Source organism: Lontra canadensis, unplaced genomic scaffold (genome assembly GCF_010015895.1).
Source record: "Lontra canadensis isolate GAN:19392208 unplaced genomic scaffold, GSC_riverotter_1.0 scaffold75, whole genome shotgun sequence".
NCBI lineage: Eukaryota > Metazoa > Chordata > Mammalia > Carnivora > Mustelidae > Lontra > Lontra canadensis.
Window position 1 is genome coordinate 9,124,252 of NW_022631069.1, and position 140,691 is coordinate 9,264,942.

Consider the following 140,691-nt stretch of genomic DNA (forward strand, 5'->3'; position numbering starts at 1 on the left):
CATTTAATGAAATTTTGTGGGATAAGTACGGTTAGTAAGTTTAAGCATCAATGAAATAATTAAGGAAGTTTATATTCATTGTCTGGATGCTTAATTTTTAAATATCTTACTAATTGGGAAGCTTTCTGTTATCAATAGCTAATATCTGAAGGCAAAAACTCTTAGGGCAATAGGTTTCATTAAAAGTAGAGAATGTCAACCATATTTTAGGGAATTATCTTGAAAATGTTGGCTTTTTTGGTCGACTTCTTTTTAGGTCCAATGAGGCTGTCACTGCTTTTGCTGGCTAATAAGGAGCTTATTCAGGAGGAGAAAGGTCACTCCAGGTATTTTTATGGTTTCTGATGTTTGCATTATCAATATTATCTCTAATCCAGGTTTCTTTGCAAGAATCTTTTAAAGCCATTTGCTCGTTTTGTGAAGCTTACATAAATACATGGTAAGCACTCAAAGTGATTTTGGTTGAATTGAGGAAAATCTGACAGATGATTCAGTCATCATTTCCTCCCATGAAGCCTTAAGATCTTATGGATCTCAAAGGATTGAGATCCACGATCTATGGGACCATCAGTGGTGGGAGCAGTCCTGTGGCCTCAATAGTTTGAAATATGAAGAGAGAAGATTCTGTTCCCCAGTTTGGGAGGATCAAATTTTTAATTCTCAGGGACTTCTCAGCCAAGAAGCATTTTCCTGGATACCATGTTATCTCTCGGAGGGAGTGAAAGCAGTCCCTGGGACTTAATTTCTTCACTTTCCCCCAGAGTGATATAGAAAGATGAACAGTCAAGATGCAAGCCCAGGCCTGCTGGAAATTCTGCTGGGAGAATCCCGCCAGTTTCTTTCCCTGATACATAGGTGGGGGTCTGTTCCAAGCTGGCCCGGGTTGGAAATGAAGTGAGCACAGAAACTGCATATGGGTTGGCAAATCTGCGATCACACAAAAAGGCATAGCCCTTTGGCAATCTTTGGGCATCGGTAGGATTGCATTAATGCAGTCTTCTTTTCTGGGGCCTTTGCCTTTTATTAAGGGATGGACAGGCTCTCCAAAGATGTTTCCCTCTACTTTATGGTGCAGCCCTCTGGGCATCTGCCAGTGAGTTGAGAAGCTGGATACAGCAACTGAGCCCATTAGTGCTCCCAAATAAAACTGTTGGTAAAGATGAGCGGGAGAATGGATTCTGAATACACAGGAGTGTCTGGGCTCTGTCATGAGTGTACCACCCAATTTCATACTGAATAGACTGACGCCTGCTTTTTCACTGTCTCCTTCTCAAAAAACTTGCATCATGCCCTGGGCAGTGTACTCCTTAGAACTATCATCAAGAACCCCCACACTGAAAGCAAGTCTTGCAGTGGGATCCCTGGGTGCCTCACCATGCCCCCAGCCTGCGAGCCACACTTGAAGTCTTTGCATGGGGCTGGTAGGAGTTGGGATGCCTGGACCCAGCCTTTCATTTACTATGGGTCTCCTCCCTGTCCTTGACCTACCTTGCGGGGACTTGAGGAGAACAGCTCCAATTCATAAATAACCGGAGCCATCTGTGAGCGGCAGAGCCAAGGCCGAGGCTTCCTGGCGAACCCACAGCGCCCACCCCTGCTGCTCAGCATGACTCGGGTGGGCATGCCGCCCAGCAGCCCAGAGGCCCTGGAGGGCGTTGGATTTCAGCATCCCAGAGACTGTGTGTGGGAGGCGCTCCCAGACAAGATGAGCTGGGGGCTGGTGGGCGGGGGAGGCTCAGGACTGGTGAGCAGGCTTTGCATGAAGCCAAGATTTCCTATAGCTCCTCGGTGAATTTGCCACTTCTTCTCCAAGCCTCTACCCCGGGTGATATCCACAAAGTCTGTAGATTTTGTTCCAACTGACCTGCATTGATATTACGATGGTTTAAACTCTGCTTTAAGAAATGTCGTGCTGTTCTCATGAAAGTAGCATAATGTAGGTGCTTCTGGGCAGGTCCAGTCATCCCTTGTGTGGATGAAATAGGAGGTCTGAGGGGTAGAATTCGCAGTTTTTCCCCTCATTTTCAAATAAACTTATACTCACTGCAGAAAATTTAGAAGTATCATTCTCCCACTCTTCATTCCCACCATAACCCCAATTTTGATTCGGGCAGCCATGTGCCCCGGTAAAAGACGACATTTCTCAACCTTTCGGGCCATGAGCAGGTACAAAGGGGCTGCGAGCGGAACTTAGATGGGTTTTCCAGAAGATTCGCAAAGGAGGCAGGGGGGCAGGCAGGGCAGGCCCACAGGCCCTTCTGTTCTGTTCCTCCTTTTCGAGCCTGGAACGTAGATGTGATGCTAGAACTCCAGCAGCCATCTTGGGTGTTTAGAATCAACCCTCTGTATTGAAGGTGGTGACACAGAAAACCAGAAGGAAACTGCACCCTGATGACTTTGTCCAAGTGTCAAACAGCCCTGTCATCCCTGCCCCTGCACATCTTTTATGAGAAAATAAACTCCTCATTTGCTTAAGTCACTGTGGTCAGGTCTCTGTTAACAACAACTGAAAGTAATTAATAGCTGAACCGGTACCTGACTCACAGCGGGTGTCCAGTAAAAGTTTGGGGCAGTACATTTCTCTGAAAAGAGCTCTGGGTGGTGAGAAGAGTGGGCCAAAGAATCCTGGGCTTGTTTTTTCACCAACTCCCTGAGTGACCAAGTTTGTGCTCTCTCTGGGCCTCAGTTTCTTTTCTGTGAAGTGTGAGGGTCAGACTAAATGCTCTTCAAGAACGTCTTTAGGCTCTTATTCCTCTGAATCTATGAACTGGACAGACCCGGGTGCTCTTTTGGGTTTACATCTTGCTAATTTTGTAGCAGTAGGTGGGGAATTTAGCCTGTTGGAGTCCCGGATTTTTTTCATCTCAGCTGCCTAGCTTATCAGGCACACAGGCAATGTTTAGCGAATGAATGAGGGAGGTAGGAACCATGCCCCCTGCCTGGGCTGCCTCCCCAGATGAAAGCAAGGATAAAACGAGATAACCCTGCCCAACACCATCCCAAAAGTAACTCAAATGCTTCCAGGACCGAAATGACCTGCTCTCCCCCTGTCCTTCACAAGACTTGGATTCTAGGTATCTGCCAGGACTGATCTCTACTCAGAATGGCCCTGCCACCTTCCTCCCCAAGCAGCTTCCGGACTGCTTCTTAGGTGGCCCAAGTCCCTGGGCAAAGGAACAGAGAGAGAACCAAACCAGCCCTATGCCACCTGTGAGGAAGAAATAGAATCAGTCCCTCCCTGAATTGAGTTCCAGAAAGAGCATCTTCCGTCTCCCGGCTGACCCCCTCCTGATGATGCCAAGGACTCCTGCCATCATTTGCCCTCAGAAGCGGAAATTGTGGCCATCCAAGAATCTCCTTGGTTCCCATTGGCCTGGAGCTCTACCTGTGCCGCTGTTTCCTAACAGGAAGTTCAGTTGCCCTGGCACTCCATCTCCATAGCAACCCTTGCTTTTGAGACACTGATGGAAATTGCTGGTGTGGGGAGGCCAGTCACAGAATACTGATTTGCGCGGTGTCTGTAACCACGACTGCATCTCAGTACCTTTCCAGATACCCAAGGAGCTAAAAATACATCTGGTTCTGTCTAGGGCTCTCCAACCAGGCTAAGCATCTTCAAGTGCATCTGAGCTGTGTCTGACCTGCTAATATTGGTTATCTTAAGCAACTGGGGCTCAGGGGGCCAGGGAACGGGGCACTGAATGCAAAATTACAGAGCGCAGGTCTGGCGGGGTCTGCTGGAGAGAAGGTAGAGAAGTAAAGGGGATCTCCTGGGAGGAAACCGAGGGGTTTTAGGACACAGCCAGCAAAGAGCCCTGATTCCCTGTGGAGCTCCAGTGAACTTGGTGGTCCAACTCATGATCTGAGCATTTGTCGATTTATTTGCTCGTTCAACACACATGTATTAAGCCTCTACTCTGTTCCAGACTCTGTGCCTAGCACTGGGATTATAGGTGTGAATAAGAGAGGGCACACGTTCCCCGCCCTCACCAGAGTTTACGGGATGTTTGAAACTGGGCTCGTCCCTGAAAGGGCAAACAAAACTACGTGTATTTCTGGATATCTTCTCCACTGTGCAGTGAGCTTGCCAGCTCGAAGATTGTTTACTCATAACCTTGACAGTGTTTGCAGCACAAAATAAGTGATAGGATGGACTGAGCGGCATTGTTGCTGCAGCCTCCCTCATTGCGGGCCCCCGGGGGCTCTGGCCAGCCCTGCAAAGTGCGTGCTCAGGCCGTGAGGTGCTGTATGCGGGATAGATAAAGTGACCTCTCCACCGACACCTGTTAAAGCAGTTCTGCATCAAGTGACAGGTTGAATTACTTCCTAGTCTCCTTGGCAGGATTGGCAGCCAGCCCTCCCCCTACCCCACCTCCTTCTTCCCGGAATCGCTACATGTCATTCAATTAATCCTGCATTTCCCAGAGCAGGAAGCCATGCAGAGTTTAGAGCGAGATCTACGTGCCAGGGCTGTCCTCAAAAAGCGGTACCACACTGTCCCGGTCCCAGCTCCTGCCCTGGCCTCCTCCCCGAGGCAAATGGGCCACAAGACAGACGGGAGATGCTTCAGGGGCTTTGCAGGTCCATGAAGATCCCATGAGGGATGCCTCGAGTCAGAAGAGGCCACCACTATGACCCTGACTGCCTTCCCGGGCTTCAGGGGCTCAGATCCTGTGGCTGGCTGGTTGCCTTGGAGCAGGGAAAAGGGGCTGGGCTCCTGGAAGCACCCCACCGCCTTCGGGCCATCTGGCTGAGTGAGAAAGAGGATAGCTCCACGCAACCCGATTCTCCTTTTTGGCAAAGCAGCTCCGGATCAGCCTGATGGGGGCATCCACTGTCTGAGGGAGGCTTCTCTGCGGCTGGTTCCCTCCTGGAAGTCTGCGGGCACAACAGAACCTTGACTCCCTCTGCTCGGATTATTTCTTCCTTTGCCTGAGGCCCTCAATGCTCTCTGATTGCTTTTCTTTCCCTTCATCCTGGAGAAAGGATCCTGTGGTTACCAGTCACATAGTCACGTAGTGGACCACCTGTCCCTGCTGGCAGCTCATGCAGGGCCTTAGAGCCAAACAGGCACTCCACGGACCCAAGACCCTGCTCAAACCCTTTGGGGGGGCGCAGGGACATCTTCTCTTGGACTGGAACGTCCCTGCCGAGTGCTAATCGGCAGGGCTTCCCCTGAGATGTTTCTAACCACCCCTACTGTCTGCGTCGAGCTGCCCTCAGAGCCCCTCTGAAGACAGCTTCAACACACAGGGCCCCAGCAGGGCCCTTTTCCGCCCTGCTCTGTGGAGGAAGAAACAGCGGAGAAAATCAGCACCTCAGGGACACCATTCCATGAAACAGCCGAGCCTATATTCTTAGCAAGCAGCTGGTCACCTGGGCTGGGACCAGCCCCTCTGCACCTGTACAACCACCTCACAAGGTCTTCAGGAAGATTCAGCCCAACCATGGACACACTAATGCTTTGAACAATAACATACAGATGTGTGATTTATTCAACACCTACTAGCAGGCTACACTGGCCCCGGTGACTCAGAACTGCCCCATCCCTTCCTATATAGTGCTCCCTAGGTGCTCCTTCCTGTGGCCAGTCCTTAGATCACTGCCTGGACAGACAGACAGCTCACCATCATGGGCTTGGTCTCTAGGACCCCCTAATGTGGGACCCCCCCCCATCCTCACCTTGGATCTATGCAGTTAGGAGAGGCAGCCTGGAGTGAGCAAGAACCCTGAACTGGGGATAGAAAAACTAGCATTAAATCTCTTCGTTTCCTTTGCATGCACAACAGGATAGTGTCCTGCCAACTCATCTCCCAGGTTTGATGTGAGAACCATTTGAGTTAATGTCATCCTCACACTTTACAAATAATCATGAATGACCAAGTTGTTAAAATACTTCCTCTCTCTTGGGCAAATAATCCCAAACCCTTATCTTTCAGTGGAATTCAAATCCTGTCCCTCTTTCTGCTACACGTTTTCACGTTCATGGCCTGTGGTGCTTAAAGCCCTCTAAAGCAGCTCTCTAAGCCAAGCTGGTCCCTTGTGCAGCACAGGATACAGAGGTCCTGCAAGGACTCTGGCCAATGAGCTCCCCTACCTCGCTGGTGCTCCCCACTACCCTCTGGGTATTAGCAGCTGTCACCCTGGATACCTGGCTATTCTCCATCACCTGTTACTGCCCCTCCCACCCCCTGGCTGGCTCAGAGCAAGTATGGGTCTGATCATTGGGCTGGTGGGGCAAATGAAGGAGGGAGGGAAGGAATACTTGTGTTAAAGGTGTCACAAACAATTCCTCCCCTGGGGATGTGGTTTTCCTCAGGATATGAAATCTCTACCAACATTGAAAACTCCTCCTCCCCTTCCTTGGGCCAGCCACGCGGGCATATTTCTCTGAGAGGATAATTCCATCTCTTTCCCTGGGAGTTTCCAACCCCAAAATGGCTCAGACTTGCGCAGTGGTGCCAAATACGGCACACAAATTATTCTGAGCAACTCCCAGCCTGGTCTTACACGAATAGTGAAGTAGAAGAGGATAATTCTGGTTTTCTCTCCTTCGTGCCTGTCTTCCCTACTGTCATTGATTGAGTGAGTCACTCATTGATTCATTGATTCAAACTGTTCCCCGAGTGTCGGGCACTGGGAGGTTCAGGTGACGTGAAGGGACAGTTTGAACTGTGCCCCGGAGAGCATGTGGCCGGGAGGGGGGTTCATACATAAACGGGAAACACAGAGGGCAGGGAGCCTAGTCGACAGAAGGGAGTCCAGGGAAGCTAGTGGGAGGGACCCATTCTGGGGTTGTAGCTGGGAAGATTTCTGGTGGACATAAGGCTGAGCTGGGGCGTGTGGGCTTTAGCCAGTAAATAAGGGAGGCCTGGGGATATGGGAGGAGGAGGGGTAGGAGGCCAGGGAAGAGAGGAGCTTTGTCTGAGAACCGTCTGGAAGACAGTGTTTCGTTTGACCTGGGGAAAGGGGAAGTGATGACCCATTCTTCTGTGATTCCTGCTAGCATGTTAACTGGTTTTTTAAAAGAGTTTATTTATTTATTTGAGAGACAGTGGGAGAGGGAGAGCACAAGCAGGGGTAGGGGAAGAGGGAGAAGCAGACTCTCCACCGAGCAGGGAACCCCAGGGAGAACTGAGGATCCCAGGACTCTGGGATCGTGACCTGAGCCGAAGGCAGACACTTAACCACCCAGGCGCCCCTAAGATGTTAATTGTTAATTAAAGAAAGCTTTAGCGGCCAAAAGCTTTAAACTGTGGCCCCTCCTCTTGAAGACCATATTTGTTTTCATTGCCTGCTGCCTGGGAAGAGCATGACCTTGGAATCAAGCCAACCTGGGTTCAAAACTTGACTCACAGTCACTATCTGTCACCTTGAACGAGTCATTTAGTTTCTGGAATCTTCACTTTTTATAAACTGGGGACAATAATCTTCATCCCACAGGGTTGTGATGTGGATTAAACGAGAAGTCATGTGGAAAGGGCCTAGCTCGGAGCTGGTACCACACAGGTGCTCAGAAATGTTGCTTTTACCTCAGCAAATTAAACAAGTACTGTCCTACGATCCAGCAATTCCACTTCTAGGTATATACCCAGAAGAACTGAAAGTAGATCTCAAGGAAATATCTGTAGACCCATTATTCACAACAGGCAAAACATGGAAACAACCCAAATATTGATTAACGCATGACTGGATAAAAAAACACGTGACACGCACACCAGACATGATGCTAAGCCAATTACCAAAGGACAAATACTGCATGATTCCACTTCTGTGAGGTCCGCACAGTAGTCAAGTTCATAGAGACAGACAGCAGAACGGTGGTTGTCAGGGGCTGGGAGGAGAAGGGAAAGGAGGGCGTTGTTGTTTAATGGGCACAGGGATGATGGGAAAGTTCTGGAGATGGACGGTGGTGACGGATGGTACAACAATGTGAATGTACTTAATGCCCTCAAATGATACACTTAAATATAGTAAATTTTGTTATGTAATAAACAATAAAAAATTTTTCACAATAAAAAAAAATGTTCCTAGGGCGCCTGGGTGGCTCAGTGGGTTAAAGCCTCTGCCTTGGGCTCAGGTCATGATCCCAGAGTCCTGGGATTGAGCCCCCTCGTTGGAGTCTCTGCTCGGCGGGGAGCCTGCTTCCTCATCTCTCTCTGCCTGCCTCTCTGCCTACTTGTGATCTCTGTCTGTCAAATAAATAAATAAAATCTTTTTAAAAATAAATAAGTAAATAAATAAATCCCTACCAGACAAAAATCTACAAGTTAAGGGGTGCCTGTGTGGCTCAGTCAGTTAAGCGTCTGCCTTTGGCTCAGGTCATGAACCCAGGATTCTGGGATTGAGTCCTGCATCAGGCTCCCCACTCAGCGGGGAGCCTGGTTCTCCATCTCCCTCTTCTGCAACCTCTGCTTGTCAGATAAAATAATAAAATCTTTTTAAAAATCTACAAGTTAACATGCAACTTGACAGTCTGAGTTCTTTATTAGTAAAGGGAAATGACAAAGTCAAGCAATGAAACGGTCTTCTTCAACAGCACTGTCCCCTAGATCTATAACACAAGCCATGTGTGTGATTTAAATTTTTCCAGTAGCCACATTAAGAAGTAAAACTGAACTGGAGAAATTCATGTTAATAATACATTTTGTTTGACCCAACGTGTCCTAAATATTTTCATTTGAACCTGTGGCATTCACACTTAAATATCAAGTGTTCAAAAGTCCTATGCTGATAGCAACAGTTCTAGAAAATTTAAAAAAGTCCTTATGTAGGTCTATTAAACAAAACTTCACTATGACATTGCAGGTATATACAGTCATCCTTCTGGCCTTATCTAAATTTTGGATAATTTTCCCTAATATATTTACTATCCTAGTATCTACACAGGTCCCTTGGCCGAGTTAGTGGAAGTACAGAAAAGGTGAGTCCGAGCTATGACTCTTTAAAAGGTGGCCAGGTAAATACCTAGTGTGAAGAAATGCTCTCATAAAGGTGTCTCAGGGTCTGTGAGGGCCCAGAGTTCTGCTGGTGGGCTGCGCGGATCAGGAAAGACTTCACCAAAGATGAGTAGTTTTCACAAGGTGGAGCGAGTGGGGGTCACTGTAAGGAAAGGGAAGAGTGTGACCAAAAGTAGGACAGGGTACAAGTTGGAAGAACACTGCTACTTGGGTATGTGGGGAGGGAGGGTCAGGGACTGAGGCCTGAGGGGCCAGATGGTCTCGGGCACCTCACTTTTATCTGACAGGGAACCATAGCAGGGTTTTCAGAAACGGAGGGACGTGGCCAGACTTGTCTTTCAGGAAGACCCTTCAGGAAGGTGTTGGAATCTTCCAATTCTTTCCCCTCTCATTACCCCTGTGGTGAACAGGGATGACGTCTGCATCAAGGTTGGTAGCTAAAAATATTTCCTAGGCATCAAATTACAGATGTGATGCCCAGATTCAGAGCGAAGAAAGCACTGACAAAAAGGCCAAGGTGGCTTCCGAGGTCAGGACAGAGTTGAGATTCCTTCTGGGATCTAAGGAAGGGTGTAGATGGCTTTTATGGATTAATGGCTTAGTAGCTGATACCCTGGCAGCCTTTGGGGCCAGGTGAGTACAAAGTAAGAAGAATCTCAGCTTGGCATTAACACAGCACTGGCCAAGTGAGACAAGCAAAGGCACAGCCTTGGGTTATGTTTTGCATTTTTTTTTAAAGAATTATTTATTTATTTTAGAGAGAGGGAGTAGGAGGAGGGGCAGAAGGAAAGAATCTCAAGCAGACTTTCTGCTGAGCACAGAGCCCAACACATGAGTCAATCTCAAGACCCTGAGATCACGACCCGAGTGGAAATCAAAAGTCAGGCACTCAGCTACCGAGCCACCCAGTGCCCCGATCGCTACCGTCTGGATGGAGATAGGAGGCGGCTTTGATTTCTCTTGCCCTTTGCAACTGAAAAGCTCAGAGTACTTGATGGGCATTCTCGGAGATGCTGGTCTCTTGTCTCGGCGAGAGAAGGCTCACACAAGGGCAAGGAAAGCTGGAAGAGTCACAAATGGTACAAGGAACCAAGAGGAACTCCTGAATTTTCTGAAACACCCTCTTTGGTCCCCCAGCACATCAGTGTCAGAGAAGAGGAAGCTAACTTGTTTTACTTCTAGTTCTACATGAAGTGCATAGAAAGAGCCGCCTTTACTCCAAGATCCTGCAGCCCAGAGGAAGAGGAGAGGCAGTGGAGGGAAGGGGAGAGTTCAGGATGGTTCCACATTCAATGTCTCTCTTGGTGGTGTATGCAGTGGGGGTGGGGGGGTCAAAGAGTCTTAAATCAGCTTCCTTATGGCTGATGTGTTTCTACGCATCCAGTTTGGGAAGGCAATGGACACTGGGGGCCCATTTCCACTTGGGGTTTTATATATAATCACCATGTCCAGAACTAACCCCCCAGTTGAAACAAGAAAATTCTTAGAGATAAGACTCCCTCCTTGCTTGTTGCCATGAATTGATCTCCAACAGGGGCTTCGTGGGAATGCCTTCTGATGAAAACTGGAGCCCAGAGCAGCAGAGGAAACAGAGTCAGAAGTTGAGGAATGGACCCACACCTGCCAGCTCCCAGGCTCCTAAGCAAGCGTTCCTCTCTTCATCCTCCCCCAGGGCTAACCACCCCCCCCCGCCCCGGTCCCAGCGCCTCCTGGAGAGGCTGTGGGATGGCCTGTGTTCTTTCTCTCCAGTTTAGGTCTCCCCGAAATATCCTCTAGTGGAGTCTACCTGCTCAGTTTTGAAAGGTTCCTCAGTGTTCATCCAGGAAGGAAGAGAGAGAGGAAGGAAGCAAGTTAAGCTTTATGAAATATGTCAGGTACCGGGCTAAGCAGCCAGACCATGGGATCTTATTCGAGCCTTGGGAGAACCTGCTAAGGTGGGCAGTATCATCCCCAATTTGACAAAGGCAGCTGCTCAGCAAGCAAGTGGCCAAAGATAGCATAGCCAGTGGTAATGCAAAACTAGAACTCTGGCTCCCCGGTTCCTGTCCACGTTCGTCCCAAGGAGAGCTGAGCTGAACTCCAGAGAAATCCATGATGGAGCAAAAGCCCCAGTGTGAAGAGGACTCCTCGGGCAGGCTAAAAGGAGTCTCCAGTGGTCACCTGGCTCCAGCTATTTTCATAGTCTGCGCTGGCCCAACCTCTAACTTCCAGACTACTCTTCAGGGCATCTGAGGACAGCTCAGAATCTCTCCTGTGGGACGTAACATTCAAACAGCTTTGGCAGCAACTTCAGGGGGCTCAAGGGTCCTGAGAGTCAGCAAATGGCCTTTGAGACCCAAGAGTCTCCCTAGGAGCCTAGGTGGGAAGGATTGCCAGGGTCTGGAAGGGTGGAGGGAGATGGAACAGCACTATGGGGGTGGGGTGGAGCGGGGGTGGGGAGCAGAGATTAGGGTGCCACTGACAGCCAGGGCAAGAGTCCCGTGGCAGAGCCCCAGGTGGGCAATGCCCCTCCTGGGGTGAAGTGTGCTGGTATCAGGTGAGGCCACCAAAAGGCATTATGGAGCCCTGGGGTGCTAAGAGAGACAGGGTCCCCCAGGCCAGTCCTGGCCCATCCCAGAAGTGGGTTTTGTTCTAACAAGGGAAAGTGGTATCCCATGACACAGCTCAGAGTCCTAAGCCTCCATTAGGAGAGCGAGAGCAGATTAAGATTTCTTCCCCTGAAGCCAGACGTGTCCACGGTTACAATAAAAATCCGGGAGCGGTCTTGGTCTCCGAGTAACTGAAGCCTCCCACTTGCCAAGGATGGGGTGGCGTCAGGCTAACCCATCCGGCAAGGCAGCCTGTTAAAAATAATGCTTACGTAAAGAAAACACCCTCAGAAAAAGAAGCCTGAGTAATCTGGGCGGGCTGGAATAAAGGCCTCCTGTTCTGACCTACCTCTGAGATGAAATGATCTATTTCTTCCTTGAATTGCTCCCCCAGTTCTGTTCATTCACGTGCTTGCTCAGCAGACACCCAAACAGTGTTTTGGGCTTGCCCAGCTGTTCTATTTCCAGCCTGTTGAGTTCATTTTAGGTCCCACAGTCGGGGATTGGTCCCTCCTGTTTCTCCCTCCTCCCCTCCTCCCCTCCTGGCATTTTCTCACTCCTCCCGCCATGCTTACCCTCCTACTCCTCCATCTTCCACCCTTCCTCTCTGCCCCCACTCCTTTTCCTCCCCCTCCCTCTCGCCCCACCCCCTTCTCCAGGATCCCTGCTCTCTGCCTCTCCTCTAGCGCTCTCTCCTGCCTACTCGCTCTTTGGCTCCCATTCCCCATAGCTTGCAGGTGTGTGTGGACGAGACTTGGGGGACAGGGGAGAAGACAGACAGCTTGGCGGGCTTCTCTCTGCCATCTCACTGCCTTGGGAAGGAGGTACACGGGAGCTCCTGGGTCACCAAGAGGGAAATGGCCACCCCAGCTGGTCATCTCATGAGCATTTCCGACCCAGGGCCCCGCATCATGCTGGATGGTCTTCATCCTGTCACCCCACAGTGAATGGCCCTAGCAAGGATTTCTGGAAGAGGGTTTCTAGTCGGGCCTGCCAAGCCCTACTCCCCCGATTGTCTCTCTAAGTATAAATGGGGGACTTGCCCAGAGCACCATCCGCTTGGCTGAGTCTGGCTGGCTGTTTCGTGCCTTCCACCTCTGTGTATCCTCCCAGGGCAATCTCCAGGAGATGCCTCATTTCGCAGTCAGGGGGACAGTGCCCAGGGAGGTTAAGTCATTTACCCAGTGTCACACAGGTCACAAGCAGCAAAGCCGTGGGGGGAGGGCAAAATTCTGGGTGTGGGAAGTTAATCGGCGACAGCGGTGGCTCCAGAGCCAAGCGGGCCAGCTTCAACCCGTGGCTGCGTGTGGCCACAGAGCCAGTGGCCAGGGGTGTGGGGGCCAGAGCCAGGCAGAATGGGTTTGGGTCAAAATTGGCATGGACAATCTGCCTGTGAGATCTCTGTCAGACTAACCTCTGTGCCTTGGTTCCTTATCTGTAAAACGGAAGTGATTAAAAGAGCCCTCACCTCCTGGGTCTCCTCTGAGGATTCATCCACACAGAAGGCTCAGAATAACACATGGCCGCTTACCCACTCAGTGTGAGCTCTTACTATTTCCAGAGGCATCTGCTCTCCTCTTCTGGAGGAACACCCCAACCCCTGAGAGAAGGTCAGATGAATGATAACCTTTCACCTCAGGTAGTACTCTCGGGGTTCCAGAAGACTCTTCTACCCACTTCCTCATTTAACCTTCATGCCTCCCTTGGATGAAGGTGGGGATGGTTGAATTCCCATTTCACAGATGTGGAAACTGAAGCCAAGCAATGACCTGGGACTGACCCCGGCTCCTGTGGGAACAATCATCACCAGTCTCTCTCTCTCTATGGCCCATGCCTGCAGCAGGGATTTTGCCCAAATTGGCACTCAGAGAGTTGGAGAGAGCCGGAAGCTCCTAAAAGAACACTCTCGTGAAGACTGAGCAGTTGGAAGATGGAGAAGGGAAGAACCCGGGACATAAGCCCTTAGCCATCCTAGGTAGACTCCAGTGACAGCCAGTCTGAAGCCATTAGCTCCAGTAGAGAAAGGCCCAGGTGGTCAGAGCCTGGGAAGCGGAGGGGAGTCAGGGCTGTGGTTGGGGGCTCTGATGGCAGGAATGGAGACTTGGTTGGCACACAGGGGTGGGGTGGAAAAGGGAGAGGTCCAGCATCCCAGGGAATTGTTCTGGACAAATTCTGAGACCAGGCATGGGCTAGAATGACAGGTGCGCATGAGGAAAGTCAGCAGTGGGGAGCTAATTCATTCCCTGTCTGCTCATGCATTCATCATGGAGCTCCCAGCACTGAGCAGGGGCTGGAGATAAGAGAGTTAATAAATGAAACACCCATAAATGAGCAAACAGGCGATAAGCTATCCTGGTGCTAAGTACTACACTGGCGGGGGGAGGGTGTACAAGGTACTGTGAGAGTATAAAGGAAGAGTCCAGGAACGGCTCTCCGAAAAGGTGACAGTTGAGTGGGTCTTGAGGGATGAATAAGTGTTTGCTAGGCAGAGGACTCAACACTGGAATATGGAAGGGGGACAAAAATGAGAGAGAAGATCTTCTAGACAGAGGCAGCTTCTACTGCATATCACTTCTAATTCCAATTTTGCGCTCCATTTTCTCTTTTATTAGTCAAAGCGAAGCCAGAGCTCCTTGTAGAACCTTGGCCTCTAATTTGATTCACATAAGGAGCTCCTGCTTTCTTCTCTGATCAAAACAAACAACAAACAAAAAAACTAAAAAACTATCCTGCTTGGAACTCTCCAGACTTCCATATAATCGAGAAGGGGGCTCTTGCTCCATAAGTTGAGAGGAAGTTTAGTAATCCTGCATCCTGGGAAATAAAATATGTGTGAGCCCTAATTTATACTAGAGTGTGGATGACTGGCACAAGATACTTTTTGATCCATAGATGAGACCATGAAGAGAGGGCAAAGAGAACAGAAGGCCCCTGGAAATGTGTGTGCTTGAGATATAGATAAAGGGGTGGCATTTAGTGAGGGTACAGAAAAACCCAGGAAGAGAGATGGAGGATTCTAAAAACCAATTTTCCAGTTCTATCCAGAGAAATTAGCTAGTCACAGTCCAGCACACTGAGGCCCAGAGGGAAAGTGGTACCACTGGGGCCTTCTTACATACCCCCTACCCTCATTATCCTATCCCTAGGCTCCCCAGGAGCTGGTTGCCACCTCTAGGGGTGTCCTAAGAGAAATGAGGTCCCTAATCTATCTGCCAGGAGTACAAACAGTGTTGTCCCTCAGGGGAGGAGACGTTCCTGAGGCATGAGGTCGGACGCAGCTGGGATATTGGGAAGGCAGCTAGTTCTGACTCCTGTTTTTTGGTGCTGTGGGCTTCTCTAGTCCACGGGCCCCCAGGCTGGCCATCTAGTGGCCTAGGAAGGGTGAGGATCCTGTGGCAGCTTCTCTGCACTGAGAGTGGTGGCAGCGACGACTACGAAGCTCTCTCTCCATAGCAACCTGGCAGCCGCCCCCCCAAGGGAGGGCCACCATGGCAACAGCTAGTCCAGGAACAGCTCCTCTGGGCCTCCTGGGCCTCCTGGGCTCACCCTTGGTCTTCCCAACAGGCAGCTGGCCGGGCCTGGGCCAGGTGGGACACCTTCTCTCTGAGCTCCTCTTGGGTGAGGTCTGAGGGCATGGAGAAAAGCCTGTTTTTGTGTGTTTCTCTTGGTTATATGATTTGAACATTTGATCACTGATCATTGAATTTGAAGCAACTGTCCTTGGACCTGGGGCCTACAGGTGAGAAACTGGAGGGGTGGAGGAGGTGGTGAGGGGGTCTCTAGGGATATTCGGAATGGAGTTGCCCCCGGGTTAAGGAATCCCAGGCTCCGGTCCCTACAGAGGTCCCCTCAGGGGTAGTCATACCCCAGTGGGCCGAAGCTCTTGAGCTGAAGGCTCAGGATGTCCCTGGAGGAACACTGCCGTCCCACCCAGACACCTGAGCTGGACCAGGAGCTTCAGAGTTCCAGAAAGAGCGCATGCCAGGGGGCAGACTGGCCCACGCAGTTCGTGTTCGTTCCCTCTTCCACACACCCAGCCTCTGTCCCCTCCAGCCTCGTCTTTCCCCTCTTCATCAAGCCTTCATCCCTCCTGCCTCCCTCACTTCCTTCCTTCACTCCCCCGTGCCAGGGGGAGCACTTACCACGCAAGCTGTGCCCCCCTCCCCAGGGGAGCCAAGGTGAATGCGCTCCCTCTGGTAGCTCACTGGTGGGGGAGGGGGTTTGCACAAATTCCCCAAACTGCAGGTGGAAGCCAAGTTCCAGAAGGGAGAGCAGGAAGAGCTCTGAGAGCTCTCCTCTCAGCCTCCCTCTCTCTCAGCCCTCCTCATTATTCTGACAGTTTCTCAGGCAGGAAATGCATAATGTAAAGAGAAGAGCTTTCACGTTCCTCCCCAAGGACTCCCAGGAATGCCCTAGAAGGGAGGTGCAGAAGCCAGCTGGAAACAGCTTGGAGGAAAAGGAGAGGGTGTAGTTCGGCGGCTGCTCATGGCCCGGTCAGGTCTGCCCGTTCATTCATTCATATAATATTTATGGAGCCCCTAGCACTGTGCCGGGCCCCAGGTACTTACAGGGAGGCAGGCAACAGACAAATAGGTCGTTCCAAAGTGTGCTAAGCCCCTGGGAGGAAAGGAGCCTGCTACAGTGGTAGGAGACAGCACAGGGCACTGGAGGGGGCCACTAAGAAGTGACATTTAAGGCCAGAGCAGAGGGATAAGAACTCAGCCTGGCAAAAGGAGTCTGAGAAGGTGGGCACAGTATTCCACTAAACCTGGAAGAGATGGTGCGTGTAAGAAAGGCTCAGCGGCTAAAAGGGGAGAGGCCTGGGTGACAGGGCAGAGGCTGGGAGGGGCCTGAAGAGCCACAGGCCCTTGAGGTCCCTCCCCACCTTACCTTGACAGAGTTCAGAATTTATTCAGATGCCACGGGATCATGAAAGCCACAGAGGGTTTAAGCCTCGGGGACGGGATCCTCCTGTCCAATTTAAGAAGCCCTATCTGGCTGCTGGGAAGAGACGGGCTTACAGAAAAGGCAGCTGGGAGCCAGTGAGGAAGAGTGAGAGATGGAGGGCTTGTGAGGTGTATTTCAGAGGGAGGAACGATGGGACCATAAGGGGTTGGCATGAGGGTGGGAGAGATCTTTACTGGTCTTTCGTGACACTGGAACATGAGCCCCCTGAGGGCAGGGGTCCTGCTGGCCTGGCTCCCTGCCGGTGCCCCAGGATGTGGTATAGGCCTTTGGTAAATAAAGATTTAATGTGTGGTGAGTGAGTGAGTGAATTCAGGTTCGAGAGGGAGGGTTAGCAACGACACCCCAGTTTCTGGCTCAGACTGGGAAGGTGGGGAGCTTATGGTAGCACACGGAGGGGAGAGCCGTGAACTCAGAGCCCAGTGTTGGGTGGGCGAGAGGGGGCCTGAGCGGGCAGGGTGAGTGTGTGGAGAGTAGGAAGGGGAGGGCTGCTGATGTGCACCCAACATGGGCCAGGAATAGAGAAAAAGCTCACTGTGTGTCTGTCCAGTGGACAAATAGAGTTGAGAGTTCTGGGCCCGACCTACCAACGTGGCCGTTGCCAGGTCCTAGAAGGTGTTTCAGACTGTAGGTGTGGACGAGATAGATCACCTAGGGGAGAGTGAGTAGAGAGAGAAAGGAAGGGACCTCCTCTGACCACCCCCTCTCCCCACACCAGGAATTGCTGAGGTAGGGAAGCAGGGACCCTAACTCAGAAAAAGCAGAGCCCTGCAGTTTGGGGAGCCTCTTAGGGAATAGCCCTGAAGGTAAATATGGTGCCTGGGGGTGAGGGTAGGGGTAGGGTGACAGGCTGGTCCCTCAGCCCCATGAGGAAAGGAGAAGCTTCCAGCACCGATAGCCGAAGGCCTCTGACCCTCTGATCTGGAGACCCAACATCTCTCCTCCTGTCTCCCTCTCCTCAGCCCATGATGCTATGGTCAGGCCCAGCTGAGGTCCCAGCGTCCCTGGCAGCACTTGTAGCCTTTAGAGAAACGCTGTCCGGGGCTCAGGTGTGATGACCACAGCCCCAAGTGACTGGGCCATTTCATGGGCCACCTGTCATGTCGATCCCACAAAGGCCCAGAGCCTGGCAAGGAAGGCAGGTGCTCATGGTGATGAGGCTGTCAGAGCCCCAGGAGGCTGTAGGGGTGGGGACTGGCTACACATCGTCAACCCGAGCCGAGGGTGTCAACCAAGTCATCGGCTCAGATGCCCCACAAATGCCAGTCTCTGCCCTGGCAGGCAGCCATGACTGGCTGGAAAGAGGCAAACAGAGAGTCTACCAGGGAGTTACCCACCAGAGTAAAGGGCTGGGAGGAAATTCATGCTGGGAGAGGAGTTCATCCGGGTCCTGTTAGGAAGACCTGGGCTCCGGACCTGCCTGCCCCACTATGGAGCTGCAGGGTGCCACCCCCAAGCCCCCAGGCAGAACGTGTGAGAACCGGAAGAGGTCTTCTAATTCAACCTCCCACGCCCAGCAGATATTCTTCCCACCAACCGTGGCACGTGACCACCCAGGATCTCTTCAAACACTTCCAGAGACGGGGACCTCATATCCACAGGGCAGGCCATTCCTGTTCGGCAGTTGTTAGAAAGCTTCCCTTTTTCTCAAGGTCTGGAAGGACCCAATTGCCAGTGTCACCAATTAACAGAGTCACCTCCAAGGAGGAGCGTAGGACTATGGGAACGGGACGGGGCCTTCCTTCCCTGTTGATTTGGTACGGGGTGCTTTTAATACAGTGCGTGAAATTTGTTAATAGCAAGGAAAACAAAAAGTCAGGTTCTTCTTTATTTGACCCCAATCTGTCCTAACATTTCCACCTTTGGTCCTAGGTCTGCTCTCTGGGATCAGAAAATAAGCTAAACCCGCTTTCCCTTGGATAGGAATCCCATTTCTTCTCCAGGCGGAGCCACTCCTGCTGTAACTTGGTCTCCAGATCGGACCTCATCCCAGTCAGCCCCTTCTGAGCCTCAGACAATAAAACTCAGTGGATTGCAGAGGAAGGAACCAATTCCGAGTTGGGAGTCATGCTAATTAATTAATGACATCCCTTTTTATGTGTGTGTGTGTTGGGGGAGAGGGGGAGTACCACCAGATCCCTCACTTCCTCAGTCCTAGGTTATCTTTAAAAGGGGAAAACAATACCTTTGCTAGCACAATCAGTTGAGATGAAAGAAATGAAAAACATTAAAAGCGCAAATCCCTACCTACCCTTGGGGTTCTGACTTAGAAGCCCCATTCCTTTTAAAAAGCAGCAGAGCCTTGGACTCATGGAGACAGACGGCTTAGGTTCAAATCCCATCTCTGCCACTTCTCAGCTGTGTGACCTTGGAGAAATGAACCCACGTACTGTGCCGCAGTTTTCTCCATGAAACAAGAATGGGGATGCCAATCTCGGAATGCCTATTTAAGGGCATTGGATATATCAGCCAACATTCCGTAAGTGTTAGCTGTCTGGTGTTACGACCCCTACTCTGCCTTCTCCACGCAGAGAGAAGGGCTTTACCGAAATGAGGTTAATCTGTAGCACTTAGCTGGAAGGAGAGGCTGTAAACCAAACTGGGGAGGGCTACTAGGGTAAGTTGTTCCACAACACTCTCCTTGCCCCCAGTATCTGTGGGCAACGGTTCTGTGCTGGGCACTGCACCCACGGCCTTAGAGGCGAGTTCCCTGAGTGCTGCCAACAGCTCGGTGAGGTGGGCGCTCTCCTTACTCCCATTCCATGGATGAGGAAACAAAGGTTCACAGGGGTTAAGTGACTTGCCTCAGGTCACACAGCTAGGAAGTCACAAAGCCAGGACTCCTGAGTCTGGATTAAAGTCCTGGAGCCAGGGGCACCTGGGTGGCTCAGTGGGTTAAAGCCTCTGCCTTCAGTGCAGGTCATGATCCCAGGGTCCTGGGATCGAGCCCCGAATCCAGCTCTCTGCCGGGCGGGTAGCCTGCTTCCTCCTTTCTCTGCCTGTCTTTCTGCCTACTTGTGATCTCTGTCAAATTAAAAAAAAAAAAAAAATCTTTAAAAACAATAAAATAAAGTCTTGGAGCTAGGACTCCTGAGTCCAAACAGCTGAGTCTGTCTGACTCCCCATGTCAGTCTTGGACACCCGTGTCCTGTTCTCTTGACCAGCTCAGTAATTTGGGATCAGGCACTGCTTTTTGAGGAAGGCACTGCCTTTCCACCCTGACCGCACTGCCCGCTGTTTCTGTAAGGTGAGGCAGGGGGCTGGTCTGTTCTCTCCCTGAACTCTCCGCCCCTGTATGCCACCCCTCTCCCCTCCAGAAGTCTGTCATCAGACGGTCACCAGGGACTCCAGCTGCATCTCCTGGGGTCCCCTCAGGGCCACCCTGGCAGTTGGTACCCTTGGGCTGTTTGCTGGCCCTTGGCCCCTGACCATAAAATGGTTCCACTCATCCTCAAAAAAACACAACAAGAAAACAACCATTTTGGACGTGGGCCCTGATGCGTAATATCATTACAGAGCCAGCAGTGCATCCCCGCCCATTATCGCCCGGCCAGGCTTCTCTGAGGCGAGCCTGGCTGCAAATGGCTTTCTCCGGTCTGGGGGGGGCCCTGCAGCCCCCACTCACCCTCCATGGCCGGAGGAGATCTTATCTTTAATTGACAACTGGCTGCCTGCCATCGTTTTGCCTCAGCTGGCTCCGGCTCCAAGCCCGATTTCCTCTCCCACTTCAGGAGCAGGCTTCCCCTCACTTCTTCTATCCCCTCGGCTCTGCCTCCCTCGCCCCTGCCCCCTGTGACCGGACATGGAGGAGAACTCAGAAGTCTGTGCAAAGGCCTGAGAGCTACAGCAAAGTGTGAGGAGGGGACTAACAACTTGCCGGGCACCCATCGTGTGTCATGTGCACACTGAGGGCTCCAGGCCAGGTCTGGACACTCATGGTGTCTGAAATGGGGGCTGTTGTGATTCCCGTTCTCTCCAGTCCGGGAAACAGAGGCTCAGTGAGCCGCCCCAAGTTACCCAGCTAGCACATGGCGAGCTTTGAATCCAGACATTGAACTGAGGCCCTGGGCCTCTCGCTTCTGCCTAGAATAAGAGAGGGTGAGGTGGACGGACACACGTCCCCAGATGTGGCTGCGTGGCTTCCAGAGTCCAGTGCCAAATGAACACGCAGGGCCCCCTCTGCTGTGATTTCAAGACGGTGACAGCTGAGCGTGAAGCTGCACGCCTGGGAGTCAGCCCCGCAGGTGCCCCGACGTGAGTGATCGGGGAAAACCTCGGGAGGGGCCGTGTGTCACCACTACATACCATGACCCCCATCCTCTCTGGGCCCAGGATTTGATCATTCCCCACCCCTCAGTAGTCCCAGATGTGCTGTCACTCCCCTGCTGGCCTCAGTTCAACAGCCACCCAGTCGTCACCGTGCCTTGGGCATCCCCAGGGCCTTAGCCCACATAGAATTAGCACAATTGCTGGGAGGAGCCCCTCCCCCACAGAAACAAGCAGGAATACAGGGGCACTCCTTCCAAACCCCTCCGTCCTTCCAGGCTATGGTGGGGCTCAGGGGGCACCAGCGGAGACCAGAATGCTGGGGGTGGGGGAGCTGGGTCTTCCTTTCCCAACCCCAGGCAATCCTTTTTCCTCTCTGAGCACTCACGTCTAGCTCTGAGTGCAGGGGTGGTGAGGTAGCGATGATTCCTGGTGGGGGCGGGGGCTGCCAATGATAGGAGTGTGCTGCATTTCTCGTGTTGGGATAGAAGCCCAGGATGTCCCCGCAGACACAGAGCCAGAAAGGAGAGGCAGAGGCAGTCACTCACGGGAGCAGCAGGATGCTCCAGAAGTTTTTATTGGGGCTCAAGCACGGCATGACAGTGGGGGACATCCAGACAGGGCGGCAGGGCCCAGCCTTGGCATGCCTCAGACACACACATGACGGGACAGCTCTAGAAAAGGACTGACCAACACTAGGAAGGGACAGGGCGGGAGGTGGGGGGCGTGGAGTGGGGAGGGAGGGCTGCAGAAGGGGCAGAGGCCAAGGTCGAAGGGGTCACCCGGCCTCTGCTATTGCACGGTCCTCTGGCCACCGGCCAGGAAGTACAGTATTGCAACTGGTCTCCACTCGCCCGAGGCATCCCCTTCTCAGACCCCTGAGCCGGATGGGCAGACAGACCCCTTCCCTGCCCGTCTGCCCAGCAGCATCTTTGAAAACAAACGGACGAAGGGGACAGAACAAAAACTCCCAAATAAAAAAAAAAGACAAAACGCCCCTCTCAGTCCAGGACAGAGGTAAGGGGGAGGAAGGAGTGGAAGGAGTAGCCAAGGAGCCCCTGGAAGTCCCCCCCAAATTGAGGTGAGGGTGGGAGGTAGAACCCCAATCTGGGGTGGGATGGGGCTAGTGGGGAAGTGGCCCTGGGGGGAAAGCAGGCCTTCCACAGACCACAAGCCACAGGAGAAACCACCCCAAGAGGGCAAGTCTAGCCTGGGATCCCTCCCAGTGGGACTGGCTGTTCCCAGACGCTCTTTTCCTGGGACATTCCACATACGTGTTCAGCAGAAATAAGGAGTCAGTGAAGGGGAAGGGGATGAGGGTGGGGGAGCCTGGGGGTGGGGCCTGGGCTGGGGGAGACACAGCCTGACAAAGAAGACAGACCACCAAAAGCACGTGCACTACACACGAGAGTATAGTATGTATGAATATAGACGCTATATGTGCATATATATCTCTTCAATGTACAACAGACAGAACATCGGGCCCAGATGGCTCTGGGCCCAGAGGGTCACATGGGAGGTTTTCCATCAGTCCTGGGCAAACAAGGATCTCTGAGTCTTTCTCAGCAAAAGATTCTTGCCAGGGTTCCAGAGTTTCCCTAAGCCTTGGCTTTCTGTCTGTCTGCCTGCCTCTCTCACGTTGGTGCCGCTTAAGAGAGGGTGAGGACTTCAGCCTGGGCATAGCTGGGCGAGAGGGCGTCTCGGCAGGTCTCTGTGTTTAAAGAGCACAGGTGTGAGACACTGGGACGCACGCTTTCAGCTCAACATTGCCTTCTGGGGGGGCAAGGAGTTCAGCAAAAGAAAGGGAGAAACAAAGAATGAGATGTTAGAAGGAAGCCAGCTGCTGACCCACAGCCTGTGGGCTAAGGACTAGGCCAGGAGCAGAGCTGGAAGGCAAGGGGACCCAGGGCGAAGAGGCGGGAAGCACAGGGATGGGTCAGGGAATGGGGTGAGCCCCTCCTCCCGCCCATAGCTGCCTACCCAGAACTAGGCCAAGTGACTCCTAGGTCATGTTACAGCTTATCTCCATATGTACTCAGGTAATGAGCTCCAGGAATCCCCAGCCTTCAGGTTGTCACAACTTCAGTGCAGTGGGCAGGAGGACCACAGCCCTGCAGCCTGGCATGGAGGCACTGGGGGAGGTTCCTGGCATGACCTGTGGTCCAACCTGGGCTCCCACACAGCTCCTGAACCCCCACAGAGCTCCACCCGCCATCACCAGCTGGGGTCATTCCACTGTCCCGGGGGCTAGTGAAGAAGGTCCCTAAGTGTGCTGCCTTGTGGTGCCTAGCCCCTCTTCCTCAATCTGGCAGAAACAGAGTTGGAGCAGCTGGAGGGTAGATACCAAAGGGGAAGGTCAGGGAGGACCCATGTGTCCATCTCAGGAGACAAAGCCAGAAAAAAGCATCTTATTGAGAAACCCAAAGCTCAGTGAGCCCTTCTCGCCATCCCATCCTCAGCCTGGAATGTCAGTGGCGTGGGCCTTCCCTTCTCCTACTTTCCCAGCACTGACACAGGAAGGGCAGGCAAGGAGGCTGCCATGGGGGCAGGGATTTCAGGGTTATACTCTGGCCAGGGCAGAGGAGGCCCCCCTCCCAGGGGACTCTGGGAAAGGGCAGCCCAGGGGCCAACAGGTGACTCCTGGAGTCCCAGCCCTCAGGCTGGTATTCTGTCTCCCCTCTGACTCCTGCTCCTATGCTGAATGGACTCCCCCCGCCGCCAACAACCCTGGTTTCAGCTCACAGCCCAGGGGAGGAGCTCCTCCTCAACGCCCAGGGTTGAGAAATGCCTCTAAGGTTGTCAGTAAGGTTAACAGCTCCTATCTGGGCTGCTTCCCTGCTCTGCCAGGACAGCGTGGGCCCCAGCTGTGGGGGAAAGGCTTCTCAGAGACAAAGTAATGGGTACAGGTCCAAGTCCACATGCAACACAAAGCAAACTGTGCTCTCAGATTATAGGCAGAGGAGAGAGTCTTTCCCTGAGGAGGGAGGCCCCAGGTCTGGATAAGTTGAGGCCTGGGCAGGCAGCCACCTCCCTAGGCAGGGCCCGGTATACAGTGGGTCTCTATAAATCGAGGACTCACTTTGCCCCTTCCCAGGGCCCAGAGGTCCTGAGAGGTTGCTGTGGTGGATGGCCTACTTTGCCGTCATTAGCTAGGTCCTGTGTTTCGCCAACAGAAGCCAGAGAACCAGTGCGGGGACAGGCAGGAGCCCATCTCCCAAAGGCACAAGGGGCTCCAGCCCAGCACTCCCATATCATGTTGCCCAAGGACAGCTGTACCCACCAGAGGGGTGCCATGAGCATGCCCGTCCCTGTGGGAGGGAAGAGAGGGAAAGAGGAGGTGGGTGCCGTGGAAACTTGGACTCCTGACAACTTGAGGGCCGTTTCAGAAATAGCCGCTTCAGCTCCCTGAGCCAGGAAAGCAGGCCCAACCACAGAAGCGCTGTGGGGCTCGCACAGAGCCAGACACCAGGTCCCCGCTGGGGCCAGGACCCCAGGGCCAGGGACCCCTGCTGGGACAGGACTGAATCTGTCCTCACCTAGAAGCAGCTGGACTCTAAGCCCCAGCTTTGACAGGGCTCCTAGAGTCTCCATCCTGCTCCACACGGCTTCCCTGTCCCTGTCACTTGAAGGGGCCTGTCCCCTCTTGAAGGGTGGTCACATGGATGCCCCCATATTTTCTCACCTCTTGGGGGTTCATCTCATTCTGAGAGCAAGCCAGAGACAGGCCTCATGGACCACAGCAGGGTTGGGGTATCCCAGGACCCGCTGCAGACTTTTCTGGAAGGCACATTCCTGTGTCTGCCCCAGGCTGAAGACAGAGGGCACTGAAAGGGGGGTGGTCCTGGCAGAGGCTTTTCACAACACCCAACTCTCATGAAATGATCTGGACTTTCTGCCCAGTTCACCTTTCGGGGGCACCTCCAGACTCCCCGGCCCCCTGCTGAGTCCCTGAAGGCTGTCTTGCCATTCTTACCTTTGCCCACCCTGGAAGGAGCAGATATGGACCTTAGTCATTCCCTCTCCAAAGTTGTGTAATCTGACTCTAAAAATTGCCAGGCTCCACTGTCAGGTCTAATTCCCATCAGGTGAAACAGGAATGTCTTGGCTGAGGCCTTCTGGGGTCCTGGGACAGAGGGGGCCTGGAGAGCCTCCCCTGGTTCACTGCTAGAGAGGGGCCCCCTGCAGCCCAGCCCCGCCCTGCCTGGAAGTGACAGGGTGCTTATGCAGGAGCGGGAGGAGGTGGGATTGCTTCTGTCCCCACACTTCCCCTCAGCTGCCCCTGCCCAGGGTGCACCCCTGCTCCCTCAATGACTCACACACCTGTTGTGCTCCCGGGCTCATTAGGTAAATGAATACACTTAATTATAGAAATTAGATGAGTCTCCGGCTCTGGCAGCCATCCAGAGCGCAGAGGCTGGGTGGGAGCGGCAGGTGACTCAGGCAGGGCTGGGAGTCTGAGGCAGCAGGAGGAGGAGGGAAGAAAAACTCGTGGAAGCAGAGAGAGCAGCGCGGGAGAGATACGGCTGCTGGGGTGCAGATGGGATGCCAGGTTCTGCCGCCACAGGGTGTCACTTCCGGGAGGAGGGCATTCCCATGCCCCGGCAGCCAGCCAATCTTGGGACCCTAGGGACCCCACCTGCATGCCAGGCCAGAGCTGGAGAGCATCAGGCCTCCTCTCCCAGGGGCGCACCGCTCCTCTGACCAGCCAGCTCCCTATGCACCAGCAGAGATGGGGCGCCTGCGGGACAGCCTTATTCTTTGCTGGTCTAGGAGTAGGATGGACAGACAGACAGACAGAGATAGTCAGTCGCAGGCTGGTTACCGACTGAAGGCCACGAGGAGTGGAAATGCATTCCCCAGGATGAAGGTGGGACTCTGAGGGGAGGCAAGGCTCAGAGGCACAAGTCCCGGAGGGCAGTGGTGGGTAATGCCAGCAGCTCGGGCTCAGGCCAGACACCAGTGCAGGAGGAGCCCTGGGAGTAATCTCCCCCTTGCTCTCAGGCTCCAGAGCCGAATGTTCTGGGGAGTTGGGTGCTGTGGGGGAGAGGCTTGGGGGCCCGGGTTCTCCTGCCTCCTGCCGGGCTCCCTTGGGCCTACGGAGGAATGAGGGCTGGAGGGCATGTGAGCGTGGCGTGCGCCCAGATGTGGGGAGAGCCAGGGGCACGGCTAAGGGCCAGGGTGTCCGGGTGGAGGGCTGGTGAGAGGGTGGAAGGGGTGGGAGAACAGGAGCTTTCTCGGAGGATAAGGTGAGCTGTATCTCGATGCCAGTGGAGACAGCCCCAGACTGGTTCCAGCTGCTCCTGCTATGCTGTTTAGACTCCGGGATTTTGCACAGCCTTGGTGAAGAAAAGGCACATGGGTCAGAGAGGCATGGCCCCTCATCTGAGCAGCTCCGTGGGATCCATGCTCCAGGAGGGCCCTGTGGTGCACGCAGCCCCACACTGGTTGAGGGATCTGGCCTGCCTGGGGAAGGCTCCCTGACTTTCCCTGAGTTCCAGGTCATCTGGGCTCCAGAGGACAGACCTCAGGGCCCCCACAGCTGAGCTCTGCCCTGTCACTGTCCCCAGGTAAGCTCCCCTCCAGTGACTCAAAGACCCCATAGCCTCCAGTAGCCCTCTTCTCCATCCTAAGCAACCCCAATCAGCACCAGTCCCCTTCCCCCCAGGAAGTTCACACTCTGATCCTCAGGCAGCCGGAGTCTAACCATGGGGTCTGTGCCCATGGCTGAAGGAGACCCGGGCTCCCCACTCCAGCTCCTACACGGAGCCTGAATGCAGAGAAGGGAGGCACGGTCTGGCAGGGGGAAAGTTGCCGAGTGCTTCCTGGGAGTTTGGCGATGCTAACTGCCACGCTTGCTTAGCAGGGCCTGTTTCCCAGCAACCCACCTGTTCCTTCTCGAAGGTCACTCTAATTGGCTGAGCTACATGCTTGTTGCCAAGAAGCAGTGTGGAGGCATCTTGAAAATAAAACAGCCGGGACACACAGGCACCCAGAGGGATCTGGCGCTGTGTGCGATCCAGACTTTCCCGCCCATGCACACACACGTGCGACCCCGGCCCTGGGTGTGACCCACTGCAGCTTCTTCCACGCTGCCACTGAGCCCCTCACGATACCAGCAGGAAAACTGCGGTGCTCAGCACTCGGCTCAAGTCCTACATGGGAGGTGGGGATCCCTCCTGCCCCACAGGAGTACCTAGGGCCTCTGGGCCGTCTCCTTCCAGCTGCCAGATGGCTTCTCCTGCTGCTGCCACCCAATAGGACATATGTCCAGCAGAACAGGACACATACCCCTCAGGGCCTGGTTAGGGTCACAGTGCCCTGGAGATCCCATGGGGACAGGGGCCAGGAAGGTGCCTTGCAGGCTGAAATGGGCAGGCCAGGGGACATCCTTGGAAGGACATAGGCATCCTGGGCTAATCCCGTAGCAGCCCCTGCCCCACTTCATTCAACCCAGATTTGGTCTGGAGCTTGGGGCTAGTGAGAAGTTTGGCAGGGGTGGAGGGAGCAAATTTGGCTAAAAGAGGGCAGATTAAGAAGTGGCCTCAAAACCCAGGGACAAGCTTTTTTTGGGGGGGCGTGGGGGACTCAAGGTTTATCCCAGAACTAAGTTTTTAGGCAGGTTATGTCACAGGAACAGAGCAAAAGAAAAAAAAAAAAGACAAAAAAAGGATCAGGAACGGGGCAGGAGCACCTGCTCTTGACACTCCTATTCTCAGCCACTACTGGCCCTCAACCATCCTCGGTCATTTCTGACCCCCTTTTGGCAGGAAGGAATCCCCAGATCCACCGCCCGGCTTCTGCCCTGTTTCTGCTGCAGCCTGGGGCCTGCTGGTAGAATTTCAACCTTCCCTTATGGAGAGATCACGCTACTTCCCAGAACCCCGGAGGGGTTCCTTCAGAACACACTTCAGAGGGATACACATTCCCTACCTACTCCTACCCCAATCCTCATGTCCTGGTCACCTTCTGGCTCTGCCTTAAGAGGCCTGTAGAGCTGGGGGGGGACCCTCCTGGGCTCTTGCGCCCCACACCCCCACCCCATGAGGGATGGCAGAGATAGGGCCTATGCTAGGCTCTCCGAAGACAGCATACCAACAGCTCATTCTTACCCTGACTCCTGAATGTTGTTGCCATCTCTCGGGACTACTTACTTAGGAAATCCTAGCTGTGTTTCAGGGAGGTCTAGGGAAAGGGTGGCTGTGACCCTGGGGAGCCAGACCTCAAGGTCGCAGCAGGCACCAGAGGGAGAGGTGGTGATAAAATGGAGGGCAAAGGCAGGGACCCCTGATTTGGTATCCCCTTACCCTCTAGCACTTGTTTTTCCCGTGGGCAACTGGGGTGGGTTGTGCTGGGCTCTGTGTACCTCCAGGGGATGGCCTGAGGCCTTTCTAATCCAGGGACTGGGAGATCAGAGTACCCATCTTAAAAGCGGGGGCACGTCCAAGGCCGAGGAGATGGTGGCCAAGGCCTCAGGGGAGGAGGGGACCTCAAGTTTTGCAGGGGACACTGGGGAGACTCAGCTCCCCGGGGGCTCCCCACCTGCCCGGCCTGGGGAGCCATACCTTTCCGGACACTACCATCGGCACAGGCATAGTCCCCGGCGCTGAGCAGGAAGCAGGCGGCTGCCTTCTTGTTTTTGTCTCGGGGGCCAGAGCGTCGCAGGGCCCGGCGCTCCTCAGGGGTGGGGACAGAGGCCAGGGGCTGGGTGAGGCCAGCTCCCTCCTCATCTGACAGCACCGCATTGGCATCACCGTTCTGCTTGGAGTCTAAAGGGGGGCAGACAGAAAGGAGGCTGAGTGAGGGGCTGCCCAGGCCTTCCCCAAGGGCTTGCCTGGGGTATCAGATCCCGGACCGAGAGTGTCACTTCCCCGACCTGGGGGGCCTGGCATCTGCCTGGGAGGGCCAGGGGCAGGGGGCAGGGGGCAGGGGCCCTGCCTCCTTCTCAGCCTTGGCCTAGCATCTTTCCCAGGACACGGAGTTACAGATACCCGAAGCAGGGGTTCCTAAAATCTGTCTGCTGAGGGCTGCTCCAAGGGATTAGCCTGAGGCAGGTGGCAGACTGCTTCCTCCTTGGGTCTGGCTCAGGCTGACACTTGGATGAGTTTGCATTCCGTCAGAGAACGCCTGGCTTGCTGGGATGAGGGCTGGCATTGTCAGGGTTAAACCGAGAAAGTGGCTTCCTCGGCCATCTCCCTGGGCCCCCTGAAGGCAGTTACTCTTGTTCACTGGGCATCTAAGGCAGAGTCGAGTACCTGAAGGATTCAGAGCCCTCTTCTTGGGGCTCCCCTGCCTTGGGAAGACCCTGAACTGGAGATGCTCCAGTGCAGCTCCCACTGCTGTGGGCTTCTAGCCCCAAACCCCCGGCCTCTGTCAGGCAGCAGAATGGGGGTGCCCTCAGCTCTGGAGAGGGGCCTGCTCGGTCTAAAGGCAGTGGCCTCAGCATCGGCCACAAATGCCCTGACCATGGCCAAACGGTTAGGGTCAGGCTGAGGCATAGCTGATGGGGCCGTGGTAAGTGTGCATTGAGGAGCTGGTGATGGGCCTTAGCCATTCTGACACTAGGTTTCCCTCTGAGCTCTGAATGGGCCTCGGGGTACAGCTGAAATCCCCTGGGGCACTGGCTGGGAGATTTACATTCAGGGATCAGGGAAGGGGGTACCACTTTGGTGGGGGAGAAGGGGGGAGGCTGAGGGGTCCTGTTCCATCAAGGTCTCTGGAAGACCCAGGCCCCCAAATGACCCCATGGAGTGAGTAGCCCCAGCATGTACGCCATGTTGGTCCCAGCCAACAGGCCAAGTGAGAGTCTCGAGTCAGGCATCCCCCCCCACCGCAGAGGATGAGTCCCACTTTGCCCCCAGAGTTTGGCTGTAGAAGCTGCTATCTTTGTCTCCTGGCCCACCCCCAGCTCCCCGGGAGGGCTTGGCATCCAAGGCCTCCCTAGACCAGGAATCCCAGACCTCCCTCAGGAGCCCACCGCATATTTAACCCTCAGGTTCCCGCTGTCTATCCTAACTCGAAGTTGCTTCGGGTTGAGCCAATTTCCTTTCCGGTCTCTTGACTCAGGTGGAAGCCATCTTCCCAAGGGCGGCCTTTCCCATCCTTGAAGAACAGGTTCCAGGCCCTCAGACCCTCCCCTTCCAGGATGCAGATGCCACTTCTTCCACCCTTCCTTTTCCCCTGCCTGACTCTGTCTGGCTGTTCCCTCTTGGTTCCCTCCCATCCCATGTGAAACCCTGAGCCCAGGACTCAATCTAGTTTGTGCTGAACAGAAGGCAGCCTCCCACTGCTGTTACGTTATCACATTTATTAGGCCAAGAGACATCAGACTCCAGTGTTTGGAAAGAAATGATTCATGCGTTGATGCACCTTGGAAGAACAGCTGTCCCTGCTGTCTAGCTAATAACGACAAGGCCTGGTGCTTGTAAAGTGGCTTTTCCTTCTCAAAGCCCTCTCACATCTGTCATTTGTTTGGGTCTCATCAACGTCTTGGGAGTAGGAGATCATTCCCATTTACCAGGTGAAGATCAGAGAGGGTAAGTGACTGGCCTCAGGTCACACAGCACAGCAGCCAAAGTGGTACTGGAATTTACAACCACATGCACTGCCCATCACAGCCTAAATTGAGTGGGACATTCACTTCCCAAACCCTGACGTTCAGAAAGCTACTGGAACACCAGAAGATAGAGATGGGCCTCAATACTTTGCACTCTTAAAGGCACATCTTATCCTCAGGGAAGCCCGGAGTAGTAAAGCACAACCCCAAATTCCAAGGGCCTTAGATCATCTGGGGACTCCCTGGGCCACAGGGGGAGAGGTGGCTTTCCTTCCCAACCCCCAATCTCACCTGCCCGTTTCCTCTCAACCATACCCTCTTCTGGGGCAGGGGGACTGATGTCACTGTAGGTGCTGTCCCGGGGCGAAGTCTCCTCAGACTTGCAGTAGATGGGTGACTCAAGATGGGGCGGCCGGGGCACATGCTTCTTTCTTTTCTTAGGCAGCTTCTGCTTGGCCATGGCCAGGGAGTAGTACATGCCAAAGTTGTTGACAATGACCGGCACAGGCATGGCGATGGTGAGCACGCCAGCCAGTGCACACAGCGCCCCCACCAGCATGCCTGACCAGGTCTTGGGGTACATGTCCCCATAGCCCAGCGTCGTCATGGTAACCACCGCCCACCAGAAGCCGATGGGGATGTTCTTGAAGTCGGTGTGGTCATTGCCCCGCGGGTCGGAGGGCCTAGCGCCAATGCGCTCGGCATAGTAGATCATGGTGGCGAAGATGAGCACCCCCAGGGCCAGGAAGATGATGAGCAGCAGGAACTCGTTGGTGCTGGCGCGCAGGGTGTGGCCCAGCACGCGCAGGCCCACGAAGTGGCGCGTGAGCTTGAAGATGCGCAAGATACGCACAAAGCGCACGACGCGCAGGAAGCCCAGAACGTCTCGGGCTGCCTTGGAAGACAGGCCACTCAGCCCCACCTCCAGGTAGAAGGGCAGGATGGCCACGAAGTCGATGATGTTGAGCAGGTTCTTGACGAAGTCCAGCGTGTCCGGGCAGCACACGATGCGCACCAGGAACTCCAGCGTGAACCACAGCACGCACACCCCCTCGATGTACGTCAGGATGGGCTCTGTCTCCACCTCCCGCCGAAAGTGCACGCTGGTGGTGTTCCCTACCCGGTGGATCTCGGTCACGTTGCGGTCGATGTTAAAGGCCTCGTGGGTCTCCAGGCAGAAGGTGGTGATGGAGACCAAGATGAAGAAGAGAGAGGCGAAGGCCACCACCTGCGAGGCAAGGAGGAGAGCGGGGTGGCTGTCAGGGCAGGGGGAAGGGGATGGGGGGGTTCTCTTGTGCACGGGGGTGGGAGGGGTGGGGCAGGGATGACCAAGCAGTTGTTATGTGGTGAGAGGCAGGATTAAGGTACACAGTAGGGGCTAAAACCCCCTCCGTAGACGGTCTCTATCCATCTGCTTGGGTGTTTTAAGGTAGTACTTCCCAATCTTTCTCCTGGTGCACACAAGATCACAAGATAGTCAAGTGGACGGGGAACAGTAGCCGCCTGGCCCCGCCTCCTAAGCGGCCCCACCCCCTCCCCAGCTCTGTGCTCCTGCAGTCCCGTGGTGCCTCAAAGCTTCCCAAACTGTAACCGGTATATAAACCATCTGGGAATCTTGTCAACATGTGATTCTGATTCAGGAGGTCAAGGGCAGGGCCTGTGATTCTGCTTTTCTAAGAAACTCTGGCGTGAAGCTGCTGGTCCACAGACTACACTTGGAGGAACCAGACTTTAAGACAGTGGTCCTCAAAGTGAGGCCCAGGACCAGCAGCAGCATGGCCTGGGAACTAGCTAGAAATGCAAATTCTCCAGCCCTGCGTAAACTTACTGAATGAGACATACTGTGGGCAGGGCCCCCATAATCTGTTTTAACAAACCTTCCAGGTAATTCTGATGCACACTAAGCTCTGAGGTCTGCTGCATTCAGGGATATGCCCAGAGACAGGGGGCTGGTGGGAATGACCGTGTCCTCTCTCTGCCAGCTGAGTCTTTAAGCTCCAGCCATGACCCACCCCCACCTCCTTAGGCCCCAGGTACTAGCCCCCCTCCCCTGCCTCTCAGTTTAGAATGTCCCAGACAGTGAGAAGCATCTGAAGGAAGACAGCATGCTCCATGGCAGGAGACAGGGGGAGTGTGCTCAGAATAAACTGAGCTCCAACAAAAAATAAACTGCACCCATTGGGATTGGAGTGTGGCAGCGGCTGGTCCGGACAGCTGCTGGGATCTCAGCTAGAACGATGACAGCAGCGCTTGGCAGAGGTCTAAGTGTCCAATCATTATGAATGGAGAGGAAATGCATGTGTAATAACACCAATTAGGGAGCCTTCATCTGTTATTCACCACTGTCAGGGTACCTGTTGCCAAGGTCTACGCCCCCTGCTGCTGCCCGCCCTCCCCGAACAGAGGGCTCTACTTCAAACAGGTGCATGAGGAAGGACTGTGGCCCCTCCACCACTTGGCAACCCCCACGCCTTCCCCGCCCTGATTTCCACCTGACTATGGCGTTGCCTCCTGTCTAATGGTGCCTCTCGGAGATGCTTTGCTCCCTGAGAGTCTGCGCTGGAAGGGAGAGAAGGCATGCCTTGCTCTTACTTCTGCTGAACACCAATGGGAGCTCCTACAAGGGGAGCTGGGAAATAGAAGCAGCAGCATCTCCGGGGCTTCTGAAGCAGGAGCGAGTCTGAGGAGAGAACTTGGGAATGAACATTCATTAGCTGTCTATTCCGTCCTGGCACGGCTGGGTACGGGTACATGTTACCGCCTTCAGTCCCCCCCGTGACCCTATGACGACGTAAGCCTCATCATCTCACTTCACGGATGGGGAACTGAGCATCAGAGAGGTTCTGTGCTTGCCTGAGGTAACACAGCCTGGAAGGGGTGGAAACCACACTTGAACTCACCACGGTTTAACTTCAGAGGCTGTACCTTCTCTTTACAACACACTGTCTTCACCACCTCCCGGGCAGGATCGATCAGTTCACAGACCCAGGAAAGTCTTCTCTGAACTGTCAGCACTGCCCCCAGCCAACTCCCTGATGAGTGCTACTTCAACCTTAGGAATGTGTACCTTTGGATTAAGACAGACACCCATCACACACTAAGATCTCTTGTGTGTTACCCTTGAACAGGGACAAGTTGATGAGATCAGCGAGGAAGGAGAAGGGAGGTGGCAGGCCACAGATAACACTTCCCCTCCTTGAATAACTTTGCCTGGAGCTTCTCCTGTCTCCTGCTTTCCTGTAAAGGTAAATTTCAACTTCCTTTTCTGACCTCATTTTACTTCCCTGAGCAATGGGCTGGCCAGGCAATACAGGTGATGTGGGCCTTAGGAAATGGCTCCAGCTGCGGGCTCTCCCTGGCCATCCAGAGACGAATTGGTGGAGGGACCTGTCTGGTGGCAGTGGGGATGCTGGGAACCCAGAGTCCCGGCACTGCCCACTCCCCCATCCCCAGAAGCAGAGGAGGTTGGGGTAAGGGGCAGGGCCAGCATATCCAGGCTCTGCCAGGGAGTATGGGAAGCGGGAGCTTGCTCTCTCCGCTCGCTCTCTCTGAGGGAAAGTTAGCCAGGAGAGTTGGCCCACCTGGGAGCTGAGCGAGAAGTTAATTAGTGATTTGGAAAAACAAGTTCAGGAAGAGCTGCCAAGGGGCTGAGCAGAGGGCACAGAGAGGGGGAAAGGGAGGGAGGCCCATGTGCCCGGCTCCTTTCAAGTTCCTTCCTCCTCCCATGTTAGGGAACAACTCCCTGAATTCCCGCAGTATTCACTCACTTTCGCTGTGTTTTTAAAACACAGAACTCTTTATCTATTTACTCCTACCACTCACCTCCACCCTCCCTAAAGATGGGGCAGGCAAAGGGTAGCCACCCACATGTGCCCATTTCTCAGGGCGGCAGACACATGGGAGAGGGCAAATGACTGGCTCAGAATGGAACTGAGGTCACGTCTCCGGCCTCTCAGCTTAGAGTTCTTTCCACTTGGCCCTCTAACCAAACAAGTAGGGACGGTCCACTCCTCCTTGGTGACCCCTTCATGTGACCGCTCCGGGGCTGGCAGGCGGCGCCGGGCAGGCCCCAGAAAGCCGTCCCTCCCCGAGGAGACAGACAGACCTGAGGCTGAGCCATGACAAATGGAGGCATCTGGGCTCTGGCCACATTGCCCCAGGTGAGTCCCAAGGTTATGGGTCCCCCTTCTGGACCCCAGTTATTCTTTTCTCCCCTAAGCTATCCCCAAACTGAACTATTTCCTAAGTGGTGGTCCTAAGCAAACTCAATCAGGCCCTTCACCAGGTCTTCCCCTCTGGCAGTAGGGACACTGCTTTTTTTTTTTTCCTCCCACTCTCTTGATTGAGGGTTTTGGGGGACAAAAAAGGGCCAAGGAAGGCGATAGTGGCTGCAAAAGTCACCCCATTTAGGCATCAAGGCCTGGAGCTGGAGCCCTCTGAGCAGCCCTTACAAGGCCATCCTGGACCGAGAGCCATGAGCACTGGCACCTCCTCCTGATCGGCCCCTGCTGACCAGAGCGAGCGCAAGGAGCTAAGTTGCCCTGGGGTCAGACAGCCTAGGTCTCTCCCCTGGAATGGTGTGCTTTGTACCTGTCTCTTCCTACAAAATGGGGACACACTAGAGCCCACCTCGTGGTGTTACTGAGGGACTAAAGGAGCTTCTAATGGCAAGTGTCTAGCACACAGTATGTGCTCAGTAAGACAATGACAGAGCCGAGGTGTGGGGGCCTCCACAGACCCCTGCCTGCAGCTTCTGACAGCAGAGCTGGATCTGGAGTGAGAAAAATCACAAAATCCCTGCTTTCTAAAAGCAAAGGGTCCTGGAAGCTCCTCCCTTTCTGCTTTTTTTACAACCAAAGAAACTGAGGCCAGGGGAGGAGTGACTCGCCTTGGTTGCCATGGAGGAAGCGGTCAGTTCTTTCTAAGACCTGAGGACACGGGGCGTAGATTCTGCTGGAAGACAAAACTGCCCAAGCGGAAAACCACTTGTGTGAACTGATCTGGCCAGCAGCTACTCTGTCCCTGCTGGAAGGCTACAGGGTGCTCTCACCATCCTGGACAGGAAGTTCCTAGCAGGAAACCTAGAGGGAACTAGAGGTTCCTGTGCAGGAAAGCGCTGCTCCTTCCAGCTTCCTGCTCCCCCGGGACCCCACATGGCTGGTGCTATATCCTCTTAGGGACCCGCTGGTCTGGAGACCCCAGGTGCTTGAGCTGGTGGATCAGCTCTCTTATCAGCCTCCTTCACCGAACTCATCCTGAGATAGTTGGTGGTGGAAATCTAAAGTCCCACACTTCTGGGTCCAAGTTGGGCTCTGCTGCCGACTGCCTGAGGGACCTTAGGCAAAGTTCTTAACCTCTCTGAGCCTTCATATTTTTGCTCATAGAATGGAAACTGAGTGCCTACTATGTGCCAGACAATGTTCTGGGTGCTGGAGAACAGCAGGAAACAAAATAAACACCCCTGTCCCTTAGGCCTTACATTCTAGTAGAAGGAAACTGTCAACAAATTAGTAAACTATATCGTATGCCAGCTGCTCTAAGTGTTAGGAAGAAAAACAAGAGTCAAGGGGGTAAGGAATATGAGGGTGAGGGAAGCATTTCAAATCGGGTGATAAGTCAAGGCCTCAGCCAAGGTGACATCTAAGCAGAGGTCTGAAGGAGTGAGGGAGGGGGTTATGTGAAGGTCCAGGAGAGCTCAAGACACAGAGAGAGCAGGCAGTGCAAAGGCCCTGAGGCTACAGTGTGCTTGATGTGTTGAGGTGATGAGACCAGTGCTCACCTGATGAGCTGTTTTAAGGATTAAAAGAAACGATATTTGTAAAACTCAGCACAGAGCCTGGAGTGTTTCAGGAATCTGGCACAGGCTGGGTCGGGGTGGGGGGGCCTAGGGGGGAGGTGACAGACACCAGTCATTGGGAACTGAATACAATCAGCGGGGGCAGGGGAGGGGAGCCCAAGGAGAAAGGGCCAAGGAGACAGATGGACAGATAAACATAAGAAGACTCATGCCCAAAACCTATATTAAGGATGGAGTGTAGGAGAAGAGAAATTTGAGAACACAGCCAAAGATGCTTGCAGACGAATATCTGTGGGGATGGAATGAGGAGTTGAAGCTTCCGGGGAAGTGAGATCCTAGTGCCCAAGCAGAGCTGCAAAGGGAGCAGGCAGCCCCTGGGGGCTCAGAGGCAGGCAAGGAGAGAGAGTCTGCCAGGCAAGGCATCTCTCTGCTGTACCTGGGCTCCTGAATGAGGGCCTGCCCTGTGAGGTCCAGGCCCAGCCTACATACCCCTGCTCCTCTCCCTTCACGGGCTCCCCTAAAAGCAGACCCTGGCCCCGGGACCTCCCATTCTGCTCCAGGGGGCCAGAGCCAGGCTTTACCCATGCCCACCTCCTGCCAAGCCAGCACACGGGGCTTCTCAGAGCCTCTGGGGTGCTGAGAGCTGAGGAGTCCGGCCCCAGAAGGAATTCAGTCCAGCCCGGCTCACCGGCCAAGAACTTACCCAACCAAATGCAATTCCTGGCTATAGCCTATCCATGTTCTGTGCTGTCCCATCTCTGCCCAGGCTGGTCCCCTGGCCAGGAAATTCCCCCCTTCCCTAACTCTGCATGGTTAAGCGCTACCCACATTGAAAAACTTATTTATTTATATATTTATTTATAGCCTGCCTCCTTCTAAAAATTATTTAAGGGAGCTAAGTCATTATCCTGCAGGGCCTATCCAGCTTATCTTCTGTTTCCTCAGGGAAGCTTCCCTGCCTGCCAACGCTCTCCCCCGCCTCGCCTCACCTCACATAGGACCGGGATTTATCACTTTCTCCTCGCACCTCTTGGACTTCATTTTTTAAGACTCCTGTGGCACCTCTCATGATCTTTCTTGCATTATTATTACTATTCCTCATCACCTAATTTTCCTCAGCTGCCATCTACTCCCCCTGACCTAGCTCTCTTCAGGAACAGGGACCACATCTGACTCATCTTTATATTTATAGGGCCCAGCCTGGTGTCTGGCATGTAGTAAGTACTCAATAAATGTTTCCTGAATGCCTGGAGCCAAGGTGACTGCCTGCTTCCTCTCCTGGAGCCTGTCATGAGGAGACATGGTCAGCCCCACTAACTGGGGCTAGAGGTGACAGGTATGCCCAGCACTACCTTTAAGCACGTGGGATCTCAGACTCTGTGGCTTTCCAGGGTCGGCCAAGACCACTGCCTGATGGAGCCCTGTGCCAGGGGCTGGGTCACTATCACCCAGCCTGAGAAAAAAAAAAAAAAAAAGCAACCTAGCGGGGAGCTGGGCCAAAGGTTGTGGTGGGCTGGCTGGTGCCCAGCATGTCAAGACAGCACTGTCCACGGGTGGACCCCAGGGGCCTGGGGACTCCCCATTCCCCAGCCCCAACTGCCTGGCTCTGTTCCTGCCTGTTCTTCCCCCATTGCCCCAAAATAGCCCAAGTTTATTTTAGCCCCTCCCCCACTTAACACCCCACCCCAAATGGTGACAAAGAGAAACACCTCATTATCCGAAGACAAGATGTTCAGAGGCAAATGTTGGTCTGTTGAGAACAGAAAAGAAAAACACAAAACAAACCCAGGAGGAGACTGGGAGGCTGCCTCAGGGCAGGGCAGCTACAGGCCTGCAGACTTGGCCTGACACCCCTCCTGCTCCCCAGAAGGCACATGCTGGCACTCCCTTCCTAGAGGGCTGGGGAAGACAGGGCAGCCAGCCTCCCAGGCTTGGCTTCCTGGCTCTCCCGAGCCCAGCGGGCTTGGAACCAGAGGGTCCTGCCCACTGACCGGCTAGTCCCAGGCAATGTCCGGGCCAGAGAGGCAGGGGGTCTTCTGAAGGGAAGAGCAGGAACAGAGCTCTGCATTTTTTTCCAAGAAGCCCTGTTTCATTCCCCTGCCTGGGCCAGGGGAAACCTAGTCTCTCAGAACTAAGTCCCCTTTCTTTTTATTGAAGTCCCACATTGAGAAAAAAATAGAGAGCAAGATCAGAGGCAAGCAATTCTAAGGAGTGAGGGGATGGGAGCTTTAGTCTGGAGGGAGAAGTGAGGGGACAGGTGAGAGGAGAGAAGGCCCCCTCTGGGGCCCGCAGAAGTCAGAGGCCTTCTGCAGATGTGGTACAAACACAGACATGGGTTCACCAGATCTGGGTTTGGAGCCTAGTTCTATGGCCAGCTGTGTGCCCTTGGACAAGTCCCTGTGGGCCTCAGTTTCCTTCACTGTAGACTAAGGTGAATGATCCTGCCTCACATGGGACAGATGAGATTTGAAAGCAGGGCTGACAGCCCCTGACATGCGTCGGGGCTGAATCCAGGTGAAAACCCAGCTTCAGCTGCCTCTCTGGGGCAACAGGGACCCTTGGGTCACATCCTTTACTCAGAAGGGAAATGTTATGGGAAAACTAACCCAGGTATGTATTTAGCCACAGGAGATCGACTATCCTTCTCAACAGAGCTGATAACTGAGGCAAAGCCAGTCTCACTCCCGGGTCATCAAGAGGTTGGGGGTGAGAGACAGGAGTATCCCGGGGTCCCATTCCTCAGGCCTCCTGTCTGCCCTCAGGAAAAAAGCAAGGCCTATTTTAGCACTCTCAATACTGCCCAAACCCCCACCGGTCCCCCTGAGTCTGGGAAGCCACCAGGCTGCAGCAGAGCCTGGGACAACGGGTCCTGGGCAGGTGGGGACTGGGGACTGGATCAGCCAGTCCATCGTGCCGGCTGCCAGGCCACGGAAACGGAAGCTCTGCAGCGGCTGTCATGGGCCCAGCCCCAGTGAGGGGAAGCAGGGCTGAGCACCCTGGCCTGCCTGGAGCCTGCCTGATGGGGAATGGCTCTGCAGGCCAGGCCAGGAGCGAGGCAACAGGCTCCACTCAGTCCACTTTCCATTTGTATCTGTTTTGCTCCTGTCATGGCGTACTCCTCAGATGACCAGCTGCCGAGTGCAGAGAGACGCCTGGGGCAGAGCGCTGCTCCACTGCCCTCCCACCTCCAGTAAACGCCCCGGGCCCTGAGGAGGGGAGATACGCCCACAGACCCAGGGGCCGCTGCTGGAGCGGCCATGGTACCGGCCTGGGGGTAACAGAGTTAAGCAGGGAGGGCACAGGCCCAGAACCTCAGAATAAGGAACAAGAATTAGGCCAGAATAAGGAACAAGCCAGCTCTCCATCTATAGAACAGCACGTATGAAGGAAAGCACATGTGGCAGTCTGAGGAGCGGGGGCCTGGACTCCCAGCGGGCCACTATCTGGCTGTGTCATCTCAGGCAAGCTCTTTAACCTCCTGAGGCCCCAATCCACTACCCGGGGAGGACACCTCCCCCCTCAGTTTCCTGGGAGCACTAGAGCTTAATGCAAAGTACAGTGAAGAGCAGTTACGAATTTTTTGAGATGATGTATTCCCACGTGTCTGTCCCAGGAACGGCTGAACCGGAAGGTTTGCCTCCCTCTTGTGCTCCTTAGCAGGAGACAATTCCTCTTTTGGGATAAGTGCCATTAAGCTCCATACAGCTGTTCACATCAGTATTCACAACCAGAAAGCTGGAACCTAGGGAAGGTGTCCTGTTTGTGGTTACTTGTATTTGACAACATCTAACGCCTCCAAATCCTGGTATCTTCATCACTTCAGTGGGGAGAATTAACCTTGCCTGGTCCCGGACGCCTGACCTCAATGGGAAGGTGCTGGCTGATGGGATTCCGTATCAAGAGGACAAGTATCTTGGGCTCCTGGATGAACTGAAAGGGCCAGCTAGGCTGAGTTTGCTCAGAGAGCCCCTTGGCTGGCCTGCCCTGGGGTTTGTCGGGCAGAACATAAGCTCACTGATGGAATAGTCCCTTGGAATCCAAAAGAGGAGAACCAGAGAACGTGAAATGTCCCCCAGAGACCCCAGAATGCCCAGAAATAGGACCTAACTCTCCTAACCACCTCACAGCATTCCTGCCTCCCTGGCTTATCCCCTTCCCCCATGTCTATGAAGACTCCTCCCCTAACCCCCAATTTGGAAAGAACCTGAATTCCACACTTGTCACTCTCCCCTAGCACACATAGCCTCGAGCTGACAAGAGCAGGGTCAGTGAGGTGCAGGAGAAGTCCCCAGAACTCACAGCAGACCCTGGCCAGGCCATGCCCCGGGCCCTCACCTTCTGAGCTGATCTCAGGACTGTAACTCAGGACTGCAGGAGAAGAAACAAAGGCAGTTCCCCAACCACCCCCCAACCCCCAGCCAGCTTCACTCTCAGTCCTGAGAAAGTTCTCTGCCCTCCAGGGGCCTCCCCGGGGGATGCCTGCAGCCCCAGCCTTATAGGCCTCTACCATGGGGACCTCTGTTCCTCCCAGGCAGGAGCTGCTTCTGCTGGTCTGGCACTGACGCCAACCTGGCCCACCCTGCAGTCTCATTTCGGTCTCCCATCCTACCCTGGGTGGGGAAGTGGAACTTTTCCTTCCATGACTAGGCTGAGGCCCAGCCCAGGAGGTGCTGGGGAGGGTGACAAGGCTCTGAGACTCATTAACAGGACAACTGGGGATGCCAGAAGTGAGGACCAGCTTCCACAGCAAGACCCGAACCCTACACCCAAAACGTTGTTCTTTCCTGTCTCCCAGACAGACCCCAGCCAGGCTTCAGGCTGCCAACCATGAAGCCAGACAACAGCCCCCAGGGTTCTCTTTTTTTAAAGAATCTTAAAGCCATCCTTCAGGAATTTATTTTTTTAAAGCTCTCCAAGCAGATCTCCGCCCCTCCACCCCCCTTTCACCTAAGGGGGTTGGGAGAAACTGGACTAACTTGGGGAGGGGGTGGTGCAAAGGGACTAGACCTTGCCTAGATCAACCTTTGTCATCCCCCTTGTCCCCGCATATACCCATTTCAAGCAGTAACCTGAACCAGGGTTTTCTGGGAAGCCAATCGGTGCTGCAGCAGGAAGAAAAGAAGTGGCAGCACATCTGGGATCATCGCAGGCAGCCTGTGGCTTGCCACTGATCACAGGAGCCTGCAGCGCCCGGAACATTAGGCCCTCACTGTCCAACTGAAGCCAGGCCATCCCAGGTGACCCGGAAGCCTTAGGGGCATGGCATGGGGCAGACATCTTGACTTATCTCCCTGAAAAAAAGGGTTCTCCAGAAACCTTGATGAGAGGCCTGGGTTCTGGTCCCAGCTCCGTCTGTCACGGGCCGAAGCTGGCATCCCCTTTGCAAAACTCATACTTCACAGCATTCGGAGGTACCACGAGCATTTAAAGGAGGTGGCCTGCCACAGAGTAGGCCCTTAACACAACCCACGAGCATTTAAAGGAGGTGGCCTGCCACAGAGTAGGCCCTTAACACAACCCGTTTTCTTCCCCTCAAAACCTGCCTGCCTCAGGCAAGAGGCCTCATTCCAGCTCTCCAGGACGATGGCCCTGTGGAGGAGCTGGAGGGGTCAATGAAGACAGGCAGCCTGCACACAAAGAAGGGGGTGGAAGAGCTCAGCTAAGGGTACCCCACTCCCTCTGAGGGGATGCGGCAAAGCAGGCAGCTGGGACGAGGTCCAAGTGGTAAGTCAAGTGTGTGCAATCTCCTGGTGAGGCGTGCAGGAGAGAGGCTGTGTGGGGGGAGTGGGGGGCGGGTTGTGAGTCCCCTGGGGGCCCAGGGAAGCCGGAGGGAATTGGGAAGGAGGGAGAGGCCAGGTAAATCAGTCTCTGCCGGCCCCTCCCGGCCCCTATCCCCACCGCCACGGGCCCCCTTGCACCCCTGAGAGGAGACCCAGGCTCCTAGTGGGAAGGAGGGAGAGGCCAGGTAAATCAGTCTCTGCCGGCCCCTCCCGGCCCCTATCCCCACCGCCACGGGCCCCCTTGCACCCCTGAGAGGAGACCCAGGCTCCTGCCACTTACCCTGGCCGCCCGGGAGGAGTAGGGATCCTCGAAGAGCGCCCACATGCGGGGCTGCCAGCCACGGCAGCCCCCGGACCCGGCGCCGGGGCCCGCACCTCCCTCGTGGGGCCCCAGGCGCTGCAGGGCCAGCTCGCGCTCCTCGTCGCCGGCCTCGTCGCCCGTCCCCGTGCCACCGCCGCCTCCGTCCGGGCTCTCGAAGATATCGAGCGCCTCCTCGGCGTCGCGGTGCTGGCGGTAGGTCATCCAGCAGCAGGGCTCCACATCGGTCTCGTCGATGCCCCAGAAGGTGAGCTCCTCCTCGAAGAGCGGCCCGCACACGTCGGCGGGGCAGTGCAGCTTGCCGGTGCGGTAGTAGTTGAGCACGTAAGCAAAGACGCCCGGGTGCCGGTCGAAGAAGAACTCGCAGCTCCCGCCGCCGCTGCTGCCGCTGCTGCCTGCACCGCCGCCATCAGACTCGGGCCGGCCCCCGCCGTCGGGATCGGCCAGCCAGGCGAGGCGGGTGCCCGGTAGGGTGCGCAGGGTGCTGCGGTAGGTCTCATGTCGCGTGCCGCCCACGTTGATGATGATCTTCTCCGACGCCTCGCCCTTGGCCATCTCCTCCTTCAGACATGTTTTGGACGGAGGCTTGTTCCCCGACTTGCGCCCACGGTAGGAGGAGACACACACCGAGCTGATCATAAGAAGCGCTGCGGGGCTTCGGCTTGGGGCGGCCGCTGCCCTCTAAACACCCTTCCCGAGGAGGCAGCGTCAGACGGGGGAGGGGGAGGAGGCGAGGAGGAGGCAGGAGGCGGCGGCGGCCCCCTCTGCGGCTTGGCCCTGCCCCTGCCTCCCCGCCGGGGCGCCGAGCAGGAGGAGTTGGGTTTCTCGGGTGCACAGGTGGTTGGGGTTTGGGCAGGCAGCTTCGGCGAGGAGGCAGGGAAGAAAAAGGCTAGCCGAGGACCCGGGCGAGGGGCCCGGGGAGGCAAGGGCAAACACACACCTCCCCTGCTAGGACTGGACACTCAGACGCTTGGGCTCTGGACACGCCCCCCCTTCTCCCCCAGAAGGCGAGTTAGCGCACAGTCCAGGCGCACTGCGAGGGTCCGGGGAGCGCGCGCGCGCGCTCACACTCACACGGGCCACCCTCCGGCTCTCCCAGACCGTGCCGAGTCCCGGGAGCCGCCGGCTTCTCCGCGGCGGCGGCAGCGCAGCAGCAACAAGTTCTCGGAGCGGCTGCCGGGGCCGGGCAGACGCTCTCACGGCAGCCGGAGCTCCGCGGGCCCGGGGTGCTTGCGGTCAACACGCGGCGGTGGCGGCGGCATGTGGCCTCTTCCCCCCATTCATAAATCCAGCGCAGGGCTCCGAAGGCGGGCGGGGCTGAGCGGAGCGCGGCGTTTAGGCGGGCGGGGGCTGCGCAGGGCGAGGCGGCCCCAGAAAAACAAGCGCGCCCGCAGGAGCGAGCCTCAGGTCCTGCGTCCGCCGCTCAGCAGCGGCTGGGAGCGGCGCTGGGCTGGCGCTGCGCAGCGGGGGCCGTGCTGGGGCGGGGGGGCCTCAGACGGGGCGTCCTGCGCAGCGCCGAGCCTGAGGGGCGGAGCCGCTCCGGGGCGCGGGGTTCTGGGCTCCGGCGGCCGAGCGGCCAAGGACACCTGCAGGCTTCCCAGGCTGCGCCGATCGGGAGCTTCAGCGCAGCGCCCCAGCGCCGGGCTCCTGCGATCTGGCGGCGCTGGGAGCCACGCCATCCGCGCGTCTGCCCATCTCCGGGCGGGGTGCCGGCCTTGGCTCGAGACAGGAGGTGGGCGAAAGGTGGCCTGAGGGTAGAGGAGCCTTGGCGCTGGTGGGCTGGGGCTTAAGGGGGGCTCTCGATCTCCCTGCGGCGATGGTAGCGGATGCTACTCTTCGCTGGCGCCTTTTCCTCCCCGCCCCGCCTCGCCCGGGCGCACCCTCCGCGGGGTGGGGTGGGCGGGGCGCGGCGCGGGGCCGACCGGGCTCGCTGCAGGGCCCCGGCGGCCGCAGAGCTCAGCCTTCCTCCGCGGAGCCGAGCCGAGTCGAGCCGAGGCGCGTAACCCCCTCGCCGCCAGCGCCCAGCCTGGCGCGCCGCTTCTGCGCGCCTCCGCCACCGTCCTCCCCCCACCCCCCGCCCCCATCGGCCCGGCTCCCCGCCTACCCCCGGCCCCACAGCTCCTCCCACTGCAGGCTCGGTGACACCCAAGCGCTCGCGGCCCCTGACCTCTAACCCCCGCCCGTCCCTTCTGGCTGCTCTGGTCTCCCCCTGCCCACTATTGTTGCGGTTTCATTGCGACGGACTGGAGAACGGGGAAGAAAGGGAGTGGAGAGACGGTGTCGCGAGGAAGAGGCTGCCCTCTCCTGTCCCAGACACCCTGTTGGGACTTCCTGACCACCCCGCCCCCATCTTGCGCCTCCGAGGCCCAGCTAGGCCCAAGATGCCTGTGGCCTTGGTACTGTCTCTCTCACCGTGGAATGTGAGACCTGGGGGCCTTGCGGAGAGAATTGGCTCCTGGTCTGGGCGGAAGAAAACCTGAGCTCTGGCACCCATGGGTATGGAGTGTGTCGTCCTGAAAGATCATTAGGTTAAAGGCGTGGCTCCTCCATGCCCTGGAAGCACCTAGAAAGTGCCCCCGTGCCTGCCTTGCGACCCCCTCCTGACTCTGTGTTGCTTTACTCATTGCAATTTGTCTCATCTCCCGTCTCTGACCCTGAGGTCTTCCAGACCCTGCTGCTTTTTCATCTTGATAGCTCCCACAGTGCCTGCCTCTGAGACCCTCTTTGCTAAGTGATTGAGAAGCTGCCATACCCAAAACATTAGGCTCCAGCCGGATGTTACTGGCCTCATCCCAAGAGCAATTTCCAGATTCATCTGTTTTTATTTGCTTTTGAGTCCAGAGCCTCTTCGACATCTTTATGTTAACACTCATTATTTTCTTACAGCTTGAGGCAGCCTCCATGTCCATCCGGGTGACGTAAGGAGGATTTTAAGGCCAAACTGCAAGGCGATGGACACTTGGTCTGGACACCTGTGCACCACCCAACTTCCAGATCAGGCAGTACCCGGTTATTCGGAAAACAAGACAAGGGCTTGGGTGTGCTCCTAGGAAAAGTTAAAAGCTCAATGCAGATGCCAAGGGTTGTCTGCAAAAGTATCATTAATGAGGTCAGGAAACCAGAAGGATCGTGGTCTTTGATGATCTGTACTAATATGCAGGGAAGGTGGGTACCATCTTGGACTGTGGCCAGAAACACACATTTGCCAGCACCTCTTATGTGTCCAGTCCCTAATGTCTGCATTTCAGAGTTTGGCTGGCTTTGATTTTGCTGCAGCAAAGAAAAAATATCCCAAGTGTGACTGAGAAGAGGAGACCCAGGACTGAACAGAAGCTGGAGTGAGAAAGGAAGAGCCATAGCAAGGACTTTAAAAGAACTGACCACGATGAATGGCTTTAACATGCTGTCTGGGTGTGTCCTGGCAGAGGGGGTCTCTCCCACTTGCATTTTTCAGGCTGGCTGAGTTCAGTCATTCTAAGAAGAGAGAGAAACTGATGGGAGTGGGATGGGAGTAATGGGCGGGGGGGGGGGGGGACAATCCTAGCATCCCATAGCCGAGTCATTTCTTCATCCAGTAAATATTTCTTGAGTACCTACTGTGTACCAGAAGCGGTTCAGGCACTGGAAGTCAAGGAATAAAATAGCCCTCCCCACCCCTGCCCCCACCAGATCCCAGCAAATCTTTGCACTCTTGGTTCTAGCATTCTGCAGTGTTTGTGGATGGTGACAAGCATGTGGGGAGATGGGTGGAGGGAGAAAGCTACCAGGCAAATAGAAGGCCTGGAGGGAGGGGTATAGGATCAAAAAGTTGGGGTGGGGGTAGGGGAACCCAGGAAGAGTCAGAGAAAATAGAGGGCCCAGCCTGGGAGAGGGAGGGAGTCCAGGTGCCGGGGGGTTGAGGGTAGTGAGGGGTTGGGAGGGTCCCTGACTCAGTGCACTGACCAGCTCCAAAAGATGGGAGCTCAGCCAGAGGCCTCCAGAGACATCCTCTCCACTTGCTGAAGGCTTTATCCTAGAGCTCTGAACTAACCTGTCTCCTGGCCTTTCTGGAATCTTCTGGGGGCTTAAAAACGTTGAAGCTGGCATCATAAGGCTCCTCTCCATTAGCTCTGCATGTATGAAGTCATGCTATTTCCCCAAAGTACAGAACCCAGGACGGAGTAGAGAGCCCCCTGCCCAGCCTGCCCTGTGCCAGCCTACTCTGGATGGGTAGGTGCTGCCCCCTGGTGGTGCTAGGAATCCCTGCACCAGACTTCACCACTCAGGGCTGTGGGGATGAGGAGAAAACGAGTTACAGGCTTGGGGTAACACCAGATTCTGGGTTTCCGGTCAATTCCCAGTCTACTTCTCGCATCGGAGACTCTGCTTGCTCTTGCCCTATCCCATTCCTCCAAGACTCTGATAACCAGCAGGCTTAAGCAAGGTTGTGAAATAGCCACAGCAGGAAATTCCTAAATCCTCAAGCCTCTTTCCCTCCATTGTCTCCTTTTCTCCACCTTCCTTCTCGGGGCCCCAGAGCTGCATCTCGCAGTCAGAAAAGAGCCCCTTTCTGGGCACTAGCTACACTAAAGTGGCAGCCACAGTGGTTCCCCTTACCAGGAATAAAGGGATAGCACGAGAACAAGAAAAGAGGGCGTTTGTTCCCAGAGTGACACTGATGGGCTGGCAAGCCCCTCAAATAAGGCCCTTCATTGGTCTCTGAAAGCTGAGGTCGTCCCTGACCACCCAGAGCTGGAGAGCCGACATCAAAGCCGTTTGCCCTTCCCCTTTCCCTACTGGGGCTTGGAGTGGGGCTCAGCCACTTTGGGGTGACAGGAGCCGTCCAATATCCTCTCCATCTTCCCATTTTGGACTCTAGTTGTTTTGCGGGGTTCCAGCCATAGCAGCAAGTCCCACAGCTGTCAAGCAAGGATCTCTCCGCTGATACATCTTCCCTTTTTGGCATTCCAGTTCTGGCCAGGGACTGACCCCTCCTTCCTGAGGCCCAAGTCAAGGAACCAGCATCCTTTCCCAGCCTACCTGCCCCCCAGCCCAATTAATTGAAAGGTTTTTCAGCCATCATCACTGGCGGGAAGGTGATAGAGCATTTCCTTCCCTCTAGTGAAGGCACTAAATAAGAGAGGGGGAGGAGGCTGGAAGGTTCCTGTTTGCTTATCAGTTCTTTGAACCCTGCCTCCTGCCCCCACCTGCAGGCAGCCTGCAGAGACTAACAGGCTTCAAGTCAAATGCTGAGAGCCTTCCCAAGAGGGACCTGGGGAGAGCCCAGCATGGAGGACAGCCCTCGGGGCCTTGTGGAGGTCAGCTATAATGGTTCTGCACAGGGGCAGAAGGCAGGGTGGGTGGCTCTTAAAATCCTATGAAGGTGTATTTGGAACTCAGGAGATGGGTTCTGATGTCCCAGCCCTTAAAGGGAAAGGACCAGAAGGGTGCAGGCCAGAGACTCAGGCTTGGCCAAGACTCAAATCCTCATAACTCATAGACTCGGAGTCAGACAGTTGGCAGGGACGGGAGCACCAGCTCCCAGGTATAGTCTTCTTAAGAGATTTCAGTCCCAAGGAGCAGCAGTGAGCTCTGGGAGACTGAGCGGGGCCTATGATTGGTCCAAGGGTAGAGAATGATACGGGATCCCATATGGCCTCTGCCTGTAGGATAGTATTCATGGGAGTCACAGGACCAGGGCCAGCTAAGTGGACCCCCAGAGCCCTCTTTACTCAAGGCTGCTGGGATAGAGACCCAGTCTTCAACCAGAGAAAGCGGGTGCGGGTGCGTACATACGCGTGCACGCGCGTGTGCGCGTGCACACACACACACACAGACACACTAGCTCAGGGCCCAGCTGGCAGTACTTCTTGGCATTCAGCATTTCTCCATCTAGAAAAGTACAGATTCCTCCCACCTGGGCTAAATTCCAACAAAACTGGTTCATTCCATTAGACTGGTTAATTAGTTATGACGGTCCCAGCTCGCTCCAGCAGTGTCCTGGGGAAAGGGAAAGCCGTTGTCTGGAGAGGCAGACCCAACATTGGCTCCTCTTTGATGCTTATGAAGCCCAGGGATCCCTCCCTGCTTGGGCCAGCCCTGGGAAGAATGGAGAGACCCAGAAGCCAGCCAGCTCTGATCCAGGGAGCTGCAGGGTGGATCTCCACTAAGTCTTTCCGCTCTGCACCTGGCACTTTGGCTGGCATGGAGTAATCTTAATAATGGTTTGTGGTTGAGTGACAGATATCATCTTCTCCCCATTTCCCGGGTCTCCTCCCACATAGGACAATGTCAGTGAAGAATGCACCTGGGTGCCTGATACCAGTGGGTAATGACAGTGATGGGACCTCCAAATCAGATTATGACTGCCTACACGAGGCAGATGGCCCTGCCTGATCCTTATTTGTAAATTACCAGTGCTTAGCACAATCCTTAGGATTCAGAACACTTAGTTCATGCTTGACGCATGGAACTCGTAAGGTGGGATAAGATGGGGGGAAGGTAGAAGCCCTCCCAGTCAGAACTTGCATTCTCTAGACTGGGAGTCAAGAAACCCAGGTGTCAGCCCTGGTTCCCCAACCCCCCCACCCCATTTGCTTGTGGGAATTCTGGGTCGAACTCTTCCCCTCTCTGGGCCTCAAGTTCTCTGATTGTTCTAGAAGGAAGTTGGGCCAGATCATCACTAGGCTTCATGTTCTGGTTATTATCGCTTTGAAGCAAATGTCCCCCAGAATTTAGTGGTGTCAAAATGACAAGCATTTTATTTTGCTCAGGATACTCTGGGGCAGCGGGTCAGAAGGGCTCAGCTGGACAGTTCTGGCTTTGGGTCCCTCCCACAGCTGCAGTCCACGGGGCTGCCGACCTCTCGAGCTCAGCAGGGCTGCATGCTCACTGTGGCATGCTCCCGTGGCTCACAGTAATGGCCGCCTTCAGCTGGGAATTGAGCTGCGCCTTCCGACAGAACTGCCTCCAAACACACAGCTCCTCTAGCAGTCTCGGGGCAGTTGGACTTCCTACGTGGCGGCCAGGTTCCCCTAGAACCACTAACCCTAGAATGCCAGGTACAAGTGGCACGTCTTTTCCTAAGCTAGCCGCAGAGGCCAGATAGCATCACTTCTGCTGTGCTCTGTGGGTCCCGGGAGACGTTTACTCACCCAGATTCAAGGGGAGGAGCACAGACTCCACTTGAAGTATTAAAGGATTAGGGTCATTAAAAAAAAAAAAAGATTTTATTTATTTATTTGACAGAGGGAGAGAGAGAGAGAGCGCGCACGCACAGGCAGGGGGCGGGAATCAGAGGGAGAAACAGGTTCCCCACTGAGCAGGGAGCCCAGGACTCTATACAGGGCTCCATAAGGGGCTCAATCACAGGACCCCAGGGTCATATCCTGAGCAGAAGGCGGCTGCTTAACCGACTGAGCCACCCAGGCGCCCCCGAGGCCATTTTTTTAAAACCACCACATCCTGTGGTGTGTGGAATCCTTCAACCCTAACCCAAGCCCTTACAGGTGGGCTGAGGCTGTGGGGCTGGCTGTAGCTATTTTCTGGGGGGAGCAGGACAGTGTGTAGGATCAATGATACTCCCTTCTTTGGAAACGATGCCTTCTTTCCCCTCCTTTCTTAGTTTCTTTGGATTTGGGGCTGAAACTGTCCTTTCTGAATGGCTCTGTGAGAATGGCTCATTGCACAGGTGATGGGACCCCTGGAATGAGACAGGCCTCCCTGGACTTACTCCAGTTGCAAAAAGGAAGGAAGCAACTGTTTAATGAGTACTTATTGTATTCCAGTATGGAAAGAATTCTGCACTGTATTCTAGGAGGTGTTCCAGAAGGAGTTCCTTTTTCCCTCACAGCAATCCCCACGCAGAAGAGATCTGATTGCCCTTCTCCATTTCCAGACTAGAAATAGAGGTCCAGAGGCTTGTGGCCTGCCTAGGTTCACACAGTCAGTGACAAAGCCTTGATTCAAACCGAGGCATGTCACCTGCCCCAGACAGAATGAGCTGTTCTCAGGTCTTCCTACAGCCCCAGCTCAGACACTCACCTTTCCATCAGAACAAACCTGTTCTGTACCCCACTTTTGTGTCTGTAAGTTGATATCCCGCCAAGGAGAAAGCTCCCACCCAGATGTCAATGGTTGCAAATCCCTAGCACCCCATGATGGGCCTGGGACATGGGCTGCCACAAGTTCTGTGGCCCCCCTTTCCCATCGGCAAGAGGGGTCTATATGCCCTCCCGTTAACCCTGAGCAGATACTGTGATCATAGAACACAATAGAAGAGACATTGCATCATTTTCCAGGCCCTCATCTTAAGAAATTGGCATCTCCCACTCTTATCTTTTGAAAGGGCCTCTCTGGACACCCTGAGCCATCACTTAAGAAGTCTAGCCACCCAGAGAGGCACTATGCTGGAGAAGCCTGGTGTGACACTCTTCTGGGGACAGTCCCAGCTGAGTTCATTGGGATGAATGTGAGTGAGGCTCCCTCGGGCCCTCCAGACCAGCTTCTCTGCAGTTCAACACCGCTGAGGGACCGCGGGACCGCGGTTGCCACCAGAAGAGTCACTCAGACAAGCCCTGCCCAAATCTCTTACCCCCAAACCCACAAGATAGAATAAAATGGTTGCTTTAAGCCACTAAGATTTGGGGTAACTTGATATATAGCAACATGCATAATCTCTTCCAATTCATTCATTATACCTATTTTACAAACTAGGACATTTAAGCTCAGGGGGGTTAAATAACTTGCCCTAGGTCTCCTGGGAGGCAGGAGGTCCAGCTGGCATTTCAATTTGAACTTAAGAGAGTCAGACTTCATAGCTCCTTCACACCCACTGCTTCTTAGTGGGTCTATGTGCACCTCCTGCGGGACGGAGGGGTCGACATTTCAACCAAAAACCTTCCCTTCAAACAAATGACTGAATGAATTTACAAGGAGGGACATTTTCAGCACAGAGACTTTCAGGATTGAAAGGTACAGTGGGGTGATTTGGAGTCTGGGGATGGTGGGGACAGGTATTCCCTTCAGAAAACTCAGGACAACAGGACGATTTACTTATCTTTGTGCATCCATCACTGGCACGTGACCTGTCACTGTGGACACTTAATATATGCTCGTTCAACAGTCAAACTAATCCACAAAGGCAGAAGTGCTGGAGTTGGAGAGAAGGGTCAGTCCGAAGATCTGGAGGGAAAGGTTTTCCTACCACCTGGTGGCTATTTCTGGAATGACACTGTTTTCTTCTAAGGCTGGAGAAGGAATCGGAGGGCTGCTTGGGGGACCTTGGCTGTACATGCAGTCCGGGGTGTGGGGGGGCGGGGGAAGGTGAGACAGCAGCATTCCAGACTGGAGTGGGGTGCGGTAGGGGCACCTTACCTTCCGCAGAAGTTTGCAAAAGATGAGAACTTAGAATGTGGCTCCCCGTGACCCCTCTAGCCCCCTGCCATCCCTCTCCTCTCTCCCAGCCCCCAGCTCTTCATCCCTAGGTGGGTTTCCACCTGCGCCCTTCCTTGCAGAGTGACAGGTACCACTCTTCCTGGCACTAAGGCAGGATTTACCCCATAAGACCCCACAAGCACCAAGCACCTTTCTCGTGTCAGAGCCTCATTCTCCTTCCTTGGGAAAACCTGGAGCACAAAACACCTCCCTCTGAAGCTGTTCATGTGAGATTTTGTGTGTGGAGGACTTGGACCCCCGAAAGGCCTGCTACAAGTGTGTGTGTTGTTCAACACCCAAGATGATTTCAGGAAAATAAACATGCATCCCTCCTCATTGTGCCCGAACTCCTCAGCCAGCCAGCACCCACAACCCCACCGCAGTCCTCTCTGCCCCATCCCATCCCACACTTGTCTTCCAGAGTTTCTGTTGGGATCTCTGGCCTTCCCATCCCCTCTCCCCGAGCCTGGAGAAAGTCAGAAAGACAGGAAGGGTTTGGTAAGAACAGACACTTTATTGTACACCATGGGTGGGGGGGGGGGGCGATGAAGAGAGGAAGGAGGGGATCTAGGGCTGACGATGCCTCATCCCCTCCCCTGGGTTCAGTGGTCTTCACCCAGGGCTCTGGCCAGTCACGAGGCACATGGACTTGAACTGTTCTAAACTTATACCCGAACCAAAAGTGATACCGGCTGTATGTGCTTGGGTCTATACAAAGCAGTGCTCGGGTTGAGGAGGGACCCTGCACCCTTCTTCCCACCTCTGGTCATTAGGCTCCAGTGAGGGGGCAGCAGGCCCCCAGTTTCAGGGCCTAGTGGATGCTCCGGGAGGCAGGTGTGTTCTAACCTGTTGTCTCTCCTCTTTTCCACCATGGGAGTACTCTGGTGGGGGGAGGGGGATGCAGCTGTGAGGAGGGGCTGGAGGGGAGCCCCTGCCCATAATACTGTAGGCCTGCTCAGGGCCCGGCACCATGCAGCTATCAGCCCCCAGCCTCAGCCGATGGCAGGTGACTCAGGAAGCCTTCTCCCGGCACTAGGAGAGTGCAAGTCCCCTCAGATTTATTGCTGGAGGGCCGAGGCCCACCCCGCTGGTATCAGCTAGAATGTCCTCCCTGTCCATCCCCATCTGGATCTTGGGCTTCATGCTGCCTCAGTGGAGAGGGCTCCCTGAGCAAGAAGCTGGTGACTGGGGCTGGAGGACAGGAAGGGGCAGGGACCAGGGGACTCTTCCAGGCACGCCCCGCCCTGCCCCGCCCTGCCCTGAGCCCACTGTCCCCCTGTGGGCACTGCTTGGACAGCACCAAAACCAGTAAGGGATGGGGACCCTGCACAGGGATGTGGGGGCCTGCCCCTCTCTGGCCCCCTCCTGCTCCTCTGGGGCATCTGGGGAGGGATCATACCTCATCAGATGCCCCACCTGTTCTTGACTCCCCCACAGGTGTTGCCTCACTCCCAGCTGCCCTGAGGACTGAGGAGAGGAGTGTGTATCAGAAGCTCAGGCGAAGGGCAGCTGTTCCTTTCAGAACTCTCTCAGAACCGTCTCAAGGACAAACGCGGGACAGAGGCGCTGCGAGCTGCTCTCCTGGGGTGTCACCATCTCAAGAAACCCAGTGCTTTTCCTCAGGATGAAGAGCTCATGAGTCCGGGAGGAACAGTGAGAGGTTAGCTAGAAAACAGATTTAGGGGCTCGTCGGCCCAGAGCCCCTCCTTTCCTGCTTCTGGCAAGCCCAGTGGTGTGAAGGCAATGAGTCCTCAGCATGAAACACCCGCCTTTCCCCACAGCACCCTGCCCCGAGGCCTTGCCTGACAGAGCTGGGAGGAGAAGGAGGCAGGGGGAGGGCAGTGTGGTCTTCAGGAACGTGGTGAACCCTGGGAATCACAAATCACCCTACACGCACCCATACCCACTTATGCGCACCCGCCGCACACACACACACGCGCACGCGCCAAGCTCCAGGCCCTATGTCTAACACAGCGGAGACACAGCCAGGACAGGGCCTGGCCTACAGCAGAAGGCTGCAAGCACTACCCAGCTCTTGGGATCCAAGCAGACGGCCCAGCTCCGCCGCCCCGATACAGGCTGGCGGGCTGGGGCCTGGCCCAGCCACACGCTACAAAATTAAAAATATATCAAATATACAATGAAAATAGATCTGTACAGCACTGAGGATGAAAATAGTCCACGAGCCACGGCAGAATATGGGGTTTGTCAGTTAACCGCATTTACACCCACGTGTACAGATTGAATATACAATAGAAATAGACTAGAAGTATATATAGTATAGTGTCTCTCCCGGGGCCTTGCTTTTCCTGTTGCTAAATCTGCCGGGATTAGGCATGGGACCAGGCAGGAGGCGTTAGGTGAGGGTGCCTCAGGCGGGATGTTGTCCCCCAAAGGCTCATGTCTTTGGGGAGACGTGGGTCTCCTTCTCCCCTCACACTCCGAAAGGACGGGTGTGGCTGGAGGGCTGGAAATGGGAGTAGTTGTGGGGGAGGGATGAGTCAAGGAAATGGCAGGGTGGGAGGAAGGACCCCCAGGGAAGGTGGGGGGGGTGGACCAAGGGGCTAAGGGATGAAGGAGGGAACCCTGGGTCTTGTCTGTCCCTCCCCGTGCTGAGAACACGAGAAGAATTCAGGACCTTCCGTGAAGGTGCCCAGACCTAGCACTGTGGCCTGCAGCCACTCCACCCACCATGGCGCTCACAGATGGAGCTGGGCCGTCCTGGCCTGCCTGCCTGCGTGCCATCCATTCACGGCTGCGCACCATGCACGCGTCCCTCCACCGGGCCATCCGTTGCTCTACAGACACGATTCGCCAGCCAGGCTCTGATCCTCCCAGCCTGCGTTCTGAGGGCAGCTCTCTTCCGGGGGAGGCCTCAGGTCAGGGTGGGTGGGGTGCTGGGGGTGCTGGGCCCCAGAACAGAGACCCAGCCCTTCCCTTCGGCAGCCTGTAGTGTCCACAGCACTTTCCGCACCCTCCCCACCATGGGCTGGGCATCTTGGGGAAGGTTCCCAAGGTTATTTGCACAAGACGGGCACACCGCACACAAGGAGAATAAGCGGCAGCCCAAAGGGGCAGTGAAAATATCTGTCTTTCCCCAGGTGTGAGGTTTCCTGGGTATGAGCCCCTGAGCTCCAGGGACCCCCATTCCAGGAGAGAAGCTGCCGCAAGCGAGGAAGTTGGGCCCCAGGTAAGGGAATGTGCTTCACAATTGTGCTCCAAACTGAATTGTGCTGTGAACCATCAGGTGTGCTCTGGAAACCTCTCTGGGTACTGTCCCCTCCTCTCTTGAGGAAAGAGCCCACAACTGTGGGCTCCCGGGTGGGGACAGAGAGGGCAGGCAAAGCCCCAGTGGAGGTGGGGAAGGGTCCCGAGCAATCATCACCCTCCCAGGCAGGATGTGACAGGACACACCCTGCCCCAGGCAGGGCCAAGGACATGGGAGATCCCACCCAGAGCCTTGGGCTGAGGGGGCCCCCATGCCTAGCCCCCTTCCGCTGCCAAGGCTGGCGCTCAAGGCAGAGCGTGCCATCTGCATCGCAAAACAGAACTTGGGGACTTCTACGAGATTCCATCCCAAGGCTGAGCCCTGAGTCCTGGCACAATTGTCCCATCCCCAGTCTTAAATCAGCCCCTGGGATGCATCACCCCTAGGATAAATCATCAGCATCCTACCCCACCGGGTGCTTCTCATCAGCACAGAGAGATGGCCAGGACTTAAGACCTACAGGTGCCAGGTTACAGAGAGAGAGAAGGTGTGGGGAGCGACCCCTACGATGGCCACTCGCCATCTCTCCTGTGCTGGGAATCAGGGCTTCTGGACTGTTCGAGTTAGTCAGCTGCAGTTTGGTGAGAGGATCTCAGGAGGTTAGACGAGTTGGGAGCCTGCACTGAGGACAGTCTCTCCCAGCCCCTGCTCAGGTGTAGGGAGAAGCTGGCTGGGACTGGGGTGGGGGATGAGGCAGGGCAGACCCCCTCTCCTTGGGCAGAGGGCCTGGCCTAAGAAGACAGGCCAGGTTGGGACAAGCGGGCTGGATGGGCGTGGTGGGGGAGAGGCAGGCAGGGAGTGTGGGGCGGTGGTCACAGCTCCGACTCAGGGGTGCCGGCCAGGAGGTAGCTGCTTCCGTAGCGTCCATTGGGGTTCCCGCTGGTCTCCAGGGGGGACGTGCTGCCGGGCCCCAGGTAGGAGCGGTGGGTGGGCATGGGGGACGGCGCCTCACTGGGCACCTTGCTGAGGATGAAGCGGGTCTCATCGTTCTCCTCCAGGTTGGAGATGTCTTTCATCATGCGGCCTTTCTTATAGGACACGGAGAGGGTGTTGGAGCCGTCGGAGAGCAGGTGGAAGTGCCGCAGGACGAACACCACGGGGATGGGCAGGGTCGCCACGACAATGAGGGTTATCAGGAGCGCCATGGCCCAATTGGGGAAGTATAGGTAGCGTTCGGCTGCCTGGTAGGGGGACGGGGATGAGGGCTGTGAGGAGCTCACCCTCCGGGACCTCCAGGCCGGTCTCTTCCTGCCCTTTCCCACCCCACCCCTTGCCATCCTGGCCAGGCCAGCAATGGAGGCCCTCACTGTCGCTCTTTGAGTTAGCTGGTCCCCTTGGTTAAGAGCCCGAGCTCCCCTGGGTCTGTTTCTACATCTGTAAAATGGGTGGGTGATTCTGCTCCACAGACATGGAGAGAGAATACGGGTGAGACCTGGACGAGTGTGTCAACCTTTCTGAGCCTCGATCTCCCTATGTGTGCTAGGGGATAGTGCCACCTCTCTCTCCCGGCTTTTGTAAAGACAGAGGTCCTGGCAGGGCCTGGCACACAGCAGCTACCCTCTGAGGATTCATCTCTATTGCCTGTTGTATTAAAGTGACCCTGAGGTTTCAGGTCCCCCTCACCTCCTCCTTGATCCAGGCACTGTACCCTGGGGGCGTGACCCCCAGCTGGATGATGCTGGCCGTGGTGAGCACAGCCATACACAGTGGAGACACGAACTTCCACATGTAGAAATAGAAGCGATAGGGTCGGAAGCCCAGCATCTCCGTTAGCTCCTGCATGAACCTGCCAGGAGCAGAGGGCCCAGCATTGGCATCCACACTGTGCCTGCGCATTCCCCCACAACCGCCTCCTCCAGGAAACCTTTACTGACCAATCCCTCCCTCCCAGGCTCTTCCATTCCTCACATCTGGGGATACCAGTTTATTATGTGGTGGCCCAGCTGGCCTCTGGGCAGGCTCTGGTGTCGCCTGCCAACCTCCTCTGAATACCACACGTCACACCGCACCCAGGGATATGGTATAATCCGCGGGACATGCCGGGCAGCGGGGCAGGCACCTGAGGACCTCTGCGGACACCATGGACCCCGCCCCATTCACACTGGCCTGGGCCTGGTCTCCCCCTGCTGGAAAGAAGGTGAAGTGCACTTCCGTAGAGTCCAGAGGCCCTGACTTGGGGTTTCTAACCTCGGGGTCTGCGGGTGGGATGACCGTAGCCACACGCTGTTATATGAATGTCATAAGAAAAAAATCTTCTCTACTTGAATAACACCTAACTGAAACCTTGCGTTTCTTTCTACTGTAAATGCAAACCACCACAGTGGTATTAGCCACAATGACCTATATCTCCCTATCACATTACGACTGAACCTACCTACAAACGTCATTTATATTCATCACTATTTCACAATTACCGTTATTATTACCCTAGCGAAATCTTCTGACTTAATGCAGTAAAAATAACACATACATGAAAAAAACTGCACATACATTACCATACCAGATTTTAAACAGTATTTTTGCTATTTTTCAGCTTAACTCGTTTCCTATAGAATCCTATCTATTTTATTTTGTCCACCCAAAAATAATATTCTGAGAAGGTGTGCAGCGTCTTCACCAGACAGCAGAAGAGTCAGAGCCCCTTCCAACCATGAATCCCAGGGCTGCTCCTGACCCACCATTGGGTCCCACCTGCATTCTTGTAGGAAGGAGATGACTGTAGCCAAGGCCATGAGAGAGCGTGATTCTGAGACCCCGACCAGACATCAGGGGAGCCCCAGGCCTTGCAGAGAGAGTGGGAGGGGCCTGGCCCTGGGGCTTCCCAGGCTCACAGATTTGTTAAATGAGGAACGAGGCTAGGGGCTGATGGGGAGTGTGGCTCTGCCCTAGGCTCAGGCCACGAGAACTAATGCTTCCTTACTCCTGACTTCCCTGACCCGACCTGACCCCACACTTCCGGCCCTAACCACACCTCATCGCACACCCCTAGGTCGATCACCTGAAAACTGCCTCGGGCTGCTGAAGTTCCAGAATTCTTTGAGGGTGGATCCCTCTTAGATACCCACTAAGTGCTCAACAAAGTTAACAAAACTGAAGAGTTTTGGGTCTCAGGTAAGGGGGCTATGGTAATTTAAGGCAGTTTAGGGCGATGCCAGGACCTGAACCCAGGAGACTCACATGCTCAGCCTGGCTCTGCCTCTCACCAGCCACGTGGCCCTGGGCAGTCACGTCCTCTCTCTGCGTCTCAGTTTCTCTGACATTCTGTCTCTGTGATCTCCTGTCCCACTCAGAAGCAGCCCGGGGGAACGAAGCACTCTCCAGGGGGTCAGAAGAGGACAGACCCCTCCTCCCATCCCACCCTTCCCTGTGGCCCCCTTACTTCTTGGTTCCATAGATCCAGGCCACGGCGATGTTCTCAAGGATGACGATGACAGTCAGCGGCAAGGTGGCCGAGTAGTCATCAAACATAGTGACAAAGTAGTTTCCGGAGCGCTGGACGAACAACAGCCCCACGAAGAATGCAAAGACACAGCAGCCCACTACAGAGAGCCGGGAGGCCGGTGTGGGGGCACAGGCGCAGGGTAGGCGGGGCCCGGGGGGGTTAGGGGGGCACCCAGGCCCCTCCCTTCCCACCCCTCCTCCCTGAAGGCCTTCAAGGGGGGAGGGATCCGGTGCTGGGGTTCTGAGCTCCCACTCCTTTAGGAGAGATGGAACAGGTGCAGGCTGGCATGGGGAAGGACACTCCTGCCCAAGAGGATTCAGCAGGCCCTCAGAGAGAGAGGCAAATGACCCGAGGAAGAGGCCACCCCCAGCTCAGGCTGGGTCCAGATTCCCAGACAGCCTTCTCCTGGCTCTTGAGCGCTCTTCTCTGGGAGGCAAGCCAGGCTCCGACTGCATCCCACTGAGGGCGGCGGGGAGCCTTCTCAGCGTGGAGTCTGTTTAAGTCAGAGGCCTGTCCTGCTTGTCGTCCCTGAGGGCAGCCCACCAGGCCAGCGGGGGCTGCCAGGAGGAGTTACCTGTGAACATCTCTTTGGGCACCTTGAAGGTGTCGATGATGGGTGTGGTGATGCCGGCCATGGTCCCAATCATACTGCCCAGGCCCAGGTTGATAAGCATCAGGAAGAACATGACAGACCAGAACGGGGAGGCAGGGAAGTGCGTCATGGCCTCGGTGAAGGCGATGAAGGCCAGCCCTGTGCCCTGCACGGACTGAGGGTGGGGCACAGGCGAGGGCTCAGTGAGGCCCATGCCGCTCCTGGAAGCCCCTTGCCCTCTTATCGTTGCCCCCAGAGCTTTAAGAATAACTCTCCCCTCTTTCACAGGCATCCGTGCCCTTGCCTAACTCCTCATCTTTCCGCTAGTGGGTCTCAAACTTGGGTGAGTATCAGAATCCGCCCTATCCCAGGGAGTAAGATACCAATTTAGAAGTTCACCTGTGGGATCTGGAAGCTACGCCTTGGACAGGGACCCCAGGTGATTCAGACGGAGATGCTCACATTTAGAAATAACGCCCCGCTTGAGACCTTCCTCCTCTAGGAAGTCTTCCCCGATTGCTCCAGACACAACTATGGGAGCTCCCAGCCCTGAGCTCCAGACTTTCATAGAGTGGGCTCAGCCTCAGCTGCCTAATGGGACCACACTGGAGCCTTTAGAACACCAATGCCTGGGTCTCACCCTGGAGACAGTGCTTTGATAGGTCTGGGGGTAGAGCTTGTATCTGGGTATTATTAAGTCCCCAGGTGTCTCTGATGGGTAGCTGAGAGAGAGCCACTGTGTTAAAGCTTGGGCCCCTGCTCATGAGGAAAATGACCACACACTGCCCACTGACGTCACTTCTCTGTTATCCTGTAAGAACCCGGGAGGTGAGGGAACACCTCCCCCAACTGTATGAGTGTGTCTTTCTTGTCATTTGGCTCTTATCGAGGTCCTATTATATAAGAAAAACGGCTACCATCCTAGTATCCATAGCACTGGCCTGAGGGCCAAAGAGAGAGAGATAGCAGAGGGTAAACACTAATGAAAATGCTTATTTTCTGTGAGCCATGTACAAAGCACGGTCACAAGGACACTACAGACAGCACTGACTCTCCTCCCCCCACTCAGAAACCCATTCGATGAATCTGAACACCATTCTGTACAATTCCTGTGATTTCGATGACAGGTGTGTCTGCCTCATCTCCTCGAGACAGCATACCTTGGAGCAGGGGTTTAGCTGATCCTTTTCCTCTCTCCCTCCCTGGATCCCTAGTCCGTCCTTGTTTCTCAAGCAAGTGAACGCGTCCCAGGCAGCCTTCTGAGGCTTGCTTGAGAGCTCCAGCCACCTGAGTCCCATCTCTGGGTCCCATGTTCCCACATCTGACTTCCTGCCCACCCCGGCTGGGAAGGGCAGCCTGTCCCACACCTTGTCCAGCTCGTCCTCCAGAAGGCAGGGGTCGAGGCCCAGTGAGGCGAAACGGTCCTCCTTCACGGCCCTGATGACTTTGTACATCTCCGTGTAGTCCTTGGCAGTCAGGTGTGAGAAGTTGACGTGGGGCGGGATGAGGTCCCGGCTCAGGACGTTGGTATGGAGGTACCCCAGGATTTTCTCGGCATTCCTGCAGCACAAAGCAAAGAGGGACAGGTAAAAAGGCAGGGGTGGGCACAGTCCCAGAGGCACCTCCCAGGCACCTAGGCAGGAAGCCCCACAGGCCATCGATGGAGACACTTCTGAGCTTGAGCCTGGGATCCAGAGCCGGGGACAGAGAGAGCTCCACCCCCAGGAGGACAGGGACTCTGTGTCTGTGGCCCGCCCGCCCCACCTGGGTAAGACGGACAGGAGGAGAGAGGCCACCTACTCGACCACACACTTCTCGTTCATGATGTTGGCCTTGAAGCCCAGCACAGCAAACACCACGAGCGTGGCCAGCACCGAGGTGAAGAAGTTAATGAAGGACACCAGCGCGGCGTCGAAGTGGCAGTTGTTGTCTTGCTTGTTGTAGCTAGAGAAGGCGATGACACCCCCAAAGCCCAGACCCAGGGCGAAGAAGACCTGGGTGGCCGCCTCCCTCCACACCTGGGGGTCCAGCATCTTGTCCAGCTGTGGGGGGGAGGACCAGAGACACACAGATAACAGTTTCCCGCCACACCCCTTTCCGCATGGCAGAGTGGGAAAACCGGGGCTGCGTGAACTTGGCCATTCTCCACGCCCCTCTGAGCTTCGGTTTCCCCATGTGCAGAACGCCGATAATGGGAATATTGACTTCAGAGTACGGTTGTGAGGCTTAAGATCAAATAAACGCTATGTGCTTACTCAGCAACTTTTCAGTCAATTTTAACTACCATCTTTGCTTACCACGGAGCTATTATACTGAGGAATAACTTCAGGGCCATTAGGTATGAGGCCTGGTGCACAACTCCAGGGAGTGCCATTCACTTGAATGGTGCCTCCTAGAGTTGTGCAGTGTACAGCCTGTACAACGGTACCAGAGCACTAAGAACACCAATATTTCCCTGACACCTCCCCTCCACTTCAAACCATGAGAAAGGACACCAACTTCTCCCTCCTGCCCCCCTGACCTCCCTTTCCCTGGGGGAGAGGGGGAAAGACCAATGTTCATTCATACACATTGACATACTCTAGGTCACAAAAGTGCCCTTCCCCCTTCCCACCCACCCAACTTGAAACACAGAACCCAGATACTTCTGGAGAGGGGAAGCCCCCGCCTAACCCTCTATGTGTCCTCAAACCTGACAGAACCCTGAACCACACCAGCATGTAGAGAGCAGGGGACAATTCCCAAAGTGCTTTTAGTATCCATTTTCCTTTTGCTGTTTGCTCCTCAAAGCAGGGACCATGGCATGGACCCAGCACAGAGCTGTCCAGTCAGACCGACCCAGATCTAAACCTGACTCCCATCTTTTTTTTTTTTTTAAGATTTTATTTATTTGACAGACAGAGATCACAAGTAGGCAGAGAAGCAGGCAGAGACAGGAGGAAGCAGGCTCCCCACTGAGCAGAGAGCCTGATGCAGGGCTCGATCTCAAGACCCTGAGATCATGACCTGAGCCGAAGGCAGAGGTTTAACCCACTGAGCCACCCAGACGCCCCATGACTCCCATCTTTAAATAGCCGACAAGGCTTAGGAAAATAACAGCGCCTATTTTATGAGGCTCAGTTTTCCCATCTGAAAAATGAGAATAATAATACCGCGTCCCTCCCACAGTGATTGTGAGGATCAGATGTGGCAGCAACAAGTAAACCCAGCACATAAATAGCAAAATGAATCCTGCCGAAGTTCCTCTGACCTAATCGGGACAGGTTTCTTTGGTGAGGAGCAGGAATTATTATTCACATTTTGAGAAAGAGTGAACAGAGACCCCCACGGTGGAAATTCCTTGCTCCCAGTGACAGAGCTGGTTGCTGGGACAGAGGAGTTGCTCAAGCACAGGTGGTCTGATGTGGCCCAAGACACCGTCCTACACCATCCCCTGACGCCTCTACTCCTCTGAGCATTGCCCCTGGACCTCTGCAGTTGAGGTCCACCCAAGTGACAGACCAGGGAGGCGAGGAGGCGCTAGACAGCTTGCCGTCCCTGCAGGCACCAGCCCTACTGGTCTTGGCCTACCTCCCCTCGCTGAGTGCCCAAGGCTCAGTCCTTCCTCGTGTGCCCACTGAAGCTCTGTTACAGCTCTAACATCCACGACAGAGACCTACCCGCCTGCCACCTCAGCAGCTCCCTGGGTCTATGTGAGCACCTGGAGTCCCTCCACTAGCTGAGAGGGTGTTGGCAAGCTTGGGGGGGGGGTGTGCTGCTGGGGGAGGCACTGCAGGCTGACGAGGAAGAGGAGGACAATGGTAGTAGAGACTTTAGGATCAGTATGCCAATGGAGCCTTGGCCCACAAGCATGTGTGTTCTAGGGGAGATTAGGTCCCCCACCTCGCACAAAATAAAGTCATCTCTGGTCCACCAAGAAAGCCCAGAAGCCAGGCTTTAAGGAGCTACGAGCCCGTGACATCCATGAGCAGGCGACACTCCCCCCTGTCCCTCGACTCTCTGCAGCCTCAGTAGTACCGTGTGGCCTCCCTGTGACTACGACTCATCCATGCAACACTGAGCACCTGCTGTGGGTCAGGCCTGGGACTGGGTGATGGGGAGCCGTGGAGAGCAAGCACAGGCAAGGTCCAGCTCCTATGGAGCTGACATTCTAATGGGAGAGACGGCCATTGTCAAGTGACTCTGCAAACAGATGCTGAGTTGCAAGTAGGACAGGGGCCATGCAGGCCAGGTACCCAATGCTCGGAGGGCCTGTAGAAGCGGGCCTTGAGCCAGGCAGGAAGGCAGGGCAGGCTTCCCCAGGACGAGGAGACCCTTAAGTGACATCTGAGAGATATGAAGGCAAGGCTAAGAGGGGGGGAAAAGCATACCAGCAGAGGGAACAGTGTGTGCAGAGACTTGGAGTCAAGGCGGAAAGAGGAGGGCATGTGAGGGGAAGAGGCCAGGCTGCCTGAAGCTGCAAGGACAAGGCGGTAGAGGTAGAGGTGAGGCGGGAGGTAGGGGGCAGAGGAGTCTAATCAGAGGTCCTGTAGGGATCCTAAGTGGAAGAATCCTAAGAAAGCACTTATTATGGGAAACCACTAAGGGATGGGGTGGAGGAAGGAAGCAACCAAACCATCCTTATCCATGGACTGGAGATGGAGGGATGCTGGAGGGTCAGATGCCAAGGGGACAGCCATGCTTCTGGCCCGCATACCTGGCAGGGTGCAGACAGAGTCCGAGAAGAGGGGAAAGATCTTGATGGGGTTGGAACAGGGCAGATCAAGGTATTTGCTGCAGAAATGTTGAATTTAATGTGTCTTTACGCTATCTAAGAGGAGATGTCTAGTGGGCAGGCAGACAAGTGGGTCTGATGGCCAGAGAGAGGCTGAGCCAGAGATATAACCTGGGAGGAGCAGGTGTGCCGGGAGGAACCCCAACCATGGAGTCGTGAGAAGAGGCAAGCCAGGCAACATCTCCAGGTTCAGTGCAGCAAAGACGGTCTCCCAAGGGAGGGAGAGGAGGTACAGCAGGCCAGACAGGAGGAGGAGCAAGAGAGGGCTGGATCCGGAGGCCACAGGAAGAAAGCAGGGCTGGGACAGGGAGGGGCCCATGCTACCCAGAGAAATATACCAGGGTGAGCCTGTCCTTGGTGGGCTGGGTCGGAGCTGATGGGGCCAAAGTCAGGTAGGAGTCGGGAGAGCTGAGAGGCAGAGGGGAAGAAATGAAGGTAAGGTGGATAATCAACTCCTTAGAAAGCTCGTCTTGGACAGGAGGAGAAAGACAGCAGGTTCAGGCAGAGGCTATGAAATCAGTGAGTTGATTTTTTATCTGTTGTCTCGTTTTTGTCTTTAATGCAGTGACTTGAAGATAGGTAAAGGTGGAGGGCAGGGGATCTAGAGGGGCGGGGAGCTGTCTCCCCTCGGAGACCCTGGAGCTGCTCACGGAGGGACCAGGACAAGAGGACGGGATGTGGCAGGCAGGTACAGACCGGTTTGGACGTTCTGGGTCTGTGAGCGAGTTTCTGTCTCAGCGGTTCCTGTTCACCCTGGAAAGCAGGCGGCCAAATCATCTGTTTGGGGTGAGGTCAGGACATGCAGACAGGTGGAAGAGGTTGAAAACGGTCACAGTGAAGCAGGGAGAATGAGATGCCAGGGAAATGAGGTAGGGTTAGCCCACATTGTTGAGGGTCCCCTGTGCTCGAAATGGCATCTTTATAAAAGTAGGACAGGCCCACATTTCCTTATCTAAAAGCCCTGAGGCCAGACTGGTTGTGGAATTTGGGCTCTTGTTCCTCATTCTATTTTAGAAAGGTAACGTGGTGCGTATGCCGCACAATTACATAACACGCCCGGTGGGGTCTGGGGCCGCACCCCATAATCAAACACATCAGTATTTCTGCAGCAGAATATGAATATTCACACCAAGTGAATCAATAAAGACTATAAATAGCCTCACATCTGTTCAGGTCACTTTGCCGCCAAACGAGTTCCAGGAGAAAGAAAAAAACACTTTTGTTTTTCGGGGCTATTTGGATTTTGGCATTGTGAGTAAGGACACAGGGGCCTATACAGAAATCCGAAGATTATTTTTAAAAAGGAGAACAAAGTCATCATTGTCCCACTGGGAAAGAAAGGTCTCTGTATCTCCCCTCTCCTGGGTGGGTTCTTAAATGATCCTCCCAGAAAGTTCTGGAAATTACTTGCACCTGGAGGGCAATGATGCTCACAAGTGTCAGTCATGTCAGTTTTACCAATCGGCTGGAACCTGGGCACCTCCCTCGGACTAGAAACCTAGGCCTAAAGGCTAGACTCTGGGTGGTCCGGTGAGTTCCAAGCAGGAGGAAGCACAAGATTTTGTAAGAGAGGGTAGATTGAGATGGACACAGCCCTGGTCATCCCCCTTGCATAGGGAAACATCCTTGATGGTTGTGTCTGCCAGAAAATCTTTTCCCACTCTTTGTCCCTATCTCTAAAGGCAGTGAACTTACTCTTCGAAAGCATAGCAGTCTCCTACCTCTAGCCTTTGCCCAGGCTGTTCCCTCTGCCTGGAATTCCCTTTCTCCTACTCACATTGTGGTGAAACTCCCATTTATTTCTCAAAACCCAGCACAAATATCACCTCCTCCCTGAAGCCTTTCCTGATGCCTCTGGCAGAGGTCGTCATGGTCGTTGGGCTCTTACCGCTGTGGTGCACACCTGCATCTCAGGTTCACATGTCTGCCTTCTTTTCAACACTTTGTGTTTCTGAGGGGCAGAGCCCATCTCCTGTTCGTCTTTGTGTAAGCAGTGTCTGGTACACGAATGTCAAGGAAAAGAGTGGGGGGCAAGAGAGACAAGGCTGTCTCCTCAAGCTTAGCTTAGCGGGAAGGACCAAACCAGGCACTGTGAAATTTTCCTGGCCTTTTTGTATGAGGATGCAGGCTTCTAGGACAAGAAGATCCTTATGGCTTTAAACTTCTGCTTTTTAAAGCATGGCTATTTTAATGTTGGCTTCCTTTCCTTTTCTCTTGCTTCCCTACCATCCCCTTCCCCGCCCCCCTCCTCCTCCTCTTCTTCATCTCCTTCTGGTGATTATTTCATTTTTCATCTGTATCAATCATTACTAAAGTTTTTACAGAAGGATCTGGATCATCTGTGAGACCCAGACATGTCATTGTTAGGATTTTTATCACTCCCTGAAGCTAAAAATAAGACATGGGTGAATTCCTAGGCCCAGCCACTGTTCAGGGCCAACCTCCATCAACATCGCCAGCCCCTCTAGGGAGGCTGCCATAATCAGACTGCATCATCTGAGCTCACCCTCCAACATGGTGGACAGACTCCCTAAGGACAGGGTAGGAATATCTTACATAATGTCATGATTTAGAATGGGAAGAAAAATTATTTGTATGTTAAGACTGTATTTGCTGATCTTTCCTCATCTTTAAAAATTACAGAACAGTTACTATAAAATGCACAAAAGTGGAGAGGATAGTATAATGAACCCACATGTACCCATCACTAATTTTCAACAACAACCAACATAGGGCCTATCTGGTCTCCTCTGTACCCTCAACGCCCAGCCCTAAAGTATTTTGAGGAAAATCGGTGGATCCAAATCTACTATTAATGAGGCCCCAGGAAAGAACCTGACAGTGCCAAAATTTGACCTTCGAGGAGAAAAGTGCCCCATGTGAGCCTAGGCACCCCTCTCAATGGGGCTTGGAGGGGCTCTTTTGCTGATGGAGATGACCAGATCTCCATGTTCATCTGGGGGTAAAGTGAGTCAGTCACCTTTAGGATTCAATGCCTGTCGTTGTTTGAATTTAAAGGGGCTCTATCAGGATTTCTGAGATGTTAGTGCATAATTCCAACAAGGTCCTAGGGGCACCTGGGTGGCTCAGTTCATTAAGTGTCTGCCTTTAGCTCAGGTCATGATCTCAGAGTCCTGGGATCGAGTCCCGAATCAGGCTCCCTGCTCAGTGGGGAGTCTGCTTCTACCTCTCCCCTCTGCTCTTGCTCTTTCTCTCAAATAAAAAATGAAAAGAAAACAAAGGGGATCTATGAGGATTCTGGGGTGCTGGTACATAATTCTAACAAGGTCCTGATCATAGTGTCCAAGAGGCTGAACTCATGGCCAGACCTCAGGAAGCCCAATGTTCTTCCCAAACGTCAGGATGTGACTGCAAGAGGAGAGGTGGGAAATGGGCTCTCCCCACCAAAGACAAAGATTTCACCCTCCTCAGTGTTGGGCGGGAAGAGGAGGGCGTGGGGGGGCAGATGCCCTGAAACTCAGCAAGGGCTTCCTGCCACCTCCTTGGCACAACGGCTGAGTCACTTCCTCACACAGAGAACAAGGTGTTTCACGCACTTGACTCAGCGGCACAAAGATGCTTTCGGAATCCACAAGCAGCTCCCCAGCTCCTGGCCTGACCAGGTGCGTGACCAGAGCCCACGCCCTTGCTTCTCAGCCCTGCCGGGCCCCTGCCGGTGCGCGAGACACCAGATGGCACTGGAGCGCCAGGTTCCCACCACCCAAGAACAGTGTCACCTTCACGAGGGAGAGAATAATAATCACTAGGTCTTCCCAGGCACTCTCTGCACACCGGGAGCAGCCCTCCATTCTCTCCCGAGAAGGCTGTCAGGGAACTACCATGGTTTGCCCCATCTCACAGCTGAGGAAAACGGAGTGAGTTCCCCAGGGATCTTGCCCTCGGACCAGGGACCATGGAGTGATGAGCTGGGACCCGAAACAGCCAGTCTGGCTCCAGAGCCCACCCTCTGGCAACAAGCTTGGCCTGTTTTGGTCATCCTTTCTAGAAGCCCTCCTCTACTCATGCGGGTCAAGGTCACTGCCCTCTGCCCCTGAGCCTTCAGTGCCTCCCGTCCACACTGGAGATGTCCACCGCCCTGCCCCAGGCTCAACACTACTTCATCGTGCTGAGTTGGGGACCCACAGAGTTCTAGGGCTTCTGGAACTCACAGTCCATCATCCCTCAAATCCCCCGTCTCCACACCCTTCCCTGGATGGTCCTCCTTGCTGTGATGTCGTGGTTCTCCAGTCTGGCTACACCTCAGAACCACTGGGAGCTTTCAATAGCTACTGCTACCTGGATACCATGCCCGGTGATCCCAATTAACCGGTCTGCTGGCTGGAGTCTGATTGGTCAAGGGTGGGCCTGAGGCCAAGGCTTCCCCTCAGCCCCCTGGGGTAAAGGCTGTTCTCGCACTTGCCCATGCTGCCCTCAGGCCTGGAGGTGGGCGGGGTGCCGCCCCTCCCTCCAGGTCATCATTGCTATCCCAAGGTTTTCTCTCTCTCTGTCCCGCTCTACTGCCATCAGAATTCTCAGTTCCTTCAGCTCCTCCCTTCCACCAGTCCGGTCCTTCACCCCACTCCTAGGTCATTCCATAGCCTCTGTCATATCTGAGAGCTATGCTCCAAGTAGGACCTCAACGTTAAGGACCCTGAACCCCCAAGCACCCCATCTTTCCAGCTCACTCCTTCGAGTTTTTTTTTTTTTTAAAGATTTTATTTATTTATTTAACAAAGATCACAAATAGGCAGAGAGGTAGGTAGAGGGAGAGAGAGGGAAGCAGGCTCCCTGTTGATCAGAGAGCCTGATGTGGGGCTCAATCCCAGGACCCTGAGATCATGACCCGAGCCGAAGGCAGAGGCTTAACCCACTGAGCCACCCAAGCGCCCCATTCTTCTAGTATCGTGATTCCAAAATACTCTGGCCTCCCTGGGACCTACCTACATTTCACTCTCCCCGACCCTGTGTGTCCTAACTTCCCTTCTTAATGGGCTTAGTCAATGGCCCATCCCTTGGCTACTCGCTTGCTACCCTCTTAACTCCCCAGCCACCTCCCTCCATGGTCGTCGATTGTCATTGCCTCCTGATCCTGGCCCAACCCCCCACCGACCCCCAGCAGCTAAGCCCAGCTGGAGAAATCACACAGCACACACCTTGGGACCTTGGACGGGTTATTCAACCTTCCTGTGTGTCAGTTTCCCCACGCACAAAATGGCAAGAATAACCTCTGCCTCCAGGGTCATCATGAGCATTAAATGAGCTGATGTTTGTCAGGTGCGGGCAACAGTGCCCGGTACCCAGTGAGCACCATCCACTGTAAATCACAGGATTGTTCTAAGTAGCCCCTCACTGTGGGAACTGGCATGCTTTCCGAGGCGTGAACCAGGAGGAACTGTCCAGCTTGGAACCAGACAAATGTTAACGGTGCCATGCTGGCTGACTGCACCTCACACCCATGACTCTGACTGCCAGGGTGCCCCCCCCCTCCACTGGGCTGCACGCCTTCCCCATCCCCTGCACTGTCACCTCACACTCACCCTTCCTTAGGCCCCCACCACCCCTCCACCATTCGGAATCTCAATGATGCCCTCGCTTCCTCCTTCCCAGACAAAACGACACACTCCCCCGCGTCCTCCAGCTGGGCACCGGGTCCCACCTCTCCCGCTCATTCAAGCACTCTGGTTCCCTCCACCCAAGAGCAGTGATTTCCCACTCTGTGCTGGGTTTTTAAAAAGTGTACAATTTAACAGTTCTTAGCGTATCACAGAGTTGGGCAGCCAACGCCACGACCAATTTTACAACTTCTTAACACCCTGAAAAGAAAGCCCACACACATTAACGGTCACTCCCATTCCTCCTCCAACCTCCCCCAAAACCCAGCCCTAAGCAACCCCTAGTCTGCTTCCTGTCTCTACAGATTTGCCTATTCTGGACGTTTCACGTAAACGAAATTACATGATATATGGTCTCTGGCGACTGGCTTCTTTCACTTAGCATGATGTGTTCGGGGTCCACCTGTGTTGTAGCAGGTGCCAGTACATCATTCCCACTTATGGCCTAATCACATTCCATCCAATAAACACACCACTCTTGATTTTTCCATTCATCTGTTCACAGACATTTGAGCTGCTTCTACTCTTTGGCTCTTCTGAACAATGCTGCCAGGAACATTTGTGTACAAGTTCTCATGTGAACATGTTTTGGGTTCTCTTGGACATGTGCCTAGGAATGGAATTGCTGGATGATATAATAACATCCTTGATCCCATGGCCCTCTCCAGTGTCTACCCCTTTCTCATTTCTCTGCTCCCCTGTAGAGCAAAACTCCTGAAAACAAGTAGTCTTTACCACTTGTCTCCCAATTCCTCATGTCCCATTTTCCCGTGAACCCACCACGCTCAGACTTTGTCCTCAGCACTCCACCAAAACAGTTCTCGTTGAGCTCATCAGTGACCCCTCTGCAGCCAGGTGCACTGCTCATTTTCTGATGGGTCAGGCCCATCGCCTGACCTCTCAGCAGCTTCGGACATAGCTGACCATTCTGTCCTTAAAGCAGTTTCTCCTCTCTGCCTCTGGGATCGACATATCCACATCTCTCTCCCTTCCTCCTCCTCTTCTTCCTCCTCCCACATTGGCTACCCTTCCCCCAACCCCTAAATGCTGGGTCCTGATGCTCAGTCCTCTTCTCTATGTTCTCTATGTGGACTTTCATTAGTCCACAGTTTCAAATTATCTGATTCCCAAATTTATACCTCCACCTGACCTGCAGACTCATCTTTCCAACTGCCTACTCAACATCTCCACTTGAATATCTTTTGTTTAAGATTGTATTTATTATTTGTTTGACAGAGAGAGAGTGCACAACCAAACAGAAGCGGGGGAGAGGCAGAGGGAGAGGGAGAAGCAGGCTCCCCGCTAAGCAGGGAGCCTAATGTGAGGCTCGATCCCAGGACCCTGGGACAATGACCTGAGCCGAAGGCAGAAATGCTTAATGGACTGGCCACCCAGGGCCCCTCCACTTGGATATCTACTAGACATTTTGGACCTGCCATGTCCAAAACAGTAGTCTTGAACCTGCTCCTCTCATCATTTGCCCTCATCTCCATAAATATCAACTCCATGCCTCTAGATGCTCAGTCAAAAGATGTTGGAGTCATCCTTGACCATTCTCTTTCTCTTGCCCCACAGGTCCAATCCAAAAACAAATCTTGTTGACCCTACTTCCTAAATGTATCCTCAATCCTACCACTTCTCATCACTTCCATTGCCATCATCTGGGCTCAAATCGCAGTCACCTGTCACCTGGATGGATTCACCTGGATGGAGCTGTCTGGCAGGTCTTCCCATTCCACCCTTGTCCCCTCAGGTTCTCTATAGCAGCCAGAGGGATCCTTCAAAGACAGAAGTCAGACCATATTGCTCCTCTGTTTAGAATCTCTAATGGCTTCCATTTCACCAAGAGTAAACACCAATGTCATCCCTGGCCCACAAGACCCTCGTGATCTGCCTCCCATGATCTCCTTGACCACATGTCCTTACCTCTCTCCCCTCCCATTCCAGATCCAATTCCCTCCTTGAATTGGATGCTAGATACATCCAATCTCAAGGCCTTTTGCTTACTGCTCCCTCCAGAATGGAATGTTCTACTTCCAGATATCCACACAGCCTGCTCCCCCATCTCTCACATCTTTACTTTTTATGCCACTTTCTCAGGGAGGCCCTCCTTGAACCCTAGCTGAAGCAACCCCTGTCCTTGGTGTCCCTAATCCTTCTTTCTCTGCTTTATTTTTCTCCTTAGCAACACCACCCAACAACTCCTTACTCTTGTATTGTCTGTCTCCCTAAAATACAAGATCCAGGAGGCTTGGGAAGTTTGTCTGCTTGGTCCATGGCTGGACCCACAACAGAGCCTGGAACATAACAGGCATCCAGTGAACCTTTGCAGAATGAAGGGATAAATGAATGATGGCCATTCAGGTTGTTTTCAATCTTTTGCCACTAAAACATAGGCTGTAGCGACCAATGTTGTGCACAGATCAGTTTGCTTGTGAGTGAATATATCAGTAGGACAAGTACCTCGGAGTGGAATTGCTGGGCCAAAGGACATGAACAGCTGTAATTTTGATAAACACTTTCTGCAAGTTTTAGTCGTGAGAAGTCTACCATAATCTGCGACTTTGTGTTGAGCAAGTCACATGGTGAATTCTGTGGCCCTCCATGCTAACTTGGGTTTTTCTTTTCTTTTTTTTTTTTTTTAAGATTTTATTTATTTATTTGACACAGAGAGAGAGAGAGAGATCACAAGTAGGCAGAGAGGCAGGCAGAGAGAGGGGGAAAGCAGGCTCCCTGCTGAGCAGAGAGCCCGATGCGGGACTCGATCCCAGGACCTTGGGATCATGACCTGAGCTGAAAGCAGAGGCTTAACCCACTGAGCCACTCAGGTGCCCCACTTGGGTTTTTCTTTGGTGGAAAGAAACTAATCAGGAGAGAGGTTGCCCAAGGAATCCAAGAACTTAATTAGTCATCAGCATGAGTTACTGTCCCATCAAAGATGCTAGTGGGTCATCATGGTATCCTGGCCACACTGCATTATTCCTGATGTTGGAAGAATTTGTAAGAGGACATGCAGCATATCCACGGAGAGCCTATGCTTTTTTCAAGTGGATTCAGAGATGCCCTGGCCAAAAGTCCTCTTGGACTCTGCCATGGCTGCCAAATGGCATGACCCCTGGGGATTTCATTCCCATTGTGGTGGATATAAATGGAGCAGTGCACAGCCGGAGCAGCTGTGTGTAATGACCCTAGTATTCAGTAACACTGTTCTAGGTCAGGAACTTGAAATGGTTCCAGGGTTCCTCATATCTCACCAATCCTGTGCTGGAATAATCCCAGCTCTACAAGAGTAGACTGCCCGGTATGGACAGTCAGAAGACTATTTCTGAGAGTGGATCCACCTTTCTTGTGGATGACTTGGAGGAATTTGTAAATAATGGCCTCACCCAGCCATCATTATTAGCTTTACCTGCAGCACAGGCTATGAAAAGGATCCTTGACGGAGAAATTAGGCCTCCCCGTCCCTGTGAGACACATCCATCCAAGGTTAAGGGCTGCCCCATAGAACTGCTCAGACGAGCCCATAGGCTCTATCCAGACTAAAAGTCCCAAGAGCTATATGGGTCAGGGCCACCTGCTAGGTCTTGATGACCTGGCTCTTCTAGGGCCTTCTGGGTTTGGTTTCTTTAAACTTCACTTCAGGAGTTCTCTGTCCCCTGCAGATGCTGAAGTGGTATCACACCGTTTCCTTAACATCCAGGAAAAGGTTTTTGAAAAGAGGGCCTTCTATTGTTCCAAGGGCACACCCACCATCTTGCAACCATCTGAGTGGCAACAACAGAAGTCCCTGGAGCCACAGGACTCTCCCATACAGCTGGTGGGAGTGCTGACCTTGGCTGCCATTTTGAAGAGCAGTGTGGCCACCTTCTAGTATAACTGAAGGTACATGTACCCTTTGAGATGGCAATTCCACTCCTAAATATAGACACCCTCGGGAAAATTGTGCAAGTGGAGACCTGTGTAATAACATCTACTGTAGCATTACTAGCCATGGGGAAAGCTGGAAACAACATAAATGAGCCTCACATGCTCAAACATGAGCACAGTTTAGTGCTACAGTGGACTATGACACAGCAGGGAAGATGGATGAACTAGAGCTACAAACAGCACTCTAAATAAATCTCAAGTACCAGTGCTGAGCAAAAATAAAAGCCAAAGCAAGCCACAGGAAGATGCAATATAACATGATGCCACTTACGTAAAGTTTGAAAGTACGCACAAATGCTGTATGTTGTTTACACATGTGCATACATGCATTACGAGATAAAATACGTGTATTTTAAGAAATGTATTAGGAGGGGGTGCCTGGGTGGCTCAGTTGGTTAAGCAACTGCCTTTGGCTCAGGTCATGGTCCTGGAGTCCCGGGATTGAGGCCTGCATTGGGCTCCTCACTCAGCGGGGAGCCTGCTTCTCCCTCTGCCCCTCTCCCCTCTCATGCTCTCTCTCTCTCATTCTCTCTCTTTCAAATAAATAAATAAAATCTTAAAGAGAGAGAGAGAGAGAAATGTATTAGGAGGATACACCCCACGTTCAGGATAGTACTTATCTTTGAGGCAGGAAAGACATGGGATCGGGGCAGGCTATGAGGACACTTTTATGGTCTCTGTAATATTTTATGGCCTCTCCAATGTTTATTATATTATTATATATGTGTGTGTTTACATGCCTGAGACATTGTATGATTAAACAGATGTTTGAAAGAGTGTCTGAGTCAAATGGGGAGCTGTACTGTGTGTGCTGGGACCAGAAACCAGTCTCATGAATCCATCCCGTCCTGGGCTCTCTCAAGATGGATGCCACCAAGGGGCCCACCCATCTGGAGACATGTGTGACTCTCCCTATTTATGAACATCTCCAGAGTATACCGTTTCCTCCCAAAGCACCGATAAGTATAACTGAAAGACTCAAGTGAAAAGGTTAGACTGATCCTCATTCTAGAAATACAGTAGAAGTAAGTCATAAAAACCACTGGCTTTCTTCTCATGGCCATCTCTCCCCCAAAACGTGCCAGGTTTGCATTTTGCTTCTTTGTCGGGTATCACAGGTTCACGATGACTTCATGTCAGCCACATGGCTCAGGAGGCCCACTTCAGCCTCAAATATTACATCCAAGACTGCTGGGAGCCAGCGTTATTTCCTATCTGACGAATATGAATGCTGTGTGTCTTACCCACTGCCATCCCCCAATATCCGGGGGTGTTCCCAGCGGCACAGCAGCTGAGAGGGAACAGGGATTCCCCATTGGATCTGGGTTCTAGTCCCTGTCATCTCTATGAACTTCCCGTGTGAGCACCAGTGTGGGTGAGCACATGTGTGACACCGCACTGTCGAGGACCAAGGTTGGGGGCCTCAAGATGGTGGTATTCTGACCCATGCTCGCAACCTAGAGTCTCACCGAGGAGCTGGCTGCTCACTGATACATTGGCATTTGGAGGTGGACATCCCCAGCCTTTCCCGCTGGGGTTCCTAAGGTACATGGCTTGGGGCACCTTGAAGGCCTCCCAGTCTGCGTTTGCAATCCCCTGACTCCTCAGGGGACTGGCCCGTGCCAACCGTGGCCAGGGGGAATACAGAGGCAAGGCCACATGGTGGCAAAGACCACCATTAAGAAACCTTCGTGTAGATCTTCAGGATGCCTATGGCCCTGTGACAGCCCTGTGAAATGTGCCCAGCAGTCCCTCACTGGGCTATGGGAGGATGAAGTGAGAGACGAAAGGAATGGATTTGGTAAGGGTAAAATCACACCCCGCGTGGTCTAGTATCCTGAATAAAACAGTAACACTGTTCCCCTGATTTGGGAACAAGCTGGGATTCCCAGCAGGGAGATAACTTTTCTTAGGCATCTCCTTGGTTCCTGCTGTCACAGATCCAGTGATGAAACCGCCCATGCCCCAGCCAAACCTGCCTTTCCACCAGGGCCTCAAGCATACCCAGTGCTTTTCCACACTTGCTCCTGCCCTTCCTTTGACTGCAATGTCCTGGCCATTTGTTGAAATAGGATCCGCTTCCAGGTCATGCCCTCCCTGAAGCTTCCCTCTGGTTCCACCCAAACTGACGGGCTGTCCCTCTCATTGGAACCTAGGGGGCAGGTGTGTGCCCCTTCCCCAGTGCATGCCTCCAGGGGTCTGTGACGACTGCTTGACCCATGACAGGTCCTCAGCGAGTTCGAAATTCCAGGATGCTGGCCGGGCCCACCAGAGCTGTCAGTGTCCCCAGACTCTTACCTTGGGGGTGAACATATGCAGAATGCCATCGACGGCCCCTCGCAGCAGCAGCCCCCGGACCAGGAAGCAGGCGAGCACCACGTAGGGGAAGAGGGAGCTGAAGTACATCACCTACAGAGAAGACAGGGACCCACCGTGGGGCAGAGGGCCCCCTGCGGCCAGCACCCCTCTCCCCGCTCACAGCTGGGGCATCCCGCTCCCCGCTCACAGTCAGAGCACCCGAGCCTCCTCTGATGGCAGCAGAAAGAGAAGCCCTGGGACCCCTGGGCACAGGGCCAAAACCACCACACACCTGGCACTGAGCCAAGGCAGAAGCAGGAGCACAGACAAGCTGGAGTCAGCATGGCTGTGCCTGGGGCTAGCCTCCCCCTTTCAAGAGCTGGCAGGGCCGGGTCTGCAGCCTCCCCACCCCCAAGGGCCGCCAAGGGGGCAAGGAAGCCTCTCCTCTCCCCTCCTCACTTTTTCATGTCTCATGCCCACTCTTCCATCCCTGACTCCAGTGGACCCCCTAAGGCTCTCCCCTGTCCTTAGAGTTTCTTTGATGGAAGGCATCCGGGAGGTTATAGGCATGGCTCCCAAGCCAAAACATCAGAGAAGGTCCTGCCTCTTGTGATTATACATCACCCGCTGTTTTCCAGCACGTGCATTTCTCATGCATTTCTACATCCCCCCGGCAGGGAGCTGCCCAGGAAGGAGATGCTCACAGCACGTCTGCTATGCCGAAGCAATTCAAGAGGGCTGTTTGGGTGGGATGGTGTTGAAGGTGTAAGCATGTATGCGTCCAGAGCTAGAGCACCCGAGTTCTGATCCTGGCTCTGCCATTTATCTACCATGTGATCCTGAGCTATTCACGTAACCTCTGTGTGCCTCTGTTTGTGCATCTGTGAAATGGGTGTAAGGCTTCTGAACTCATAAGGGTGCTGTGGACCAAAAGTGTTCATATGTGTGGCAGTACCTGATAAATGCCCCCAAGTGTCAGCTACTATTTTGGCCTGTGGAGAGGGAAGAGGGGTTGGCTGAGACCAAGTTACCTTCCCAAGGCTTAGCTTCCCTACTCGAGAAGCACGTTATGGAACCTGGAGCCTCAGACGTTCCAGCTCTGGGACTGACTGGCTGTGTGACCTCAGGGGAGGGGCTTTCCCCGCTCTGGGCCTCAGTTTCCTCATCTGTAGAATGGATGGATCGAGCCACGGCTCTGGCAGTCCAGGAATACTGATATGTGACAAAGAAGAAAGGGCCCTCACTTGAAGGGGGTGTGTGGGGTTGGCTGGGCTGCGCCCTGAGAGAGCAGGGGAAAGCCACCCTTGGATGCCCCAGGCCTCTTCACTCACAGCACCTGCCTGCTCCAGGCGCCCTTTAGTTCACACATGGTGAGCTGCCGATTTTCACCAAAAACTGCTCAGGGAACACTCTTCTAGGCCTTTTGCTTGGGAACCTAAGGGACTAGGATCTCGACGAACATCCCTGGGTCTGTACTCCTAGCTTTCTTCCTCTTTAAAGTCTGTGGAGCGGGTCTGACGTATATGATCCCAGAGGTGGCTGGGGGTCATGCCCTGATTTTCCACAAGCCCTCTCCCATCCACTCCTGGTGGGCTGTTCACAGCGAACAGGGACACAGCCGTGACACACCCATCGCGCCCATGGCGGGGGACCTGTGTCGTCATCTTGAGCCCCCAAGAGGCCAAGCCCACTCAGCAGACCCTGCGTGGCATGGCGGAACCCAGGGTCCTCAGCCCCCTGCCTGCCATGCTCTTCTGCAGCCGCCTGTATGGGTCGGACTCCTTTCCCCACTCACCTTCCCCGAGGACTGGATGCCCTTGACGACGGCCATACCCACGATGCTCCAGGCCACCAGGAGACACAGGGTCATCTTCCAGTTGAGGCCACCACTCTCTGAGATGGAGTTGGAGATGTCCAAGGCCTCTCGGTACCAGAAGTAGGTAGTGGCTGAGCTCTTCTCACACTCTGCCTCCACCACTGGAACAGTAACAAAGGCCCCCTCAGGCGGGACTGTGGGGTCACCTCCTCCGCCTGATCCCCACCCAGGGCGGCAGCGGCTGAGCGGCTGGCTGAGTGCGGCTAGCGGAGGGGGGTGCTGTGCTCCTTGTGGGTGAGCCAGGATCTGGCAGACCCTGAGGACTCCAGATGGGGCTCCAGATGGGGCCCAGGAGGCTTCGGGGACACATGGATCTGGCTGAATTCCCACACATGCCACCTCTTCCCGTTTCCATCCGTGGAGGACAGTAAGGATTAGGCAGAGCTGACCCCAAGTTCCTCGGGAAAGGTTCTGAGCTAGGAGCCAGACCTCTGGTGTCTCATCTCAGATCCTGGTGTGAACATAGGAAAGTCACTTCTGGACCTCAGTTTACCCATTGGTGAGGTAGGATAAATCATCCAGCCTTTTATAAGACTGGCATGCAAAGTAAGGCTGTTTCCAGATAGGATGGTATTTGAGTAACACAGGACTACTCAAAACAACTAAACAAAAGCCACACTTTCCAGAGTTTTCCCTACAGTCATTTCATTCAATCCCCCTAAGAACTTGGCAAGGGCCATCAGAATGGACCAGAGAGGGTAGGTGTCTAATACAAGGTGACGAGTTAATGAAATCCCAAACCTGTGCCTAAGCCTCTTAGGCTCCTTCAAGCCCTTCCTGGGACGGGCTGGCTGGGGTCCCCAGGGTGGTCCTACTCGGGGGGTCCCATACTTGCCTGCCACAGTCCCATTCCTGATGACGGGACATTCGCTCCACGGCAGCGGGTACTGGAAAGACTTGAAGAAGTAGAAGATACTCCACCCGATGATCACGTTATAATACAGCCCAACAAAGAGGCAGACCTGAGGACAAGGGTCCATGGTGGGGGGAGGGGTCATGAAGGCCTCAGTCCCCACCCCTACCCCCACCCCCAGTCCACGGGCCTCCCTTGCAGGGGGAAGAGGAGGAGGAGGAAGGGGCTCTGAGGGCCTCCTCCTAATCCTCAGTTCATCTGGTATTCAGGGAATCCACAGAGGAATGCTTCAGATATTAAAGATCTCTCCTCTAAGCATTGAACTCTTAAAATGTTAATCCTTTCCAGTTTGAAATTCTTCTAAGATGCTTAAAGCATTTCCCCATCATTTCCTGATGACTCAGGGTGACAGTTGCAGAGCTACCCTCTGGGACTGTGGAGGCCCGCACAGCCTTTGTGTCCCCAGACAACGGCCCCAGACTGAACGGCTCTGGAGGCCCTGCGGATGCTTCCTACTGGTGTCTTGTGTCCTCCCTCCCCTCAGTGTCTCTTTGGTCCTGGCGGCAGCCTGCCCCCAGAAAGATGTCACTTCTCATGTCTTGGAAACACGATCGCTAGTCTTGGAAGAATTCTACTTGGAAGAGGAAAGCGTCAATTCGGACTGAAGGTCTGAGTGGTTTCTCCAAAAGCCATGCTTTTACACGATCTGGCTGCTGAGAGACCCCTTCCACCTGCAGGGGCCCAGCTCTGATCCCTGTCTCCCATTGCTCCTAAGCCTCACCCCTCCTGGTTCGGCCACAGGGCTCTTGTCTGAGACCTTCTCCCACTCTGTGCGTGTGCCTAGCAAACAGGCAATGAGACCTCATGCCTCAGGGCAGCCTTTCCCTGGGATCCATGCGTGCCCAGTGCAAATACTCTTCAATCAAGGAAAGAGGAAGGGCCTCCCTCACTCGGGGCTGAGGGGCTGGTAAGCAGACAGAGGTATCCCGGACGGTCCACGTGTCCACAGAGAACTCGAGCGGAGATGTCCCAGGCTTTCCTCCTTGGTAACATTTCCAAATATTATATCCTGCCCCAGGAAGCACAGACTGCTTTCAGTGTAGGAAATGCATGGCCCTGGGACGCCAGCTGGAAGCAGTTCTCAAGAGCAGGGTCTCCCTCCCTACCCTTGATCTGGCCCCAGACTCTGGTCTGCAAACCCCGTTCCCCAGGAGCGGCTCCCCCTGGCCTGCCAGCTCATGCCCAGTGCCGACCCCCGACTCACTATGCAGCTGGAGAAGCCGATGCCCCCAAGGCGGGGACACACGTAGTGCCACACACCAATGCTGCCACGGCGGATCCTCTGGCCCACAGCCAGCTCCAAGAAGAAGAGCGGGATCCCGATGATGACCAGCAGCACAAGGTAGGGCACAAGGTATGCACCTGGGGAGGACAGGGGCGTGTCAGAGGGCGTCTGGAGCAGGGCGCCAGGCTGAGGGCAGATGACCACGTCCTGCAGTCTCGCCCGCACCTCTGATGGTCCTCAAACTGCTCCAGGCCTTGTGCTCCTCCAGGAGGGGTCTGGCTCCCACGTGTGACCCACCACCACATACTGCCTCCCCTGCCCCCCCTTCTTCCCCTTGACTCCCCTGATCTGAAATTCTGGGGGAGGACTGCTCACAAGGTTAGATTCAGAGACAGACAGACAGACACCGTACCATCTCTTCAGAAATTCACATGTCAAGTCCCCGGTCGCCTCCTGATGTACTGGGAGGACACCTGTTCACACTCACTCCCGGCCCCAAAGGAGCAGCCCCAGATGGAGTGGGCCCTGCTCCCTCGCCCCCCAGAGGCCCAGACCCCAGGCACGGTCTTGCCCGCCTCTGAAGCAGATGCTGATGCCACAGCAGACTGGGCAGCTCCGGGGAGGCGGAGCCTGGAAGCTCTCCAGGAAGACAGGGTCTGACTGGCATCACCATGAATCTACAGCCAGTTGGGAGGAATGAGACAGAGAAGTTTGGAAATGCATAGCCGGGAGGATCGTAATGGAGAGACAGAATGGATCTTGATAAAGATTCCAGATGATAAATTAAGTTCACGGTCTCTGGGCTCCATGCAGACGCAATCTCAATTCCAAGTGACAGGGCATTTAGCAGGAGAATTAAAATCGTGTCTGGACACAGACGAGTGATCTCTGCGGAGAGCTGTGCCAGCAACCTAGTCTTGTTAGCAAAGCCATCAGACGGCCCCAGTCACCAGGGCCCCGGTGGTCACCCGACACCCCCAGACCAAGCTTTTCCGGCTAGGAGTATCCAGAAGACCCCCAGCCACCCGTGGCTCTGCCCCCCAAAACAGGACATGCCACATGTGGCCAATCTGCCCACGACCCTGGGGGACCAGGCTTTCCCAGGCACTAGGCCTGGCACTTGGCAACAGCCAGCTGTTTACTACAGGTCTACGCTGGGCCGGGCATGAGCAGCCGGGGGATCTGGGGATAAAAGAAAGCATAGCCCTATCCCAGCACAGCTCACAATCTGGGAGGCAGGAGCGGCAGGTTCCTGTGAGCAATGTGAGCACATGCGCACGCGCACACATACACACACACACACACATACACACACACACACGCACGCACGGACCAGTCCCGGAGGGCCAGCTGAGTTCCAGGCCTGCCAAGGGAGGGGTCAGAGTCCAACGCAACTAATCAGCAAAGGCTTCCGGGGCGGTAACCCACCCAGCCTCACACGACAGCATCTAATTCATTTAACATACAACTACACGCGGTCACACATACACGTAAGTTCCTCTTGTCACTAACAAGGAGGGCCATCCTGGCGCCCAAAGGAGAGGGGGCCTGAAGGACTCCTAGCTCTGTCTCCTGCTCTGGGGTTCGGGGAAATGCAAGAGGAGACTCGTGACATGCAGAAAAGTGAAGGGACGTGGCTCACTGGTTTTGTATTTCAGCCATATCCCCTCAGGGGCAGGAGGGCAAAATGTGCAGGGAGGTGGGCTTCGGGGCATCTGAAGGGTAGGCTGGTGTCTTCTGTGAAGGCTTCTCTCCTCTCTCCCAAAGAACCAGGGAGAGTCTCCACATATGTGCTGTCCACAGAGCGGCTCTCAGCCAAGATCGGCCACGGGCACGCCGCCACCTGCCACTGGGGCCAGTGGCCCGAGTCAGTCGGGCCCAGGGCACAGACTTGGCGGCAGCTCTCCTCCGCATGCCACGGCCCAGCCATCCACAGCGCTCAGGGGCTGGGGTCTGGGTGAGGCTTTCTGGGTAGGCAGAGGTCCTTTTTCTTAACAACCCTTATTGAAATCATTTGGAAATGCACCCTTTCCGCCTTTGAAAATACAATTTGGAGACGCAATAGGATTCCCTTGGCTATTTCAGTGACTTAGGGGAACTCTGGGTCCTCCCTCTCAACAGCTGGGAGCACTGCTCAGGGTGTCAGGCTCTGGGAAGCTGGACTGTGGCAACTCCGAGACCTCCTGGATCTCTGCAGTCTCCGTCTTGGTCTGTACTCTGGGTCTTGCTTCGGGCAAACACTGATGTTATTTCTGGGATTTGGAAGACCACCTGGGTCTCAGCCTGCTGAGATGCATACCAAGTAGGGGCTGAGACAGCCCCCGGGGCTAGACCTCCTGAGCCGGAATCCTGGCTCTGCCGCTTACTAGCTGTGTGACTTTGGGCCAATTCCTTGATCTCTCTGTGCCACTTTTGGTCTTCTAAAAGAAGATGATAACATTTGGCAGAACCACAAGAAACTGCTGATATGTAACCATCTTTGGCTCAGAAAAGCACGCATTCACAGGCTTCCATGCTCCCTTTTGAACGGGCCGGGGCGGGGTATGGGGAGCTGTTGTGAGGATTACACAAGTTACTTCGTCTTAGTCAGCACTTGAAGAACAGAACGGTTGCCTCTTTGTCATAAAAATCAGCAGAAAGAAAAAAGCCAATTAAGAGAACCAGATCAAAGGAAACTTCAGCATCGAGTGGAGCTAAGCAGAGTTCCAGAAGGCCCACCCAGATTTAAGCCATGTTTGCCCGGCTCCCCCACGGCTCAAAACCACAGAGCTGCCTCTCTCCCACCCAACAGTTTTCTCCTTCCTTTATCTGAAATGGGATCATTTGACTCCTTCCACAAAGCGTTTGGGATGACTTACCGTAATGCTCGTAGGCTATGTGAGCGTTAAAGGCAGAGATACGAAGGGATTCTAGGAATGAGACAGGATGGAAGAGCACAAGCAGGAACGGGGAAGGGAGAGCTCAGAATCCAGAGCGCTAACGACTCTTCTGGGGGCTGTCTGCGGGGTCTGGGTCCAGGGCGATGGGCTGGAGACACCGTGAGCAAGAAAGCTTTGGCAAGCCCACTGCCCCGGGAGTGTGTGTGGTGGGGAGAGGGACCAGAGACCAGGCAAAGGACAAGGTTAGAGGTTCCCGGCTGGAGTCGCAGAGGTGACGTGTCCTCCCACGTCGTGGACGCTTGTTGTCATCATCTCTCCGCACACAAGAGAGCCACACACCTAGATTTGTATCCTTGCTCTGGGCTGATCTTGTAGCCACTCAGTGACCTGAGTCTGGCCACGTCACCCAGACCAAAAGCTCTAACTGGCAGTTACTGATTGATTGATTGATTGATTGACTGATTGGGGTGGGGAAAGACCTTTCACAGCTTGGAGAGCGAATGCTCTCGTGGAAAGAGAAAAGCCTCTGGCCTCAGTTATATAGGCTCAAAGGGCCATTCTCACATTCTGCCCTTCAACAGAGATTGGAAAGGAGGGGAAGCTTCCAGCCAGACTTGGCCTCTGAGCCAGAGAGGGTGTGTTCTGGAGAGGAGGGAGTGTCCCTGAATGGGGCTGCATCCCTGGGAAAGGCTCCATGGCCAGAGCCCCATGGAGCAGAGACAGAAGGAGTCAGGTGAAATGCCTACAAAGCTGTGGCCAACCATCAGGCTGGCATGGGGCAGTCCCAGGCCACGGGGACTAAGAGCCACAAGGGCTCTCTGCTGACTCTCACTAGCTGTGTGACCTTGAGCAAGTCATCTAACCTCTCTGTGCCTCAGTTTTGCAGTCCCTACCATGAGGATGATGACTCTTCCCCTCACATAGAGTGTAGGGGGAATCAGTGGTTGAATTATATGAAATTGGCATTTTGGTTGTTCCAAGACGCTCAAATACCAGCAATTTCATGCATTTCAGCCTAATATCCAATAAGTGCTGAACAGGGCCTGGCACCCAGCAAGCATTTCGTTAGAATGGCCAACCGCTGCTCTTCACTATACCTCAGATACGAGTTAAGCATTCTACATGTAAAGCCCACTGAATCCTCCCCACTCTGCCGTGAGGCAAATTCGACTCTTACTCCTCTTTTACAGATGAAGAACAGAGAGGCACAGAGAGATCAAGCAACTTGCATGGGGTCTCTGGGCTGGTCAGCTGCGTTGAGGTCTGCCCGTGGGCTGTCCTGGGCTGGAGCACGTGTCCTCGCTATCACCGCTCCCGGCAGCCTCTTGCTCGCTGTTAACCATTGGCTCTTTCTGGGGAGCCTTCCTCGAGAATCCCGAGCCCCACCCTCCAAGAGCCCCAGCTCTGCACCAGCACAGGGCTGCTCCTTTCCACGCCTTGGCCTGGCCCGGCTGCGGAATGCCGTTGGGGCAAGTGGGGCCACCTCTTACCGCCTCCATTTTTCTGGCACAGGTAGGGAAACCTCCAGATGTTGCCCAGGCCCACAGAGAACCCAATCTGGGCCAGGATGTACTGCAGCTTGCTGTTCCAGGCCGGCCGGTCCTCGGCCTCCAGCTCCTCATCTGCCGCCTTCTGCTTGCCGCCGGCCTCGCCTGCCACGTTCAGGATGCTTTGCTTGTAGTCCACCGGCTCCTCGAGGGCCAGCAGGTCGGCCACCGATTCCGTGACATGCTCGTTGCTGTGCTCACGCTGCGTCACCTTGCTGTTCTTCGGCATGGGTGCCGCCTAGGCCACACAGCCCCTCTCCGCCACACTCAGAGAAGGTGACTCTCGGCTGCCGTCAGCTCCTTCTCATCCGGGGACCTGGGAGAGCGACCAGGTGAGCAGAAGAGGATTAGCTGACCACAGCAAGAGAGTCGGGGAGCCCATATGGGCCCTAGTCCCCCATCACTCCGGGGCACACACTCAGAGGCCGGGCAGTGAGTGGCTTGGAACACTGAGCTTGTCTTCCTCCCCTTCACAGGGTGCCCACTGAGGAGCTCAGAGTCTGCAGACTCAGTTTTCCCACAGGCCTTACGTGAGCAGCACTGAAAGGTACACCTAGGGGCACCCGGGTGGCTCATCAGTTAAGAGTCTGCCTTCAGCTCGGGCCATGATCCTAGGGTTCTGGGATCAAGCCCCATGTCTGGGTTCTTTCTCAGCAGGGAGCTTGCTTCTCCCTCTCCCTCTCTCAATCCCCCTGCTTGTGCTCTGTCTGCCAAATAAATAAAATCTTAAAAAAAGAAAAAGGAAAGAAAGGTAAACCTACTGGGGGCAGAAGAAACCAAACCAGACACCAACCCCAAATAAAGGGCCCTCCATGACAGTACCCCCCCTTCCCATAACTGCATGTCCTAGAGTGTTCAAGAGGCCCCCACAGCCCTCCCCCCACCCCAGGTGGCATAGGTTGGTGGCTAGGCCCTACCCCTCCTGAGCTCTACATAGCTAAACCACCCGGTGGGACCCAGGGAGGCTGGTGTCTGCCATCTCTAGGGTCTTTCTATTCCAAATACGGTTCATGGGCCAGGAGCATCACAGGGAGCTTGTTAGAAATGCGGACTCTCAGGATCACCCCCAGACTGACTGAGTCAGTCTCTGTATTTTTACAGAACTCTCTGGTGATTCAAAGGGACATTAATGCTTGCAAAAGAAAAAAAAAAAGTTAGAGCTCCAACCGCAGGGACCCTGCACATCGGCCCCTGCATCCCCTGCAGTCCCCAGGCAGGAGCACTGACCAGGTTCTGCTAAGGATTCTGGCACTGCCGCCCTAGAGGCGTCTGCTGAGTGCCAACACATGCTGGGTCATCGCTCAGCGCTGACACTATCTGAGGGCCACTGCAGCCAAGAGCCCGTTCTCCATCCTTCAGTGACAGCTTTACAGCAGATAATGTCTGCACGATGCAGGCGGGGGAGGCAAAACCCTCCCCGGCTCCTGCCATTCCTCATCTGTCTTTCATGCTTTTCCTTAAAGAAATAAAGCACCAAGGAAATGAGTCTTTTGAAGGATATCAACATGCTGTGTTTCAATGTACCTCCTCGTCAAGGGGAGGTTGGAGGATTTAAAATTAAACATGCATACACCCGGCCTGCCATTGCCCTGCATCTTTCGAGGGATGTAAATTACCCAGTAATTCCTTGACGAAGGAAAGGAGTTGCCGCTGGAATCCGCGGTCCCGTCTGTTCTCATCTGTGCTGATGGAACAGCGCGGGCAGCGGCTCCACGAAGCAGAAGCTTCACCCAGACTGCCTGGCCGACTGAGTAACACCCAGGCTTCAAGGGGACCTGACCAGCCAGATCCTGTTACCTGTGTAGTGACGCTGGGAGACCCGATGGATGGAGGCCGTCTACACCCGTCTGTGCTGTTCGCCAGCCCTCCCTGGGCCAGGCCGGGAACCACAGCAGCGGGTGACACCTCCCTGCTTTCCACATCCAAGGGAGACCATGAGTCTTGAGTGACTACACCGCCACCGCCCCCCTTCTGTCGATCCCAGGAACAGTCAAGGTCTTGGGCTTGAAGGGACCGAGACAGAACCGGTCTGCCTAAAAGACCTCAGAATTCGCTATAAGAAATGCAGCTCTCTGCTGGGACTCCTCCTCACATCCGGTCAGGCGAACGTTCCACTGTGTCCCGAAGGGAGTGTGTGTTCCGTGGACCCTTCAGCCCTCAGCCTGCCCAGGATGCCATGTGGCCCATGCCTCTTAAGGGAATGGTGCCCTCAGAAGGCATGAAATGGGGAGGCCTATGTTCTTGCCAGTGTTGCCAGGATGAACCCCTCCCCCTTCCCTAGTCAGCAGGTCCCTCTCACCAGGGCATTCATATAGAGAAAACAAGGCCCATGCAATGTCTGGTTGGCTGGCTATCCTAACTCCCCTACAGTTTAAACAAGAGTTTTAATTAAAAACTAGAACTGGGGGGATGCAGGGTGGCTCAGTCGGTTAAGCATCTGCCTTTGGCTCAGGTCTTGATCCTGGAGTCCTGGGATCAAGTCCCGTATCAGGCTTCCTACTCAGCGGGGAGGTCCCTCTCCCTCTGTCTGCTGTTCCCCCTGCTTGTTCTCTCTCTCTCTCTTTTCACCCACCATCAAATAAATAAATAAGTAAAATCTTAAAAAAAAAATAAAAACTAGAACTGGGGAGAAGGGTTGGGGTCCCTCTGGAGATGGCAATCATTAGGGTCCCAGCTCAGAGCCTAAACGCAGGTACTGGGCCTGCAGTGGAATTTGATCGGGACGGATCTGCAGTGCATTAAGTATGATTTACTGCCCATCATCCCACAACTGGAGAAAACCGAAGGGGATTCCCGCAAGTCCACAGAATTTATCCTGCTGCTGGCCAACTGGAGGACAAGCTTTCCCATAAATAGCCGAGAGTGGCAGCTCTGGTCACCAACAAAGAAAGGGCTGCAGTAGGGGGGGGGGTGCGGGCGGCGAGTCTCATTTAAGCTAGGAGGACTCAAGGACAAAATCAGCACATTCTGGTAAAGCCAGGGAGGGCTGGCCACAGCAGCATCACAGAAACCATAGGAATCAGCTCAGCCGAAGCCTCTTCCTTCTTCCCAAGATGTGAGTGAGCATCCTGCATCACAGGAGGGGGGCCCAGGGGCCTCCTGGGCCATCAGGCTCACAGGACAAAAAGTACTGGTGCAAATTTGCAAGCAGAGCCCCTGGGCTGGGCGACAATCCTGACTGGAACATTCTGTGCCCAGAAACACGCTCAGTGACAACCGAGTCTGACACATAGAATATTAAAGCTCGAGGGGCCCTAGCAATATTCTCATTTTCTATATGAGGAAATTGAGGCCCCACAGATGAAGTGACTTGCCCAAAGCCACTGGATCAGACTCAGCATGGGGGGGGGGGGGGGGAAACAGGAAGAAGATGGAGGTGGTGAGGATGGCAGCTTTGCAATCAGACGGGTCCGAGTTGGAGAGTTCCCATTTCATTCATTCATTCTCTCCCCTGACACCCATTTACTGAGCTCCTTCTCTGTGACGGGCTCTGTTCTAGGTGCCTGGGATGCAGCAGCAAACAAAATAAGCAAAGTATGTCCTCCCGTGGAGTTTATATTTCTCGTGGAAGGGCCAGATACTAAAGAAAGAAACGTACCATGGCCCACGGGGTACAGGATACAAAGAAATAACATGGACGGGGGTGGTATTGCAACCTGGAGGGCCGCCATTTTATGGTCTGGAAAAGCACCCCTGAGGAGGGGATGTTTGAGCAGAGGCGCTCAGGAAATGTGTGCCAGGTGAGCGAGCAAATGGATGAAATGGGAGCGCTCAACCCCTGGCCTGTCTCCAAGCCCCTGCCCTCCACCACAGCAGCCAACTATCAGGACTTCAGTGCGCTGAGAGGGGTGGGAAGCCATTTCACCTTAACAATGCGGCTGACAGTCCTCTTGGGGGTGAAAAGGGTCTACGTGACGACAGCTCCCCCTCCGAGGGAGGGCTCCCATGTGGACTCAGTGGGCGGACACACCCAAAGTGCCCAGTCCCAGAACCAGGAAGGATCCTGCTACTGGGAAGCCTTGCATTCTTTGCCTTAATTCACTTAAAAATATGCAAGCCCTCCCTATTTGTTTTTTTTTTTTTAAGATTTTATTTATTTATTTGACAGAGAGAGATCGTAAGTAGGCAGAGAGGCAGGCAGAGAGAGAGAGGGAAGCAGGCTCTCCACGGAGCAAAGAGCCTGATGTGGGGCTTGATCCCAGGATCCAGAGATCATGACCTTAGCTGAAGGCAGAGGCTTACCCCACTGAGCTACCTAGGTGCCCCAGCCCTCCCTATTTCTATTTGGTCACAGAAATACCATTGCTCCTCAGGAAAAGCCAGAGTGAGTTTGCGGAGGAAGAGGGATGAGGGTGGAAAGAAGCATTTTCCACCCACACCATCTCAGAAAGGTCCAAGCTCTGTCAGCAGGGACGGGTGCCCCCCACCTTTCACCGGAGGCTGCTGGGGCAGCACCCTACAAAGCCCAGCCCACCCCCCTCAGGGACCCGGGGCCACAGGGACGCAGCTAAACGCCACGCAGCACTGGGTCTTGGGTCTAAAAATCAGAAATGTTATTACAAATATAAACGTGGCCTCATCTTAATGTTTAGCAATATTAGTAGTGGAGGGACAGCTCCTAGTTGTGATCATTTGAAACCACTTACAAACAGTTTTTACTCAGTCTACTGGCACGGTCTGGGGAGGGGACACTGCTCAGAAGCCAGACTGCACGGGGTCGTTTGTGCTCACCGGCGCCTGGCCTGAGATCCGTTTCCTCGGTGGTCAAAGGAGGATAACGGTGCCCGCCTTACACTGTTGTGGGGAACAGCAGTTAGGTGGGTCTCAGAATGGCACCCAGCAAGGGCTCACAATTGTCACCTCTTCTTGACACCTCATTCGATTCACGGCCAGCCCGGGAAGTGAGCGGGGCTGGCCGCGCCCCAGGGCAGGACAGCACCTGGCTCACACCACATGGCTGTCAGCACTGACGTCTGCTCGCTCCTGCGCTGCCTCCATGTTTTAAAGATGATGGGGCACCAGTGACTTGGAACGACCCTACCTTCCTACACCCTCCAGCTCCCTGGGAGTCCCTGGGCTTGGGAAAGGTCAGCTTTCAGACCAGACCATGGGAATCCTCCATGTACCCAGCCAACAACCCTGGGACAAGCAAGATCAGAGAAGGACCCAGAAGGGGCAGATTCCTCTCTGCCCCTGACTTTACAGGCCATGGAGCCAGCCACGATCCAGGTGTCAGGAAGCCAGCTAGGTGCTGGTCCCAACCAACCACCAACCAACTGTGCGAGCTGGCCCCATTGCCCTGACCTCTCTAGGCCTCTGTTTCCCCATGTGTAAAATGGATTGGTCTGCACGATTTCTGAGGCTCTTTCCAGCCCTGCCTATATCCAGGGTGTGTCCCTCTCGCACCTGGGTGTGAGCAAGGTGTGACCTGCCTCGGGCACTTGACACGGCAGGTCCTTCCACCTGTCTTACCCACTCTGTTGGTGGAGAGCTCGCTGGGCTGTCGTGGGGACGCTCTGACGGCTGGCCCAGCCAAACTCGAATCATGGCCCTAGAGGAGTTGGGACAGGCCGGATGTCAGATAACAGAGTTCCGGGGTGCGCTCTGAGAGGAATGCTTCAGTTACCTAAAGCACAATGCCGGGGGGGCTCGAGAACAGAGTACGCCTGGCTGACAGATCCGTCACTTAGCAACAGAGGCTAAGCTTCCAGCTCAGCAGAACACGTGAGAGAAGCAGCCCGGAGGGAGTGAACTGTGAAATCTTCTTAAAAAGAAAAAATAACAATAATAATAATGTGACGAGGAGGCAAGCAGGTAAAAATACCCCGGGCCAGAGGGCCAATAGGTCCCCAACAACTTTTCAAGCGTGGCTCTCAGTCATCCCCTCCGGGGTGAGGGGTGACCGCCCACCTGCAACAGGGGCCAGCCCCTCTGCTCCAGGCAGCCAGAGCTGGGGGCCTTCTGGAACACAGCATCCAGTCAGCCCCCTGAACATCCGCCTCCTGGGGTCAGCGTCTCTCTTGTTCAGGAGGGTTGGACCAGGTAACTCAGGGGACGGACTCGAGGGAATCACTTATTTTCCCAGCCAGACTCCTCCCAGGGTCTGTGTGGTGGGGTCACCTTCTTTGGGAAAGGAGGAAGCCAAGGTGATGACAGACACCCCCCCCCAGAGCCTCACTTCCCTGAGCCCCACGGGGCACAGCTTGCTCAGCTCCCCCGGGGTCTCTTGGCTCTGGGGACAGTAGTGCACATTCTTTTTTTTTTTTTTTTAAGATTTTATTTATTGATTTGACAGAGAGAGATCACAAGTAGACAGAGAGGCAGGCAGAGAGAGAGAGAGAAGCAGGCTCCCCGCCGAGCAGAGAGTCCGATGCGGGACTCGATCCCAGGACCCTGAGATCATGACCTGAGCCGAAGGCAGCGGCTTAACCCACTGAGACACCCAGGTGCCCCAGGAGTGCACATTCTTAAATGCGAACCTTTACAGTGGAGGGCTGAGAAGAGCCCCCAGGAGGGGAGGCCAGGAGAAGAACACCCAGCCGCCTCGGCCATAAAGCCAGGGTCCAACTCAAGGCTCATATGTGGTGGGCAGGAAGCCAGGTCAGGGTCCTGCTCTCTGGACAACTCCACAGCTTCCTGATTTCCATGTGACAAGCGGTTGTGGCCCAAACACCTCTACTAATTACCTCAGAGCCTCTGGGCTTCAACTGAGCCCAGAACGGATCAGACTGTTATCAGAGACACAAATTGTCCTACAAATTATTTTTAATTGTTTTATCGAAACTTCTGGTAGTCACCTGCGGGCAAATTGCTCCTGACAGGCCCTGGCGGGTCTCCATGGCTGCTCTCCTTGGGTTTTCTCATCCAGCTCCATTCTTGACCTCTCCCCGCCGCCCCCCCTCCTTTCCAAGGGCACAGAGCCCTGTTAGCACGTCTGAGCCCACCCTCGCTCCCACCTCTTGTGCTCTAGTTCAGACCCTTCCTCAGCAGCAGGCTCACTTTCCTGTAGGCCTTCGGGACAGCTTCCTGAAATTCCATGTCACCCACTCCCACTGCCTCCTGGAGAGAGCCCACTGCCCTTGCCAGACACATTTGCAGCTCCTCCCCTGGGGCCCCTTCACCCCCAGCCTCAGCTGGCACTTCTTCTCTGAAGCCCCTCGGCATAAAACCTTCCCTAGCCTCTGCCTATGGAAACTTCCAGCTTTCGAAGGTGCATCTCAAGGTCCATTGCATCGCCTCTGTGACCTGTTCTGTGATGCTCTAAGTGAGAATTAACGCTCCTTTCTTTCCCCTTCTCGGCACGCAACTTAGAATACTCTTCCACGCTTTTCCCATAGCTACCTGTGTGCACCCCGACTCCTCCTCCGAACAGGAAGCTCCCTGAAGGCAGAAACCCAGGTGTACCCAGCTTTGCGTCCGCCCGCCATTGCCCCTAGCCCAGCCCAGCCCAGCCCAGGCCTGCCACACACTGAACGGAACAGGGTCCCTACAAATGTTCGGGCTCCCTGCCTTCCCCTCCTCCAAGGGCAGCCGCTTCCCTGTTGAAATGCTAACCACTGCCTTCACCTTGAAAGAGAGGCAGGGGGAAATGCTAACGCACTTGAGAGATATGTTTAAACCTGCTAGGTGTCTGCCTGTCCCAGCTAGGGTGACTAATCAGGTGCAGCCCTGCAGCCCATGGTGGGAGGACCCCAGGACTGGGAAGCCAGTCCTCTGTTCTGCAATCATCTGTGAAATAGGAAACAGTGCTTACCTACCAACTGCATCTGGTTACCACATGGTTAGAGAGAGAAAGCAAAAGAGAAGTTTATCAATGAGGCAAATAAACAGAATGGTAATTTCCAACTCCGTTTCAGAGAGTTGTCGGGTTGGTGTGTTGGTCTCTCACCTGTATTTCAAAGAATACCGTTTTTGGTTCTGCAAAACCAAACCTTCATGTATTACTATTTTACGTGCTCAATAAATATGACATGAAGGAAGCGAATGAGTGGACTCATGAACGGGTGCATTTTGAAGTCCCCAAATTTTCCAGAGTCTGATAGAATTTCCCAGCTCCAAAATTTTCCTATTTTCCGATGCAATATTCTGATCTCAAGAAGACATTATGTCCCCAAAGGCGCCCCAAGGAGCAATTTATTTTTTATAAGGTTTTTATTTATTACACACACACAAACACACACACACACACACAAACACACACACGCACACACATATAGAGGGAAAGAGAGAAAGCGTGAGCTGGGGGAGGGGCTTAGGTAAAGGGACAAGCAGAGTTCCCGCTGAGCAGGGAGACCTGCAGGGAGACAACTTTGGGGCTCAAACCCACAACCCTGAGGTCCCAACCTGAGCTGAAACCAAGAGCTGGTCACCCAGGCGCTCCCCCAAGTCGGCAGTTTAAAGCAAAGGTGAACTAAGAAGTCCAGCCAGCATTCACAGACATTTTTTGTCTTACAAAGGATCCACTCTTTGTGCCTCACTTTCTCCACGTCGTAGACAGGGTCCATTTTCACCTCAGAGAAATATACCCTAGAAGGGCACCGTCTTGGCCCAGAGCATTCCACAAGGCTGGTGGAATCATTCCGAACAACAGCTCAGGCAAAGGAGCCAGTAAGTAGAATCTTCCCCGGCCGGTCTCACCTTCCTGTTGCATTTGCCGAGCGTGTTCTCTGCAGCTGGTATTTTGTTTTCTTAGTCAAGGAGGAAGGGAAGCAGGAAAAGGGGCAGATGGTCCAGAGGGGGAGGAACTGGCACTGGAAGAAGTGGGCGGGGCTAGCGCAAATAAAATCTTTTGGTTCAGCTTTACCATCTCATGTGAGGGGGAAAGGCATGCCCGTGGGTGTGTAAGCAACAGCAGCTCCGTGGCCGCCCCACAGATGCATTAACCTTGTGCCAGACTCTGGGTGCTAAGGGAACTTCTGAAGGCAGGGGGTGGTGTAGTGATAAACAACAACCACGACACACAGGGGACCCTTCTTGAGGGCTGGCTCTCTAGCAGCCCCTGTGTGCAGCAGCCGTCGTCTCCTGCCCATTACGGGATGAGGTTGGTCCCACAATTATTTCCATTCTACAGATGAAGAAGTAGAGGTTCGAAGGGATTGGTTACCTAATTTCACTGAACTTAAGACCCTTTGATGCTGGCATTCTCTTGAACTTACCAGGGAGGGTCAATGGAAGTTTTCCACCCAATCACCACCCCTACCCAATCAATAGCCATTTTGAGATACCACTGATTGTGCATGGTGTCCAGAATTGATGAGGTGACAACATACAGAAAAACGCATCTTGGACCTGATGAGGTAAGGCAACGGGTTCCTAGACACAACTCAAAATCTGGGGGCCCTGGGTCCACACCAGCGCAGTCTGACTCTGGGGCCTGGCTCTATACCTCAACACAAGCCCAGAAAGATGGGCTTCGGAGAGAGGGCAGCCTGGTTGGAGTCCTGCTCTCCTTACTAGCTGTGAGTCTTCAGGAAACTGCATAACCTTTGTGGTCTTGGCTTCTAGATCTGAAAAGATGGAGAATACAGCCCCAATCTCACAGAGGCGTCATGAGGATAAAAAGATAACACAGACACCATCCACCCCTTCATGTCTTGGGAGATGCGGGGGAGATGGGCTTGACCCAAGTCTAGAGGCAAGCTGCCCACGGTCTGGCAAAGAAGAGTGTGACAAGCATGTGGGTCCCTCATGATGGGGGGGGGGGGATTTGCTGCTGGGAGACACAGGTGCTGGCGCTCCAACTGATGTGCTGCTTTCTTTACTTCCTTCATCCAATATTTACTGAACACTAAGTGCCAGGCCCTGTTCAAGCACAGCAGAGAACAGAGTAAACGGTGTCCCTCCCTCATGAGGTTTATATTCTTGTGTAAAGTGACAAATAAAAATCAGACAAATATATAATCAATATTGTATATATAGACACATACCTGTAGTATACATAAAGATCGCACAAAAATATGTAATAGTGAATTTGAGGGGATGGAGTGAGACAGGGATGCTACAACATATAGGGGGAATAGGTGGGCACATTCTCATAAAGACCTGATAGAGGGAGAGAATGAGCCATGTGAGTAGCCAGAGAAACCATTCAGGGCAGAGAGAATAGGAAGTGCAAAGGCCCTGAAGCAGCCTGTTTGTGAGTACAAGGACCAGAAAGAAGAGCCTGAGCCTAGAGCATCCTAAGCAGGGAAGAATGGAAGTGCTGACAGGAGGATAGCTAGACTCCAGAGAAGACTTGCAAAGCATGGAAAGGCCTGGGTTTCTTTTGAAGGCTAGCAGGGAGTTGTTTTAAGTGTCTGAGCAGGGGAGTGATGTGACTCAACTGTTTTTAAGGAGATGTCTACAGGACAAGTGAAAAAACAGGGAGGACAGGTGAGAGGGGATGGTGACCCAAGCCTGGGTGATGGGTGCGGTTTAAGTTTTAGAGAGAGAAGGAAAAGGAGGGCTCCAATCTGCTGCAGAGCATATCAGGTCCCAGACAGGCAGAAGACTCATGAGACTGTCCCAATTGGAAAAAGACACAATTTTTAAAAATCAGATGTGAAAATAAAAAGTTCAGGAGCAACGAGTAAAAACCTCACTACCTTCTTTCCTCATTCACGGGAGGCTCATGGTGGTAACAGATGGGTCCTCGCAGTATCTGTCCAAATTCTCCGACCTGGATTTTCTTAAAGCCACTATTTTGTCTTGTTTCAGAAAGAGACAGAGGGAACCAAGGGGGTCCAATTACCTGAGTTACCCACCAGACTGCTGAAGTGCACTTGAAGGAATAGCGATCAGAAACCCTTAATTACTGTCCCAACATGATGTCTCTTTCCTGGGAATGAGAAGGGTTTGTGCCTCTTTGCTCATCAGCACTCGGTGCAGCTTTGTGGAAGGGGTGGCCAGAAAAGTGCTCCTACTGGGAACAGGTCACAGTACAGCTGAGATCACAGCAAAGAGAGGAAGCATTTTTTTAAAAGATTTATTTATTTGAGAGAGAGAGATAGTGCACAAGTGGGGGGAGGGGCAGAGAGAATCCACAAGCAGACTCCCCGCTGAGCATGGGGCTCAATCCCACGACCCTGAGATCATGACCTGAACCGAAATCAAGAGGCGGCCACTCAATGGACCGAACTACCCAGACGCCCCAGGAGCAAGTATTTTTGAGGACCTGCTATGCTTACATACATAATTTATCCCGCAAAAAACCTGGGATAAAAAAATGTAATTCTCATTTACAAAGAAGCCAAGGCTAAGGGAAAATAACAGGTAACAAGATTAGCCTGTCATGAAGTGTCAGAGTGGGGATTCAAAACTCTGTAGCCCATTTCCTTTCTGATATATTGGTGCTTTCCAATCTTCTGTATGTCATAATACACAAAGAAAAGAATGCTGGTTGGGACACTGGGGCTACTCCAAAACATGAAGGCATCACTGTTTCCGGGCCACGCGCTACCTGTATGCGGCACCAGTGAGGAAGTTCTCCACCGGGCCTGGCTGTGTTGCACAGTGACACACCTGAATCTCACTCAGCACGTCAACGGTGAGGCGAGTCCTTCTACCATTGTTTCTCCCTGCGGTTAGGAGTTTCCTCATTTGGCTAGGTCCTTCCCTAAAGCCAATGGCATAATGAGAGTTGGGGAACTGGTCAAGGAGATTCCTTCCAGCTGCTCTAAAGGAGTGTCCAAATCACTAGCCGGCGGGTCATCTCCGTGGTGTGCCAGGACCGTGGACAGCGCCCACAGGGCCATTCTGGGAGCTAATTGTGGGTTGCGGCTGCCCTCCTTCCCTTAGACCCACCCCCAGGGAAGAGAAGGTCCACATCCTCACATCCTCACTGAATAGGCACCTGGCAGCACCTGATGGAGGCACTCCAGCAGGTGACTGTTCTCATTCCTCGAAAGGGAGCTTTAACAAACAGCACTCCTGACCTGGAGTGGGATTTAAAACCACAGGAGCCGGGAGTCTTATAATTAAAGAGAAAAATGCAAGCAGCAGAATTTGGGGGTGTGGACCAATGAATTATTTTTGTGAGTAAAAGAGTAAGTGACAAATTAGTGGTGCACAGAATCCAGGGGAAATTCTAATTAACCCAGTAATTAGAAACGGTGGAGAACAGTGAGAGGCAACTTGTTATCTCCAAATGAACCATGAGTAGCATTGGAAGATCGAGAGGCAGCTCGGTGGGACAAACGCAGGAGATGAGATGAGCCCAGAGCCCAAGAGCTGGGCATTATTTCCTCCTGCCTATGCCTTCACTCCACAAGAGGCCTCATCCAGATAGGGCTATAAGTCTCAATCCCCAGGTTGGAGACTCAGGCTACTCAGGACTCACCTGACCCAGAATTATTCTCCAACAAAATATACCCGGTCACGAACACAAGAATAATGTAGTACAGCAATCCATCTTGCATTTGAGCTTAGTTTCTCACTTGTAAATTTTCTGAACACCGTGAATATCTAGTTTTTTTTTAATAACTAGTTTTAGCCATGATTGAACCATATTTTAATTTAAATAATTACTCATGGAGGTGGGAGAGGGGGAATTTTCAAAGTACTGTATCTGCACAAAATGGCTGCTTGTGCAGCAAGGGCTTCTGGGAGAACTCTTCATGTCCTCTGGGGGTGGGGTGGGGGAGCAATAATGCTTACACTCTGGTTTTCCACCCTCACTTACAGGAACTTCCCCAAGATCAACAGTGGCTTGGAGGTACAAGGCAGGATAGGACAAATGGGCCTATTCTACCAGGGCTGGTGATTTCTCAGAGAGCGAAGAGATGAAGAGGCAGGAAGAATCAGAAGCTACATTTCCCAGAGCAGCCACGGACTCCAGGGCAAAGCCCCAGGGGTGAGGACAGTGGGCTCTCCATGGGACAAGACTAGGAAGCAAGCAGCGTCCCTCTGAGCAGCCCAGGCCAGCAGCTGCCATAAATACCCTTGGAGTGTTAACAGTTTCGCTCTGGGGTCTGAGGCCTGACCAGAAATCCCTCCAAGTCCCTGGCACGTGCTCTCCAGCAGAGAAATCTGACACACCAGAGCTCCCAGCAGCACATGGCCGTCCTTGACTCTGCGGAGGCAGATATCCTCTGGGTACCAACCAGCCTGCCGGGACTCTTCTCTCGCTGCTTCCAGCACCAACCCCTGACTTGGATAAACTTTAAGGAATGAGGTCAGGAGTGGCAGAGATCAGGAAGAAAAAGACCAACAAGACAGTAAAACATGACAACGGAACCTGGAATCTTCGGCTGGATTCCAACCCACCAGGCACAACGGACCAGATTCCCCGAACCGTGGAAGTTTACGTATGTTCATTCTCTACCAAATTCCCATTGGTGGAGGCTCATTTTCTGCTTCCTTGGGGCACCACCTTAAAGAACCGGACCCACAGGCTTAGGACACCTTGTTTGGATAAATGCTCAGGCAGCCAGCAAATATTTATTAAGAGCATACTGTGAAGATATCACATAAGTGGTTCGGGGCATAAAGTTTGGATCCTGCCATACCTGAATTCAAATTGTCAGATTGCTGCTCACTACTGGTGTGACCTTGGACAAATTATTTCACCTCTCTGAACCTCAAGTCCCACATCTGTAAAGTACAGAGAGCACTATCCATCTCCTGTGGTTGTAGCGAAGATTAAATGAGATGGTATATGAATAAAGCACTTAGCATGACACCAAAGCCTTCGGTAAAAACCTAGGTGTCATCATTGTGTGCCAAGCATGGCGTGAGCTGCTGGAACCCAGAACGGCAGTCACCCCCCTAAAAGCACGCCAAACTGGCCTTTCCCCACAGGTCACTAACCCGCCTGTCTAGGTTAGCGCACTAATACAGATCCATCAGCGGTCTTGTGCTTCTGACCTCTGGAAGTCTGAGACACAAGGTGGGGGAGGATGATGGAAAAGGACTTTGTGGTGGCTGACTTACAGAGTCTTTTCCCAGCCTGGGTGCTCCAGATGTTTGGCTGTGAGAACGCCTTGCAGCCCAGCCCAGGAGCAAGCCATAACTCAGATCTGCTTCCAGGAAGAAAGCTCAAATCCATCTTCCCTTTAAACTATTCTGCTGCTTATCTTAGCAGCCTTAAAGGGACTGGTGATGAATTGTCCTGCTGCAGCTAACTTAGACAGGAAAGGAGCACGAGGGGAGGGAAGGTGCACAGGCAGAGAGACCCTGCTTGTCAAGAATGCCCTCATCTCAAACATTTGCTGCCAGATCCAGTGGGGAGGGCATACCTCCAGGGTGCGTGTGCCTCATGCACACACACGCACACACACACACACGCACTGCCAGTAGTAGACTGGAGTCCCCTGGGCCAGCATGGCCTCTTGCTGCACTAGGGATCCCCTTACTGCCTTTACTTTTGAGGCACACACATCTTAGCTCACACCAAGTCTAGAGACATTACAGAAAGAGAGAGCGAGGGACCAGGATCCCTCGGGAAAGGCAGGAGAATAACACAGTCTCCTCTCCTGGATGGTTGTCATGCAGCTTCCAACTCCATGGTGGACAGGACAGGTGGGGGTGTGGGGAGGAGGGCAAGAACTGATCCAAGGGCAGGGGTCCTTGAAGTCCACCCAGCTAAATGCCACAACTTGAGAGCAGGCCACAGTCACGCACGATCCTAAAGAGTAAAGGTCCGTGCAGGAGTCTCGCCCCGGAGCTGTTGCAGACAGCCGAGCACACCCATCAGATCCAGCACAGCTCTTCCTGCCACCCCCCGCCCTGTAATCCTGCTCTTACTCAGGGTGTCCTGGGGAGACCCGAAGGTTGGGGAGAGGTCAGTTTAAAGCTGAATTATGTGTCCTTCTCAACCACGTGTGAAGCCCTGACACTTTCATTGGTCTCCATATCCCCTCTCACACCAAGGCACAAGGGCAGGGAGAGAAAGAACCACCGCTGGTTACGGGCCATAAAGAAAAGGGTGGGGAATCAACATTTTACGAGCATCTGCCAGGTGTCCAGCAAGGGGCTCCAAATAAGCCTGAGAAAAAGGCACTATAGGCATCCCCATTTTATAACTGAGGAAATCAAGGCTCTGGAGGTGAAGTGACTTGTCCAAGGTCACCCCATGCCGGCATGTGGCAGAGCACGGGGCCCATTTCTTTCCACAATCACAGAGCCTCCCACGGAGCCTGTGCTCCAACCCACCCCCCAACCCCTGCTTGCCTTGCCCGTGGGGCCAGAGCTCTAGGACCCCTGCCCAGGAGCCAGACAGCCCGAGATCTGCTTAGCTCACCCTGAGGACTTGCCCACCTCTGTGACCCCAAAACCCTGGGAGCTCTGGGGTTTCTGCTTACAAGTCCTGATAAAGAACTCCATTCAACTCATAAACAGCTGACACACAACTCTGTGTGTGACTCAGGCCAAACGAACTGACTCCAATCAGCACCGGTGGGCACGATTTGCCTCCTGCACTGAGTCACTCGGGCCAAGCTGCAAGGATTTGCTGAAACTCACCACCTACTTAGCTGCAGCTGCTTCCTTAGAGAAAAGGCCAGCACAAGAGCCAAAACCTCTGATGGTCCCACTGGATGGGCCACAGCCAAGGACAGTCAGGTGTGACCTCAAAGCCCTTCCTGCTTGGGTGATGGGTCTACCTCACTGGACCATGGGACAATGTAGGCACAGCACGAAATACAAGAATCCTTTGCTGTTAACCTCAACACACTCTGACCTTGTTCTCCAGGCATCCATCAGAATGTCCAGCACCATCTAACAGGCTCCAGCTCAAGTTTTGGTTGAATATTTGGGGAGCCATTACAGGATTTTCTTAGCTCCTGGAAGTTCCTATGAACAAGGACAGCCCCCTCACAAGCATCTTTTCTTCTGTATACCGCTGCCCTGTCTCCCCAACCCAACCTTCCTGTCTCACTCTCACAGCTGAATTGCACCCCCACCAAGGCAGCTCTGGTTAGAAATTTCCTAATTCCTAAATGTTTTCCCAAAGAAGGAAAGAGGAATGGGATTTAAAAAAAAAAAAATTTTTTTTTTTTAACTCCACTTGATAGCAACTGGGTTCTATAAAGGTGAGTGGCCTCGGGATTTCCGAACACTTAAAGTCAAGAATGGTTTTGGGCTTTTAAAAGATAGCACTAGGCTTCCCTCCTCAGCCCTCCCCAGACTACGGCGAGCACAGTTTGGGAGCACGGTGCGCACAGGTATAAACGTGGCAGAGGCCTCTCCCGAGACAGTCCTCCAGACCCACACCCCGCGCACGTCCCCTATGTCCGCCATTCGGTTGCCAGACGCGCTTCCCTCGAGGGAAGATGAGCTCCCCGCTAGCTCCGAATTGAGCGCGGTCCAGCCCCAGACTGGGAATTAAATATTCATCTCGGGCGTGAGCTCTCAGCTTCTCTGGCCAATGTTACTGTCAAGGTCACGGGCCTGAAGCCCAGCGGCTGGGGCTGGGGTCTCCAGCCGCGCAGAAGCCTCCTCGCGGGAACTGCGCCCTGGGCGCGCAGCTCCGGACGGCCACACCTGCCAGGCCTCCAGCCTGGTCCTCCGCGGTGCGCTTGCCTCTGCAGCTCTGCCGGGTTACCCCCGGAGTTCTTGGGCCCTCCTGAGCCCGGGAAGCTAGAGCTGGTTGGCCAACCCGTGAGCGCGGAGGAGCGCGAGCCCCGGGGCTCCGTCTCCAGGCAACAGCGGCTGGAGCGGCGGGAGGAGCCCGGGGCCCGCTCAGGGCCGGGCGGGTACCTGGCGGCGCCTCCTCGCGCCTCTGTCCTTAGGCCTTCCTGGCTGGGGCGGGGCCGGAACGGCTAAAGTTGCGGTGGCTGGCGCGGTAAACCCAGGCGGGGCGCGGCCGGCGACTCACCTGTCCGGCGTGGGCCGTCGCGCGGACTCGGACCCTGCACTCCGGCCGAGTAGCTGCGGTCCCAGACGGGTGGCGGGCGCACCGCCCCTCCCACGGGCAGCCCGAGTCTGGCGGCGGCGGGCACCGGCCCGGTCTGGGAGGGGACCTGAAGTAGCGCGTCCGCGCACGCGACTCTGCTCGCTCCTCGCTCCCTCCCTCGCCGCCGGTCCCTACCCAGATCCCGCCCGCTGCGCGCTCGAGCCTCAAGGAAGCAGCGCGGAGACCCAGGTCCCGCGGTGGAGACGGCGCGTGCGGCTGCGGTCGCCGACGCCGAGTGCCGCGCTCCCGGTGCCCTGGCCGCGCCGGCTCTGCGGAGCGGAACGGAGCTGGGCGGAGCGCGGCGCGCGCTGTTCCCTCGCTTTCCGAAAGGCCACCCTGGCGGCGGGGCGCCGTGACGCAGGCTTGACTCACGCGCGGGCCCGCGTCAGTGCGAGGCTCTGGGGCCGCAAGCGAGGCTCTGATGGCCGACGACGCAGGCTGAGGGAGTGGACCAGGAGAGGGAGAGGGGCTAACCCGGGACCAGCCTCTTGTGGCGCCAGCCCAAGGGACCCAGACCCTAGGACTGCATTACCAGGGCTTCTGTGTTCAGAGAGGAATGGGGCCCCGATGGCCAAGGACCTCCGGAGTCCTGGGCCTTATTTCTTCACCTTTTAAGGAGCAGCTCTTTGGCCTTCCTTCGTGAACTCAGCTCCAGCCAAAGTGCTTACTCCCCTGTAGCCACTTCCCTCCCCCTCCCTGCCTTCCTTTCGCTCATTCTTCCCCTGCTTGGAATTCCTTTTCCACTCCACCGTTCTTCTGTCCTACCATCCTGAAGACCATTTCCCGTGCGGTTTGACTTCAATATAGTACTTTTCTGCTGAGCTCCTCCTGTATGCCACGGAGTTGAGAAGATCACAGAACTGTTGGGGGAACCTCTGGGACAGGCAGAGGGGGGTTACCTAGAGAGCCACAATATCAGGCCGAAGGACTGGAGAACCCTATAACATGGGAAAAGTAGGGGACAATGAAGGGAGAGGAAAATTCTGACTGGGCTCTGGGCAGGCCTTGAGGAAGCCAAGCGGGATCCTAGCCTCAAAGGGTGGACAGGACTTCAACAGACAGAAAGGGAGAAGGTTGGCCCTTGAGGGGAGAGCATGACAAGGAAAAAGATATCAGAGAGTGGAGAAGGTGTGCAGCAGAGGTGACTGACTGACTGCCCAAGCTGGAGGAGTGGGGTAATAGGAGTGAAGTTAGGGAGGGGGAGCCATCCTTCCCACCCTTGGAGGGCTGGTTGTGTGGAGAGAGTCTAGGATGAATTCTCTGTGCTCTAGGGGACCTTGGCATTAGAGACAGTGTTTGGGGAAGGGAGAGGCAGGGGGAGGTGGAGGCTGACTCTCAGTTGTCCTACTGACAGGCAAGAGGACCACTGTCACAAACTCTGAAGGTTCTGAGATTTTTACCCTTGGAGTCTAAAGAGTGAATCTGCCACTGTTTCATGGAAGCTGGCAGAAGACATGAGACTCCATGGCCAGAGACAAAGGACTTCATTACCTGTAGTGCAGCAAGAAACAGGAGCTTCACTTTCAAGTCAATTTCCCTTGCTTTCCAAGTTCCATGGGAAGGGCTAGGTCCCTGTGATCCTGCATACCCTGAGGAATTCTAAGTTTAGAAACCCCAGTCCTTTATAATGGGCTGCAAGCAAACCTGCCAGCCTTTGCCCTGGAGAGAGACATAGTTATCTTAGACAGCAAACAAGCCCATCCTCCACTGAGGGAGACTGTCTTCCGAAGCTGTTCACTATGCAGATATCCTCGAAAAGATAGTCTGGAGCAAACAGCCCTCAGTGCCTCTGCCCACAGAAATGTGAGACTCCCGTGGAGATTTATCTCCCAAAGGACATCTATCTTTTCACTCAGCAGCTCCTGAGTGCTAGCTAGCGTTTGCCTGGTGCTATTCTAGGCCCTGAGGACACAGCAGAGGATAGGACAGGCGATGATCCCTATCCTCATGGAGCTGACATGCAAGGGGACCCAACCAATAACACGGAGTGGGGTGAAGAGGCATGGCAGGAAGTAGCAAGTGATCCAGGGGACGTGCCAGAGGTGAACCAACAGAATGGGACACTGGACCTGATGGGGGATGGAGAAGAAGGGTGGGGTCAGAGTTAGGTGGTTTTGGGGCAGGGGAACTCACTGCACGAATGGTGTGCTGATGGGGAAGGATAGGACTTTGGACCTTGCAGACCTGTTTTCTTTCATCCCAACTGCCACTTACTAGAGACCTTGAGCAAGTGATAGCACATTTTGATCTTCAGTTTCCACATCTGTACAATGAATAATACATCCCCCATAAGGCTGTTATTATGATCAGATGAGAAGATTTTTTAAAATATCTGGTATTACGTCTGATATGTATGCTTAAAAAATGACTGTTATTAGTGGTATTATTAGATGATTTATTATTATTAACCAGGATAAGGAATTTCAAAAGAGGAACAGATTTGAGGAACAGTAGGGAAGAAGGTAATGAGATCATGAATCTGGGACATATTGAAAATAAAATGTCTGTGGACTATCAAAAGGATAACCCCAGGATGTCCATTGCTTCCCTACCTGTATGTCACATCAACCCCAGTCAAGCCCCAACCATGAATGAACTCGATACTGGCTTTCTCTATGCCAAGTTCTCTAGAGAAAAACACACTGTGGAACACACAGGTGTCCCTCTACTTTTCATGGTCATTAACCTCAAGTGGGCTCTCAAGTGGCACAACAACCTTCCTAGGATTCTCTGGTCAACTTACTTCTCCATTCTGTTGGAGGCCACTCCAGCCTTCTCCACTCCTAAATACCCATCCCACTGTAGCACCAATACCGCATAGATCCCTGCTTTATTTTGGCCAGAAGCTCCCCTTGGTTTTCCACTGATGAAAGCAGATCTGCCCCCATATGGCCCTACATTTGCACCTGCCCTCTCCTCCTCCTTCCTGGTACAGCATCGGAGAGTCTCTCCTGCTCCCTGAGATTAGCCCCCATCTGCCCACTGGGTCCCCTGGTCCCACGCTTCTTGAGATCCTCAATCACTGTGGGCTACTCCTCTTCTCTCTTCCTTGTCCACATTTCCCTTGCTACTGGATCCTTCTTAGCAGCTATCTTCCTTTTACAAAGTCACTAAAGCTCCCATCCCTACCTTCTCATTGTCTTCCACATAGCCTACTTCCATTCCCTTAACCCCCACTCACTCTTCAACTCACCTCTGCCCATCATGCTGCCAAGATGGCTTTCTCTCACTAAGGTCACAAGGGATTTCTATGTCACTAAATCCATGGAACAGTCTCCAAGTCCTCATCTCTCTGACCTCTCTGTGATACTTGTCTTGGCTCTCCTTCCTTCTAGCACTCTCTTCCTTAGGACTCCACATTCCCTGGCTTTCCTCCTACCTTCTGGCCACCTCTCAGTTTCCCCTTCCAGTTCAATGCTGGGCCTCCCAGAGCCCTAGCCTTTTCACCATTTGTACCCCTCTCCTAGAGCGTCTCCCAGACCGACCACTGATTCCCACCTCTCCATGTCCATTCCAGATATCCTCTGAGCTCTACATGCTCAACTTCCTACTCCATCTTTCCCCTTGACTCCCTTGGAATCAGCTCCAATGCAGATGTGTAAGAAATACATTCACCATTCGAAGTTCTACCCTGGAAACTTTCCATAGTTCACTTCCTGCTCCTCCTCCAGTCCTCCCTGGCTCCATGAAGAGCTGAGCCAGTCAGAAACCCAGTAATCATCCTTGAGACCTCCTCTTTCTCACTCTGTTGTGCAATCTACCACTAAATCCGGGAGATTTCATCTTCTAAGTACCTCTAGATTCTGTCTGTTTCTCTTTCCTTCTGCTGCCATCAGTCCAGACCAAAATAATGGCTCACCTGGACTCTCACCATCACCTCCTGATGCTAATTCCAGTCTTGCTCCCTTTCTCCACACAGCAATGGCACGATCTTTTAGAAGTCCAGATATGATCACACTCTTCTCAAGCTTGCAGAGTTTGGCCCGCATCTTCAACACGTCCTTCCAGGCCTTGCCTTGGCCCTACCCTCATTTCACACCTTCCCGAATGGCTTTCCCTACAGCCCACTGCCTGCTCCAACTTTCTCCTGGCTCTCCTATGCACCCACTTCTTCTTGACTTGGCCTTCAGCCATGTTCCCTCTCTGACAGAGAGCCTCTCTGTCCCATTCTCCTCTTCCCTCACTCCCTGCTCATCCAACCAGTTCACCTCAAACCCTATTCTTCACACCTCTCCTGACCGTGGAGAAGAATTCAATCTACCTCCCAAGCAGACATTTCTTCTTTGTAGCCCTTTTCATGATCATAACCAGATGCCTAATGGTGTGACTGGCTGCTGAGTGATGGTCTCCTTGGCTGATGGGTAAACTCCATGAGGGCAGAGACCATGTCCTTCTTTACCACAAGGTGGACTCTCCATAGGGATTTGCTGAAAGAACAGATAAAGCGATGAGGTTAGAAATATGGGGGGGTGGGGGGCGCACTTGGATGGCTCAGTGGGATAAGCCTCTGCCTTCGGCTTGGGTCATGATCTCAGGGTCCTGGGATTGAGCCCTGCATCAGGCTCTCTGCTCAGCAGGGAGCCAGCTTCCCCCCTCTCTCAGCCTGCCTCTCTGCCCACTTGTGATTTCTCTCTCTCTGCGCCAAATAAATAAATAAAATCTTTTAAAATAAATAAATACATACATTGTTTATATAAATATATATATTGTTTATATAAATAAATTGTGTTATATAAATATATATATTTATATATTTATAATATATGATAAATATATATATAATAAATATATATTATATTTATTATATAATTCTATATTAATATATAAAATAAATAATATATAATAAACAATATAAATACATTGTTTATATAAATAAATACATTGTTTAAATACATATATATTTTAAAAATATATATATGGCTATAAAGTCCAGGAGAGAGGGAGGGAGACAGACTTGGACATCATGAGCGGAAACGTGGTGCTGAAGTGGAGGGGAAGTACATAGAAGACAGTCAAGAGGACAGAACTTGGGGGTTGTGCCTGCTTCAGAGGGGCAGGAGGAGCAAGAAGGGTCAGGAAAGAAACAGAGAGGAAGAGTCAAGAGGTGAGAGGACAATGTTTATCACAGAAGAAAGTGTTTGTAGAAGGAGAAGGCAGTCCACAGTGTCAACATTTTCATTGAGGTGAAAGAAGATAAAGCTCAGAAGATATCCCTGATTGAAGGTCCTAGCATGGAGAGGGAAGGAACATTTCTACCAGGAAGTCCTCCTGAACCCTCCAGCTCTCAGTGGCCATCTCCCTTCTGAACATCTACAAAACTGATTCTTTCTTGCCAAGACTATAGAAAGATGTTTAAAGTATATAGGATAATATTATGAGGTAAGACTCTTAGTATCCCCAGCTTACACACAGAGGAACTCAGGCTTGGTGTCCAAGTCATACAGTGAAGCCATCCCAGGACCAAAGTCCTTGCTATCAACCTTGACATTTAGGGCTTTATAAAGTAGGTCCCCCTTCCCATGTCTATGCCTTACCTCTCAAATTAAGGGTGTGGCTGCATATAAGGCACGGACCTCTTCCTCCTCATCTCTCCATGCTTTACGCCCCCATACCCAACACAGGACGTACATATAAGAGGTGCTCAGTCAAAGCTTACAGGTCGGACAGCCCTGTCAAGTATGGCAGGTCCAACACAATGACCTAATCCATTCTTCTCAATACTGGTCCTGCTTGGAAGAGGAGACACATTTACTGGTTAATCTCCCCTCCCCAGCTCTTCCTCTTCCACCCAAGCCTATCTTCCTAAAAAGAAAGACACTGAAGTAATGCTCCTAATTTTTATTTCTCTCTACAAGAATCCAAGGAATGCTACGCCCCAGAATCATTAAGTAGTAAGATGTAGGAGGAAGTGTTGGCCATGGTTTTTTCGAGGACACAGGGAAGCAGCCCAAATTGCAATTAACTTAAACTGTGTTTCTGAGTGTCTGAAACACACAGATGCTAAGCTATGATCTCTCCTTTGTCCTGAGGGGCACAATTATTAGTTTTTCCGGTGTGGGTGTTTTTTTAAAAGGCCCCAACATTCTTTGACTGTGTTCTTTTCAGGAAGTGACGCTTGTATCTCCTCCCTTTGAATCTGGGATCTGTGCTGTCGGAACAAGGGTGGTAAGTCATGTATTTTTCTGGACCCAAGCTGTAAGAAAATGGTAGCTTCCATTCTCTCTCTCAGGATGCTTGCTCTTAGAACCTGACTACTATTCTGTGGGGCCTAGGGAGAAGCCAATGAGGAGAAGAGGTCTCCAGCCTCCAGCGCGGGCTGAGTTCCTGACCTAGCCAGCCACGGGAGTGCGTCATCTTGGAAGCAGCTCCTCCAACCCACTCAGTCCCCGCATATGGACAGTGCATGGAGCCACCCACTGAGTCCTCTCCAAATGCCTGATGCCCAGAAACCATGAAATAGAGAAAGATAATGATCACCTTTAATTTTATGCTTTAATTAATTAATTAATTAATGCTTTCAAAAAATTAATGCTTTAATCAAACTGTGTATTAGGGTGCTTTGTTACACAGCAATAACCAGAACAGGGGGCACCTGGGTGGCTCAGTGGGTTAAGCCTCTGCCTTCAGCTCAGGTCATGATCTCAGGATCCTGGGATCGAGTCCCACATCTGGCTGTCTGCTTGGCGGGGAGCCTGCTTCCCCTCTCTCTCTGCCTGTCTCTCTGCCTACTTGTGATCTCTCTCTGTCTCTCTGTCAAATAAATAAAAATCTTTAAAAAATAATAATAATAACCAGAACAGCAGTGTAATTGTTGAGTAAGCATGGAAGCAGCAAGGAGGTCAGTGACCACGTGCTACTTTCACACCTTGGAGACCTCCCTCACCAACGACTTAGAAGTAGAAAATGGGCCTTTTCCCGTAGCCATCACAGGAACCCTATCCTCCCAGATTCATTGAGTTAGATGAGCAAAGGGGAGGAGCAAGCCTCACCCAGGTAGGGTTCAAGATGTAAAACACAGCTGATGCAAAAGTCCCCACCCACCGCTGATACTGTGTGTGTCTTTAGAACAAATGCTAGGCCTATTGCAGTTCCCTAAGGATGGTTATCCTGTTATGGCTTCTGAGGATAAAGCCAAGCCCTGTAGGTCTGTGGAATTTCACACGAACGAAGAGGGAAATGCCAGCATCAACTCCCTGGGGGGAATGGAAAGTGGAACCTAGAACAGGAGCTCTGATCTCCTCCCGGGCTAACCCCACTCATGGCACTTCTGCTTCCTTACTTCCTTTTCCTTGCCTGCGGCTGCCATCCTTACTCAATTGTACTTTGTTTTTCCAATGAGACCCTATAGGCTTCATCAGCTCTCTGATCATTTGGAGTCTGCAGAGGAAATGACCCACATCTGCCCTCTTCAGTTAGAAAATAAGCAAGAAAGGGAGTCCCAGCTCTCAGCGGCAGGGATGTGGGAGCAGCGTGGGGCAGTAGCACATGAGTGTGTTGGAAACTCGGCCCCTGCGCACCGGCACCAGAGCTCACAGCTTCACACCCCTGTCACTAGTGTGGGACCTCTCAGGACCTGGTATTCCCACCTGCAAAATGGGGATAAGAATAGCGATCTCCGGATGCCTGGATGGCTCAGTCGGTTGAGCGTCTGCGTTCAGCTCAGGGCATGATCCCAGGGTTCTGGGATCGAACCCCTTGTCAGGGTCCCTGCTCAGTGGGGAGCCTGCTTCTCCGGCTCCCTCTACCCTACCCCCTTGCTCGTGCTTTCTCTGTCTCTCTCATGCTCTCTCTCTCTCTCAAATAAGTGAATAAATTCTTAATAAATAAGTAAATAAAAGAATAGCACCCTCCTCACAGGATATTGATCATTAAAAGGAACACGTTTATACCAGCAGCAGGCACAGAGCGAGGCCTCTACAGGACCACCACCGCTGGGACCATGATGACAATGCAATGATGGTGATGGTGACAATGACACAGTAGAGAGCTGGGCCACAAGCTTGGAAAGAGGTGCTTCTGGCCAGAGCCCTCTGTCCTGGGCTCTAGTGTAGGTGGAACAGAACTGAGCCCAGGGAGGAAGCTCTGCCGGCAATCCCAGCTGTCCGGAAGGTCGCCCGTCCTAACTTGAGCCGCATGTAAAGGGGGGGAGCGGTGGGAACCTGAATGGGGGGAGGGACTTCCCTGGCAGTCAGTACACAGCAAGCAGCCGCCCCCTCGCCAGGCCCATCTGGTGGGACTATGGGGGTGTGTGGGGCAGGCAACAGCCCTTCCCACTGCTCCCAGCCCACCTGCTCCTGTCTCGGTGCTGTGGGTCTCTTTGCAAATCGTCTTTGGGGAAAGCTCCCCTTTATCTGGCACTGTGCTAAGCTCAGTCAGCTCACGGCTGAGTTCCCCGGCCGGGTTTACACCATCAGCCAAAGACAACATGGAAGGTGTTAAGAAACTAAACAACTTTCCTCTGTATTGGTCAGGGCCTAACAAAAGCCCCAAATCAGCCCCAGCGGTGAGAAGACAATGATGGACTTCATCCACATATAAGAGAAAGCAAACTTTTCTGAAGGACTTTGTTAGCACCTACAGGTTTGTGTTCAGTTCAGCTTTTGCCCTGAGCATTAGGTTTCCTGGAAGAAGGAATAGGATTCTGTCGTGCACCAGTAGCATATATGTACACGTATATAATAATTCAAGTAAGAATCTTTGTAGAAACAACACAGATGAGTTCGTTACCCTTGACAGGTTTGTTTCCTGTTTCTCCAAATCCATCATTCTTGGTTCCATCATTTGGTTCCATCACATTTTTTATGTGAAAAATAACTAGAGTTTTTGTATATTTTAAGTATAAATAGGAAGCAATAATGGGAAATGGCTGCTAAAACAGTTAACTTAAGCTCGAACTGCATAAATAGAATTATCATTTTCCAGTGACGGCATGGATATCACCAGTCCATCTAGCTTCCTCTCCGGAGCTTGAGGACCGCTGCAGAGAAATAGTGAGCAAACAGGGATGAGCTTGTGAAGGGACCCACCATGTCCCTAACCCCATAGACCTAGGTGTGGATCCAGCTGGGCCTTTTGGAAGCGTGGCTTGGGGAACTAGTGAGAGATAAAGCCAGAAGGTGAGTTGGATCCTGTAACGTGGAAGACTGATGTATTAGTCTGAAAACCTCTACTTAGGCTGAAAGGTAAGAGGGAGACATTGAAAGTTTTAGAGCATGGCGGTGACATTATGGGTATGACTTCCCAGCTAGACTTCAGTGGGAGGTTGCAACCCAGAGCACTTCAGAATTATCCCTGCCCCCTGAGAGGAGACCCCCATTTGTATTCCCGGATTCTACCTCCCAGCAGCTTCTAGAGAGTCTCTTCATTCTTGACAGGGAACCCACTCCTCGGTCCATAAAGTGGAAGACTCACTTCAGGTTCTGAGAGAACCCCAGTGGTGAGCAGGTTGGGGGAGGTGGGGCAGAAGTGAGGAGGAATGCGAAGAAAGAGACTCAGGGAGAGATCAAAGGCCCCGGAAAAACCAGGAAGGGGCCTCCCAATTCTTTCCTGCACCCCATACTTCACCTTCCTCCACTGGGACTCAAGCAAGCAGCTGAACACTTGGGTCCTCATCTCCTCTATGGAAGTGAGACAGTGAAGCACAGGATGAAGAAGAGAATGGACAGCCCTCTGCAGGAACAGGAAGCACCCCACAAATGCAGGCCAGGCCCCAACCCCAAGGCAACTCCAACCTTCTCCTTATTGGAACTGCAACACTGCCCTGGAAAATCTGACTCCCAGAATCCTTTTCAAGCAGGATGGGGGCCCTGACTAAATACAGCCCTGCGTGAACATCAGGAGTACAGATCGAAACATACCTTTGGGATGGATCATTCTAAAGTTTTCTTCGCTTTACACAAGGACTCGCCTTGTTCTCTTTCTCGGAGGCAGTGTGATGCACACGGTCAGATAAATCCAGGTTCTGAACCAGCCTTGCCAAGCGATCTTCGACCATCACTCAATATCTTGGACCTTCCTGGGTGCCTGGGTGGCTTAGTGGGTTAAGCCTCTGCCTTCGGCTCAGGTCATGATCTTAGCGTCCTAGGATTGAGCCCCCGCATCCGGCTCTCTGCTCAGTGGGGAGCCTGCTTCCCCCTCTCTCTCTGCCTGCCTTTCTGCCTACTTGTGATCTCTCACTGTCAAATAAACAAATAACATTTTTTTTTAAATCTTTTACCTTCCTATTCTTCATCTGGAAAATGGAAATAATATCCAATTCTCTTATCTCACAAGGTCCTTGTGAAGATTAAAGAGATAAATCAAGGCAGTATTATCACTGTTGCTATTAGCAGTAGCTCATAAACCACTACGGTAAGCATCTTACACTTACTTACTCATTGGATCATTAAAAAGAAATTTTCCCTGAGCTTTAAAATATAATGTGTATTATCCCCTTAAAGGCTGAAAGTTCCATTTACAAAAATAATTTGCAACTGAACAACTTAAACAGTTTAATTCAGTAATGTGACTGGATGCAAAATGAACATGTATAACATCTATAACCTTCGGATACACAACAATCAATAAGAAGATAATAGAAAGGCTTCCATTATCATAGCAACAACAAAAAAAGAAAAATACTTAGAGAAAACTTTAAAAGATGTATAGAAAATCTTCATGAAGAAAGCGTCCTAATCCACTGAGAGATTAAAAACAAACAAACAAATAAACAAACAAAAAACACTTTTGGACAGAAGAAAAGAAAGGGAAGACAAAATATAATAAATGTGTTAATTTTCTCTAAACTAAACTGTAGCTTTAAAATTACCTCAATGAAAATAACAAAAAGTTTTTTTTTCTCTTTTTAGCTAGATGAGCTAATTTGAAGGTTCACATGTAAAAAGAAACCAGCAGGAATAGCCAGAGGAGGGATTTGTGTGGTGTAAGGCACTAACTCTTTAGGTGAGGAACTGTATTATAAAGCTATGAGTTTAAATTCATGTGATCCTAGTATGAGAAGTACAGGAGGAAAACACAGAGTTCATAAGTAAACTCAGACTGTCATTTAGATTATGATGAAGATTATATTTTTTTCAAGTGACTAGAGGAAAGATGGATTTTTTTTCAAGATTTTATTTTTTGAGGGGCACCTGGGTGGCTCAGTGGGTTAAGCCTCTGCCTTCAGCTCAGGTCACGATCTCAGGGTCCTGGGATCAAGCCCTGCATCAGGTTCCCTGCTCAGCAGGGATCCTGCTTCTCCCTCTCACTCTCTCTGCCTGCCTCTCTGCCTACTTGTGATTTTTCTCTCTCTGTCAAATAAATTAATAAAATCTTTTTTAAAAAAAGATTTTATTTATTTGAGAGAATGCTGCACAGGTGAGTTTGGAGAGGGGCAGAGGGAGAGAGAATCTCAAGCAAATTCCCGGCTGAGCATGGAGCCTGACACGGGGCTCAATCTCACAACCCTGAGATCATGACCCTGAGATCATGACCTGAGCCAAAACCAAGCATCAGATACTTACCCAGCTGAGCCACCCAGGCACCCTGGGCAAAGATGGATTTTTAGTAAATGGTATTGATTTGGCCACCAGAAAAGAGGTAACTCTGAATGCCTTCCTTACTCCTTATACCAATTTGTACATGTATCAAGATTAATAAATGTGAAAAACAAAAGCCATAGGAATGCATCCAATGCAGTACTTAGAAGGCTATTTATAGCCTTAAATAGATGTATTAGAAAAGAAGAGAGATTGAAAATCAATAAGCAAGCAACCATCTCAAGAACTTGGGAAAATAGACTCAAAAGGAACAGAAGGAAGAAAATGAAAGACAAGGTAGAAATTAATGAAATAGGAATGTAAACATACAGTAGAGAGGATCATCAAAGTCAGAAGTTTGTCCTTTGGAAAGTCTAATTTATTTAACAAAACCATAAAAATATTAAAAGAAAACATGGAGAACTTATTCTGATGTTGGGTGGGGAAGAACTTTCTTTTTTTTTTTTTTAAGATTTAATTATTTACTTGACAGACAGAGATCACAAGTAGTAGGCGCCCTGGGGGAAGAACTTTCTAAATATGATATAATCACTGGCTCCCTTTTACCTCCTCCTGCTTTATTGTTCCCCAAATCACTTATCACCAGCTGGCATTTGACTCACTTTTCTGTTCATTTGCTTGTTGTTGGCTCCTCAACTAGACCAAAGCTGTATCTCCAGCACTTAGAACAGTTCTGCCCTACAGTAGGTGATTAGAGGTATCTATTAATGACTATTTAAAAGGGGGGAGAAGTATTTCTTTCATATATAAAGAGTTCCTAAAAATCAGTAAGTAAAAGAGAAGGGTATAAAAAGAGAGTTCATGGAAAATAAAGTACAAGTGGCTCTTACATTTATAAAAGAGATGTTCCATTTCATTCATAATAGGAGAATTGGCAAATCAAAATATCATAGGACGTGATTTTTTACCTGTCACATTAACAAACAACATTCTCTTAAAAGGTTGGTAACAAACAAGTTGTTAATTGGTGATGATTTAAATTGTACAGTCTCTGAGGAGGATAATGAGACCATATTTATAAAAATTACAAAGACACATACCCACTGCCAATTAAACCACATCTACCAAAATTATGAAGACACAGACTCATTCTGAACATGTGTTTGTTTAAAGACATTTGTTTAAAAATACTCCTTGCAGCAGTTGTTTATTAAAAAAAAAAAAGGAAACAATTTAGACATCTATCAACAAGGAAATGCTTAAAGAATTTATGGTACCTTCACACATCAAAATTCTTCGCAGCCATTAAAATGAACAAAACTGCTTTATATGTTCTGATTGAGAAAAGTCTCCCAAATGCATTGTTAAATGAAAAAAGATGCAGAATAGTGTGGAGAGGGTGGGATCACTTATGTATGTTGCGTGTACTTGGAGAGGCATAAAATATTTCTGGAATGATACACAAGAAACTGATAATAGTGCTTGGCTCTAGGGTTAGGAACTGCATGGCTGCAGGCAAGCAAGAAAGAAAGATTTAGTTTTCATCACATACCTTTTGAATTTGAGACCTTATGTCTATACCACGTCTACTTGGTCTATGCATATCTGCTTCTATGTGCAGATGCTATCTCTAGGAAGGGGATGCCTGAAAGTGGCCACAGTCGCTTCCTCTATGAAGGGGACTTGGAGGTTGGAGGACCTTGGAATGGAAACTTGGAATAGGACTTAGTTGGTTTTAATTTTTCTTTGACCATGTGCATATATTACCTGTTCATTAAAATAACAAAAACGCATTTCTTCTTGCTCCTCTAGACTATCCCTTTCCACAGCTCTCTCCTGGACCCCTGCCTCCCCTCCCGTCCCCTGTGCTCAGGCACACGCGCTGCTCTCCACAGCAGGACAGGGTGGGAAGAACATGGACTGTGGGATCAGATCCAAGTTCTCATTCTGACGTGCAGCTCGGGTCCTCACCTGTAAGAGACAGATAAGAGCAGTTGGTATATTATAGGGCATTCGAGGATTGAATGAGGTAACATATGTCGAGTGAGTAAGCAATAAGCAAGAGTTACTGTTAGCATGAACTTTGCTTTTCTGGAACATGGCTCATACCCCCATGGAAGGCTGGGTAGCTGAGCCTTTGAAGTCGTGTGCTTGGAAGTGTACTTCCTCCAAACTCTGAAGGAAGAAAAAAGTGGTAAAGGCTCTGAGGAGTCACAGTATCTTCTAGTGTTTACTGAGAAGAGTGAGGGACACTCCTCTTGCTTGTAAGGACAGGTGTAGGGGACGATGAAGGAGGATAATTGCCCACATGCCCGCATCCTGGGGCCCCAAACTCCCAGCTAGGGATAAGGCACAGTCCCTCGGACATGGGAAGGGGGTGGGGGAGTCTGCTGTAGTAGAAACAGCATCCTAGGAAGGGAGTGTGCCAGGAGACACAGGAAAGGAGGGGGCTGTTTGCCCCACCAGCATGGGGAGGGAGAATCAGGTGCAAAACCTGCCTGCCCCGGGGCCAGAGGACAGCTTTCAGTACCAGAGTCAAATATAGACCCATTTCCATAAAAGCACCAGCCTGTTTCTATAAATACTTCAGCCAGTTTTCCGGGGTTCTCATGTGACTTTGATGCCTACCGGCTGCGGGGATCCGTCACCATGGTTACCAGGCCATGTGACCAGCCACTCTTCATTCATGGCAGGTTGCCGCATCCTGGACTGGGGGTGGGGTGGCAAAGGGGGGCTGGAGGGAGGAGAGGAGAGGGGGAGTGGGGATGAACAATGAATAAAGATCAAGTGTCCAGTCTTGGGGGGAAACATGCAGAGCGCTCTAGCCTCCCTGCAAGGATGCTCTGACAGAATTATTGATCTCCCCATGCTGCCTGTCAGGGAAGAAACATTTTTATCCGAGAAGCAATAGACATCCTTGCCTTGAGTCTGAGAAGCAAAGGTTCAGAGCTGGAAGTCACCTTAACAATCCTCTAGGCCACTGCCCTTGTTGTCAAATGAAGAAAACCAGGCCCAGAAAGATGGAGTGACTTGTCCAAGGTCACGCAGGGAGTCGGTTGCTAAACTGGGTCAAGAGTAGGGTGTGTGTCCGTAACAGGCTCCTCGACACGTGATGGGGGCTCAGCTCTGCGCCAGGGCCACAGAGATAGAAGTGCGACTCTGGTGAGTGGGACTTTAAGTCTCTTTGCTCCCAGGTTATCCCACCTGGCTGGGCTAGGTCTTCCAAGGGAGTGTGAAAGCAGAGCTCATTTTTGGTCTATGCCAAGGCTCGGCCCCTGCTCTCTGGCTGATAAACGTAGAGGGAGTGGCCAATAAATTATGAAAAGTCCTGTAGTGTCCACGCAAAGCCAGATGTCATCCACAGTAATCTATGGAAACCTTTTTTGATGGGCATGTCCCAGATCTGCCCCCGTCCAGCTGAATCTTCAGACATCACCATGGCCCACGCCCTTCCTTGCTCGGTGCCAGGACGAGGTGAAGAGGCGGGGAAAGAGCGCTCCCTGCCCCTGCAGACCTACCACGCTGGGGAACATATGGATAAGCAAACAGACTAGAACCCTGTTAACAAACAGCTGTGTTCGGGGACCTTCTCAGGTCTGGAAGCAGGAGGGACCGCAGAAGTTAGGAAAGGCTTCCAGGAGGAGGTGGGGAGGAAGACGTGGCCTGGCAGGTGGAAGAGAACAAAGATTCTCGCAGGATGCTGGGAGATGGGACAGGACCTGAGAGCGCAGGGTGGAGGACAGAGCTCTGCCTGAGGTGGGCCGAGGAGGAAACCCGGGCCAGGTCTTGGGATAGGACGCTGGCGCCCACAAAGCCAATTCACTTGATTCAGTCGCTGGGGGGGGGGGGGGTCCAGGAGGAAATGATTCAGGGAAGACAGGCACTGAACTATTCCTGAAGGAAACGGAGAGTGAAAGCAGACGTCAGCGGTGGGCTCTGTCACCACGTGGTCTTGGGACCACTAAGGTCCACCAGTGGGGGGCTGGCTCGCTCTCCCTTATTCACCTATAGTCTCTATGGAGCTGAGCACCGTGCACCTACCTGCCCCACCCCCCTCACAGACTGAGAGCCTGAGAGTGGACTGACCATAGCAGCCCATCCCCAGACTTCAAGGCTTCAAGCAGGGACCCTGATGAGGAGGCTGGGCCTCCGGGGGAATAGGCCATGCCTTCTCTGGGCTTCACGACCCATGCTGTGTGTGTTTACTTCGCCAGGACCACCAACTGCTGGAGGCCAGGGACCAGGCCGGCCTTAACCCCCTCCCCTGGCTCCCAGCAGGGGTGCTGACTGCAAGCCCACGCCTACGCCCCTTCCTGCTGGGCGGTATGTAGCCCACGGTGCAGACATCATACTCTGCCCACAGACCTGAATTGGATTCCCGGCTCTGTCGCTCATTTGTGCCTTTGGGAGGCTTGTTCAGTGTCTCTGGGCCTCAGTGGCATATCCGTGAAAGAGGATGATGACCCCTACTTTGAAGAACAGTTGGGGAAACTAGAGATGAGGGGTACACAGTGCCTGGCCCGCAAACAGTGATGTAGAAGGCAGTCTTCTCTGTATGGTGGGCACGTGAGTGGGGACACTTCCTCATGGGTTCCCGGCTTCAGGCTCTCTCGCCCCAGGATTCTCCTGAGCCTTCCCACCAGCTAGCACCTTCCTGGGCACCAACACTTCGGCCTAGAAGGCCCTCTCATTTGGCTCCACTCATCAGAAGCCTCCCTGTCCTTTAAAGCCCCATTTCAATGGCACTCCTCCCTGCCGGCTTGCCCAGGTCCCCTCCAGTAAACAGGGTGTCCCCCGGGTGGATTTTGTCAGCACCATCACCAACCACAGTCCCACAGTGTTGTCCCTCAGCACACAGCATGCCGTACCTTCAGCAGCAGTAATAAGAACTATCGCCGTGGAACACCATTTATCACGCTAAGAACCTACCGTAATGAGACAGAGAGGGTAAGCGACTTGGGCATAGACACACAGCTAACAGGTAGCAAAGATGGAAGATAAACTCAAGCCTGTCTGGGTCAACAGCTTCTGCATGGAACTTACTCTTACTTGACCATCTTCACATTCTCCCACTATAATACAAGCCAGCGTGGTGTGGCGGTGGGGCGGGGGGGACACAGCTCCTGGGATCAGCTGGAAATGGGGATAAAGCAAACCTTTGCCACTGACAAATAGGGGGACTTTGTGTAAGTCCTTGACCTCTGCACCTGTTTCCTCCCGTAGCATTGTGAGCAGTTCAGCAAGATGGTATGACATGCAGCAAGGGACCCGTCCCCTAACGGCGAGTGTCACCCATCCCGCAACCTGCTTTCCCCAGCAGGTTGGCTCTGCAGCAGGAGGGTGGGTTGGGACTTGAGGACGAACCAGCACAGCCCCATTCTAAGGGCCGCTGTGCATCTCTTCACTTCCTTCCTGACACTACCATGACAAAGATGATACCCTTAGCATCTCATTTTACAAAACCAGAGCTTCAAGAGGGTGAGAAATTTGCCCAGTGTGACATAACTAAGCCGCAGAGCTGGGATTTGACCCAGATCCGTCTGACCTCAAAGCCCGAGCTCTGAACCGTGATTCCGCGTGGCCTCTATGCAAGGTAGGGGATGGATAATTCCTCACCCGTTTCTTCTGTGAGATAGATGAAGCTGGGATCACAGCTTCCGTTCTGCAGATGGGGAAGGAAGTAAAATCCTGGGAAGATTTAAGTGACTTGCCCAGGTACCAAACCAGTTGATGGTAGAGTCGATTCTAGAACTCGGGCCTCCTACACCCAGTGCTTCACTTTCCCTGATGCCTGCGGCTGAGATTCTTGGGATGGAAACACCAAGACCCTGGGACCTGGGCCAGGAAGTTGGACACAGGCCTCAGCCTGGACCTGAGAAGCCTCCAACCATGGAGGAATTTGCTTTGAAGACAAAGGATGACTCCTGGCAAGGAGAGTCGTTCCTATTTCTGTTCCAGACAAATGGGAAGCTGCTGCAGATTCCAAGATAAATCTTTTTCTAAAGATGATGCATCACTTTGGGCTGGTTATATGCACGGAGTCTTTGGACATTATACAAGTCAATTACCGAGACCAAGTTCGCAGCACTAAGCGGAGATATTTTCATCCAGTGGCTGTAACAGAGCTGGCACCTCCCAGGGATCTGGCTGGGAAGATGGTCCGTTTCGAGGCTGATCCCGGGGCAATAGCAGACTGGTGAGACTGCCCCACAAGCCCCTGGGGAAAGGTGCCCCCATAATGACCACTAGGCTATGCTCGCCCCTGAGGTCACCCCAAGCCTGCCGGGCCAGCTAGGCTTATTCTGTCCAGGATCCTCACGTGCCTTCACTCTCAGCTGCCTGGAGTTGGGGAAGAAAGTGTCCACTCCACGTCAAACCTGAAGTACAGAGTTGCCAACAGGGCTCTGTTTCCCCAGCCCCAGAAGCATTTCCCCTAGACCGCGAGGAGCTCCTTACCTGAGCCCAGAACATTCCCAGGGCCTCTCACAGCTCATTGAGCCTGGCCCCTGGGAACTGCTCCGGGCCAGCAGATCCAGCCTTCCCTCACCCCCCAAACCTGAGACAGCACAGGTCTTCTGACATCAGGAATTTTAAATCTCATGTGTTTGTCGCTCCGAGAGGGTCTCCCCCTGGCCTGAGTGTGGTGTTGAGTGGTTCAGATCGACAGTTTGAGGTCCTGGCCAGAACACTGGCCTGGGAGGCATGGGCTTCGCTTACTGCTGTGTGGTTTGGGGCAGGACTTCAGCCTCTCTGGGCCCCACTCGTTTCATCTAAAAATATGGCAAATGATTCTTCCTAGCTCCAAAATGCTAAGCTTCATTCTCTGGGATTCCAAGAAGGCAGTTGGAGACGACTGGAGCATAAGAGGAGAGAGGGCTGAGGGTGGTAACTGATTAAATGGAGAGAGCAGGGGTCTGAGTCACACGGAACTTGAATGTCATGCTAAAAATTTAGGTTTTATTTTAAAGGTAGTGGAGAGCCAGGGGAAATGTTTAAGCATGGGAGTAGAGTTGCCAGATTTAGCAAATAAAAATACCAGACATCTAGTTAAATCTGAACTGGACATCCCGTATTTTCTCTGGCAACCCTGCCTGGGAGGGAGAGAAGACTCCTTAGCCACCAAGTGCAGAATGCATTGGAGAGGACAAAACCGGAAGCCCAGAGACCACGTGGGATGCTATTCTTATAGTCCAGGCAATAATTACCAACTTTTAATATTTGTTGAGCCCCTGCCTTTTGCTGATACAAAGTACCTCGTGTGTTGGATGCATCTAATTCTCCTAACAAGATGTGGTATCTAGTATCATTTCCATCTGACAGGCAAGGAGACTGCCTCACAGAGAGGTTGATTAACTTGCCTAGGTCACACAGCTACTAGCCAAGTTGGGGTTGGAGCCCAAAGCCCACACACTTAACTGTGCAGCGTACTGCCACCCCTGAGAGCCAGAAGACCCTGAACCTGGGCCAGGCAGTGGGAGCTGGGTGACAGCCCCTGGGTGAGAGTTGGGACACTGTGACCAGCAAAGAAATGAGAAGGGAGCTTGGAAACTGCAGTGTGTCACAGCGACCCTCTCGTTGTCAGATCTCTAGACACTTTTCTAAGCAGGACGGGGGCTCGTGAGCAGAAGAACCAACACTTCTTCAGCGTCTACTGAACAAACACCAGGCAGGGGATATGGGGAGCCTCAAAGTATTTAGGGGGCCTGGTGAATAGGGCATGGCTGTTGACTGGATGTGGAGTAAGGGCAAGAGCGGGGGGAGGAAGACTTGGCGCGTTCTGGTTTGGGATGGCTGAGGGGGATGTTAACCACAGAAAGCCTTCGGGATGGTAAGCAGGGTGGGCGGCTGGGCCCCAGGTGTGGTGTGTGGGAGAGAAGATGCGTTTCAGTCTAGGACATGCTAAACTTATCAGGTACAAGGCCCTGAGGCAATGGAGGCCCAGAGAGGTTCGGCGACTCTCCTGGAGTCACACAGACTGTAGGTGTGAAGGCACAAAATGGAGCTGAAGTCCTTTGACTGTACTTGGTGTGCCTGGCCATGGACAGAGCCCTAGTCTAGCTTCAAAAGTGGGATGAACATGGAGACACCCCAAAACACAAGTCGTGGGTCAGTATGTGGGGGCTACTGTTGGATGTGGCTTCTGGCATGTCTAGGAGCTCAGCTCTGATGGCAGATCTTGCCCACTTGAACTCTGAAATCAAAGCCCAGGGCAGAGCTGGGCTGAGTTTTAGGCACCGTGAGCCAAGAACAGTCTCTCTGCAATGGGTTTTCTCCACTGTAAAAAGAGAACAGTAACCATGGCAGGGTTGTGTTGAGGATTCAATGAGGGATAGACATGGACAAGCAGGCACTGTACAAATACAATCTGTGATCGTGTTGTGACTCCATTCTTCTGCCCCTGTCACCACCCCATCCCGCTTGTGTCTTCCTCCTCTTCCTCCGCTCCCCCACCGCACCCTCCAATCGTCTCCTTCCCCCCCAGTCCCAAAATTTTAGGCCTTGGGACGGAGCCTGTTCCAGGGATGTCACGGGCCCCCTTCCATCTCAGCCAGCCTGGCTCGCTCCTCCCTCTGGCTCCTCCCTCCCGGTGTCTGGCTTTCCACCCCTCCTTGCACACACACTCTCACGTGCCCCACAGGACATCCCAGCACAGCGCGGCCAGCTTTCCCGGCCTTCTCTCCTGCGGACCTCCTCAGCTCTCCTCCCTGACTCCATGTCCCTTGGCCTCCGTGGGAGCCATGCACTCATGAGTCACGCATGCACGCACGTGCACACACACACATTCACGCAGCCACACCCGCTCCCTGTTGCCCTGGGAGCGCCGCAGAGGTGGCAGTAGGGACTCACGAGAGGCCCCAGGGTATGGGGAGGCTCTGCCCTGGTCGGCCTGGAAATGTACAAAACGGATCCCCAGGGACAGAGCGGGAGACTGACGTCAAACCAAGGCTGAAAATACAGTCTGGAGAGTCACGAGGCACCGTGAAAAATGAGCCGTCCTCCCCAGCCAGAGACAGGGGGAGTGGGGAAGAGACATAAATCCCTGCTCTTCAGAGTCTCCAAACGGCAGGGGTGGCAGCTGCCAGCCTCTAGAATGTCTGCATAGAGGTCTCACAGTCCCCAGTGTGCCATTTGGGGGCCAGGGCACCCCCTCCCCACTCCTGAGAGCAGCCAGTGCCCTGGGAACTGGAACAAGCAGGAGAAGAGGGGATTCTCCAGTGCCTGTCCCACGCCTGGGGTGTCTGGCTAAAGCCACTGCATGGTGAGTACACGACCACCCAGACTACACCCAGAGGGCCCAGGAAGCCAGGGCCAGCGCCTCAATGTGGGGCTCAAGGTCTCTGCAGGCATTAAGCTCTGACACCCTTTGCCATCCCTGGGCAGCCTGCCTTCCCATCTTTTTCTCCACCTACTCACCCCCACAAGGACTTATTCGTTGCCCCTTTAGTATAGGAGAAACAGAGGTCTAGAGCTGTCTCATGGCCCAGTCCCAAACCACAGGTGCCCATGTCAGAGGGCCCCGGTGTCCTTTGGAGCATGGCTTTCTCAGGGACCAGATTTCCTGCCACTCTCAGATCCCCAGAGCCGTGTGAATGGAGCAGAGGAGCCCAGGCTGCAAGGGCAGCCAAGGGATCGTGGCTGTCCAGACCAGCCGGCAGGGCCTTCTGAGCCAGCGACATCAGTGACAAATGTCCCTGCCCCTACCGCTGCCCCACCTTGGCTCTCCAGAGGCTCCCCAAGAATTCAAGCAGTCCCAGGGAAAGTGATGTAAGTTCCCCCCACAGTGACTGAGGTTAAATTCTCACCACTCCTCTGCAACAGAGTTAAAAGAGATTTGAAACTATTTCAGAAAATAAAGAAAAGTTGATTAATCTCACTCCTGAGTTGGAGATTGAGGATCTACCTTCTATATCCTTCTGTATGACTGTGTCCTGTTCCTGTTCCTTCCCTCTTTCTGGGCTGCCCCCACCCCCAGCCTCTCTGTTTAACACCCCAGCTCTGGTCTTGTCTGCTCTCTGAATCACCCCACCTCATCCCCCACCCCCAGCACCTCCGGAACAAACGTCACATTCTCTGAGCTCCTCCGTGATGGGCCTCCTCACGCCGCCTCCTGGAATGCCACAGACATATCTGTCTCCTCCTGGGGGCTCCTCCGGGGAAGAGCACCATGTCCATAGCCCACAGGGTCAGTCCAACCCCGCCAAGAGGGTTGGGCTCACAATCATGGAAACCAACCAAACAAGCTTTATTTGTACCTTACAGTTAGCTTCTTGAGGACCCTAGAAAGATAGACCAGGGCTGGAGCCCTATGCTGGGAGGGGAGTCACCAGACTCGCCTTCTCTGGTCCTCAGCGTTCTGATAATCCTGGGGTGGGACTGGATGAGAAGCAGGGGCAGCGATGGACAAACCTCCTTATCTAGATGGTCAATGGCAAGGTGAAGCCTCGGAGGCAGCAGAGGCATTTGTATGAAAATCTAAGTCAGAACATGTCACTCAAAGTCCTGTCCCAGCTCCCATCTCACTTGGGGTGAAAACCAAAGTCCTTAGCATGACTTCAAAGCCCCAAGTGATCTGATCCTCAATATCTCTCCACCTATCTCGTGCTGTGCTCTGCCTCCTTCTTCCTGTTCCAGCCACACCAAGCTTCCTTGAACACTGCACCTCAGGACCTTTGCACCTGCTCTCTCCCATTGCCTAAATGTCACCTCTAGGGAGGCCTTTGCCTACACACACACACACACACACACACACACACACACACACACACTCCCTGTACCTCTTCCCTGCTCTATTTTTCTTCTTATCATTTATCACCAACTGATACCTATATACTTTATTTATTATTTCTCTCCCCCACCGGAATGTAAGCTCAGTCAGGGTAGGAACTTTTGTCTGTTTGATGTTCATTCTGCTCCTACTTGATTCACATGCTCCCTTTTAATATCCTATAACAAATTCTGAGATATAAAATTTACTACTGTTAAGACATCTTACGTTAGATGTTAAGGGAATGAGAGAGGGAAAGAGACAAAAATATTGGCCTAGTAGCACTATACACATATAAACATATTCATAAGGAAAGACAGTCCTTGCTTCTATGACTGGTCATAGCAGTGTTTATAATTCCCTGGCCCACCGGCTGGCCCATGCTCCCTTCGCCCCCAGCAAGCTCCTCAGCTGGTTTGGGTCTTGTCAGTGTGAAGGTGGGGTTGCTGGGGCACATAGCAGGCCTTCAAACAGCATTTACCTACACACATGACTCGAAGTAGAGAGAAGGTAGGAGTTAGTCTTTGATTTGTGTAGACGGCCAGAATAGATCAATAATTGACTTTAAAAAGTGCTACTCTTACGATAACCAGTATTTGCTCAGATCGAAGAATATTCTCTTGTCAGTTTTGCATTTCCCAAAGTGCTATGACACACAGTAAGAGACCTAGCCCTCTGGCTGATGTTGAGGACTTGCCTGCCTCAGTTTCCCCACACCTGCCGATGGCAGGGATGCACAGAGGGCTCTCTCGGGGCTGGATGTGTAGGAGGACTTAGAGACCAGGGGCAACACACAGTGGAAGGCGAAGACAGTCCCTCATGCCCCTCCTGACCTCCTTGCTCCATGTCTCCCTCCGGATGGCATTTTCCAGCATCATTACCAATGCCTCTAACAAGGCAGGGGGACCCTGAGGGACCCCTGGGGGATGACTACCAGGGTCCTCGCTGGTGCCCCAAGAATCCCCACTCTTCCTGCTGGCTCAGAGAACTTACCTCGCAGCGGCTTCTCCTGAAGGATGTGAGCCTGAGCACTGCTCAAGGCAGCCGGGCCAGCAGGGAATGCCAACTCCAGACCACAGCTCTCTGAAGGTCTAGCATTAGCCCTTACCCCCCACCCCTGCCATCCGCCCCAGGGGGCGCCCTCAATGAGGAGCTCCCCGAGGGCAGGGGAGGAGAACCTGTCTGCCCACCGTCAAATTCCCACCCACAGCACTGGCCACGGGGATACCACACAGTTCCAAAGCAGCTAAGGGGACAGGCTGTGCACCTGGGGCTGGAAGGGCCCTCAGGGTCAGCCGGCTCTCGCTGGTGCTGCTTGTTGAGTGAGTCACCAATCACTTGAGTTCTCAGATTCTCCTGACTCTTCATCTGGAAAGTGGGGATGACAACACCCAGCCCGCCCTCTGTTTAAATGTCCAGATGTGACCCAGTGTTTCTTGCTCAACCAGAGGGTGGCAAGAGTTTCACAAACGTTGCAGCAGCAAAGACAGAAGCAGACCTCGGCCTCCTGCACCCGATGTAGGAAAGATGTTGGGGTTCAGAGCCGACGTCCAAGAGAGAATTCTTGAGATGTCTTTGGTGCAAAAAGGTGGTTTTATTAAAACACAGGAGAAGGTCATTTATTACTCCTTCGTCAAAACTCAGTCATGAGACCCTTCAGATGTGTATCGGTGGGTCATAGGCTTGGGGGATGATTGCCAACATGTATCTTGGGGGGTAGAGATAAAGGAAGTTTCCAGAGGAATCGTTTTATGTTCAAGTAGTCTCACAGGGTCCTGGGGGTTGGGCTAGGATGGCTTTTTGCCCTTAACAAAATACCAACATCGAGGCAGCTGAGTCCCTAGAGGAAGATCACTCTGCCTGTTTCAATGACTTGTCCACGGGCTGTAGGTAGTAAGGAAAAGTATGGGGCCATGGGGCAGGCAGCTGGAGGGGAAGACCCTAGGCAGCCTGAAACCCTCAGGCTCCAGGGAAAGCTATTGGCCACACCCGAGTTGCTCCCGGGGAAGGCCTAAACCGTCTCTTAAAGAGCTTCCAACTGATTGAGTACAGCCCACCCAGGATGATTTCCATAATTTAAAGTCAGCTGATTAGGGAGGGGCTTCCATCACAGGTACAAAATCCCTTTGCAGCAGCACCTGGATATGTGTTCCATAACTGGGAGAAGGACTGTGGAAGCCACTGAAGGGCTGCTGGCTGGCCCCTTCTGGGTTCCATCTCTCACGAGGGTAGAAGCCAAGCACTTGCAGGCCCCCATCTGGAAGCACGTTAGAAATGGAATTCTGAGGAAAGTAATTTGGCCCAGTCAAGCCGGGCAGCCACAGAGTCATCACACTGCCCAGGGGCGTAAATCTGCGGAAAGACAATTGTCACACCTCCCGCTGACGCCGACTCGAAGTCCCCCGGCTACAAAGCCCATTTGCATTCCACTGTCTTGCATAATCCTCTTGACAGCTCTCTGAAGGGATTTAATTGTTTCTCATTTTGCTGGTGACTCAGCCCACCTCACACGCAGCTGGTAAGTGACAGAGCTGGAACTTGAACGGGTCTTGACCTAACTCATTCAAGTCCTCACCAGAGAGCTGAGCTTAAGGAGAGAAGAGCTTTGGTTTCTGGATACACATTAGGAAAGATGAAAGGAATAGAGACCCGGGTCCTCAACACAATCTTTGCCTAAATTTTGGTTTCACTCCCATTCTGGGATAAAACAAGATAACGGTGTTGTGAATAAAGGATTTTACTCTCCCAAACTTGGAGCTAAAAAGGTCACTTTTCTTTCTTAGGTCACATAATAGTTCTTCTTCTTTATCTTTTTTTTTTTAAGATTTTATTTATTTCATAGAGAGAGCACAAGCAGGGGGAGCAGCAGGCAGAGGGAGAGGGAGAACCAGGCTCCCCACTGAGCAGGGAGCCTGCCCACTGTGCTGATGACAATAATGATGACAAGGATGATGAAGACAACAACCTGGGGCTCCATCCCAGGACCCCGGGATCATGACCTGAGTCAAAGGCAGATGTTCAACTGACTGAGCCAACCAGACCCCTCCACATAATCTTTCTTCTGAAGATTCCATCCCCCCACTCCAGAGCAAAATTCTATGAACTGTTAAAAGGGGCTTCCCTGCCCACCTCTCTATCAGAGATAAGCAAAGTCTCTGGGGTCTCCCACATCACAGAACACTCAGGGAAGCCCCCCCCACCGGTGTCTGTGCCCTCTGTCCACACGGATATGCTCACTGACCAGTTCTCGTGGTCCCTGAATGGGGGTGAGTCCTCTGTTTCTTGGCAAGTTTGGGGCAAGGGTCTCTGCTGAGAGTCAACCTCCTCGGGGCACCCTGGAACCCTTATCCTCAGGCCCTGCCCCTCCTGGAGCCCCACAGGGAAGCATGGACGTGCTCCAACCTTGGGACCACCCCACCCATCCATCCCTGTTCGCCTGTTTTCCTTCAAACTTCCCTCCACTGTCTCCTCCGACAAGAACAATCCAGCATAATCCCCTCCGTGAGCCTAGAATGTTACAAAACAAAAGCCAGGAAAGGGTGGTGGTGGTCTTCCAGGGGCCTGACAACTGACGCTTTTGGCCCTCCCCCTCCCCCAAATATGATCAATGATCAGACTTACTGAACATTTACTGTATTCTAAGCACTTCATTTGTGTTCATTGGTTTCATCCCGTGAACAGGTCTCAAAAGGTAGATGCCATCGTTACAGCCACTCTTTCAGATGGGGAAACAGGGCTGAAGCAACCTTGCCAAGGTCTGCCCAGCTCACAAGCCACTCCCAGCATTTCCACTCCAGGGCAAGAATCTAAGTGTGGCTCTGTGCCATTTCCCACCAAAATCTGCTGTCAGGCGAGCTTGCACAAAACCTGCCTGTGGTCTTGGGATGGAGGAAGGACAGTCAGGTACACATACAAAATCAAGTCCCACCTGGTGGGTGGGAAGGAAGTGGGAGGTGGGAGGAGGGGAGGAAGGAGGGTCAAGTATTCAGATCCTGGTTCTGCAGGATACCAGCCCCGTGAGTCTGGGAGTTTCAATCTCCTCAAATATGAGATGGAGAAGGTAATCTCAACCTTCCAAGCTTTTTGAGAGGACCAAAAGAGAGAAAGTATGTGAGAACTCTTTGTAAACTCTAAACTCTGTACATGTGTGCATTAAGGGCAAGGGGCAGAACATGCCTGGGCTTGATCTCAACCTCGGCAGGGAATCAAAAGACAGCCCATTGCCAAGGTCAGGTCACTATGCTGGAAGCTAGGGACCAAGCAAAGAAGCTCTCTTAGACACAAAGACAGAGGGAGGAGACAGAGAGAGTTTGGTTTCCCAGACTTCTTTGCAGCTAGGCCCCACGTGTGACTGAGGAAAATCCCTGGATGAGATTGGGAAGAGGAGTGGAGGTAGAAAGAAAAGGAAGGCAGCCGCTGGGCCAAGAGAGATTAACTCTCCTGAGGCAAAATGGAAACACTAATTGGAAAACATACATGCACACTTAGGTTGATTGCAGCACTATTTACAATTCTCAAATTATGGAAGCAAAATATTATCAAAATGTGGATAAGGAAAGTGTGTTGTATATACACTGGAATATTACACAGCCATAATACAAGACCAGCTCATGCCATTCAAGGCAACATGGAGTGACCTAGAGGGTATTATGCTAAATGAAATAAGTCAGACTAAGAAAGACAAAAGCACATGATTCCGCTCACAAATGGAATCTTAAAAAACAAAAACAAATCCAAGGACAAAAACAAATGAATAGAACAAACAGCAGAATCAGACCTGTAAATACAGAGAAGGAACAAATAGTTACCAGAAGGAAGGGGGGCGTGGAGAGATGGGCAAAATGGGTGAAGGGGAGTGGGAGAGCCAGGCGTCTGGTTATGGAATGAATAAGTCACAGGAGGGAAAGGCATAGCATAAGGAATATAGTCGGTTATATTGTAATAATGTTGTAACGAGACAGATGGTAGCAACCTTTGTCGTGAATGTGTATAAATCACTCAGGGATTGTCAAATCGCTAAGTTGTACACCTGAAACTAATGTAACATTGTGCGTCAACTAACACTCAAAGGCAAAACAAAGAAAGAAAAAAGTGTCCTGGGTCAGCTGTGAGGGGTTTCCAGCACCTCCTCCCTGGGCAGCCATCAGCAGAGCAGAGCCTTTCCTCCAGATCGGTCCTGGGGGTGCTCGGGTGTTCCTCCTGGCTTTGTAATGTCTTGGATCTCTCCAGGGTTCTATAAACTACCTAATTTCCTTTAATAAATTCCTTTCTGCTTAAATCAGCCAGAGTGGGATCTGTTGTCCCAGATTGGTATCAGAAGAGATTCCAAGCAAGAAACCCTGAAGGAAAAGAGAATCTGGGACTCGTTTTCTGAACGAGTTGCATTTCCAGACAGCGGAGTGCTGGTTAGCATCAGAAGGTGGGATGTCGGTGGGGGGTGGCACATCATCATGAACCCGCGGGAGCCGTCACCCACGTCTCCTCAGGAAGGTGCCTGTGGGAGGCAAGGCTTTGGCAACTGAGAGCAGCTGCTGAAGGTAACCTCCCTTGGTCCCAGTTCACTGGATTGTTCTGAAGCAGATCTCATAAAACATTTCAAAAGTATTTCAGTGTGCTTCTCGAAAAGGTGACTTTGGAAAATGTAACCACAATGTTATTATCCCATATTCAGAAAATACATAAAACAATTCCTTAACACCATCAAATATCCAGTCAATGTTCCAATGCCCCCACTGTCTCGCCTGTCTTGCCTCTTTTTTTTTTTTAACAGTTTGCTCAGATGGAGATCCAAATAACTCCAGCCTTTCCAATTAGTTACTACGTCTTAAATTCCTTTTAATCTATGGATTTCTCTCCCTCTTTCTCTGTCTCTTTATTCCCCCCTCCCTGTTGAGGAAACTGAGTCATTTCTTCACAGACTTTCCCAGAGATCAACCCCCTTGATTGCTGGAAAATTTAAATCTGTATTCCCAAGAGTCTTTCATGTAAGATGTGACCACGACCTAGCTTCTCCCAAGCAGATGCCCCCATATGTGCCTTCTAGGTGGCAGCGAGCCAGGAGAGACGCAATCTTCACGGTGGTTCTGGAGTGTCTGAGTTCCCCGGGGACACTTGTGGTAGGGGCTCTGGGCTCTTGTCCCTGCAACCCCAGGTGGGGGGTGGCAGTCTCAGTGTCCCTCCTGCTGCAGCTCCTCATCCTCCCAGGGATCCTATAAGCCCTCCCCTCCCTTTAGATGCAAACTGGCTGGAGAACATTCTGGTGACTACAGGGGGGAGGGGGTGAATAAGAATAAGCCTTAATTCTGCATAGTGCTTAAGAGTTGACAAAACACTTTCACAGGGGGCCCCTGGGTGACTCAGCCGGTTGAGCATCTGACTGTTGGTTTCTTGAGGATTGAGCCCCACATTGGGCTGCAGGGAGTCAGCTTGAGATTGTCCCTCACCCTCTCCCCCTGTCCCTCCCTGCTCACTTTCTGTCAAAAAAAAAAAAAAAAAACAAAAAAAAAAAACCAAAACAAAACAAAAAAAACCACTTTCACATGTATCATGTCATGGGTGCTCTTAACTACCCCACAATGGGGAGCATTCTTATCCCCACTGAACAGATGAGCACACTGAGGCTCAGACCAAGCACCCAATCCAAACTCCCACTGCTATTCCACCACGGCGCTGCTTAGACAAGGTCCTGGGGTCTGAGCACCCCATGCTTTTCTCCTTCTGCAGGACTGTGTTGGAGAAGGTGGGCAGCAAGAGATCAGGAAAGGGAGCCACCCGGGCTACCGCCCTGCCCATCACCCCAACTCTGTCACCAAAGTCCCTCCAGAGTCCCTGTTCCAGCCTGCGTTTGGAGAGGGGTGCAGCTGGTGTTGGTCGGGGCAATAAAGTAGAAGGGGCGCAAGGGGAACCGGGGAGCACGGCGGTTCTCTTCAATGTATTATGGGTCAAGTTTAAGTAGTCTGGATGAGAGGAGCCGCCAGTGGGGGGCTCTGAGGGCCTCTCCCCTTCCACCCCTGATGGACAGCAGCTTTGATCCTAGGGTCTGAGCTCATAAATAACGTCCCAGTGCGAGCACCCTGGGGCTTCTCCACGGGCGGCTGGCTGACAGCAGGGCCTCCGTGGACAGCCCCAGAACCACTGCTGAGGGCTGTGATGGGTTTATGGCCAGCGGGCCAACAGTAGTTACCTCAGATTTATCACCCTTCTGCACAGGCAGAGGGAGCCGCTAAAGGCTGCCAGAGAGCCCTTAAATCACCATAATGGGAAATGCTGAGGGAGCAGAGGGCAGGTAGGTAGGAGCCATCCTGGGGGCTTGGGCTTCCCACTGACTCCTTGGGTTACAGTCCCTCCAGAGGATGGAAAGCTCTGGAGCCCAGTGGGGCCAAGAAGCCCCCCAGGGAAGAGAGCCAGGAAGGACCACAGGAAAAGAGCCAAGAGAATGAGGGTGCCCAGTGCCTGTTGGGCTGGGTTGGGCAGAGCCATGCGAGTGCAGGGGCCCAGCACCCGAACGGCTAGCCGCTTGACTGGGAGAAGCAGCTCGCTGCCATGACAGAGCCTGCACGTGCATCGGCCCCAGGAGTCCCACCACGCTGGTAGCACAGCCATCTGCAAGCAAAGCTGTTTGGGGCAACCCTGTGTGTGTGCAGACATCTGTGCCCGCTCTCGGGGGGTGAGTGTCCAGGGGTCTAGATCAGCAACCAGGTGCACATGTGCAGTGAGGCCATTTGCCATTGCACTTGAGCACAGGGCTGGGTAGGTGTGCCTGGGAATTACCACTGCAGATGTTGGCAGATGGGTGCAGGGTCAGGACATACTCAACATAGTAGGTTCCGGGTCCCTGTCCACGCCTGCGCACTGGGTGAGTCTGTTTAAATACAGGAGAAAGAAGACATGGGGAAGGGGATGCCTGGGTGACTCAGTCAGTTAAGCATCTCTAGGCTCAGGTCATGATCCCAGGGTCTTGGGATCAAGATCTGCACTGGGCAGTGAGTCTGTTTCTCCCTCTCCTTCTGCCCTTCTGCCTGCTTGTGCCTCCTCTCTCCCTCATTCTCTATTCAAATAAATAAAATATTAAAAAAAAAAAACACGACATGGGGAAGACAAGGACAGGAGCCAGTGGCAGCGTTCACTAAGACACCTAGGGATGACTGAATGGGATGAGGAGAAAGGGAAGGCGGGCAGAGGAATGGTGCAGAGACATAACGAACAGAGAGAGAGCCTGCTAAAAGAAAGTGCCCAAATGTCCACACAATGCAGTCAGTTCAGCCCCAAATGTGGCCAGAGAGAACAGGAGGGAAAGGGTAGGGGAGAGGTACAGCAAGAAACCCAGAAAGGACAGGAGAGGAGGAAGGTGACCCAAGAGGGGAGGAAAGGGGCAAGGCACCCAGCAGGAACGCCACGAGCTCCAGAGGAACCCACACCTGGGCTTTGCAGCTGTTCTCACCTCAGCTGGCTCCTTGAGCAGCTGGCTCAGCAGCCCGACCTCCCCCAGGCAGCCTACCCTCTGGCCACTCCCCTGCCACAGTCTGGCACCCACCGACACTCAGCTCAGAGCACAAGGAGAGCCGTCCAGGCTGGGGCAGGGAGATGAAAGACAAGCAGAGAAGGGGATCTGATCTCCGCTATCCATGGGCTGATGTGCATGTAGGTGCAGGGGCCCCTGCAAAGGACAGCTACCACCCAGTACCCAAATGTGTGCACTCACCTGTCCAGCTCCTTGTCCCTCTGCGTTCTTTGAACACCCCTGTCCCACATGAGCCATCAGACCTCTTCCTGCAGCCCTAGAGGTTCCTGGGCTTGGCTCAGCAAAACCTTCCTTTGCAGTCCTTGAATTTGCTGTGTGGGATCTTTTGGATGGGCTGCCTGGGTGGAGCCAAGGACCCTGGGCTCCAGGAGCCTGAACTCCACAAGGCAAGGACTGGACCCTAACACCGCAAATGGCACAGAGCCTCCAGCTCACTCTGCACACCTGGCTCTGCCCCTGTAGATGCCACCCTGCGGGTCTGAGGTATAGGAGCTGTCTTTCTGTTTGTAACTGTGCACCTTGGGTGTGTCTGTGTGGCTCCAGGTGTCATGAGGCACCTAGCAAGGTCAGAAGCTGGGTGCGCTAAACCAGGTGACATTTCTCCAGGCATGACATGGGGAGCCTGGGTGTGAGGAAGAGTCCCTCACGTCTCCTTTGACTGCCCTCCTTTCCCATCCTTCACTGGCTCCTATGCTACCTCCTCCCTGAAGCCTCCCTAGGCTTGGCTGGATCCATCACAGCCCCTGGGCAGAAACTAAGCCTTTAGTGCATTTATTATCAATGATTTCATTCATAAATACAAACCTATGTACCATACCCCAATGTAGGGGACAGGATGCAAGGTGGCCCCCCACAATCTCTCTCTCCTGGTGTCTATGCCTTTGTGAGATCTCTTTCCCAAGAATGTGGGTGGGGCCCATGACTTGCTTCTAACAGAATCAGGCATCCAGGGTCTCTGCTGCCCCTGGAACATTGTTAACCTCCTCTTTCTCCAACATCTACAAAAATTTCCATCCTGGGGGCACCTGGGTGGCTCAGTGGGTTGAAGCCTCTGCCTTCGGCTCAGGTCATGATCCCAGAGTCCTGAGATCAAGCCCCGCATCGAGCTCTCTGCTCAGCGGGGAGCCCGTTTCCTCCTCTCTCTCTCTGTCTGCCTCTCTACCTACTTGTGATCTCTGTCAAATAAATAAAATCTTTAAAAAATAAAATTCCATCCTGAAAGACATTCCCTGCCCCATCATTTAGGTCTTGGGTTACAGCGATGTCCCCCGTGCCCCCTTCCCCTCAACAACACAATCCCCCAGCTCAAAGATGGGCTGTGGCTGGACGGGAGGGGCTTCCCGAACTCCCTCTGCTGTACCATGCAGCACGGGACGCAAGGGGGCGCGCTTCCTTCTGCCGTCTCAGAAAGGCAGGGCTCCTCATCCACCTGCTTAAATCACCAGCACAAATCCCGGAACGTGGAAGGACCGCCATTAGTGTTTATTGATCGAAGATTAAAGGACTGATAAAATAACCCAGCAAGAGGGATGCAGTGTGTGTTTCCAACGGAAAGACCATTTTGCCAGGAGCCAGGGGATTGAGAGTGTTGGCCTGCAGGTAATGCTTGAAGGAACCAGGAGAAGCCAGATTGCTTTGTGGATAGAAACATGAAACTGGCTGTCCAGAGAGGCTTCCTCCCTGAGCAATGCTGGTGCCGGTAGGGACCTGTGTGCCCGTCCATGGTGGAAGAGAGGCGCTGTGGGGATGTAAGCAGCAGAGCTACGTGCCCAGGGCTGCCATTTAGAAAGAGCACCTTCCCCCATAACCATCATCCCTCACCTGGTGAAAGCAGAGGGGGGAGCCAGGAGTCTTCAGCAGGCTCAACGGTACAGGTCTAAATGTGAAATTAGGTGAAACTGGGCCCAGGGAAGGATCTCCGTGGCAGGCAGCCTGAGAGCTCGGGTTCTCCATGCAGAAAAGGGTTCTCACCTATTTCTGGAGGGTCTGCCCCCCGCCCCACCTCCTAGTGTAGCACCTGTTGCTCCTGATAGCTGTGAGTTCTTCCACCAGAGGACAAAACCTGCCAGTGCAAAATGAGGAACTTGGCATTGAGTGAAACATCCCGGGAGAGGTAACGAAAGGAAGCAAATTCTCCTGAGGTTCCAATGACAGCGCCTGCGCCTCCTGGCCTGTGCTCAGCTCTGGTGGGCAGGGACGGGGTCGGGGAGGGGGTTGGGAAGGGTGGAGTCAGCCACTAGAGGCAGAGCACCTTTCCTTCCACCCTGCGGCGCTGGGACAGAAGCCGTGGAGATGGTGCCCTCAGCCAGCCCTGACACCCCCGCTAACTGCAGAGAAAACAAGGGCTTCCCCGTCCTTCATGCCAGCTTCTCTCAGCAAAACGAATAAAACGGCTCACTTATTTTTATCGCCCACAGATTTCTTGGGAAATGGGCTATTAGTTCCCCTAATGTAAAGATAATAAGCTCGTCCACCTTGGCAAATGGCACAGCCCCAGCCCAAACACGCTCACGGAACCTTCGGAAAGCCTCTTCTGTGGAGGACGGAGGATGGGAGGACCTGCCTGGGAGTGGGAGTGGAGAGGAACCAAAGAGCAGGCCGGTGGGTGCTGGTGGCAGCCACCCCATGCTGAGTCCTTAGCGCCCCCAGGGAGAGGTCACACCTGACATAGCTCACATCCTCAGAGATCCAACTTCCCTCTCCTCTTGGCCCATGGGGCAGGGGCTGGGGCATTGATGGAGGAGATGCTCATTGGCTGGATGAGGGTCTCTCTGCTATAAAGCAGACTCACTGAGCCAGAGACCTGGTTTCGGGGGCTCTTCCGGCCATGCCACTCCCCCCTCAGAAGACATCACTCTGGATTGCACATTCTTCATGAAATCCTCACAAACATCTGGCAAGGGGAAGTCGAGGCTGTTAGCATTGCCCTGCTGGTAATCACAGGCTGATGAAAAAGTGAATACAATGCGAAAATTCGGGTTGATGCATGCTTACCCTCCCACCCTCATTCCACATGGGAATTCCTCCTCTCTCTCCTGCCGTCATACAAGGGGCTGAGACACCGTCTGGCATTATAAGACAACACTTAGACAACACATAGTTTAGGGGTACCGACCCCCTCCTCCCACCCTGCCCCGTACAGTAAAAAATCCACATAAAACGTTTGACTCCCCCCAAACTTAACTACTAACATGCAACTGTTGACCAGAAGCCTTACCAATAACACAAACAGCCGATGAGCACATATTTTGCATGTTATGTGTATTATATACCGTATTCTTTCAATGAAGTGAGAGGAAAGAAAATGTTTTTAAGAAAATCCTGAGGAAGAGAAAATACATTTGCGGCGCTGTACTGTATTTATCAGAAGATATCCACCCAGAAGGGGACCTGCGCAGTTCAGACCTGTGTGATTTAAGGCTCAATTTTCTAGTGGTGGCCCCCTAACAGGTGACAAACGTGGGCATGAGAGAGGCCGAGACAGTTAGTCCAAGTCACACGTCAAGCCAGTGGCTGAACTAGGACTCAAGTCAGTCATGGGGCCCCCAGGCCAAGGACAGAAGCTTTCCCAGGGAAGTGGGCCCTGCTGTCCTTTCAGGAGCTCGTCCTTCATCCCCCATCCGTCTCCATCACAGGACAGAGTGACTGCAGTAACAGCACGTCAGAGACTTGGGCAGACAGGCTCTCAGGGAGCTCCCTGCCCCCTCACACACAGGGTGCGGGCTCCTCAGCCCTGGGCAAGGACTGCTCTCTCCACCAGGACAGAGGACAAGCCTGGCGTTCCTGTTGCCTGCAGGATGGGCCCCCTGTGGGAGCCCAGCGCTCTGCAAGGTGGTGGCTTTGCCTGGGTATCTCTCTAGTCACACAGGCTGCTCTCTATTTTCTGTTGCTGCTTTACTTGTCACATTTCTCCCCTGTCTCTCCACCCAGGCCACAGGCTCTGTGGGGGCAAGGAAGGATGTTGGCAGGTACCATTCTTGGTCCCAGGGAGCCTGGGCAGTGCTGGGCAGGGGATGGGGGCTCAGAGACATCTAATGATTGCTGAGAATTGGGGCGGGGGGAGGGGGCCGAAGCAAGGATCTATCACGCTGACCCCAGGGAGTGAGTGTGTAAACCACCTTTTCTTCCCCAAGCCTCAGTTTCCTGCGATTCTTGGTCTGTGTGTGTCTCCCTAAGAATCCAGGCCTGACACACAGTAGGTGCTCTCCTCCCACTCCTGCCTCTGCGAGCTCTGCCCCTTAAACTGTGTAAAGCATGGGCAGACAGCAGGGACAGCCTCATGAAGAGGTCAAGGAGCAGCTACCCAACATTCCTTGTCTCTTGGCTGTCAGATGTCTCGAGGGTCAGTGTCATGGCCTGGGGATGGATAGAGATGAACTCACATTATCTGTCTCTCTGTCCCAAAGGAGAAAGAGGGTCTGTCTAAAGCCATGGAGACTCTGGGCAGGAGGTCTGCTGACAGCCTGGAAGTTTGCCCCGGAGGGTCTGTCCAGCCCAGGGCGGGGTGTCCAGCCCAGGAGGGTGAAGCTGCCTTTGACCACCCCTTCAGGACCATCTGCAGGGTGATCAGAAGCCCTTCAAGGATGGTGAAGGGGGGTGGACTCACACTATGTTTCAGAGGGGTTACCACAGGCCCCAGAGAGGACAGGGTTCCACAATCCCTCCAGCTTCTCTGAAGCCCCCCAGGAGCGACTGAGGAGTCACCGGGAACCACAGAAGGACAAGGCCAGTCAAATTTGAGCATGCAAACTCCAAGTAAGAGAGGCTAGTTTACTGCTCAGCCTTCCCCTCTTCCTCGTCCTCCTCCCCTTTGTCTTCCTCTTCCTCCTCTTTGTCTCGGGGCTCTGAGGTCTCAGCCTCCAGCCCCTTCTCCCCTGTGGGCTCCGCCAGGGGCTCCTCTATCAGGAGGTACCGGGCCAGCTGCTCCAGGTCCCCCAGGCTTATCCTCTGCAGGCGCTCCTGGTGCTCCCGCCGCAGCAGCCGCAGCACCGCCTTGGTGTCGTGGGGCTCGAAGTGCTTGGCCAGGACCAGGCCCAGATGGTGCCACAAGGGCTGGGGCGGGTGGGCCTCCGCGGCCACCGTCTTTGCCAAGGGCCGCATGATGACATTGATGGAGGCATTGGGCCCGATGCAGTAGTCGGAGAGACGCTTGTCATCAGCCAGATGCTGGCCTCGGAAGAGCAGGTGCTGCCGCTCCTCCGGCACCTGCAGGTGCTCCGACACCAGCTTCTTCAGCATGGCCACACTCTCCTGCCCGGACACCTTCAGGCTGCATCTCCGGCCCAAAAGCAGCTTGACCGTGAGAATCATCGGGCCAGGAATAGAATCAGGAGGGATCCATGCTCCGCAGCTGCCCTGAGGGTTAAGGGCCAGTGCAGAAGGTGGCTTCTCCCTATCAATGGAGGGCGGTGGTCCTGGGAGGCCAGGGTTGCAGCCCGAACAGGCAGCCATTGGCTAATGCTTCATGACATCACAATGCGGGGGCGGGGCTCATTCTGAGTTCTGGACTCTGGAGAAATCAGAGGGACATTGGGAGCACAGGACATCCTTCCTCCATAAAGGGAGAAAGGAGAGTAGGGTAGGGAGCAGGAGGGTCCAAAAGGAGAGGGTAGGGGAAGGAAACATGACCTCATTGATTCATTCAACACATAGGTACTGGGTGCCTTCTTTGCCAGGACCTGTCCCCAAGGAGAGATCCGGTCACAGTGGATACTTTCTGCCCTCATGAAGCGTTCAGTCTAGTGAGCTGGTTAACGTTTATTTGTCAGGTGTCTTCTTTCTGTCAAGCACTTGATACGCTCTCTCGGATTGGGGTTACCAGACACGAACCCAGAGACCGGGATTCTGGGCACGTGTTGAGCTGGGGGGTGGCTCCAGGAAGCAGCAGTAGGAGTTGAGGAAGTGATACAAGGCAGCGAGGGAAGACAAAACCGCAGTAATGAGCTGGTGGCCCTGGCGAGCAACCAGGAGGCTTCAATCCTGCCAGGTGCCCAAGAAGGTTCATCGTATTCACTTGAGTTGTACCACCTGAGAAGCAGAGACGCTGAAACTGTGTGCTTGGGCTCCTGCCTTTGGCTAGTAGGGGTCCTAAGCTCTTGGCTATGTGGTCTGCCTAGGGGCAAAGCATGTTTCTGTGACCAGAAAAAAATGGTTGGCCAGAGATGTGCATGCACTGTGCATGGGAGGGCTCAGGTGTGCGGAAGCGGGATCATAGAGTAGAGCAAGTTCCCTGGCCATATCTGCAACCCAGGCCCTGCTGTGCTGACTCCTCACCGCCGCAGGGGCGCTACGGCCGTATTCTCTGTGTGCCAGAGGAGAGACCACGGAGCTCAGCTTACCCACACAGCAAGCGGGCAGCAGAGCTGTGTCTTCACTGTCAGCCCATGTGGCCTTCTGAGCCATCAGCCCAGGGTCTCCGGTGTGCTGGGCACTCGGCAGATCCCCGGGGCTCTGAGGTGAATGGGGAACACGTGTGGGGCCTCGGCCTCTGCCATGTCAGCTCCTTCTGTTGTGTTGAGTTTTCTGTTCCACTTGTTAAAGTTCTCTCAGGTCAAGCCCTTTATATATGCTGGCACATTTAAGTCCACGAAGAAGGTATCATAATGCATTTTTTAAAAGATTTTATTCATTTATTTGAGAAAGCAAGAGAGAGCATGAGTGGGGAGAGAGGCAGAGGGAGAGGGAAAAGCAGACTCACCGCTGAGCAGGGACCCTGGGCCCAGCGTCGATCCCAGGACCCTGAAACCACAACTGATAGAGCCACCCAGGCACCCCTCATAATGCATTTTAGAAGCCAGTGAGCATGAAGAAGACCTAGCTGACTTCCCAACAGGTAGGGTAGTTTTGCTCGGGAGTCCCTCCCACCTCCCCAACTCTCCTCACTCTCCGTGTTCCACTGCTATGCTCGGCTCCCTCCTCCTCTCTTCTCCCTCCGGCCTGGGGGACACATGGTCAAAACCACCTCCTCCAGGCTGCCAGCACCCTTGGGCTTTCCAGACCTTGCCCTTGCACAGCACCCAGCTCAGGTCCCCTGCCCAGTGTCACTCCCACCACCACCCCTCTCTTCGGGCCCTGGCAGCCTTGGGACACATTCTCACTCTCAGCAGGAACCCAAATTCTAGTCCATAGGGAAACCAAGCCCACTGGTCAGGAAGCCTCTGACATCTTGCCCTATCCCACCAAGAGTGCTGTCCCCCCTCCCCCAGCTGCTGCTCCAAACCCCACATCCTCTCCTTTAACAAAGGAACCCTCTCATTATTTCTGTTCTTCCTCAGAAATGTCTCCAAAATCCACACCTCAGCTGCATCTCCACTGACCCCAAGCCAATCCAGGCTCTCACCTTCCTGCAGCCTGTGGCTCGGAATTCATAGTTGATCTCTGTCCAGTCCCACCCGCGTGGGTCCCTTCACGCTGCAGCCAAAGGAGTCTTCCTAAATAAAAATGAGGCCAAGTCCCTCCTCTGGATAACACCTTCCAGTTTAATCCTTTTAGCCTTTGGAACCAAAATCAGCCTCCTTAGCCTGGCACCTGAGAGCACTACCACTCCGCCCTGCTGGCCTCGCAAACCTCATTCCTTCCCCACACTGCTTCCTCCACTCCATCCAACCACCAGCCATTCCCTCTACTTACTTGTCCCATGTGAAGTCTTTGAGGCTGGCTAAAAACTACCTCCTCCATGAAGCCTTCTCTGCTTTCCCCAGTCCTAGGAGAGGCAGTCCCTCCCTCCCTCTGTGCCTGTGTGAACCCTCTTGAGCATGCCTCTTGAGCACAGGTCTGTGTCTCCCTCACCGTCTGTCAGAGGGAGTGAGCCTTACCAGTCCTTGTGACCCCTGCCACCAGCATAGAGACCAGTACAACGAAGACTTCAAATACATGTCTGCTGAATTAAGATAAAATTTAAAACTGCTCAACTATGCAGGAGGACAGGATAGGATGTGGAAAGATAAAAAAAAAAAAAAAAACCTGCCTGCAGCCTCTCCCTTGCCCCTTCCCTCTTCCCCTAGAGAGATGAAAATCCAAAGTCACACAAAAAATAAATCAGAAAGTGATTCTAATCTTTACCAAAGGATCTTCTATCGTATTCTTTAAATAGTCAGCTCCCTTAATGCATTTGAAATAAGATAAAATTTGCAAATGTTCATATAGTGTGTGGGGTCCCTGTGGATTCCATGATGTCAGAGCATCTGCTCAGAGGGAGCAGAATGTGGATGAGGCTTCTCCCTGGCCAGCTGGAAGCTCCCAGCCTCTGGAGGGCAGGACTCTGCAGTGGATAAGCTGCGGGATGGGCGGTATTTGGGACCTGTGAGATGCCTAGAGCAGAGGTAATCTAAGAGGGCTTCCTGGAGGGGGCCAGGTTTGATTGTCTTCTGTAGGATACAAAGGAAGGTGAGACGGCCTACAATCTCCAGGCCCTGGGTCTTCTGAGGAAAGTGGCAGGACCCAGAGTTCTGAGCATGGAGGGAGGTAAGAACAAGCCATCTGGCACTAACCTTCCCCCCTTCAGACCAGCTACCCAGTGGGGTGCTGCCCAGGACACTGGCAGGACTGGGAAAATGTCTGGTTCTAGAAGCATGTGAGAGCCACATCTCGGGCTCCGCCTCTCCAACGCTACCTGGTGCCCTTGTGACGGGGGTTGTGAGGGCCACAACTCCTGGTCATGCTTTTCAAATCAGGTTTCCTGGTCTAGAGAGTCCCATGTTCCTAACGGGCCAAGACGACAGAAGCGGCAGAATTTGGGGTGTCTAAGGAAACACCAGAAAGATGATCACCACCTGCTCCTGTCCCTGGGCCTGGGGCTCCCATCACCTTCCCTGAGGGGAACAATGGTGGCATCCTGATGGGCCCTCAAATCGTATCTGGAACCTGAAAAATCGGTCATTTTTCCCATATAATTGCTTGTCTTAATTATGCAATTAGCATGACAAAATGTAGTTGTGTAATCAGAGCGTGCAATCAGACAATGATTGCCATAATTAGGGGGAAGGTTAGCAGGAATGACTGGGTTTTGTGACTTGAGGGTAAGTATTGAACAGGTGCCCGGAGAACGCCGGATGGAGATGGGCT

The 140,691-nt window shown here is 53.3% G+C and overlaps 3 protein-coding genes and 1 long non-coding RNA gene across 8 annotated transcripts; 1 reads left to right on the top strand and 3 right to left on the bottom strand.

The window, feature by feature from the left end:
- Nucleotides 1-8,482: 8,482 nt before the first annotated feature.
- KCNC4 (potassium voltage-gated channel subfamily C member 4) lies at nt 8,483-44,189 on the bottom strand. 4 transcript variants are annotated; one of them, XM_032881506.1, is made up of 4 exons: nt 42,190-44,186; nt 30,624-31,560; nt 28,342-28,545; nt 8,483-9,102 (listed from the first exon to the last, which is right to left on the bottom strand). In XM_032881506.1, the coding sequence occupies exons 1-4, from the start codon at nt 42,865-42,867 to the stop codon at nt 9,077-9,079; spliced, it is 1,845 nt and encodes a 614-aa protein (XP_032737397.1). In that variant the 5' UTR covers nt 42,868-44,186; the 3' UTR covers nt 8,483-9,076. The 4 variants fall into 4 exon arrangements, with proteins under 4 accessions (XP_032737397.1, XP_032737396.1, XP_032737395.1 ...); XM_032881505.1 differs by lacking the exon at nt 8,483-9,102 and adding an exon at nt 22,191-22,552 and having other exon boundaries at nt 42,190-44,187; XM_032881504.1 differs by lacking the exon at nt 8,483-9,102 and adding an exon at nt 22,191-22,490 and having other exon boundaries at nt 42,190-44,185.
- On the top strand, nt 42,378-50,700 carry LOC116881609. Its single transcript, XR_004385453.1, has 3 exons — nt 42,378-42,475; nt 45,115-45,639; nt 50,555-50,700. It is a non-coding gene; the product is annotated as an uncharacterized LOC116881609 (long non-coding RNA).
- Nucleotides 50,701-54,946: 4,246 nt separating this feature from the next.
- SLC6A17 (solute carrier family 6 member 17) lies at nt 54,947-100,987 on the bottom strand. Of its 2 annotated transcripts, XM_032881507.1 has the most exons (12): nt 100,788-100,987; nt 83,939-84,311; nt 79,549-79,706; nt 78,267-78,393; nt 77,351-77,532; nt 75,556-75,666; nt 60,745-60,986; nt 60,312-60,504; nt 58,927-59,119; nt 58,290-58,449; nt 56,534-56,696; nt 55,723-56,091 (listed from the first exon to the last, which is right to left on the bottom strand). In XM_032881507.1, exons 2-12 carry the CDS (start codon nt 84,222-84,224, stop codon nt 55,723-55,725), a joined length of 2,184 nt encoding a protein of 727 aa, XP_032737398.1. In that variant the 5' UTR covers nt 84,225-84,311; nt 100,788-100,987. The 2 variants fall into 2 exon arrangements, with proteins under 2 accessions (XP_032737400.1, XP_032737398.1); XM_032881509.1 differs by lacking the exon at nt 100,788-100,987 and having other exon boundaries at nt 54,947-56,091; nt 83,939-84,224.
- A 35,411-nt stretch (nt 100,988-136,398) lies between these two features.
- UBL4B (ubiquitin like 4B) lies at nt 136,399-137,003 on the bottom strand. The gene has a single exon (XM_032881263.1). The coding sequence runs from the start codon at nt 136,936-136,938 to the stop codon at nt 136,399-136,401; it is 540 nt and encodes a 179-aa protein (XP_032737154.1). The 5' UTR covers nt 136,939-137,003.
- Between the last annotated feature and the right edge of the window lie 3,688 nt (nt 137,004-140,691).

Excerpts from the sequence above, each read along its gene's own strand:
- KCNC4 (XM_032881503.1), bottom strand. The coding sequence starts at position 42,867 with ATGATCAGCTCGGTGTGTGTCTCCTCCTACCGTGGGCGCAAGTCGGGG. Across the intron at positions 31,561-42,189 it reads ACTCCTCCCGGGCGGCCAGG|GTGGTGGCCTTCGCCTCTCT; the intron begins GTAAGTGGCAGG and ends CTTGCCTCGCAG. Across the intron at positions 26,116-28,341 it reads CGATGGTAGTGTCCGGAAAG|GCTGTGCAAAATCCCGGAGT; the intron begins GTATGGCTCCCC and ends TTCTTCACCAAG.
- SLC6A17 (XM_032881509.1), bottom strand. The coding sequence starts at position 84,224 with ATGCCGAAGAACAGCAAGGTGACGCAGCGTGAGCACAGCAACGAGCAT. Across the intron at positions 78,394-79,548 it reads TCGGCTTCTCCAGCTGCATA|GTCTGCCTCTTTGTTGGGCT; the intron begins GTGAGTCGGGGG and ends CCTTGTCCTCAG. Across the intron at positions 75,667-77,350 it reads GCATCCAGTCCTCGGGGAAG|GTGATGTACTTCAGCTCCCT; the intron begins GTGAGTGGGGAA and ends TCTTCTCTGTAG.
- UBL4B (XM_032881263.1), bottom strand. The coding sequence starts at position 136,938 with ATGATTCTCACGGTCAAGCTGCTTTTGGGCCGGAGATGCAGCCTGAAG.